The sequence below is a fragment of the Leptonotus elevatus genome, chromosome 17, assembly GCF_054856555.1.
Source record: "Leptonotus elevatus isolate MCC_2025b chromosome 17, RoL_Lele_1.0, whole genome shotgun sequence".
Taxonomy (NCBI): domain Eukaryota; kingdom Metazoa; phylum Chordata; class Actinopteri; order Syngnathiformes; family Syngnathidae; genus Leptonotus; species Leptonotus elevatus.
In genome coordinates this window covers 590,728-730,389 of record NC_141255.1, presented here as the reverse complement: position 1 = coordinate 730,389, position 139,662 = coordinate 590,728, and the positions used below count along the sequence as shown (strand labels likewise).

The following is a 139,662-nucleotide window of genomic DNA, read 5'->3' as shown; positions in this document are numbered from 1 at the left end:
TCTTCTCCGCAGCTGGGAATTGTGCCGAGAGGCGTTCAAAGACCAATTCGTTAGCTCGTTCACGTGTAGTATTGGATGACATCACCATGTTTTATTGTCACAAAACAAGACGAGCGTGCGTTTAACGGGCGGCTGTGTCGGGATGACGCAAGCCACACCCCTTGGTTTGCATGAGGGCTTTTCATTGGCCGACGTCACTTGGTCGCCTCGGTTACGGCTGCATGGTCTCACACTTTGGACGCAACTTTTCTTTTTCTACGTTTGTTCTTTCTTCATTTCATTTAGACTCTAGAAAAAGGAAAGAATATACAAATTAAATCTGAATATTAATTCAATCACTTTTTCTACTCCTATTTTCCAAAAAAACGTGACACTGAAAAAAAAATCAAGAAAAAAAGTTGATTTGTAAATAAGTCGTGTACAGTTTGTATCTGTAAGTCGTCAGTCTGTCATTGGTGACAGAGTCTGTCTTGCTTATAACGCACGCTACCAATAAATAAAAAACAAAAAAGTATATTTAGACTGTATGGTCCCTTGAAAGCAAGTTTTAAATTAATATCTGATGTATATTCCTGTAACATTGCATTTTTATCAGAGGAATGATGTTATTAAAAAATTGCAAATAAATTGCATTTCCTACAGCCGTCTTCTTCATGGCCGCTTGTTTCTATTGACAATTCCGAACCCAGACTTTGACGTGACAAAGCCTCCCAAAAAAAAGCTGAAAATGACACCAGATGAATTACAAAATCAACCAGAATTAATACACGCGTTCCCTTAACTTATCAGTTAAGCTCTTGAATTGTGGGCTGCTCATGCTGGAGTGGACTGGGCTGACTTTGAATGGGTGCAAAAAAAAAATGCTAAAAGTCAGGTGGGTCATTTAAAGCAGATGCACAGACAAAAAACAGCCAGAGAAAAAGTCTTCAGGAAAGTTAAGAAACCACTTTTACAACAGCTCACCTGCGTTTATGAGGCCCCCTGCTGGACACACAAGCAACAGCAACAACTTAGCTCTTTGACGCCCTCTACTGGCCCAAACTCGCACATTGTTAGCAACTTAGCACTGCCAATAAGACACATATATGTGTTGGAGTAGGAGGATAAAAGAAAATAATAATAATAATTGACCAAGCGAGTTAGCTATTTGGGGCGTTCTTATGACAAAGTATTACTGAATTAGAATTGAAAGAAATGGTGAAGAAACTTGTAATGCCACCTTTCTCCTCATGAGGAACTATTGAGTCAATGACAGGGAAGAAGGAAGTACAAGATACTCCTCAATTGATGAACACAGAGGGTTCAAAGAGATTGTTTGTTTGTTTGTTTCAAAGTTACATTTTATGAAATTGTTTTTCAAAAATAATATAATGCAAATATGTCACACAAATTTAACTCATTCAATTACATACAGTATATACTGTATTGTAAATTCAATCAAAAAATATATTATTCGATTTTAATATTCGCACTGATTTGGGGTCAATAGGTCACATGACCTGGAAGCTTTTGAGCAAAAACGCTACTACTGATGCAATACTGCTGTTTTGTGGCCAGTTCGAGTAACTACATCCAGAAGGGAGTAATGGCTCGCCAATAGAGGGCGCTGGAGAGCCACCCGACTCTGATCCGTTCACACAAGATAAAACGATGGTATTAAAAAAAATCGAAATACATTTTCATCGTGATATGAAAAGTAAGTTGTTTAACGTTTAGTTATATTTTGTTGGGGCTGATTCGTGATATTTATCGATCGACTAATACGGACCACATGCACGAACTCAAGGTGCGACTCGTTTGGGAGGGCATGTCACATGATTGGCCATGAAAGGAGGGCAGACCCGCCCCTTTGTGTCAGAGGTTGAGCTTTTCCCAGCAGATGTGTGCGGCTGTCCCACCAGGAGGCAAAGAAACGCTTCGCACCTCCATGGAGGCACTTGCACCCCAAAAACAAAAAAACGAACAAAACAAAAAACAACTGATGTTTGCGTGACGTCATGTGTGGCAGCCGTGAAAGAGACGCACCTGGACGTTACGATGAGGACTTGTCCTTTGTTAGCCCCGTGGTCAAATACCTGCTCTTCGTGTTTAATTTCCTCTTCTGGGTGAGTCCGATGGTTTTCAATTTCAAATGTGTTGCTTGGTGAGCTCATTTAGCCGCAAGAGAAAGTCCAAATATTAGAAAACGACTGTTGAAGCTCAGCGTTGTTGTTTTAGCAGAATTCATATTTTGTAAATGTGGCAGCTAATGAAGTGTCTGGTGAATTGAAATCGTTTTGTTGCTCATCATAAAAGTCAAGCAAATTGACTTTCCAAATGACACAAACTTTGACTATAAGTGTGCACAAGATGGCGGCAGTGTGGCAGCTAAAAGTAAATTGTGTTAAAAGCGTTCTAAACAAACCAAAGTCCAAATCCTTGTTCGTTTACTTTGAGCAGATTTGGATCACAGATTAAACTCCGCTGAAAAGGCCACCGAAAATGAGCACCGTTTACAACAAGACTTTTATTGAACGCCCCGCTTGGGTGTGCGGCTGCAGGTCATGTATGGACAAGATGAGAATGTGTAAAAAAAAAAAAAAGGTTCCACAGTGGTTGCTGGCGGAATGTGCTCATGTTGTGACACTTGCCGCTGGCATTGCGCAACAATTGCCGTCAGTCGCACGTGCGCACCGGAAGCGCTTTTGAAGAATAAACTACATTTGATAACGCTAATTGGAAAGACCATGTCCATTTTTGCTGTCGGCTTGTTTTAAACATATTTATTTCAATATTCCTCTACGGCTGAAAGAAGTTTGAGCAATCATTTGGGAATTGTAGTTTGCATTACTTTTATTACACAATGCGGAGTCACCTTTTTATCTTGCATGAGTCAAATACTCCCCCAAAAAAAAAAAACTAAAACTAATTTTAAAACCTAAACTAAAAAAAAAAGCATTTTCAAACAAATAAAAGCTAATGAAAACTCAGAAACCCACTCTGAAAAAATAATATTTCATAAAGTCATTCAAACCCCTAATAGTTCAAAAATACAATAAAAAGTATGATCATACAGCAATTGATAACAACACCAAAGTTAGGCTGATGTTCCACTACACCATCAGTAACACTTAAATATGTTGAATAATTGTTTTTAAAAATATGAATACTGCAACAGCAAAATCGAACTAGACAAAGTGCAATTTCTGGAGAAATTGCGTGGGAATGCTAAATGCTAAGATTTCAATGCTTACGAAGTAAATTGAAAGATAAATGATGTGAAAAGTGGTCATACGTGTATATCACTTAGCATAATGGCATTTGGAGTTGAGATTCGAACCCGGTACCTCCTGGTTACTGGGCAATGCACAAGAGAAACTAAATGAACATATTGCAAAATCATCTAAAAGTATTAGACTAGACATGAACTGGATCCACTTTATTGACAGTGGAGAGATTCATGTTGAAATTTAATATTTTTTTTAAAGTGTCTTTATTTTGAAAGGTGAGATGAGCAATGGCGGCTGCAGTCAATCAAACGTTGTTCTTCAGTGTTTTTTGTCAATGGCGCCGCTCCCCAGCACAAGTCCGAACACGCGCTGCTCACGTCACGTTTCTTTCTCCTGGTTGTCGCCTTTCAGCTCATCGCCGCCGCCATGATGGCGATCGGCGTGTACGCCCGCGTCGCCAAGCAGGCAGGTAATCTGACGGCCGCTCAGCAAAGCCGTCCACAGGCCGCAAGTCCAACCCATGACTGACTGGTTCCGCAGAGACGGCGCTGGCGTGCCTGGCCGTGGATCCGGCCATGATGCTGCTGGTGGTGGGCGTCGTCATGTTCATCGTCACTTTCTGCGGCTGCGTGGGCTCGCTGCGGGAGAACATTTGTCTGCTGCAGTTTGTAAGTTGCCATTTTGCGGACCGCAACTTTGCCAAACTGCTCACGCGCTTCTTCTTCTTTGCGTAGTTTTGCATCACGCTGACCGTCATCTTCCTGCTTCAATTGGCCGCCGGCGTGCTGGGATTCATCTTCTCTGATAAGGTTCCGTTTTTCTTTTCCTTTTTTTATGACCTATTCCAGCGGCGTACTGAGGAGCGAGGACTTTTGTACTGTATCTGAATTATACTGTCACCAAGTGGCCACGGCGGGCACAACAGAAGGAGCGCAACAATGTTCATCGAATTGAAGCAAAAACGTGACAGAAACAATTTAATTTTTGTTCGTCATGACTGTATGTTTTTATAATAAAAATAAAAAAACAATATACAGAGATATTTTACTGATTAGAAAGCACATTAACATTTTTTTTATGTTATATGTGGTCGCTATTTTTTAACAAGTGCCGCTTTGAAGAGCCGCTTCTTCTTTTATCACTCAGTTCCTTCGAGCCCAATTTTAGATTTGGCAGAGGCATCTTTTGTTGAATTTCACTTATCATTCTTTAATACAAATACACCTTCTGTAAACATCATTAAGCATATCATTTATACATGTATTTAAGGCAAGTTGTAAAATGTCTGAAGTCCTCTTGTCAAATTGAAAACATCATAAATCATTCCGTTTCTACTAAATACCGTCTCAAATGTTCTCCAATCTCGATAGTGTAAATGTATAGGATGGTATGCCGAGAAACAGTTCTTGGGAGGAGCAATATGGCCGCCTCGCGGCTTCAAAAGTCTTCGTTTACCGGCTATCCAGCCATAGAATCAGAATCAGAGAAATAAAATGATAAATGGCGCCCTCTGTTGGTTATTTCATGTCATCGCTCAAGTACTAAATCTTTTTAGTTTGCTGTCAAAATTAAAAAGCACTTTTTTTGTGTGTGTATTGATTTCTATATTCTTTCAAGCCAACTAATAAAGTTTTATTTTTCTCAGGCCCGTGACAAAGTGACCCAAATGGTCAACAACGCCATCGTGCACTACAGGGACGACATCGACCTGCAGAACCTCATCGACTTTGGCCAGAAAGAGGTCGGGTCAGCCTCTCGTTCGTCTTCAGAAAATGTGTGGGTTTTTAAATTATTATGAAAAAATAATAATAATAATAATAATGCCATCCCTTCAGTTTGGCTGCTGTGGCGCCGTGACGTACACCGACTGGTCCAACAACATGTACTTCAACTGCACGCACAACAACCCCAGCCGGGAACGCTGCTCGGTCCCGTTCTCCTGTTGCATCATCACCGAGGACAAGGTTTCAGCCATTTCTCCGCTTTTTTGCCGTAACGTGTTCTCCAACTCGCGTGTGCGTGCGTGCGTGCGTGCGTGCGTGCAGGTGGAGGTGATTAACACCATGTGCGGGCAAGGCATGCAGGTCGTCAAATACATGGAAGCCGGCAACGTGATCCACACCAACGGATGCATCGACAAAGTGGTGGACTGGATCCACACGAACCTCTTCCTGTTGGGGGGCATCGCGCTGGGGCTGGCCATCCCTCAGGTGGGACGGCGCACGCGCTCGCACACGCACGCACACGCGCGCGCACAAAGCTAACGATGGCCGCCTCTTGCAGCTGGTGGGCATCCTGCTGTCTCAGATTCTCATCAGCCAAATTAAAGACCAGATTGAGCTGCAGAACTACAACTTCAAACATGACGCCGACCCGTGGCGATGACCAATGGGAGCGGCCTCTCGAACACATGTGACCTCTTCTCTGGACTTTAGCACTAACAAGCGAGTCTGTGTGCGTGTTATAAATAAATATACATATATTTGATCGGTTTTATATGATACATTTATGTACATGTATATAAATTAGGGGTGTCTGCGCCGGTTAACATTTTGAATTGTGATGAATCACATGACTTCAATAGTTAACTTTTATATCTGTTCTAAATGTACACTAAAACATAACGTTTTCATACTCTTGTTAATATAAGAGTGGAAAAAATGTTGAACATAAATATGGCATAATAATTCACAAAATGGAGGTAAAAAACGAGTGTGATATATTTCTGCCACTAGATGGCATCATTGCATTTGCAAGACATTGGTGACAGCGCAGTGCATTTTCCTTTATCTAAGTTTGGCGTGGGCGTGTCTGCTCCAAATGCGACGGGAATCCCCCCCCCCACCCCCCTGCAGGCTTTACAAATAATCATCATCATTCCTTCGCACGTTAAAGAAATGAGTGGCATTAAAGGAACTTGAAATGAACTCAAAGTTAACGCGCTCATTTCAAAACCCCTAATATAAATATATATCCATCCATTTTCCAAACCTCTTATTCCTCACGAAGGTCACGAGTGCGTTTGTATGTTTATGTTGTTCAGTCTTCTTTCAGCGCCATCTGCTGGATTCGCTTGGCCACTTCACTCGTACACAAATTTCCAGCTATTTTCTCCATTTTCAACCTGCTTAAGATGAATAAAAAAATGCATCCTTTTTTTTTGGGGTGCACGTTGGTGTTATTTAGCGCGTGCACGTGTCATGTCGGCGTCCATGATGCTTGCGTATGTCAAAAGGGACTGGAAGTTATTTTTGCGGACTTTCTTTTAAAACAATCGATGTTACTTCGTCAAGATTTGAGTTGCAGCTGATGCTTTTGATTTCATGTTTTGCGTGTTGAAATGTTGACGTCGTGTTCAAGTTCCGTCGGTCACAAATCTGAAAACGTTCTCCGCGTATTTCCCGCGTCTGACAATGACGTCATAAATGCTTTCGGACTGAAAGTGGCTTGAAAAATCACAAATCACAAAGACTTGTCCTTTTCTCGACTGAATCAACTTTTGTTCCGTCTTGCTGAGTCATCAAATCTGCAAACGTGTCTTCAAGTCCAATTTGAGTGCAGAAGATAATAAATAAATAAAAAAAACATAACACTGTCAAACTCTTTAGCAAGCTAATCAAAACATTTGCAACGCTTTCTAAACATGACAATTTCTTGTTACGTCGAAAGAGAGAGAGAGAGAAAGTTGGCCTGGGTTTCACTGTGTGTGGTCCTGTTTTTTTTTTTTTTTTTTTGCATCTGACTCAAACAGGAGTTGGAGGTTGTAAGGAGGCCCAGACATACGCGCGCGCGCGCGCGCACGCGCACACACAATCCATCCCAACTCAGCAGTTGGGGAACAAAATGGCGTGCAGCTGCATTGCAACCCAAATGAATGACAAGAAATGTGCAGTAGACAGAATGCTGAAAAGGTGCAGTTCGGTTGTATTTCACTTTTGCATTTCATCTGTAAGAACCGTTTCTTTATTTACAGTAGGTACCATTTTTTTATTTCAACTTTTAAGTGAAGTAGAGTTTAAATGTAACAATTTCCCTGTTTAAGTGCAATGTGGATGTTTCTTTAAATTGTGCATTACAGTAACTTTTACAATATGAGTCGATCGACGCGTTCAAATTCGACAAGCACGACTCGCTGACTCCATTCACTAAAATGTTTCCTTTTTCGTTCAAATGAAGCCTTTTCTAAAATCATGCATTGTGTTCATTCTTGCTCTTGTCGTTTGTAATATTTGGGTCATCTTGTTTAGCAACATGAGAGGATTTGAAAGTTCAGTATTTTTGCAATGGAATGAATATTTCCATAAATGTTTATGTATTTGTCTTACACTTAAAAACATATAATACAAGTTGAATTGATTTTTTTTTTTAACGACTTTGTTTTGGCATACAATCAAGAAAAATAGGGCACTATTATTTTTTATTACGTATTTATTTACCCTAGCTAAGTAAATCGAGAGCAATGCCAACCTAAATAAAATAATTAAAATAATGACGAAACATTTATAGATTTTTTTTGTAGTGGTTTTCTATTTCCAATTTGTATTTAATTCATCATTTTAAATGTAATATTTACTGTACGTGTTGTATCCCTGCCATTTTTTGTCCTCATCCCTGAGCAGATGGGGGAGGGGAGATCGGATGAGAGGTTTCGCTCCATGAGCATCGAACATACTTGAGCTGCAAAAGTGAGTGCGGAAGAAGAGCAGGACGCAAACATTGTGGATGCATTTGGTTTGACTGAGAATATAAAAGAAGGAGGGCAGGACGGGGGTCGCGGCGGAGGAGGAGGAGAAGTGGTTGGCGCATGCGCACGCCAGTTGCAGCTCCAGTTACACTTTTTCGGATTTTTGGGATGTGGGGGGAGGGCGAAACCCAAAGTTTCTCTACATTTTTCCACGGAATAAAGCCCCCACACCACGAACTGTTTTTCTTTAAAAATCCATTTTGATCCTTTCGAGCACGTTTTGGTATCTTTTCCCTTCTAACGATGGAATTTGAAGACGAGCCAAAGAGGGAAAAGCTGCACGGAGGTCGAGGGAAAACTTTGGCTCGTCCTTAAACTTGCGCTCAACTTTTGGAAGTCTTTTTTCGGCGAATAAGCGGAACTGGAACGAAAAATGCCTTTTGAGCGTCGACAACAATCTGACGATTAAAACACCTCGGTTGGACGTGATATCGTGATTTTTGCCCGATTCCGCCCCCCTCCTCCCCCTCCTCCTCCTCCTCCTCTCGCTCCCAAGATGTCCTCCCAAGTTTGGAGCGCCTTTGTTGTCTTGCACGGGATGCTGTGCGCGCTGTCCGACCGCAGCGTCGCGGTGCAAATGTCGCCCCCCAACGTGAGCCTGTTTGAGGACAAATGCAAAAGCACGACGACGTGCGAGGCGCTCAAGTACAACACATGCTTGGGTTCGCCTCTGCCGTACACGCACACGTCGCTGGTGCTGGCCGAAGATTCCAGCTCGCAGGAGGAGGCTTTCGAGAAGCTGACCATGTGGTCCGGTGAGTTGCAGCATGACAGCCGCAAGTCGTTTGTAAATTGCGCATTCCGGCGTGTTTTATCAGGATGAAACTTGCCACCGCGTCCCGGCAACATAAACGCGCACGTCTGCACTTTCGCCGTTTCGTTGGCCGACTTCTTCAATCTGCAGCAATCCGATTGGATGCGACGTGTTCAAATGTTCTCATTTCGGACAACGCCATGACATCGTTTTTTTTGTTTTTGGTCATGTTGAGAACATGTTTACAGAATGTGTTTGTCGGTGTTGGTCCGCGGGCTCCCTCTAGTGGTACAGAAAAGAGTCACTGAATTTCACGTTCAAACGATGCATACTATTATAGTGACGGGGTTTTTATTATTATTATGTATGCGTTGTTTTTATGAATTTATGTTCATGTAGTTTTTGTATATGATCTCTATTTAAATATAAAGTTTTTCATAGTTTTCTGTTTTGTCACTGTCAGGTGGAATCCTGCCGTGGATCTCCAAAACTATTACTTCCACAAGACATTTTTAAATGTTTGCTTTATTGTTTGTTTGTTTTTTCTATCTAAAACATTTTATGGCTGAAGTTCTTAAAATAATTTAACAAAAGTTCTACACTTTAGATTGGTTAATAATTGATTCAAAATAAACGATTGATTCGTGTCGATTTGCTTTGGGGGTTACGTTTTATAAAAACAATTATTAACATTTTAAGGGATGTTTATAGCACACAACACCAGTACAAGTATTCAACAGCTACTTTTGTTACAAAAAAAAATACAGATTATTTTAACAATAGACAAATTTGTCCTTAAAATACGTGTAATTAACGGCCATTTTCTATTCTTCCAATTTCAAAATTTTCACTTCCTGATCGTAAAGTGTCCGTCTTGAAATCAGTTAGATTTGGTATCGATACTCGTCCATGACTAACATTTGTATACTATTAACTTTATTCTCAGCCTTTTTAATATTTCTATGTACCTCGAATCACATTTTCTCATTTTATTGACTATTTATAAATAAATAAAATACCTGAAAATGGGCATCACATGGAAAGAAATGATCAAATCCCATTAAAGACAATAAGGAGATTCACTTGGATGAATCCGTTTGCGCAAAGAACCCAACGGTACACGAACTGCCCAAGTACTTTGGAATCGTCCGATGTCGGTCACAACGCCGTTTGTCGGTATTCGAGTTGAGGAACGAGGATGAGACGGCGCCGTGTCATCCGCAGGTCTGCGCAACGCTCCTCGCTGCTGGTCGGTCATCCAGCCTCTGCTGTGCGCCGTCTACATGCCCAAGTGCGAAAACGGCCGAGTGGAGCTGCCGAGTCAGAGTTTGTGCGCGGCCACGCGCCGCCCCTGCAGCATCGTGGACCAGGAGCGCGGATGGCCCAACTTCCTCAAATGCCAGAAATTCCCAGCGGGCTGCTCGGTAAGCCGTCGGATGAGCCGCGCCGGCGTTTTGCGCTCCAGACCGCGCGCGCTCTTATGTTTTTTTGGTGCGGCAGAACGAGGTGCAGAAGCTGAAGTTCAACACGTCGGGCCAGTGCGAGGCGCCGCTGGTCAAGACGGACATCCAGTCCAGCTGGTACAAGGACGTGGAAGGCTGCGGCATCCAGTGCGACAACCCGCTGTTCACCGAGGAGGAGCACGACGACATGCACGCCTACATCGCCTATTTCGGCACCATCACCCTCCTTTGCACCTTCTTCACCCTGGTACCGCTTCTCCTTCAGTACATTGATGCGTAGTATCGGCATCTCGCGTTGCCAAACTCGATGTCTGGGGGTCTCTTTCCCTTCCCTGTTTGCGATTCGCGAGCTAAATCCGAGTCGTCGATTTGACGCCAACGGCCGGCGACGTTTTTGCTTACTGCGTCGATTCATTCAAGTTATGGCGAAGAAGCTGGACAACAACAATCCCTTCATTCTAAACATGCACAACGAGAAGTGATCAACTTCATCGAGCAGTAATTGCGAAAGTATCTGTGAACGAAATCATGATTGAGGGAAATTTTAATCGTTTTTATTACTGAACTTTGCCCGCAAAATACATGAAAATACAAATCTATATGATCTCAATTTTATCTGCTTCCAAAACACTTTTTTTTTATTGAAGGAGCATATTTTGCTACTAAATAATAACATCAAGCACAAAACACTTAAATGTGGAAATTTCATTATCTGGTAAAAATCAGGGCACGACCGATATGCATTTTTTGAGGCCGATGCGATACAGATTTTTGCCCCCAAAAAATACGGATTATTCGGCCCATTATTTAAAATATATATATAATGCTTACAATTAACCCCCCGCCCGCCCCATTTTTAACTTTCGCTATTAAGATTTACTCTGCTTTGAATGACAAGTCCATAATATGACTTTATCAACAAATTAACTATCCAAGGTTGTTGTATAGATTTATGTGTCAATAATAAAACCATTCTTACTTGTTAACAACTGCTGCACTGTATTTGGTTAGAGTACATAATTGGGCTTCAAAAATAGCAATCATGATTATTTGGTAGAGATTGAAATCATGACTAAAGTCGATGCTAACTTCCGGTTAGCATTTGAATGGGATCCTTCCTTCGTTTTTAGCATTAGCGATAGGCTAAAAAACGACGCATGTTTTGTATTTAAATATACAGCGGATGTTTTTCCTATTGCGGTTGTTTGTTTGGTTTTACAGTTAACTCCAAATGGAATGTCATTAAACAGCTTCAAGGACACTCGGGGGACAACAGAATAACCAGAATAAGATACGCTACACACTTGCTAGTTGCTAATGCTACGCGAGCAAAATGGTGCATTCATGGTACTTTTACAGCGTCGGAATTGTTAGGGTTCTTCGATTATAACGTTTTGAGGGCAAAAAAATCGCCCAATTGGCCGATGTTTGAAGGAAAGAATTAAAAATAAATAAACAAATAGGGCAATTGTACTCTATATTTGGATGGGACGAGTAAACAGATTTCCCCATATAAAGCATTCATTGATCATTTCAAATACACGAGAAGAAAACCTTGAAAAAAGTAATCCCATTTTAATGGCAATCGCAATATGAAGTGAAAAAAATGGATTATTTTCTCAAACGTTTGAGCCCTGATACGGACTTTTGTTCCTCTTCAGGCCACGTTTCTGGCCGACTGGAAGAACTCCAACCGCTACCCGGCCGTCATCCTCTTCTACATCAACGCCTGCTTCTTCGTGGGCAGCATCGGTTGGTTGGCGCAGTTTCTGGACGGCGCCCGCGACGAGATCGTGTGCAAGAGCGACAACACCATGAGACTCGGGGAGCCCTCGTAAGTCCCCCGCCGCCGATCGCCTGGCCGCGACGAGGCGGAATGAAAGATTGTTTTTGTCCCGCAGTTCGTCCGAGACGTTGTCGTGCGTGACCATCTTCATCATCGTGTACTACTCGCTGATGTCGGGAGTGATTTGGTTCGTGATGCTGACGTACGCCTGGCACACGTCCTTCAAGGCGCTCGGCACCACCCAGCAGCCGCTCACCGGGCGCACCTCCTACTTCCACATGGTCACATGGTCCGTCCCCTTTGTCCTCACCGTCGCCATCTTGGCCATCGCTGAGGTACGTTGAGAAGCATCTTCCGAGGAAAATATTTCTCATCGACTTTTTTGTACATTTCGCTTCAGCTGTATTTAAAGGGCAAGTGTTAACTATTTTCTTTCCGATAATGTGTTTTTTTAATGATTTATTTTTATTCTGATTAAAATTGTGTTTGTGGCAAATGCGCATAGCAGCAAAATCCACTCGTTTTAACCATCTTCGGCGCTGCCGAGTGGAAAGGACCAATCACGGCTCAGCGACCAAACTCAGAGAACAGCTGAGTCGTGATTGGTCCTTAATTGAGCCCTGAGCAACCGTGATGTCATTTTCAGTCGACAGCAAGTGGCAAAATGGCCGCCCGCTGAGATAAAAAGGTCCGGATTTATCTGAAAGGGATTAGATCATATTTGTATAGTGATTAAATATTTTTAATTTTCCATGAAATATTCTGTGTTTTGCTGGTTATTTTTCTCGCAGCATTTTCATTTGCTGTTTTATATTCTTGCCCCGTTTCAGGTTGACGGCGACTCCGTGAGCGGGATCTGCTTTGTGGGCTACAAGAACTACCGGTACCGCGCCGGCTTTGTGCTGGCACCCATCGGCGTGGTGCTGGTGGTCGGCGGCTACTTCCTCATCCGAGGTCAGTCCCGTCAAATGGCGCCTCGGTCCTCGCGCCGCCCTCCGCTGAGCATGTTTGTCCTTGTAGGCGTCATGACCTTGTTCTCCATCAAAAGTAACCACCCGGGACTTCTCAGCGAGAAAGCCGCCAGCAAAATCAACGAGACAATGTTGAGACTCGGTACGTCGTTGTTGTTGTTGTTTTGTTTTCCCAAATTCTTTATGCAAACAATTGAAAGCCAACTCTTGCGTTTTTCCGTTCTCGTCAGGCATTTTTGGCTTCTTGGCTTTCGGCTTCGTTTTCATCACCTTTGGCTGCCACTTCTACGACTTCTTCAACCAGGCCGAATGGGAGAAGAGCTTCCGGGAATATGTGCTGTATGTCGCTTTTTTCTCGCCTCCATACATTGGATTTTCGCTCGCGCTTCTCCAATTTTTGACCGCAAAAAGTGTCAAACTTGATGAGGGCGACCAAAAAATGGACAATAAACGAGAGCCGCCGTAGATCATAACAATAACGATCCGCCCGACAGGTGCGAGGCCAACGTCACCATCGCCTCCCAGACCAACAAGCCGATCCCGGAGTGCACCATTAAGAACCGCCCCAGTTTGATGGTGGAGAAAATCAACCTGTTCTCCATGTTTGGAACCGGCATCGCCATGAGCACGTGGGTTTGGACCAAGGCCACCATCCTCATCTGGAAGCGCACCTGGTGCAAGTAAGCGGCATGACGTCAAAAAATCTCTCTCGTCTCCGTGACTGTACATGATCGCATTTAAAAAAATAAAATAAAAAAAAATCCCGCCTTTAGGATCATCGGGCGCAGCGACAACGAACCCAAGAGGATCAAGAAGAGCAAGATGATCGCCAAGGCCTTCGCCATGCGAAAGGAGCTGCACAAGGACCCGGAGAAGGAGTTGTCCTTCAGCATGCACACCTTGTCACACGACGGACCTGTCGGTAATACGCAGACGTCCGATCTTGGTGTAAAGCATCACCTAGTGGCGGATAATTGCAATCGCAACACGTTTGTGTGCTGTTTGTGGTTGTTGGTGCGAAACGCTTGCCCGTTCTTTGTCATTTCTCCAGCTGGGATTAACTTCGACATCAACGAACCTTCCAACGACATGTCGTCGGCCTGGGCGCAGCACGTGACCAAGATGGTGGCCCGGCGAGGCGCCATCTTGCCTCAGGACATCTCGGTCACTCCCACAGGAACGCCGGGTGAGAGTTTGAGGCGCGGTTTCATTATTCCTCACCTGAGGCAAGCTCTTATGTAACAGGGGGCGGGGCAACTCGTGCTCTTTTAGCCACGCCCACTAACCAGAAAAACTGAAATGGTGGGAAACACTTTAACGCTGTCGTTCAGAATTTTTGCGTGCGCCTTCCGCAATTATCTTCAAACATTTCAAAATGTATTGAATTGGCAGTATTGGTGCATCGTTACATCCCGCCATTTTTCCTTACTGACCTATTTGGGATTTGTTTCCAGTTCCACCCCCCGAGGAGAGGAACAGGTTGTGGATGGTGGAGGCTGAAATCTCCCCAGAGATGATAAAACGAAAGAAGAAGAAGAAGAAGAGGAGAAAGGAGACGCATGCGGCGGCGACGGGGGCGGACCACCAGGCTTACCCCCAGCGGGAGTTTGGCCGCAGCTCGGTGCCCCGCCTCCCCAAGCTGCCCTCTCACCCCAGCCTGGTGGCCGACCTGCGGGAGCAGCAGAAGCGACAGCAAATGCTGGAGGAAGACGTCCTGCCGGGATCCTACCCGGACTTTGCGCCCTTCCCCGGCGACCAGCGGTGCCGCTTACCGCCCTATCAGGGCGCTCAGAGCAGCTACGGCCGCGGCGTATTCTCGGACCGCCCGGAGAACCTCGGTCTGGGTCCGCGCTGCCCGCCCAGCACCTCCTTCTGCCTCCAGGGGGGGCTGTCAGAACGGATGGCCCACGTGGCAAGGGTGCCCGCTGGCCGGCGGGTCGGCTATGGCCCCGTCCACTCGCGGACTAACTTGATGGAGGCGGAGCTTATGGACGCCGAATCAGACTTCTAAGCTGCACTGACAGTAAACTGAACAAAAAAAAGTGCTGGATACTTTCAAAAACTCAAGTGCACCTCCATTTATTTTTTACAGATGAACCTTTTTTTCTTTTCTTTTTTTGAAGGAAAGGAATAACGGGGGAAAAACAAACCTATTTTTGTAATGCTAAGTCCGATACAATTTCCTTGGCAACTTTATGATGGAACACAAATGAGGCAGCTATAAAATGGCTTGAAAGAATATATTGTGTAGAATATTCTGTAAAAAAAGAAAAGCATCTTCCCGTCTTCTCGTCACATGGCAGGTTACCATTAAAGTAGGCAAAACTATTTTGAAATAAGGAGTCTCTTATACTCTTTTTGTACTCTTGACTTTTCTCCACACTCACTTCTTAACTACATACTCCAAATTTACAATACACTCAATAGTAGAAGAAAATAATACACTATTGTCTTGTAAAGTTCAAACATTCTTTTTTCTTTTTTTCTTTTAATTAGCAAATGATAATTTAAAAAAAAACACATGTAGCACATAACAATGTTTCAATTTCTGTTACTATTATTTAAATATTGACACAAAATCCATGTACTGCATTCTTTTTTTCCAAATGTTTTTTGTGAGCATGTATATAAGCTGTTCATAGACGTCACACAAAGGGTATTATTTGTACAGATTTATATATAAAAGTTTGATTTAAAAAAAAATGAAAGAAAAAAAAATGGTGGATGAGCATATGTAATGCTGTCATTGTTCGCTGTAACCAAAATGTTTCTCTTCATGTTATTATGGGCAAATCATGCAGAAATTATTGTTCACTTTTTTTCTTTTTTTTTTAGACACTATTGCATGATTTATTTATTTTTTTAGCTATTCTTGTTGACATGTTTAGAGAAGCATTTATATTAGTAGCACTGCTGGTTTCTGAAATTACCGGTCAATTTTATTTGAAGTAAGTCCCCCCAAACATGTCAAATAAAATGAAGAATCATTTTATTGGTATTTTCTGGCCCTGTAAAAGCATTCAAGATCTGTTTTTGTGCCATTTGAAAAGATTTAACAGCCGTTATTTTTTTTATCTATTTGTCCATGTTGCGTCTAAATAAATAAATGTCACTTTTATAATGCTGGACCTATTTTTAAGTGCAAATCATGTTTCCCGACACTTTGCAAGACTTGGCCATCATTAAGCGCGGCTACGTTGCCACCGCTTCAAGTCGTTTAAACATCCTCCACCATTTTACTGTAAAACATTGATACATGTACTGCACGTGCATGAATTTACATTTTAGTATGCAGTTAGTTTATCCATGGGGGCGGAGCCAAGTTTAACAACTAAAAATAAGTTTGTTTTATGCTTCTTAATAAATGTCTAAAATGTAACATTTTTCCTTTTGTATTTTTTTCTTATTTAACGCAAAAAAAAATTATAATATTTGAAATGAAAAACCAAACAAAACAGAGATCCGTTTTCATTTGGCGTCACCAACTCCGCCCCTCGACGGTCTCATCCGCCATGTTTGAAATGTTCCCTGGCCTCCAACACACCTGACTCAAACGATCACTTTTGTTATCAGGCAGAGAACTTGCTGATGAAATGATCATTTGAATCAGGTGTTTTGGAGGAGGGGAACATCTAAAAAATGTGTATAGGGTGAAGGAGCCCTCAAGGTCCAGAGTTGCCTGCTTTGATGTGACCATTAAAAATAAGAATCGTTTTACAAACAATGAAGAGACTTGACCAAATCACATAAGCACGAGAAGCAGGACTATTACAAATATTTCTACCATATTTATTTTTACAATATTTTCCAAGCGAGTTAGCATATCCTCCTCCTCTTCCTCCTCCTCCTCTTCCTCATCCCTGATTTATTGCCCTCGCAAAACAGCAGCGAAGCGTGTTGCGGTTGCTCAAGCAAGCGCAGTTGGGAAAGAGAAAAGAAGACATCGAGGAGGACGTCTGACAACCGGCTGGAAGTGGACATGTCCCTTACAAAGTCCACGTTCGTGTCCATAGCAACAACAGGCGAGCCAAAGAGCGCGAGGAGGAGATCGACAGGTGAGTTTCCTTCATTTAGTTTGCTCCTGGCGTTCACAACGTATTTCGAATCTCATGATTGTAAACGAACGCGAAAGCTTTTTTCTGCGTGGTGAAACCTCGTGATTGTGTTCGTTAGCGCGTAATCGAAGTCACCTGTGGATTCCACAGCCTGTGGAATAAAACCCGGGCTGGAATATGAATTTTGCCGTTTAACTCTGTGTATTCAAAATGTCTTATTTGACATGTTTATTTCACCACAAACATTTATTTATTTAGTTTATATATTGTTAAATCCAGAAAATTGAATAGAAGTGGCAGCTAGCTTAAGTTGTTCTTATTGTTTTTGTTTGTTATTTTCCCCTGGCACATCACTTTTTGTGTGTTTATATGTCGCAACAATGCATTGCTAATGTCATCCTGTGTGTGTGTTCGTTCATGCATGACTCTCAGGCGGTTATTGTTAGTCACAGCCATTTGTGATCATGGCTGTGCAAATTCCGAATTCAATTCAACTCGACTTGATTCTTCTCAAGCGAAAACGATGTTCCGCGTAGCGCATATTTGACAGCAGAACCTTTTGGGCCTTTCGCGTTTCCTCCGTCCATCCAGAGAACTTGGACCCGGAGCCCAATGGCTCGTTTCCAGGGACGCTATCCCAAACCAAGCGCCCGTGCGTGGGGACGCAGCACCCGGAGATCCTCGTGCACGCCGCCGAGACGCGCACGCCCGACTCGCCCTGCAACCATTTCTGCCACTGCACGCCCAAGTCTTTCCTCGCCGTGCACAGAGGTGACGTCGTCCGCACTGTCGCTTGACATTTGCGCAAATGCTGACGTGGTGTTTTTTTTTTTCCCGCAGCTTACACGGGAGCGCACAGCAACTCGGTGCACTCGGTGCCGTTGCGCTGCGGCGAGGAAGATTGGCATGAAAACGCCTCCAAGACCACAATCAGGGCTGAGAATGAGGTCGAGGCGCACAGGGAAGCCAACAACTACAAGGCAAGTCGTCTTGAATGTCACCTTTTTGTTTCAAAGGCCACCCTTTCTAATCGAAAGAATGCTTTTTTTTTGCAGTTTGGCTTCCGAAAATGGAAATGCAATGTCACAGAGAGGCCCATCGAAGACCGGTCCGAAGTGGTCAAAGAACTCTACTCGGACCTTAGCGTCGTCAAGCCCCAAGAAGGTTCTTTGAATTCATTCAGCGCAATCTGAAGCAATCCAAAACATTTTCTTGAGTGTAAAAAAATGTTGGCGATGTGTAAGAGAGGGACTAAAACACACATTTTGACGTGTTGCAGGCTCCACAATGACCTTGGGGAACATCGTTTATGTGATTTTATTCGGCTGGTGGATTTCTTTAACCTACGCGGTCGTTTGTCCTGTGATGTTTCTGACCATCGTTGGTGCTCAATATGGTTGGTGTCGTCTCCTCTGGACGGCTCGCCGTCAATTTGAGGAGCATTGATCAGGTCTGGTTTTTGTTTTTCCCCATTTAAGGAAAACTGTGTTTCAAGTTAGCCTGCTACTTTATTTGGCCCTTTGGGAAATCGGTGGGAAAGGTCAGATGCTCCGCCTAAATTTCCACGCGCGTGTCGATGTACAGGACATGATCCGCGTGCTTTCTAATCTCAGGCCACCGACTTGACAAAAAGATCCACATTGAAGCCGCCAAGGTGCGAGGTCATCCCCGAAGAGAGGGACTCCGAGGACAGCAAGGAAATGGTCATGGAAAAGGACTCGGGGCCTCTTCTGATGTCCTCCCCTTTGCCCATTGAGTCGCCTTCCCCGGAACTACCGCTTCGGACCAGGTCCAAACATTGGGTGAGGACAAACGTGGCAATTTGCATTTTATTTGGAGCTGCAAGTGGTCAAGGACAGATGCGACAAATTGTAACAAAAGAAAAGCCTAATACGGTACATTCATTGATGTATATTCCCCGACACCCATGTCACTCACCAGGCCAGCCACACCCATTCAAAATCACAGATACTACAGTGGAGAATGGCAAACCCCGAGGGGAAAAAGTGACACCTGAAGCTCACGTGTCCACATTTTGTGTCAAAGTCCATTTTTGATCCAGTTCATCGATGGCATAATCAGCAGCATGCTGGATTCTGACCCCCCCGCAGCGTCGCGTGAGCACGTACGTGTGGCTGCTGCTGGGTTATCCGGTCCTGTCGGTGGTGCACGGCGTGGCCTGCGTCGTCTGCTGGCTGCCGGTGTTCACCATCCCCGTCTCCAAGATGAACGCCCGCGCGCTGGCCGTCGTCCTGCTCATGGCGCCCGAGGACGTGCACGTGCACGTGCACGCTCCGGAAAAGGTAACCAGAAATTGGCGGGCAAATGACGGAAGTCCACACCAAGCCACCTTTTTTGTCTTTTCCCAGACGCATCAGTGCGAGGCGAGAGTCATCCTGTGCTGCTACCGCGCCGTCAATCTGCATTACTACAAATACACTGTGCAAGGGATTAACATCTTCGCACTAAGTATCCTTTTGAAAAGCGTTTTCTCCATTTGGCGTGTTGCTTTTTATTCTCCTTCCATTGAGGCGTCCTTTGCAGATCTGCTTCCGTTGGTGATCGTCACATTGATTGTGGGCTATACTGACCACGACCACAAGTACTTCAGCTCGGAGACCAAGTTTGCTACGGCCATCGTCTCCATAATCCCGCTGTCCTACTACATCGGCAAGGGTATCGCCAGGTAATTTATTGTTATGGTCATAATTCTGTTTTTGGCGTACAATATCTCAGAAATGTTCCAGGACTTGTCACTAAATGGATTGTATTCTATTACTCAAGGAGTACCTCGGGTAGTGATGCAGATACTGAATCACAAAAATAAATAAATAAATAATCCATATTTTGAATGGGAAATAACGGTACTGATTCTCTCTGAAAATACATCTGTGTGGTAAATATTAATTTAAATCATAGCTTTGTTATGATGGCATATTAGGGCCACATATTAATATTTTTCTTCAGGGGCTGCAATATTCTGAGAAAAAAACTCACAAATTTGCCACTTTATAAAGTAAAGCAAATTTCTAATATTGCCCCCGCACTCAAAAAAAAAATTTTTTTATATGTAATACTCAAATTTGCCATATTACTCCGAGAAAAACAAACTCACAAAATTTCCACTTTATAAAGTGGCAAATTTGCGAGTTTTTTTCTCTCAGAATATTGCCCCCGCACTAAAAATTTGTTTTTGCCATATTGCCCTCAATTTTTTTTTATTTATAACGTAATAATTTGAGGAAAAGAACTCACAAATGTGCCACTTTATAAAGTAAAGCAAATTTCTAATATTGCCCCCGCACTCAAAAAAAAATAAATATATTATATGTAATACTCAAATTTGCCATATTACTCCGAGAAAAACAAACTCACAAAATTTCCACTTTATAAAGTGGCAAATTTGCGAGTTTTTTTTCTCTCAGAATATTGCCCCCGCACTAAAAAATTGTTTTTGCCATATTGCCCTCAATTTTTTTTTATTTATAACGTAATAATTCGAGAAAAATAACTCACAAATGTGCCACTTTTGTGAGGGTTTTTCTTCTTAGAATATTGCCTCCACCCTCTAAAAAAAAATATTATTATTTTTTTATACGTGGCCCTAAGACGCCGTCATACTTTATAAAGAATACAATTCTAATTGTATTTGAAAGGCCTGCTGTTTTCTGTCACCGTGTCAAATTGAAATATTTAGTAAGATCTCACATCCTTGTGTGGGATTTCCGCAGCATTTCGGCTCAGAGTAACTTTGCCGTCGGCGCGGTGGTGAACGCCACCTTCGGCTCCATCACCGAGATGACCTTCTACATCACGGCGCTGCTGCAGGGCCAGCGCGTGGCCTCCAAGTGTTACGAGGAGGTGGTCAAGGCCGCCCTGACCGGCACGCTGCTGGGCTGCATCCTCTTCATACCCGTGAGCGTCCCGGCAGGACCCCCCCCCGTGCGGTCTCGGCCGTGTGACTCAACGCATCGTGTCACCCACGCAGGGCATCTGCATGATTATTGGTGGCATCAAACACCGCGAGCAGCGATTTAACAGTCGCTCGGCCGGCGTGAGCTCAGCTTTGCTCTTCATATCCATTGGAGGTTTGTATGGAATGCGGCCACCGTATACGTTCGCTTCCAGTAGAGGACAAAAGCAGTTTTGTTTTGTTTTTGCTCAGGTGTTTTTGCTCCCACCGTCTTCTCCAAGACTTTTGGCAGCCTGGTGTGCGGGGGCTGCTCCAGCAATGCCAGCAATGCCAGCGCGCCCCTCGTGTGCACAGACTGCCACTACGACATGGTGGGCCGCCGCCGCCGATTCTTGAAACGAAACGACGCTTCTTCGCAATTGGACGTCTTAACTTGTTGTCTTTTGTTGCAGAGTAAAATGGACCCCCAGTTGATTATGATGCATGTGGAGTAAGTCGGCATGCTGTTGAGGAATGTCAACGTTATGTCAGCTGATTTTTGCATTAGCTGGTCCTATAATCTGGTCTCATAATCTGGTCTGTCATCTAAATGACAATAGAAAAGCGCAGTTTGCTTAAAAGGGAAGTCAACCCCATTTTTTTTTTTTTTTGGGTGACGCTAATATGTTCTATGCAGCCCCGCTGGTCTAAATATGGTATTCTGGTTGATATTGTGTTAGTGGAATATGAGTTAAGCAATTGTTTTTATCCATCTCATGGTGCGGCCATTTTGCCACTTGCTGTCGACTGAAGATGACGTCAATGTTGCTCAGGTCTCGGGTAACAACCAATCACAGCGCAGCGTCGGAAATGAGGTGAGCTGTGATTGGTCGTTGCCTGGTCACTTTGATGTCATCTTCACTTGACAGCAAGTGGCAAAATGGCCGCACCATGAGATGGCAAAAAATGGCTGGATTTTGCTTCATAATTTATATTCCACAAATGTAACATTAACTCATTTGCTCCCCAAAACGTATAAATATGTTATATTTAAAATGTTTTAAGTTTCCGAAAGACGTATTTATACTTTCTTTTTTTTTCAGAAGACTTTGATGCAGCCTCTCAACTGCAAAGAATGGTTGAAGAAATTGTAGTTATTACACAAATGACCAACAGGTGGCAAAAGAGATCAACCAGGGCCATGATGGAAAAAAAGCTCATTTACTCACAGTTCTAAATAGATTTGTGAATAATGATGAAACTTAGCTACGTTCTAATGCTAATTGCTGCAAGACGGAAACAGATAGAAATATACTTTTTTTTTCCTGATGAACGAAGAGACTCTAATCTTTCTTTTTGGCCTTGCTAAATCAGTCAAAATCCAGTAAAAGAGCCAGGAGTGAAGGGTATTGCTTCAGTGAAAATGGCTGGGAGTGAATGAGTTAAATCAGAACGTCATGTTTAGACGAGTGAAGTTACAGATTATTGTCAAGAAATGTTTACGTTGACTTCCACTTTAAAACCTAATTTTGTCAAATATTGTTGGGTCCGTTTTGCTTCATCAGGCCCTGGGATATATCGATATCACTTGATTTATTTAAATTTATTATTATTTTTGTGTGTGTGACTATCCTCATTTTATGACCAATTAATGCAGAGATTCGCATCATGCCAACGATTTCGCTGACTTTTTCTCGCAAGTGTCAATTTGAAGTGTGGCGGGAAATAACGTGCCGATGAACGTCCTTGCGGCGCCAGGCCTCTGGTGTACATCATCTGCGTGCTGCTGCCTGCCGCTTACCTCGTCGGCCTGATCTTCACACTCAAAACCCACGCGCACATCTACGATATCCACGTCGGCGACGGCCAAGGCGGCCACGCCCACGGTCAGTACGCGGCGGACGAGGGAGCCGCCGCCGCCGCCGCCCTCCCCCGCATCGGCGAGGGCGCCGCCGGCCCGCCCCTCGCCGTCAACTCGTGCATTAATGCCAGCATTGTCCCCCCCTGCCACGTTGCCACAGGTGTGTTTTTGCATGCTCCTAATTTCCGCACGCGGGCATCACCCCCAAAAAAAGTTTGAAAGCATGCAAGTGAGGTGAAAGGTGATGAATTGTGAAAGGCGCCGATCGCAACGTCCGCGTGTCAAACAGGTCACCACGTGGTCCACTGGTCGCGGTGGAGGGCGCTCGCCGTGCTCATCGCGGCCACCGTGCTGATGGCCTGCTGCGCCGATATCAGCACGGACAACATCGAGCCCATGCTGACCAACTCCTCCATCTCGCAGGTGCTTTAAAAAAAAAAGAAGAAGTTGCTTTTTCCAGCCTTTTTATTCAACATTGTGACTTCCTGGTGCTTTCTTCAGTATTTCATCGGCGTGACGGTGTTGGCAATGGTGCCCGAACTCCCCGAAATTGTCAACGGGATCCAGTTTGCGCTGCAGAATAACATCAGTTTGAGGTACTTCACTAAATACATGCACGAGTGGTGACAGTATCATGCTTTTTTTTTTTTTTTTTTTCAATAATCTCCAGTCTGGAAGTGGGGAGCTGCATCGCGGTGCAGGTGTGCATGATTCAAATCCCACTACTCATCCTCTTCAACGCATCCTATGTAAGTCAACCAATTTGAGCGGATTATATGATACGTTTGCTCTTGTGGCTGTACTTTAACATTATATATATTGTGTGCTCTTTGTGGACAGGACGTTGGATTCGTGCTGCTTTTTAGTGACATCCACGTTTTTGCAAGCATCTTCAGTGTCATTCTGGTCAACTTTATCTTCATGGATGGCAAGTGTGACTACTTTCAGGGTAAGCCTGTGATTTTTGTTTTTGTATCCATTTTTGTGGAGGAATATTAACATGTGTTTTGTTCGTAGGCACTGCTCTGGTGGTGGTCTACCTCATCCTTTTGGCTCTTTATTTCTTTGCTCCCTCCCCCCGCTCTTGTTAATCTACTGAGGGGAAGCAAAATTGGAAAAAAAATCCAACCCAATATTTTTTACAGTATTTTTCTGAGCATGCAAGATTTTAAGACATTTCTAATAGTTACACCGCTTGATTTTGCATGTATATGTTTGTTGTAAAATGTGCTCAATAAATTCAATTTCTAGTTCTTCACGCAGCGTTATTGCTTTCCATCCATTTAGCCGAGCCAAGCGCGAGAGTTCTCAACCCAACTTTATTGACAACAACACAATAGTCAGATGAGCCTTTTGCGTACATAATTCCAACGCTCACCGTTTAGTAAATTAAGTCCAATGTAAGTACAGTAGATTTTCAGAATACAACTAAAAACAGCAAAGACATGCAGGGAACAATTTAGTGTGTGTTGACGCACAAAAAGGATCCTAGCCTCAGTTTAAAAGATCAATAGTGGGGTACAATGTATAAAATAATGACTACATTGGACCTTTTTATTAAAACTGAAAGATTTGCAAAAAAAGTGTGTGCTTAACAAATATATGCACTGACAACTGTCCTCTCCTCACACTGCTGCAACGCCAATTAAAACTGCTTTTCATATTTCAAGGCACTGCAGTGTGTTGGCGTGCTACAGGCGCAACTGCCCATGCAAAGTCAACAATTTCAACGCGGGGGAGGGGCTTCAACTAGTCAAAGAAAAGCTTTTCCAAATGGATTCCGAGAGCCCCGATTTCACAGTGAATGTGACTTTTTTAAAGAAATTCCACAAGAGTGATCCTTCAAAGCATGTTCAAGTCCCTCAAAAGACTCCCCCTTTTTTTGCGGCTTCCCGGCGTTCAAAGTCTTATTTTAAGCGCTCGATGAGTTCCTGCGTGAGGCCCAGGTTACGCAGCTGCACGGTGGGCAGGTTGGCAAGGTGAGGGAAGGCTTGGAGGAGTATCTCCCAGCAACACTCCAGCAAGCTGGGCACGGACAGCCACATTTTGAAGAGGGATCCCGTCCGCTTGTTCTCGTGGATGTTCACCACGCCGCCGTGGATGTACATGCAGCCAGTCTGACCGGTAGAACGGGAAAAAAAGAAGAAGATCTTTTATAAAAAGATATGTTGGTTAAATGATGTGTAATTAAACTTCTCATTCTTAAGAGTGCTGTGCTTGGAATGATTTCCTGTTTGACTTCTTTTTGCTGCCACCTCACCTCACGTGTGTGTGTGACCCAGAAATTCCGCCTAGTAACAAGTGACCACGGCTTCTGTTGATCTTTTTTTTTTTTGTACTGTACTGTCTCTTTTTTTTTTTTTCTTCTTCGTACGTTTCGACGGCTCAACAGAAAACAACCGCAATCGTACCCACCGGCGTAACGGTGGCGCAGTGGAAGTAGGCCGGCTCGGGCATCATGGCGGGCAACCTGCTCCACTGGAACGTGTGCAGGTTGAGCTTCCACAGGTCAGCCAAGATGAACTCGCCGTTGTAGCCGCCACAAAGAAATACATCTAGAAGGGAAGTCGCATACGATAAGTCTCTTGATTCAAATCGATAGCGGTCATTTGCTAAAGCACTTACCGTTTCTTATTTGGACACAACTGTGGCACCTTCGAGGAGCGGGAAACCCTAACGGAAACACACACGGTTACATACAAAATGTCTGGAGGGGAAATAATGCTTCAATAGGACACAAACCTATTTTGTCATGAGGTTTTGTTGCAATCTCCTCCCAGGAATTGGTCTCCAGATTGTACGCGTGAATCTGTCACACAAGAAAATACATTAAAAAAAAATTATAATAATAAAGAGCCCAAGGGTTCAACTGAATGTTTTCCTGGTACCTTGTCCAGAGGGTAAGACGTCCAGGAGGTCCCTCCTCCCAAGATGTAGATTCTCTGTCCATCCTGTGCGATTTCATGCCGATACCTGTAACGACGAATCAGCATGAGAACGCTGACAACGCTTGCAGCTTCGTTGACCGGAATTTATTACCCATACCGTTCTTCGGGCAGGTCGTCTGGTCGGTTGTTGGGCTTGAGGTGGATCCACTCCCTGGTGGTCAGGTCCAGCCTGTGTAGGTCTGTGCTGTATATGTACCCCGTTGTCCCCCCAAACACGTAGAGCGAGCCATTTATGATGACCATCGCCTGGAATACGGCGTGACAAACTGTTAAATCTTCATCCGCCCGCCTCGCATGTTGGGTCGTAATGGAACTTACCTGTCCGTAGATTCTGTTAGGCTTCTTGCCGCGACATTTAAGCAGCGACCACCGCTTGTACTTGACATTGCAAACGTGGACGTCATTGCCATTGTTCTCGCCAAAGGGGATCCCGGTGCCGCCAAACACAAGCAGATTGTTCCCGTGCAACACGGCTGCAGTGAGGAAACGGGAGAGGTTTATTGTGTCAGCCCACAGACAGACAGACAGACAGACAGAATCGGCATCTGCGTTTCACCTGACATGGAGGCCAGCTCTGAGGGCACGAAGCCCTCCGTTTCAATCTGCTGCCATCGGCCCGTGGCGAAGTGGTACCTCCACAGCTCCCGGAACAGAGGATAGTCATCATTCTCTGAGCCGCCCGACTCATCGTAGTCCGGGTTGTACCCCCCAAACACATAGAGGTTAGTGTTGTCAGCGACACAGCGGTGGCCACTGCGGGCGGGGGGGTTATGACGACCTGAGGAGGAAAGGGATGCACACACACGTGTAAGTCGAGACAAGTTGACTGAAATGCATTGCGCTTTTTGTAAGGATGCTCTGTTTTGACTGGCAGGGCAGCGTCCAGCAGTTTGTCACATATCAATTTGAAAATGCCACTTTTGCTCTTCAGGAGTAAATTGCCCAGCTAACGAGTTTAACAGACCGCTGCAGATTTGAAGCCATGTCACTTTAAAGAAAAGAAAAATAATTTTCACCGTGTAACATTAAGCAAACGTGTGAATATGGAGATGCTAGCTTAGCTTTAGCACTCGCTCAAATCATATCAGACTTGGTAGCTAAGTGCCTTCATATAGCGACCTATATATCTGTATGTCTTTGTCAGACAACCGCTGACAATAGTGAGGTAGCAAACAGCAGCATACGTGCTAATGTCGTAGATGGATCTGCTAGTTCCTGCTCACCGTGCAGCGGCCTGCCTGTCAGCTTCTTGAATTTATTCAACTGGTCCGGACAGCGATCGCCTCGGGCGTCCGTCATCTTGTCCCAGTTTTAGCGCAGCTTCTCTCACAACATCACACCGAGGGGAAACAACTGCTCCTAAAGTACTAGAGAGACATGGTAAACGATAGCGGCGCAGCCCCAGTAGCTTTACAGCCATTATACATTCATCTTGCGCAAGGGTTTTGGCCAATCAGAGGGCGCGTTCTTGGAACGCTGCGTCATTGGAGGTAGGCGGGATCAATTGACTTCAAAACAAGTTATTCAGCGCGGCAGGAGAGATGTCTTGACTTGTGTGTGTGTGTGTGTGTTTGTTTTTTATGCTTTATTGAACAAACTAACACACTTTAGCAAAGCAATCAAAACGTTGCAACGATAAAATAAAAACAAAAGCGCCAAGGGGGATACGACACTCAAAAAACAACAACCCCATAACTATATTAATGAAAATACAATGTCACTTTTTAGCCATTCAATTTATATCTCGTAATCTCGGACATTCATTCAAAGTCCTTTCACTCTTTTTTATTCTGGCAGGCTTGATTGGTTGCAAACATAACTCACAGACGCCAGAAAGTGATATAAATATTTTCTCAACAAAACCAATTACTAATTGGTCTTTTTAACGACGATGCCAGGTAGTCGTAGTAAAATGCTGCGTTTACTGACCGAGGTCAGGTGAAGCGGTGGGAAAATGGTATTCCCCGACGTTGAAGTGCACAAATTCCCCCAAAACAGAGGTTGCTAAAGTACAAACACTTTATATTTGATTTACATAATTTGTGTAAAAAGATTCTGGTAAACGTGGAGGTTATGAAATTGTTACAAGCTTTGAAAACAAAACAAACAAATAGAAACAACAAGACAGCATACGGGGGGTGGGGGGTGGGGCTGGGGGGGGTGCGAGTTCCGAATTTACTTTTATGCATATAAAACGTTGCGAATATAATTAGCAGATTTACCACAAAAACTTTATTTGTCATCTTTACCACTGGTTACAAAATAACCTAAAATAAAATGCTAATAGAACAATACAAAATTTGCAATAAGGTCACCACAAATAAATCTCACTACATCCTTCCATAGTTTCTTAGTGAGCTCACAATGCCAGAAAAGATGTGACACAGTTTCAGGAGAAGCTGAACAAAATGAACACCTAGTGTCAATATCATAAAAAATATATATAATAATAATCATGAAACGTTTTACGGGGTCGATTTTGTGTAAGGAAACCTGTCTAATTTTGTTAGTACAGTAATCAAAAACTTGTGAGGCAACAGCCAGACTTTAGACCACGGTATATTCCTATGTAAATTCCAATAAGCTCTAATGTATGATTTAGTAGAAAGCTCGCTCTGAAAGAGTGAACGGATGGCTCGATTGTTCTTGTGATGGACAAAAAACAGATCTTCTCACTAAGGGCTTGACTTGTGATCATGTGCTCAGTGCTACTAGTGCCATTTTGCCGGCCCAAGGCATAAACGGGCGTGGATTAATGTGTTAATTAGTGTTAATGTTCAAACTATCGCCTGAAAATCTATAATAAATATACCTTTTAGGAGCAAAAACCTTTGTCTTGTTTTTTGTTTTTTTAATAATATTTAGACCTACTAGGCTACTTTATTTTAACCTTGGTCATTCTGTTAGTACTTGGAGAGCTAATATCGGTATTTGTTTTAAAGAAGCAGTGACTCAATTTTCTGTGACGGCCGTGCAGTATTGCTAGGTGGCGCTAGTGCACCTAGAAGCAGTTTGCTAAATGCCAATCGCCTGGAAACGAACAGAAGAAGAAGCGGAGGCCCAACATGGCGGCTGTTGCTAGCAGTCGTGGGGATCGCCTCGGCAACTCCAATGAAAACAATTCTTCCCTCACGTCCCCGGAGAAAATCCGCGAGCTTCTAAACGAGGGGGTGTCAGCAACCGGCACCCACTGGTGGGTTAAAAAAAACAACTTTGATCGGATTTTTACGACTTAGTTGTGCAGCATTTTGGCTAATCTTCCTAGCTAACGAAGAAGCATGGCAGCGATGCAATATTCAGTAAGGAGCACGAAGAGAGGCGTTTCTCACACATGATAGCTTGTGAATTGTCTGTCATCTCTCACGCACATTTTTTTGCACGCATTATCTCCCCCCTCTTGCGTGAAGCCTGTGTTGCTAAATTCCTCATGTTATCTCCCCTGTTCGTGCTGTAAGTTGTATAGGGGTGGGGACTGACAGATAAACTCTGACATTGATGTTGAAGCTAAGATTAGAAGACTATAAGTGTCTCTCTTTGCTCTAGTCATGTTGTAAGCGCGCATTCATTCAGTATTTAAAAATGTGTACATTGTAAAACTGAACTTTAATTTCGTTGTGTTTTTGTAATTGTAGTGGACAAGGTGATTCAAAATGCTCAGAAGTCAGTAGCAACACTCCATCACCTTGTGAGGCAACCAACAAGGAGGCCTTTTTCAGCAGAGTTCAGTCATACTCTATATCCTTTTGTTGTTCTGAGATTAGTTTTATACATTGTCAGTAATCAATGTATCAGTTTTCCTTAGCACAGCACTGTTTGAAATGGGCCGGGAAGCCCCGTGTGCTTTCCCCTCTCATGTGCGCCCGCTACGGCTGGATCAACATTGCCCACGACATGCTCAAGTGCTCCAGCTGCCAGGCCTTCCTCTGCGCATCACTACAACTCACATTAGACTTTGACAAATGTAAGCCGAGTGAGTCAGAAGCCAAGTTCTAGTTCGGGGCTCGGAGGTGTGACACTTTTTACCCCCTCCTTTCAACTAGATGAATCGCGCCTCGCAGAGCTGTCCAGGCAGCTTCAGACCAAACATGAGAAGTTTTGTCCCTGGCCTGACTTTCCTTGTCCAGGTGAGAGCGCTTGACTTGATGCACATGTCGAACGTGTGTTTTAGCAACATTTGATGATTCTTTGAATGTTTTGGATTTCAGAGCGCTTGTGGATCGTGACAGCCGGTGAACCCTCAGCACTTTTGAACGAATTCATTGAGCGTTATCAGGGCGTATGTATGCTTGGACAGCAACTTCCATCGATGAAGCCTGAGCTGTTGAAATCAATGGTGAGGAAGCACATACTTGGATACGAACAATCACCTGGAAATTTCTGATGTTACTCTTACGCATCTTGTGTTTCTTTGCAGTCATTGACTGAGGATATCATTAGTGTTATCCTACAGCTGATAGAGGAGGAACAAAAAAGAAAGGGAACCACATGCTCGGAACCTTTTGCTGTCCAAGTGGCAGCGTGCATCGTTTCTCTCTGTGGCTGGGCTGCAAAGTGAGTTGCTCTAATAAAAAATAAAAAAATGTGTATATATATATATATATATATATATACACACTCTGTGAGAGTGCACAATCAATTATCATGGGAAGATTCTTATCCAGCCTGGTTAGGTTTAGGGAGGTGAGTTAGACAGGAAGGAGCGCAGTCTAAAAACAAAGAGGTACTTCTTCTGTGTTGAGCAGGCTTATCTGTCAAGGTCATACTGTTGCAACTTCATGTACAAGAAGCAAAATGCAGCTCTCCACAATCAGGTATAAACATGTTATGCTGATACATGCTAAATAATTATTTTCCATAACAGCTGTCAAGCTAAAGGATCATCTCTGGTCAAAATTTGTGTGATTAATCTATGTCAATACATAATTCATGTGATATTTTTTTGTGATTAATCAATGAGTTAACGCTTTAATTTTGACAGCACTTATATATACACTGTACATACATTTGTCCAATTTTAAAGGCGTTGACTTTTGTCCGTGACCTAATTTTTTTTTGATTCCACTTAACTGATACAAACATCGATGGAAATGATTGAGGTTACCACAACAACGGGAATGTTTAGGCACCTCTTCCTTTCATTGCCATTCGTCTTGACTCTGAGTGACGCTTCAGTCTGTAGTAACATTATTATTATTAGTCCATGTGGGAAAATAATCACTGCGAAGTTTTGACAGAAATATCGCTTCAGCTTTTGTGTTTGTGTGTGTACTGCGTAATTTTTCCTCACTTGCAGTGGCTGGATTACGTGTGACATTGTCTTTTTTTTTGGTTCCTCAGCCCAGGTGTACACATCGCAACGCTGCCCATCCTTAACTGCTCCTGTTGTATGCGCAAAGTGGGCCTGTGGAATTTCCACCAAATGGAAGGCGTGGGAGGTGACGGAGAAACCGGAACGGATGCCGCAAGCGCTCCTGCCACCTCGGCTCCCGCTCAGGAGAGCCCGGAGGAACAGTCGACTCCTCCCTCGCCCACAGCTCCGTCCACGCCGAGTCGCATGAAACTGAGGAGCCAGGACTCTTGCCGCCCTGACCAGGCAAGCTTCTATTGAAATGTAATGACGAAAACGCCCTGAAAGGCTATCAACATTTTCTGACCTATTCTGCAGAGTGAGGGCACGCCCGCAGCTTTACGAGCCCGGAGCCGAGACTCGCCCAGTCCCGTTGAAGAGCCACCGAGTCCCTCGATGAGGGGCAAGAGGCCTGCGAGTCGCAGCCGGGGTCAAGGTGACTGTTTGTCCCTTCCTTCCAAACGTCTGTGCCTCTCATTAGCCGTAAGTGCCCCCCTTTCCCCCGCCCGCCCCCTCCGTGCCTCCAAAGTCCCCGAACGACATTGAATGACTCGCTCGCTCTTTTAGGACGAAGTTGTACACAGGAATACGTTTGACCCACTGGCTCAGCACAGAGATTGGTGTCCCTGGGTGGCCGTTGGAAAGGAGAACGTGGATCCACAGGCCACGCCTCTTCCAGACGCAGTGCCAGCGCCTCATCAGCAAGGCTGGAAGGCTGCCCTTGACCTCCTCATGCCCGTGAAGAACACAAACACAGCAGCTGGCAGTCCAGCACAGGCAAGTGGAACCATAGGCTCGTGTGTTTTGTCCCAAGATGACTTTGCACAATATTTGACATTCTCTTCTTTTGTTTTGTCCTCCCAGGGCCCACCTGATCGATCCAAAAGGGTGTTTGCTATATTCCGTCAGTGGCAGATAACTGCGGAATCTCAGTAGAACGCATCAGCTAAAACATCGCACTGCTGGACTGGAGAGATGAGCAAGATCATATCCCGTCGCTCTGTGAAGGAAGACCAATGAGACCCCTCTGAATTTTGGGATACCAGCACATCATGTTAGATAGAAATGTGTGTGAAAATCTGTGGAAGACAGGAAATCCCTAACGATGAGAAAGAGCCAGAACGGCTCGACACTGGATAGGCAATGTTTACTTTCAGCGTGTGTTGCGTCAGTGTTAGAATATCACCTGAAATGTATAAATAGTGTGACTGTGCAAGTGAGAGTACTTAACTCCTGATGATTGCAGGTTTTTATGAATGGAGTGCCATGAACATATTTGGACTGGGCTGCCTTGACTTTGAATTTGCCTTTTTGTGACGTCCCGTTGCTTATCTAGTCTTCACTATCAACGCATGTGTTGCTTAATAAAATGGTCTTTTGAAATGTAGTGTGATGTTCAAATTTCCTACAAACCTTAGCTTGAAATCAAATTAATAGAATTAACATACACACATGCAATGTGTTATTAATATTTTAAATGTCATATGTTGTATTGATTAATTGGAATTTAGAGGCTGTGTTTACGACCCACTATCTGTTCAGAAAATTTATATTAATCACAGTAGAAATAAGTGATTTTTTTAATGCGTTGTTTATATGTAACTATTGCTATTTTCAAAGCTTTCTATTTCACCTAAAAGAGTAATTGAATAGAATTTATGATGAGTCAGACATTCCTGACAGTCTTTTGGCAGGTTGCAACAAAGAAACTCGTTTCATCTGGCTGTATCACGTTGTCTTGTGTGCTCTGCATTAAAAACTACAAATATGTCCGTCGACGGTGACGTTGAGTCGCGCATATATGACGTATGCGCGGAGGGATCCCAGCTTGTCAGAACCATGGCCAGAGCGCTGAGAGGCAGTGAACGCCAGTAGTCTGTCGAACGTTAGTTCGGCCTCTGAGTAGGACGGATACGCTCAAACCGTGAAGAAGTGTTTACGGCCAACAATTCCCCAAGCCAATGTTAGCTTTCGGATAGTGCCGTTTGCTAGTCTCTCTAGCGTGTCGAGGGCTAGCTTTCCGGGAACCTGCTCGTGTTCTGCGGTGGAAATCGCAAAAATGTCGTCTCCAAGTCCGGGCAAAAGGCGAATGGACACCGACGTGGTGAAACTGTATCCTTTTTTTTTTTTTTAGCAACACAAGCCTCATTTCCTCTTGGGGCACTTTTGCCCTTTTGTGTGTGGAGTTATGATACGAGCTAACGTTCTATTGACGTTTGTCCTGATGTCTTACACATAGATCCTCCATTGTCACCGACTCGTGTTTGTGTAAACAACATTTTGTTATCAAAGCTTGGGCTATTCCTAACCTGTGTACCATTTAGTTGATGTTTCTATTTAACGAGCTAACAACGTCCACTACTCCACTCTGTCGTTTTGTTACACTAAACTATCGTAACGTTGACGTTTATTGTTTAGCTCGCTCGTCTTGTGTTCAAAAATAACTGCAGGAGCTCGAGCAGATGCTAGCGTTGCTCAGCCCTTTACAGGAATGTCTTTCATCTTGTGGGGGCCACATTGAATGTAACACGGCGTTAATAAAACAACAGAACTGTTAAGGCTTTGCCCTTCCTGCTGTCAAGAGGATTTGTGTCAATTTTCGCCTCCTTTTACACGTTGGCACACTAGCTTGTTTACATAATGCACAGCGGACGTCAGCCGAGAACGCTGCCTGTTTAGTCTTTTGTTCCAACACTTCTTCGCTAAAGCGCAGCCTGTTGTGCGATCAGAGCAGATCTATCAGAATGTGTTCGAAAATGGGTCGTTTTGGAAGAGCACTGGCGCAGCTGTCACTTGAAACGCTAGCTCGTAGCTTGTGTGTTAGCTTAGCGAGCTAGCGACAAGTCTTGTTGGTTGGGTTTTCAACATCAAAATGGCTACCTGATCTCCCGAGGCTCACCGTACTGTACTTGTAGGGGCCGCCTGACAAACGCAACGCAAGCATACGTGTGTCTTTTGCTTATCGCCATTTATTGAAATATTCGTTAAAAAATAGGAGGTGACCCGTGGCAGACAGGTGAAGGTGCACTGCAGGTGTCGCGAGGCCAACTTTTCACACATCTTGCTTGTTGACTCGTGTCGGTGTTTGTTCGCGTTTTTGTCTTTTAAACGTGTGCTGACAAATGGAGCTGTTTAGTTTTTTTGGTTGGTTTTGTTTTTTAACACACGAGAATATCACACCAGTCTGTATGTTGTTCTGGAAGCACAGTAGTTTTTTTTTTTTTGTTTTTGTCCCAGCACAGTGGAGCCTAATCATTGGGTGGGCTGTTACTAGACAGAAAGCACACGAGGGAGGTGCTTAGAACAGCTGATGGGATGGCTGTAAAGCTTAGTCAGATGTGTGCCTTCCCACTGGGTTGCTCCTAATAAGGGGAACTTGTCCTGGAACTGTCTGCATTTAATCAAGCAAAGGTCATTTTTGTTGTTGTTGTTGTATATCAATGCACATTTGTTTAACCCTACTGGCAATGTTCAACACTGAACAGTGCACCCCCACTGCCCCCTGATCTGGGGTGGGGGGCTGCGGGTGGGGAACAGGTTTTCACCGCCACCTGCTCACTTTTAGCATATGCAGGACTCATTTGCTGACCGTGCCATCTTGTCCTTGCGTCACCCCCTTTACTGCCGTAACCAAAACCAGAAAGTCATACCGTGCTTTTAATTTGCCGTGGTGGCCACCGACCGGAGAGCTGGGGAATCCAGAACGAGGACCGTGAGGGAATACCTGAAAATGAAAGTCAGAGTGACCCCAGCGTGTTGTTTGGCCAGATTTAAGTGCTGAGATTGTTGACTGGCATTCTAGTCACATGACATTTTGGTATTATTTTAATTAGATGGTAATCATGGTCTACTCTTGTATGCATTTCCTTTGCGACATTGAATCGAATTGTTCTCTATTCAATAGTCTGGCGTTTAGTCCCTTGTACCGACTAGTTAACAATTAGTGACAGGATCTTTCTTGACTATTTTTTTATAAATTTTTTTAACTCTAACCTCCCGTCCTTACATTCTCCTCATATGGGGTAGAGGTCGCTCACTTTGTATGTTTGCCTTGCTATTATTTGCACTTATTCACCGCCTGCTCGCTGTACACACACTTTCTAGCAGCATGCCACGGGAATTTGAGCACAGGTTGACCACAAAGGACTTAAGCCTATGGTGAATGCGAGCTCTTGTGGCGTCTGGATGGTGGCATTTGGCGGTGGAGAATGGCGCGCAACAGAAACACTTTTACTGCACTTCATACAACGCTAATGTTCCTAGAAATGTGCTGTAAAAGTTTGTTACATTTGTGTAAAATACTGACAACCATCATAGGCCAGATTACTTGTTTGGTCTGCACTTTTCTGGGCCGTTCTCAGAAAATAACATCTGTTAGTTCCCTGTTCGAATCCATGACCTTACAGCGGCTGCGTAGACATCGTATTCTGGCACCTTTCAGTCACTGCTGGAAGGTCTTGAAAATGATTGTCTAGCAGTTCTGTGAAGCATGGCGACTCGTCATTTATATTCAGCATGGTGGGGAGTTGAGGTTCGTGCCTCAGCACTCCCCCCCCCGGTCTCCATCGTGATGCGTTTGGGTTCTTTTGTTAGTTATTTTTGTGTCCCCGCAGGTGAGAGCGACCAGGCCCAAGTGCTTCTTTTATCCTTGACGTTAAGTGTCGATGCAGCGTTTTGCTCACAAGCGTCTGAGATTTATTCTCAGTCAGGGGTCGGGTTCACCATTTTTTTTGTTTATTTAAATGCCCCCCTCCGCACATCTCTCTTGCCCACCTCCCTCCTGAGGCTGAATGCCAAATCGGTGCTTTATCCACTCTGTACTTGGTCGTTCAGCCCCCATTGTTGAGCTCCTGAAACACGACATCCGGCTATAGCATCAGCCAGCCCGAGTCCTTTTGTTGTGTTTTTTGCGACCTCGGCCTCCTGTCACCGGCTAAGTCCAAGCCACAGGCGCCGAAGCTGCACTGGAGAAGAACGGGAGGGAACAGGTGCTTTCAGATTGACCGACTGAGGGACTTAACAGGAGCATGATGAACGTGTGGCATCAGTGGGTGGCAAACTTCCGCCTGCTCACGTGATCTTGATTGTCAATATGAGACCAGACCATGAAAGCAGGGCTTCGCGACCCGTCTTGACTTTTTAGGTTTTAAGCGGGAGGTGTCAGAAGAGTAACCGTATAACTGGTTGTGACGGCCACGCGTTCATAGCAGACGTCTCTTTTAGATCCTTTGTTGTCGGCTCTTCCTATCGTCGTGAAGCAGAATTCACCGAGCGTTAAGTTTATAATTTCGCGTGCATCTGGTTAGAATTTGTTTCTCAACTGCACGGTGGCAGTCATCGAGTGGTTTGATTGATCATTGTTTCATTGATGATTGTCAACAATGCAGAGTTGCAGGTTTTTCGTTGCATTGCTTTTGTGTTTAAAATAACACACTACTTACAAAATAATTTCCCAGTATTCGAATAGGCATTGCGTACAAACAAAGATTAAAAGTGCAAATACCTCTGGCATCATATTCCCTGGGAAAAATAAGAACATACCGTGGGCACCGCCATTATCCAGGTCACGTGATCGCGATGATGTATCCGGTACGTAAACGACAGCCGCCTTTGTTCATTTAAATGGGGGTTTGCTGACGTAATGGACAAGAAAAACGCCGCCTTCTCTCGCCAAATATTGTGCCAATTCCGATTGGAGTCATTCTCAGCACGTCAGGTTTCGAGTCCTTCCGTGGGGGGGGGGGGGGGGGGGGGGGGGCTCTCCTAATGTGGGCGGAGCCCAACGTTTTGTAGCTGGCCGAGCGAGTAAAAGTCAGCCGGATGTTTACCGTCCAGGTTAGGCACCGTCCACAATTGACATTTCCAGGGTGACCAGTGTAAATGGTGACTTGGCTGGGAACTTGAACCCCTTGTAATAAGCAACTTGCAGATGGTCACTAACTTCTCCTCACTATGGGCCGCCTGAATGCGTCCTCGACGCAACAATTCCTCATGAGTCTCATTGTCGCCAGTGGCAGCCATGTTATTCCATGCGATAGGTCATGATGATCACGTGACTGCCCAAAAATGGCCGCTACTGTACTTAATGCAAACATTTTCATAATAAGTAGTATGGAATCATAATCGCTCAACACAAGTTGACGATTTTTCAGGGAAGAGGTGAAATGAACCGTTTCACAGAATAGCTGGTTAGTTTTTAATAAATGGTGTGTTCCTTTAATGTGCGGCGAAGCGTCGGCAACTATTTCTCGGTGTGGTGGGCCAGGATTGACAGTTCCGTCCTGCTGGTCAAACAAGCAAGGCATTTGGAGGCGGGAGGAGGTTTGAGCACCTTCCAGTTAATCCCACAACGCGAACAGTGATGTTGGTTGTATGCATTGCTGAGTTTTCTTAGAAAAACAGATGGACTGAAGTTCCTTTCTTTGTTCGCTGAACTTTTTTTTTCTTCTTCTTCTTTCTTTCGCCTGCCACTGTCATCGCGCACAAGCACGGCTCCTTCAGTTCTATTGATAAACGATGATTAAGCAGGCTGGATTGTTAATTTGACATGCCGGCCCTGTTGTGGCACGATTGTGAAGTCGGCGTTTGTGCATCGTGTGTTAAATAACCTCATCAACCTTTAACTTCCTTATCGCCATTGTGGATAAAATCAGCGGTGTCTTTCTCAGATTTAGGCTTGTCAGCACCTTTCATTAGCATGTCTGTGTTGAAACTGCAGCTTGTGCTTTAGGCCGTGTCAACATGGCGTCTGTCTGTGAGCTCATTAGACAGTTGCCTCAGATCCAAACTGGAAGTTCTCCTAAGCTGCAATAATTAACCGTGCTATTGTTTGTTTGTTTGTTTTTAGCTTGACAGACCGTGCTCCCTTTGGCCGTAAATAGACTGCTCATTTGCCGAAGGTTCGAGAGGAGCGGCAGCATAGGGAATCAAATCATGTTTGATTGCAGTGGGCGGGCTTTCATTTCTCACCCGACAAGACAAAGACGGGAGCCCGTGAAGTAGCTGTGCTGCTGCATCTCACATACAAGGAGGGATCAGCCAGGCCTGTTCTAATAGAGACTGAATTTGCATGCTAATGCTATTAAAATAGCTTGGGCTTTCCGTGAAGGAAGCATTAAGCTGGAAGTAGTTTTGTTCAAAAGTGCAGTTGGCGGGGGATTCTTTCCCCTTAAAAGCAAAAATGGCCGTTCTGCATGCAGAAAGTGCCGCTTTTAACTGCTGCAAAACAGCGTTGGGCCCTTGGGGCTATATCGCGCTTCGCTATTGATATGTAAAAACCACTGCGAGGTTCTTTTTCATGGACCACACATGCTGATATCAAATTGGTTTATTTTGTCAGAGCTGGAAGCATAAGAGGACTGTCACTAAAACACATAGTAGTGCTCAGTGTTCCCTCTAATTTTCCAAGTGTCTGAGCATTCACAGAAACTCCCTCAGCGGTTCTTGAACCATGTTGCGTAACATCCACGTACGTATATATGAATGGAGTCGCAATGTCGTGCCTCTGTAGCGAGTACTGAATGAAGCTACCAGCGGCCATCTCACGTTGCCACTCGCTAAACGCGCCTAACTTGAAGTTATGCATTTTTCACGTTACTTGTCTTGACAGCGAAAAGTTGTACCAAGCGCAACACGCATATTTCATCAGTAAGAATGACATTTTGAAAAATTGGCACTGGAGAAAAGGAGGTGGGGGAAACGCGCTCCCCTCGCTTTCATAGGGACCACCATCAGTAGATTCCGAACCCTCCACCTTCAAAGTGTTTGCAAGTGAAAACAAAGAATCGGGGAGTAGAAAAGACACAATTTGAATCTGCTCGTCCGCCATGTTTTTGCACGTGCGCCATCCGCATAGCTTACAAATTCTTGTAGGTGCGCGGTGCGGAAAATGTGGGCAATGCCGACGCTGCTTAGGCTGCAAAAATCTCCGGTAAACAGAGCACTCATCGTTCCTCTCCATTGTGACGGGTACCGATGCATTGAAGTTGCACAAAAACTGTCGACACTTTCTCTGTGTCAGAAACGTAATCAGCCTTCGTCCTCAAGTCGGATCTCCAACTTCAAGCAGACCAATCTTACAAGCCACAAATATGCTTTCTTCTAATCATGTAAACATTATAGTTAGATCTTTTTGTTGTACATTTATCAGGCTGGGATGCGTTGGGAGCGCGCGACTCTGTCGTTACAGTCATTAGAGCTCTAAATTCCAATTTTCAATGGAACACACCGTCACAGTCGTAACCACCCTGTCAAAAAATGAGATGTTTGCTCAACATGATAGAAGGAACAATATGTTTGTAACTCTTCTTAGCTAAATACGTCTTGTGACATGTACTCAATGATAGATGCATTGAAATGTACTTTGAAATATAAGTGGAAGTTGCTACATCTTTGTTTTTATTTTAACCAACATTTTTTTTACAGTAATGGGTTTGTGGCCACTGGCCAGGATGAGGTTCTAGTCAGAAACAAGCCGTGCACTGCCTGTTTTAGGGTTCAGAAATAAGGAGGGAAATGAAGAAACAAAAAATATTCACAGTGGGCCGAGATTATTATTATTATTAGTTCTGTAAAGTTGAGTACAGTTTTAATCACAATAATAACAAATTGAGAGTCTACAGTACACACATAAATCAGTATTTGCTCGTACCCGAATCAAGCTAATTGTAGAATTTTTTTTTTTATATGCACTATAGGAAAATACTAATAATACTACTTTTATTATTTAAAATTGTATGTACATTTATGTAAATGTGTTGGTTATAATTGAATTCATACTCAAATGTTTTTTGTTTCACTGTCACTCACGTGCCAATTAACGGGAATTTGAAAATACAAAAAAAAAATGTAAATACAGCTCAAGTTGGAATAAATACATTTACTGCATACATTTGTTGTGTGCTGAGAGCACTGCGCAAAATGCTCACGTGCACAGCTTTGAGGGAACATCGGTCGTGCTGCTTCTGCAATAGCATGCAACTATGTTGCCGGCAGTAGTAAGCACGACGTAAAGAACAGTAATTCGACTTCAAGTTTATGATACTTGGTTTCTGTGAACTTCTGAGGGGAATAATGGGTTCAGTTGTTTGCAGGTGTAGCAAGCTTTAATGCAAAGTTTGGTCAGGAGGAAAAGTGAGAACAGCTGGGGGCCTGACTTGGCCCACTTGCCTTTCCTCTGCTGACTTATCAACGGCTGCCCGGGCAAGCTGAGAGCAGACGGCACACGCAGCAACAGTGACAAAACGACGTGGACATCGGCTGTTGCGCAAACCGGTCCAAATCCCATTTGCGAGTCTGAATAAGCGTGCTGCTAAACACAACAGGTTGTTTCCAACACTGCAGCGGATATCACAGTGTCCTTCAAGCAGACCCTCCAGCTTAGCTGGTTTAGCAGATGGTCTTGGGTTTGATAGTTGAGACCCCCCCCCCCCCACCCATTACACCAAGCAGAACAGTTCTTAGTAAACCAAGTATCGCTTCCAAGTAGTGCAGTCACAGACTCGAGTTGGACTGTAAACATCAAGAGGCAAATTGTAAAAGTAAGCTAATAATCAGGTGGCGTTTTGGAAGGCGGATTAGGTCCAACTTCCCCGGCGTCTGCCCGAACTCCATTCTTTGCCAGTCCAACCGCTTTTCAAAACGCAGAGTGAAGGGGCAACTCAACGGCGCAGTCGTCTGTTTCGCTCGCTCTGTGCAGCATTCCAAAGATGCGTTGCATGCGTTTGCATGTGAGCAAATTGAATTCTCTTTGGGGGACCGATGAGCATAGAGTCCATGTTTTGCCTGAAAGGTGACGGAACGCTCTCGTTATATTTGCATGAACTGTGGCTTCAGTTCAACTTCAATGATGACTATATGGGTAATAAAACTAAAATTGGATTTTGTTGATTAAATACCAAATTTTCCATGTCAAGTACAGGCATTGTCGTCCACTTGGGTCACGATCCCCACGTTACGTACGATAATATCTGTGACTATAAATAAGTGTGTGTGGCTTTGAAAGGCGGGGCCTGGCTGGTGAGTGCCATGTGCGTCAGCAAATGAGTGAGGAGTTGGCTGTCATGAGCTCAGTCACCGACTTACATATGAATGGACTGTCATACTCGCCGTTGGGAGAAGTGAAGCCACCGGCGGCCATCTTACCTTGCCACTCACTAAGGCCGCCTAACTTGAATACATTGATTTCTCTGCGGCGTTTTCACATTATTTTCAGCCTCTACGACAGAAATGCCACCGTGTGTGACATAACGGTTGTATCGCTAAGTCTGGGAGACACGTTTGCATTTCATTGCTAAGAAAAAGACTTCTAATTTTCTCTTACAAGGTAGCTCCGGGAATTACTCATAGATTCGTCTGCATCATGTTGTCAGAGCCATCAATAATCAAGTGAAAGTAAAGTCCATCAGGAAAAAAAATTGCTGCGAAATGTAAACTTAACCTCTGTGAGTCACAATTCATGATACTGAGATAATAGTCTCTGAATGGTCGATGCAAACAGTGAAGTTCGGTCTTTGCGAGGCAGTCCGTACAGGGATCCTAGCAGAAAACCCGCACTAAGTGTTTTCAGCGAAAAAAACAAAACAAAAGTGACAACGCAAGTTAGCTACCCCCTGGATTTAGCCGTGAGGGTCCTACGGACAGACCACTCGTGTATAAGTCCGTAGCTCAGGTTAGCAGCGGGCTGTTAACTGGCTAATTGTTAGCTAGAATGCATGTAAAAAGCCTGGCCGTCAGTTGCTTCAGTTTTGTTCTGTGCTGTGTCGATTCTTGACCACTTGTGGGGCATTGCGATACGTGCTAACTAGTGGTGGTAGGCTCGCATGCTAAATGAGCTAACATTGATACCTTTGTTTTTCTTACAAAGTTGCATCTTGGTGTTTGTAGCTTGTTTGCATATAGGGCGATATCTTACGCTTTCCCTTCCAGTAGACATGTCGCTGCTGTCTTTTTTTTGGAAGAGGAAGCTCTCATATACCGGTGGACGGCTGCAATACTTCCTGCCTTTCATCTGCAAGGCCTTGTGATTGTACGTTGTCGCCCTTAACTCACAAACTGTGGCTGTCTTCACCTCTGCAACACACTCGGGCAGTTAACTCTTTAGACATTTTAGTATTCTTAAACCCAACGTTTGTGTCAGCTAAAAGACATTTTCGGTTAGTGGTTGAACTTGAGAGCTGCAAAAAGTGGTAGAATGGAAACATAGACATCCCCATTGCTTGGTTACCACTGCTTTTGTTTGAGCTTGCTGTCGGGGTTCAATTTGTTGTTTCTAAAAATATCACTCGTGTCATGGCCTCACAAATTCAGACACTGTCGTAGAACAATATCAGAAACAGGAATATCTGAAATAGTTTCACTACAGTGTCTTAATTTATTTTTGTGATCGACAAGGCTTTCATCCGAGCCCACTCGTGTTCTGTAACGATTTGCAGGATAATCTCTAAAACGGACCTATAGTTGCGCTGCAGTGGAAACTCTGTGTTTGACTTGTCATCCATAGGCCGCGTAACGAAGCGATGATGTCATTGATCCTTCAAAGGAAGTCGTTTCTCTCACTACCTTTTGCCATCGCTCTTTCACCTTCTCTTCATTCCCGCATGTTCGCAGCCTGCTGCTGTGTCGGCTGACCTTATTCTACTCTTGCTTTTTCTAATGTTGCGTTTGGAGGACTGCGGTCTGTTAGCTTCATCATAGTGCGTTCGCATACGCTCATCTGGCGGCACATAATGAGCAATGCGTTTACATGCGGTAGTTGAGTTGAGCTTTCGGCCATCATGTGACGTGTTCTTAAATCGCTCGAGGGACATCAAGCGGTCTTTTATGTTACCCACCAACCTTTCATTTACTGCAGTGAAGCTTGCTTATGGCTTCTGTTCCGTATCAGTTGGTGGTCACAGTAATGAATGCTGTTTTATAACTGACTTTTATAAGATGATTTAATTCGATTTGATGCAATAAATATTTACGGTGGGATGTTGTGTGAACTATGCTGTGTCATTGTTATTGAGACAATGATGCAATTTGTGTGTTCCTCATTTTCAAACAAATATGCTAGATGCTGGGAGGTGGTTTTCAAAAAATGTAATTTGCCTTTTGACACAGTGCCCGCCTTCCATGTTTGTGTTCTATACTTGGAAATATGTTGGTCAGGATGGGATATTTTTAAGGGATGAAAATAAAGACATGTCTACACCACAAGCATAAAGAGTATTTGCAGCATATTTATCCTCTTGAACCTCTTTGAAAAGTCAAACTGGTCGGCGAGGGATAAATGTTTATTTGTGGGAGAGAGAGTAGTTTGTCAGGCTTTTTTTTAAGTAAAGTAAAGCACGTAAATTAATATGAGGGATTGGTTCTGTTTAGGTCAGCGTGTGTGCGTGCGTGGGTGAAAAGATGATGACACCCGGTGCATGACGCAGATTATGATTTATATATTCTAATCTAAGGTAAGGGAGTGGGGGGTGCATTTTATTGCGTAACTCGTCATTATAGGTTCCTACCAGGTATCAGTATCGGTGCCGATACCAGCCTTGGTATCGGTACTTGCGCCTTCTTGTGGCCGTGTATGATCAGGAATTAGAAGAATAGAAAAGTGGCATTAATTTCGTGCGAATTTAAGGAAAAATGCTATTTTGGGATATAAAGGTCTTCAAAATAATGTTTTTTTTTTTGTTGAAAAGGGCAAAACAAACCAAGTGAGCCCAAATACAGTAGAAGACACAGAACAAGAATGAGACAATTTGCGCCCTCATTATGGAAAAGAAAGTAGCGGTAACATTAAAAACACCTGCGGCTTACACTCGGGTGCAGTTTATATGTGTAACAAACTTGAGTATTCCCCAAATTTAGCTAGCGCGGCTTATAGTCAGGTGCGCCTTGTAGTCCAGAAATGACTGTATTCCTACTTGTATCATTTTGAGTTCATTTATTGTTTTTTTTATGTATTTTTATTTTTACAAAATAAATGAAGACAAAGTACTATATACGATTTTTTCTTTTTGCTGATCCGAAAAACGATCCGATCCATGACTCAAATCCGTGATCCGAGCCGGGATTTTTGTGATCCGTTGCACCAGTTTGCTTGCCTCCTGGCTCGAGGAAGCAGCCAACCAGGAACGAGCTTTTATCTAATAGGCAACGGTTTTCAGATGTTGCGCATGCATATTCAGCATAATTTTGGTATATTGTTTTATTTATATATATATATATATATATATATATATATATATATATATATATATATATATATATATATATATATATATATATATATATATATATATATATATATATATATATATATATATATATATATATATATATATATATATATATATATATATATATATATATATATATATATATATATATATATATATATATATATATATATATATATATATATATATATATATATATATATATATATATATATATATATATATATGCCAACACATGCATTTTATGACCACTGTTGATTTGTTGTTGTGTTTGACGTAAAGACAATAACAAAAAACGTTGCTGTATCATAGATGTTGTGTAACAGGAGTATCTCGCTGCTGTTTTGCTTTTCTAAAAGTAGCTTGCGGTAGAAAAAAAAGATTGTTGGAGACACCTGTTTTATACCGAATCTGGCAAATCTGCCACAACTCTGCATAAATCCTCACACCTGGTGCCAGCATTGCACCTTTTTGTGCAGAACAATGAGATGAGCACAAAGGCAGAAAATGGCCGCTTTCACAGCTCATTTAAAAAGAGGGCTTTTGTCCACAATGTGCACCGCCGTTAAGTGCTAAGGTTGACTTCAAAATTCCATCACCGCTGATTTTCTACGGCCACTAACGTGACATGTTTGCCAAATCCCACTGACCGCGTAAACCAAACCCCTCGCCTCACAGCTTCCCCTCGCAGGTCCGTCCCATCCGCCAACTTCGCCAGTGGTTTCACAATTGGCAAAATGATACCACACGAACTATCTCTTCGAAAGTCGCAGCCTGGTGTCTCGTCCCGGACCAAGCGGCGACACGTTGGCTGGCTCAGGTCAGGGATTCCGCTTGCTTTTCGCCAGAGCTTAAAATAACCCCTCAGTTTGATTTGACCCTTTGGGAGGGGGAAGAGGTGGGGTCAGCGCTTAAAGCTAATGGGATACGCACTCCGCCACAACTGACAAGCCAGCTGCTACTGCGTGTGTGTGCGTGTGCGTGTGCGTGTGCGTGGCTCAAGGGTCTTTCTGGCCTCGCCTGGTCAATATTAAGTCATTAAAATAGACAATTATTGATTGTTGATCACGCTGCAATAGCTATTGATTGCGAAGTGTAGTCCTTGACAGCCTATCAGCATCGAAAGCAAACATGAAGTCACCATCCTCAGCGGACTCAACGAGTTTGTAGTGAAGTTTTTCGGACCACAGGGGAGTAAGTATGTCTTTAATATGCTTTTGTTGTTTGCTAATTCATGCGTCCTCCTAAAAGAAGGAGGCCTCTGTGATTATAAAGATAAAAAGGAGCTTTCCCTGACACCTGATATGCTTCCAACTCAAGAATTCGGCCAATTGGAATGCAAATAGTTTTCTTTCAGTTGATATTGAACCCCCTGCCGAAGTAGAAAAGTCCAGGAAATCTTTTTTTTTTCTTCCCTTATAACGGCACATTTAAGAAACGTTCTCTCACAATGGATGTCTCTCCTACCCAATTTCAGCGCCGTACGAGGGCGGCGTGTGGAAGGTGCGAGTGGATCTGCCAGACAAATACCCCTTCAAGTCGCCGTCAATAGGTAAAGAGCGTAATGTGACAATTTCGTATCGTTTCAAAAAGCTCATCTCTTTGGTTAACTTTTCCAGGATTCATGAACAAGATTTTTCATCCCAACATCGACGAAGCGTAAGTACACGTTACAACCGCCAATCACCACAATTGCAAAACTTGTGTTGTTTTTCTGGGCCTCCTTAATCCAGCGTTGCGTAGGCCAGATCCTCGGAAGGACGTTGTGCTCCACGGTGGCAGGTGCAAGACACAAAATATTATTTTTGCCAATCAATGGCTTCATTTGACGAGTAACTTTCTAGCTTTGAGGAGCTTTTTTTCCTCCAGGTTAATCCTAAGCAACTGAAGCAAACGTTTTTATTAAACAAAAATAGGACCACAATGAAGGAGGAATTTGTTTTTTTTTCTTGTATCAATCATTTTTGTTTCTTAAATTCACATTGTGGATAGCAGCAAACTTTATTTTGTTTTCTAGAAGTAAAGCTTAAGTGATTTTTTTTAAGAAAAAGCTCTGCTTTAATGTCAATTTATAAAATACAATGTATTAAGTACCAGCCAGTACAAAAAAAACATAACCTTTAAAAAACCTGTTTTCAGTTGAACTTTTAATTTCATAGTGTTTCACCTTTTTCTGCTTCACTCATTTAGAGTGACACGATGACAAAAAAACCAAAACAAAGTATGTGAAACAGAGCAACAGCATCCAGATAACTTTTGTATCGTTAAGTACCTCAGCTTTGAGGTGCTGATTTTAGTTTTGTTTTCTGTGTGAAAATAACTGCCCTGTTTTGGAGGGACTGACGTAGTTCTTTTTCACACACAAAATGGAAATACGTAACCATGATCTCAATTTCCGGTCCTTCTATTTACCGTAAGAAGCCAGATGGATTGCAGCGTATACTGTAGTGTGCACGAACTCAAGCATTTGCCAAAAATCACCCCAAAAAATGTGCCGTTAGCAAACAACATTCATTCAGGCTCCTGCTTGGAAGCAAATAAATGTCAACCAAAGTCTACGAGAACAGCAGAAATCTATTTGGGGTTATTCAGAGGCACTTGAAACGGGTACGTGTTGACTTTATTTAACATTTGATGGTTCGTTCTGAACACGGCCGCATCGCAGTTCGGTGCGCGCACTTGTGCAACCTCAGTTTCAGTTATTTGTTTTTACGACAATTGAGTTGCACTGTTTATCGACCACAGTTTAACGCGTGGGAAGAAGGAGTGTTGTTTAGCATGTTTGTATCCACTGTGTGTCAAAAAGAACATGCTTTCTAACAACATGCCTTCCGCTCTTCTAATCCAGGTCAGGAACGGTGTGTTTAGATGTCATCAACCAGACGTGGACAGCCCTTTATGGTGAGCGCGTACATGGGTTTGTGTGTGCGTGTGCGCGCGCGCGTGTGTGTGTGTGTGTTGCTGAGTTGCATTCATCTTAATATCAAGAGGAGAGGTGAATACTAATAAGCTGCCACCGGCTCCAAGAAATGTCAGAGCCCTTTTGTGACAGAGATGATGTAGTGGCGGTCAACTACGAGGCCCTGCACCTCCTATGCCAGCGGCCATCTTTGTTGAAATAATTGCGGAAGTTGTGCAGCTGTTGCAGGACCGCGTCACACAAAAGGCTTCGCTGGAGAAGCGCTTGTTTTTCCATGAAACGCTCGAAGGGCCTCAGTGGTGACACCTAGCCGATGAAAGCAGAACTGCAGGAGCTCGCAAATTGAAAAGGCCCCCCTATCATTTTAATATTAGCTTAGCAGTGTTAGCATTGCAGTCGTGATGACTAGCAATGAACATGATTACATCTAACAAACTCAATCGTGCCACCGTCATGCGTGACATCAAACTCGTGGAAGTCATGACCAATTGGTTCGCATCCGCCACATTTGAAAGGAAATACAGTGGCGTGTGCTTCATTTTTCTCACCCCTAATGCTAACGTACATAGAGCGCGCCATTTGAACGCATAGTGAATAATAATGACGAGCAGGAAACAACAAACAGCAAATTTTCTCCGGGGCCTTCAAAGAGGGAAGAATTCTACTTGGTGGAAGTTAGTCTTACTCACGGGTTAACTCCTCCTGTACGCTTGGAATTGAGCATCAAATTCAACTCCTCCCCCCCCCATGCTGACTGGCGTTTGTTCCCCGCGCTTGCTAGATCTGACCAACATCTTTGAGTCGTTCCTGCCCCAGCTGCTGGCCTACCCCAACCCCATCGACCCCTTGAATGGAGACGCGGCCGCCATGTATCTGCACAGGCCAGAGGAGTACAAGCAGAAAATCAAAGGTTTGCTGAAGAGGGGAGGGGGGGGGGTTGCTGTTGAATATCAGCGTGTCTTCCAGTGATGTTACATGACTCGTTGCTATGTGTGTATTTGTGCAGAGTACATCCAGAAATATGCAACCGAGGAGGCATTAAAGGAGCAAGAGGAGGGGGCGGGCGACTCTTCATCCGAAAGCTCCATGTCCGACTTCTCCGAGGACGAGGCCCAGGACATGGAGTTGTAGTGGTGGACGTCCTCCTCCTCCTGCACACCCCCCCCCCCCCCCCACAGAGACTATATTTGATTTCCTAACCCATGACAAAGCAGACTTATAATATTCATATTTAAACACCATGATTTTTATTCTTATTATTATTACTACTAAACAAGGATTTTTATGAATATCTAGCCGCCGCCTCCCCCCCCCCCCCCGGCATTTCTTCCTCATACTACAATTTTTTTTCTCTCTCTCTCTCTCTCGTGTGTGTGTGTGTGTGTGTGTGTGTGTGTCAAAGGGGTTGCCCACTGCAGGCAAAGACAGTATTTGAACAAGAGACGCACAATCACGCACAGGCTATGTCGCGATGCTCACGAATGGATGCGATCCCACTTGTGGACGTCGGCTCAGCAGTTGCTCGCTTTTTTTTGGGTGGGGGGGTGGGGGTGGGGGTGGGGGGGGGTTTACCAGAACAAACGATGTCATCAAGAATGACGTCACTGCTCTTGAGCACGCTTTGGATTTATGGGCTCCGTTTTAATTTCTCCCCAGGCTTATCCCAACGCAGGAAGGAAGGAGACGAGATATTTGCTGTTTGTTTTGTCCCCCCCCCCCCCCCCCCCCCTCACATTTGTGTGTCTCCAGTACCAAACACGGCAGTCCACGTGATCGGAGAGGACCTCGCAATGTATCCCCTCTCTGAGAATGCAGTAGTGTGGATCCCAGCTCAACTCCCCTCCTCTGTGCCTCGTCAATAACAACAAAAAGGAAGGCGATGAAGAGAGAAAAAAAAAAAAAAGCACATTTGGTACTCCTCTTCCTCTTTGGACAATCTACACTTAGATGGATGCTAACGCATAGCTAGTTGTGGGTCGCGAGTCCTCCAAATAGAAAGCATTCATATGGCTTTAGTCTGACTTTTTTAGTTAGTTGGCGTCTGTCGTGTGATGTGTATAAGATGCTTCATTTGTACAGATGTTTCCTAGCATAGTCCATCCGAAACGAGAGGCACATGGGAAGCTGGCACCGCGACCTTGGTCTGTGTTGCACCTGCGGTACATTTAAAGAGGTTCGGTGTGGCGGGATCCAGGCTTTTTCTTTTTTTTTTTAAAGTTGAGTTTGGATCGGCACCCACTCAGGACAACCCAAAACATTGTATGCAGATTCTCAGCTTTCTCGTTTTCTCTGGAAGCTGCCAAAAAAAGTTACTACTCCCACTCTTTTCTTCTTTTTTCTTTTTTTTTTTTAAGTTTCATTCTTAAATCTTAACCACCCAACAGCAATGCTATGAACCTCATGAATTGTAATCCCCGCCCCTTGAAGAGAGTTTTTTGTTTTAAAAGTAATCTAGATTGAAATTCTTGCTTTTTACCGTTGTGCAGTATTGTGCTGGACCTCTAAAAAATAAAAAATAAAGTGGGTTGGGGGAGAAAAAAAAATCATTTGTAACCTCTGAGGGGGAAAAAACAAACAGCTCTCTTAATGATGAATTCCTATTTTTATTGAAAAGAAGCATTGTGCACCCGCTGAGTAATAAAGTGATCGAATACTCAGCCTGCTGTTGATGTGGAGAACGTCAACTCGACTGCCTTTGCATCTTGTAAATGAATTAACTTAACTAATGAGGACTCTTATTTATCAAACAAAAGCTTTTTAAGATTCAACCAACTCAATGAAATGTCTTAAGTGACCCTGGTTGAAAAGTGTACCTTGAAACATGACAACGAGTTTCGTTCAGGGCGCACGGTGTACCCCCAATGTGTCTACCTATTGTGCACTTGCATGCACACCTCCCATTCCCGTTATTACTTGTGCCACACGTTTTGGACATGTCAAGGCCCCCCCACATACACACAGCATGTACTCTTTGCTACCTAGTGTGTTTTATTTTTATTTACCCGGAAAGTGCAACCTCGGTCTTCTTCACGGCACCCCGCTCACCCCCCACCTCACCCTTTTTTATATTTTTATTTTTTTGACATTGTGAAGTGGGCATGCTTGTCAAAAAAAGATACGGACAAATGCTCTCCATGAATAGGCTTATAACCTCATAAATAGTGGTGTAAAAAAATATACTGTTATAACTTCTTTTTTTAATAAAACATTCAATGTGTACAAAAAGACTGACTTATTTGTATATTAAAACCGATAGCCACACACTTAAACTAAAGATTTGATTTTATTTTTTTGTAATTGTTCTGTTTGCTGTTTTTACTTGATACGATTTTTTAAACTGCATTCTTGACCTATATGTGTGTTTAAGTTCCTTGACTTGAAAAAAAAAAAATCTAATTTGAATTTTTACACCTATTTGGTGCATTTAAATGTATGCTTTCATCGACACGCTTGACTATATTGTATTTTTATTTGCTTCTATTGATTTTAAGCTTGACTAAAAACAGGTTAGTACGTTTATTTGTAAATAATAGTTTTCCCCCCTTGTTGCTCATTTGAACTAAAGGATGATTATTGTCAAGATAGTTTATTTAAATTAAGAATTTGGGGACATTTTTTTAGGAAGATGCTCAAGTACCAGGTTTGGCCACTTGGTGTCAGCACCGCTCTACACAACCACCCCCTCTTCTTCATGGGCACTTTCATGCTGGACATTAAGGTTTGGTCATACCTTTTATTATAACTGCAGTTATTTACAGTCTCTTGATATTTTTTCTGGTAGTGGTGGTGATGGTAGTCAATATTGCTGTGCGTGTTCTTTTTTTTATTTATCGCCATCCTCAATATTGCTGTGCGTGTTTTTATTATTTTTTATTTATCGCCACAGGGTGGCGCCTAGTGTCCGCTACACCTGAATATCGTCTAATGACGACAATGTTTTGGGTGGAGGAGGAGAAATAGAAATGTCATGCCATAAGGCACTTTAATCCTTTCCAGGCTTTACAAAAAAAAAAAAAAAACTGTCACGCATCAATCTGCTCCATTTCTGGTAGGCTACATAACTTATTACTGCTGCTAACCTTTGAGGTCATTTTCCTGTGCTACATTTAGCTCCACTATGCAATGAGAGCCAACATAAGAAATGCATACAATTGATATGTCTAACGGTGTGTTGAATTATTTTGCGTGTGGCGAGCATACAAACCAACCATGCGAATTTTTATAGTAGTCAAGGACATTTCATCACATTTTAAAATCGAAATAATACTCACAAATCAAATTACAACGATACATAGTCTAAAAGTCCGCCATTTTGACTTGTGACGTAAGCGGGGACTTGTCAATTTCGTTGTAATATTTACCGTGGACATCTTAGCGATTTAATATTGATAATCAATTAGATTTATAACGCACTTTACATCTGCAAGAGATCTCAAAGTGCTTCAATAATAAAAATGTTAAAACAAAAAATATCTAGGTAAAAGTCGCAGAAAGGCATAAAACAAACCTATAAATTAAAATGTCTTTTTAAAAGAAAGGTTTTAAGTCCATTTTTTAAAACTATCGATACTCTAGGGAGCCCTGACGTTGTCCGGAAGGGAGCTCCACAGGCGTGGAGCAGCAGAGCTGAAGGCCCGGCCGGCCCCGGTCCCCCATTTTGCAGGTCTTGGTTGGTAAGATTCCCCCAATTCTTAATTTCACGTCAATTCCACATTTCCTATGAGACATACTCTACGTTTAACGCCATTCTTAAAGCTGCCCGACGGAAGAATTTGCTCAAAAATATCTTTTCGGTAGCCTTTTTATTTGACTACTTATGTCTCAAACATCTTCTAACACGCTCGCTGTTCACGGTGAGTTCTGCAAGCCTCTGGCCAATTGTTTTCAGACTGGATTCAGGTTCGAATTTCCTGCCCTCTGTGTGTATTTAAGGTTTGGATGTGAACGTTGTGGTGAGAAGGGAGTGTGCAATGTCACCTTTCTGCCACAAGTGGCAGTAGCAATTTGAAATTCAATGTCCTGCATTGCATCAACCATTCAAACCATTTCAACTTTAAAATGTTCATCTTCGTCATGACATTAAATTGCATAGAACTTTATGGCATTCTCCAAATTCCCAGTTTTTCCACAATTAAAGCCTCAAATTCTTTTGTCTTTTATCTCCTCCTTGCACATTTCTTGCCCAAATCAAACCCATTCCATCTACAAAATGCTCAGCTGACTCCGACTCAATGATGTCACTATTTATCACATTTTAAAATGTTCACATTCAAATTCCCAAACGAAGACACATTTTGATCAGTTCAAACCATCGCCGCTTCAAATCACATTAGCTCGTTGGTATTAGCACGCAATTCATTCAGAATTAAATTCTCTATTTTATATTCAAGGATTTTTTTCTAACTATACTTGCATGTACATTATTTCTAATATTTCCGCTTTTTTTTGCTTCTCATTTTTGTCAAATGTACGCGTTCACTCCAGTCTGGTGCCCAGAATGATCTATAAAATGTGGCCTCGATAACACGACAAAAATGGGGCAAAACTTGAAAGTAAATCCAAAATGGTGGACTTTTAACATGCGGCTCCAAGAGGATTTTATGCAAGTCTTGGGCTGTCATATGCCTCCAACTGGGGCGGCATTTTTCAAAGGAAGGAAAAAAATAAACTACATGATGTCATTTGAATGTCAATTTTAATTCAACCCACCGGGCACAATTGGGATCAACAAGAATCATTTTACTCTAAAAAGGTTACTGAGTAATCAAATTATTTTCAGTAAATATGGACAGAATATATAAAAAAAAAATAGTGTTTAGATCAAATGTATGCAGTGGCAGTTGACTTTTCTTTGCACCTTGAGAAGAAAATGGCTGCCTCATCCCTTCTTAAAGAAACGGTTATATGGGATGTTTAAATAAACATAGGACAAATGTCAATCTTTCTCTCTCTCTCTGTTATTTTTATTTTTTACAAACAAATGTACCACTTTGTTGAAGATACTTCAATTGGACTGAACATCATTAGTGGAATTCTGTTGAATTTGCACTAAAATATTATATTGACATGTAAAAAAAAAAAAAAAGCAAATATTTGCATGTCATTTTCAAACAAAACTAAACGAACTGTTCACATATCTTCAACATTTTGCCTGGTTTGTAAAAAAATTAATAAAATAAAAATCACTTTGAGAGCTTTGAAGCGAGATGACAGCATGTTATTATTCCACGAGTCACAATTATGACCGATCACAAAGCATCATTTTTCACTTGAGTGCCATTTTTTATTTTTTATTATTATTACTAAAAGGGCTACCGATGACACCTAATTCTCATGTTTTCAAATAATCTCGATCACACCTAAAGTTCTTCCTTCTAACTTAACATCCATTTTGTATGTTGAAGGCTAACGATGTTGTGTTTGTTTCTTCTTCTTTTTTTTTTTAAATGGCCGCCGGCCTTCCCATTCCTCAGCACGGCGAGGATGAGGAGGGAGCAGCGCCGACCTCCAGAGGTGCAGCAACCCGACACGCTCAATGAAATATTTAAAGCTGCCCCTTTTCGCCGCAGTGCAGGACAAAAGCCATGACGTGATGGCAAAGCCTCGCACCGCGCCGTCCCATTGGCCCTCCTCGCCACGCCGGTGGTCATGTGACTCGTTTTGCTGCTGCTGCTACTGCTGTAGCGCCGGTGGCCTTTTAAGGTGCGAGCCGTGCCCTTAGGCGCCGCCGCCGCAGCAGCAGCAGCAGGTTGGAATCAATGGCCGGCTTTTTAATGGATCATTTGTACGCGGTTCGAATCGAGGGTCAAGTTTGAAGCGGCCTTTGTTTGCCTGATGAGACGCTTTGAAAAATGCTGAGTCACTTCAGCGGCTTGAAAAGGGCTCAGTTTACCAGCACAATCCAATCAGCTCAAAGATACTCGTGACTAATAGATGAGTCCATAACGCAATACAGAATATTGTGTTCTGTCTTAAACATCATTTGAAATATAACTTCAAATGGTTCATTTTTAAATTCAATTTGTAACAAATGTACTTTGTTGGCTATTGGATTTAGAAAAGAGAGAAGCTCACAACATGTTGTTTGATGGAAATTTACGGTTTGACAGTATGACACATTTTAATAATACTTTATTCAAAAATAAAAAAAAAAATCAGCTTTGATTGAAAAGATATGAGAGCATCAAATTGAACCAAATCGAATCGTTCCACTTTGAAATATATCAAGATATGTCAAATCTTTATTTTATTTTATTGGAGAGATGTTTTTGAAGGAAATGCCACGAGTTCAAAAACACAAAAGTCATTGCATCATACCCTCCCGAACCCGGACTCAAGCGTACCACATCGAACCAAATATTAATCTGCACCGAATCAAATCATAACTATATTTCATTCCATTCAAACGTGAAATGAAGCCTTTTGCATGCAGCCAATTTTAAACCGTTTTGAATCCAGTATTTACGGTTCCGTTGCACGTCATCTTCCAAAACCTTTATTTATGTACAAGTGCAGCTTTTATTTCACATAATGTGCAATAGATTTAGCGGAGTCCAGTTCTGTACAAGGTTTAATGATCTTTCTGGTTGACGAGGCGTGCGCGCGTGCGTGCGTGCGTGCGTGTGCGCGCGTCATCGCATTGGATAGCCTAGCATGATTATTTCATGTGAGCTCGCGTGTCTCCTCGTCTGATCCTCACCTGCTTGCCACACAAGCATGTTAAATATTCATCCACCTGCAACAGGTGATCCCAAGCTCGGGTGTCCGCCTCCCTGCGTGCGGCTGGGCAGGATGTCAGCGTCGCTATTCAGCCGCTCGGGTAACACAAACCCCGCTTCCATCACCTTTTGAATATTACATTGACTGCTTCTTGCCTCCCTCTGTGCAGGTATCCGACTAATTAAGAGCAGCAGGTAAGTGGCGGGGGGGGGGGGGGGGAGGAGCTCCTCCATATATGAGGCGTCCTCGCCGCATCCGAGCCATTCCGCAGGAGGACGAGCGAGCGAGCGAGCGAGAGGAGGTCGTATGGCTTCCTTCATCTCTCTCCATTTTGATCTTGCCATCTGGACGTCATTCGATCCTGCAGCGTCGGGCCTGAAAAGCCTCAGCAGCATCTCATCCCAACTGTCTCTCTCATCCTGACGCGGGGACGAGGGAGGCGCCGCTGTCTGCTTAATCGTCACGAGAGTAAGCAGGAGGAAGAGTTTATATTGCGGCGTGCGGTGTTTTCGTACCGTTTTCCGGTTGAAGGTTGTGCGCGGAGGCCCGGCAGGCTCCTCCAAGGGCCTGCCGGGCCTCGCCTGCCGGGCCTCCTCTCAAAGGCCTCCTCCGATGAACGTCTTTGAGTTCCAACCTTTGAATGATATTAGGCTTCAAATATTTTGTTCCTTTTAAATGAATCCAAGCAAGGTATGCAAAAAAAGCAACACCATTTTTTTTTGGTAGTTTTTTGTTCCTCAATCAGGGGTTCGCCATTTTAGTGACTCCTGATGTCGAATTGTTTTCCTCCATAATTTGTATTCATGTTATAGAGATAAATAATAGTATGCTTTAATACATGCTTTTTTTTTTGGTGACAGTTTCATAAGTAGAGAATGCTTAAAAAAATGACTCTTAATAATTCATTTTAAATGAATAGAATGTTTGACACAGCGCTTGCATTGATGATCATTAGCAGGTGTCCCTAAATGGCTTTTAAATGTGGAATTGGGCCGAGCAAAAAATTGAAACGACAAAAATGTCGACGAGGCGCCGTTATCTGTAGTTTACGGGGTTGGGACAAACCAAACAAATAAAGGGGGGCGTTTTAAACTACAAAATGCCACGTAATCGTGTAATCCTAAAATGGGGGGGGGGGCTAAAGTGTTTCACACGCGTTTTACATTAAACAAATAATCGGCACATCGAAAGAGTGAGAAGTTTAAAAAAAAAAAAACTTTAAAAAGCCACCTGCGGAAGTGGTTAGATCCGTTTTGGCGCATGCGCATTTGAGAAAAGGTGCACGCCAGGTAGAGGGGAGGGAGGAGGGAGGAGGAGGCCAGGGGGGAGGAGAGAGAGAGAGAGAGAGAGAGAAGCTCGAGCGAGGCTCCAATTGACATTTGATACTCAGGAAGTTGACGAAGCCGCTCGGATTCTTCTTTTGTCTCTTTGGAATTGTACGCTGACGCTCGCGAACGCGCTCAGCTCAGCAGACGCTCTTTATTGGTTTCCTTTTTTTTTCTTTTTCTTTTTTTTTTTAACGAAACTCAAATTAATTTCAACACATTCGAGTTTGTAGTCCCTGATGACGCACCACGATATGGAGACGCAATGAGGTATGAACTACATTTCGGAGTTATCCTTTCGCCGGCTGTCTGTTAATCTGCTTTTAATCTGAAAAAAAAAAAAAGGCCGAACGGACATAATTTTTTTTTTAAATGACTTCAAATGCAGATTTTAAGTAGAAATCAGTGGTAAAAGTTGTCAAAAAATTGCTCTACCATTTCAACGAAGTGCTTGTAGATGTATTTGTGGACGCTTTATTATGATTTTGTGGGCATTTTTAAAAGACAAAAACCGCGACAATTGAAATTGACGTCTGAATTGCGTTGCACCTGTTATCGCACCTGCAACGGAGCGCGGCTATTAACGCGAATCGTTTGTATATGTCATAAAAAAAGAAAAAGAAAAGAAACAAGCGTTCATCCTTTTCGTCGCAATGCAAATTTAAATGTGAGCGAGAAAAACGATTTGAAGGCCGCCGTTGTTGTTTTTTTTTCTTTTCTTTTTCTTTTCTTTCTCGTTTCGACTTGAAGGCGAGTTTGCGTGACACGATCGAGTTCTAAATCCTCCGGAAATAAGCAAGCATTGAAGTTGAGGGGGACAAATGCGATTAAGTGAAGAAGGGGCTTTGGAGCAGCTCCAATTAACGATGGCACGTAAAAAAAAAAGAAAAGAAATTAAAATAAATACAAGTCGCAAAAGGACGAATGAGGAAATTTATATTTTTATGTGTTCAATTTTAATGTGCAAAATGTATATTTGTAGAAAGGAAAATATTTCCAAACATGTATCGCATTATTATTTATACGATACAGAAACTCTCATTTCCCCAATAATAATTGGATGACGTCATGACAATGGGGCATAACTTAATAATGCAAAGTGATGACTTTGCTGCATTTATTTTGGTCATTCGCACCCGCCCCAAACAAACCTAATGTCATTGTAAGCTCATTAAAGGCCCGTCGGTTCTTTTGGTGCCTCCTTTTTAGTGCTATTGATCGAGTCCAGGAAATGGCGAAGGGAGCCATTTGGGGCGTCTGAGGAATCACTTAGCGCGCAGTTTGGACGGCCCAGAGATCAATGCGGTTAATGGCCGCACAAAAAGGGGGTGGGGCGTCGAGGGCGTCTGGGACCCCCGGCAACGGCGTCCTCAAGTCAGGAGAGCGGCAGCACTGCAGGGCGTGCGTATCGCAAAATGGCGTCCGCTTGCCGCAGTGTCCTCGGTTGACCCCAGAAGGCGGCCATTTTCTTGTCCAAGGTGGATGACGCTTTAATTGCTCCAAGTCGAATTTCATTCGACACAATTGTTTTATATGTTCGGAAAACGCTGTGCATCTTGTAGCCACTAGGGGGCAACGTATCTTTTTTGCTATTATCTATTTTGCGTAATTCGTGACATGAGTCCAATTTAATTTAAAACGACCCTTTTTTTTTCCATTTTCCAAATGCGACATAGCAACTGTTACGCTCGCAACTTGCAGCTGAGTTGATGAATGTCGTTCACGATTGATGTTTTTATAATTTTTTTATCATTTTTCATGAAGCCCTCGTTAGCTTTAGCAACAGTCGAGCTTATTCACGACGAGTCATTTGAAGGCCGTTTTTCGTAGCGCACGCCGTCCAACGTGATGTCCTGTCTGTTCGTCGGACGTTCTGCCCATCAACTCTTGGTCTCTTGTGTCCAGGTGGTTCCCGGCGGGCGGTGCGAGCCTCGCCTTGACATTGACTCCTGTTCTGTGTATGGCACTGGTAGAATTCACTGTGCGAGCTCACTATCAGTGAATTACCATAGGGCCATAAACGGAGCAGAGAAAGAACCGCTTTGGCCCTCGACGCGTCTCCATGACAACGGCGCCAGCCAGTCGTCCGTCCGTCCGTCATGGTCTTGTGCCCGTTTTGGCACTAGCACATTTTTGCTTCTGTAAATATGCTTTAAGCAATTATGTGTAGTGCCAATATGGGAAAAGACGGCCTTGCGTCTCTCGAGCGTCTCTCGAGCGTCTCTCGAGCGTCTCTCGAGCGTCTCGGGCGTCTTCCGGCAGCTCTCTGGTGGCGTTTGGCAATGGTAGAACTCACACTGGTGAGCTGGAAGGATCCGGTGGTTCTAGACTTGCCAACTACTGCCGGAGAGGCTCCGCCCACCTGCGCCGGAGCGAACCCGCGACGCGCCCTTCACTCGCACCCCCCCTCCAGTTCCGAGTCCAATGAATGAATGAGTGAGTGGTTGTCGGTGGCGAAGGGCGGAGTGACGCTCGGTTCTTGCCCTGCGCGCCGCAGCCTCATAGCTCACGCTTTACAGGAGGACAGTGAACGCAACACGCAACACGCAACAAACAAGATCAGTGCAGGTGAAAACATTTTTTGCTGTTTTTCAAACGGAATCTCTGAGGGAGAAAAAAAATGGCATTCTTGCTGACATTTTATTTGGATCTTTTGATCTCTTTTCGACGAATGACGAGAAGTTCACTAACAATTTGCATACAAATCCTAATCTTGCATGTTCCCTAATCTGGTTCAATTATTCTTAATCTTCGCATAAAATCATTTACAAAAGCATTTATTCTGTCAACAACGTATTGAGTCGCAGTCGTTGTAAAAGTCTTCTTCATTTTGTGTCTTCATGATTGTATCTTACTGCCCCCCGGTGGCCAAATCAAGCACATCAGAAGAATTCACGGTGACGCGCAAACTGTTTGTTTTCTTGACATTCTATTTATGTCATTTCTGTAAAGCAAAAAACATGTTTGAGTGCAATAAACGCTTGGCAAACATTTTTGTTGGATTTTTCCCGAATGCTGGAACAGATTAATGGCACAACCATTCATTTCAATGAGGAGAGATGATTTCAGACCATGAGAACGCGGCCACGGAATGAATGAGCAAATAAATGAAGGCGCTCGATACTTTTGTATTTATTTAGAATTCCTATTTTGTCCCAAGTTTCCAAATGATGCGAGGCAGCGCCATTGATAAACGCGGGCCTCTGTTGGAAAGCTGTAGAGGTGTTCCTAATAAAGTGGCAAAAGGACGCTGCGCTCGTGACGACAACAATATCAAGTTTGTTTGGAGACGGTTTCCACGGAGACGCCAGAGAGGACGAGGATGGGGAATTGTTGGTCCCCTGCTTCTTGCCTCGGTTAGCTCCGTGGCATAATTGGCCAAGGGTTCGGTGTCATCTTACCTGTCGCCTTCCTCCTCTTCCTCCTCTTCCTCCCCAAAGACAAGACTGGCTTTTTCCCGACGCCGTCATGGCGGCCACTGAGCGCTTGCACATATCTGGGTCAGGCCGCGCGAATGTAGGTGACAGCGGGATGCGGGGATTAAAACCGTCTTTATCGGCCTGCGCGTAAATCCCAAAGCCTTCACGGGTTCCGCTTCGCGTTGGGCTAACATGAGGCGCTTTGTTAGCCGCCTTCAGGCCGCGTTGCGACACACGTGATGATTGTTTTGTGCGGAATAAACACTTAGCAGGAAAAACAGACTGAGTCCTTGCATCCGAGTGCATTGTGGGCCATTACTCCAGATGGGCCACGCGGCTCGGGTTACACCGCATTTTTCGCTCCACCAAAATCCCCCCCCCCCCCCCCGCCCCCCCCCCCCCCCCCCCCCCCCCCTCCATATCTCTCCCACACGTTTATCCACACAGGCTGCCGGGGAGACAGTGCGCCGCCTGTGCTGCCGGCATTAGTGCAATGAGATTATGGTTACGCACCGTCTGGACTGGCCAGTTGGGAAAGGTGAGAATGGCGTTCCTAGGCTGGGCAGGAAGGGCGGTGTGCAGTTGGAAAGAAAAAGGATTGGGACAGCCGTTGATCAATCAATCAATCATAAATGGATACGAACGGGAAATGTGCTGGTGGAGCTAAAAGGATCAATATATATTATAAAGTGCCTTTCGCGTTTTCAACATCATGAAAATGCAGCAGAATAAACGGAACGGAGGTCTTAACCAAAACCGTAATCGAACCCTTATCTCAAGTTGACTTTTTACCGTTCTTATTCCACACACTGCAAACTCACCTCACAAGCCAGATTGATAATTATGATTCACTAAATGGAGTTCTTCACAGAATCAATCTGGAACTTCACTCGGCAGATCCGTTCGGGAAAGGGGCGGACATTTTGTACAATACTTCCAGCCGATTGAATTTCTCTGCCTCGCACACCAGCTCGGGTTCCTTCGCCGCCAGAGAGGTGACGTTCCCGAGAGCTCGCGTCTGTAGCCGCGGATCGGACCAATTTTGAAAGTTGCCACCTTTGGCCCCTCCCACAGGTGGCGAGCCCATAGGAAGGGGGGACCCACGTTGCCTTTTCGTGCTATGCCCGGCCGGGCCCAACGGGTGAAGGCCCGGCCACCGGACGCTCGCCTTCGGGCCCCGCCCCGGTGACCCGCGTCTGGGCAAGGGAAACCAAGATCCCACATTTTTACTCATCATAAGGGGTCTGGTTATTTATTTAATATTTTGGTAATTATTTGACCGTTTGTCGGAATTTAATTCTGTCAGAAATCAGAATCGGCGTCAGCCTCCCAAAATCGTTATTAGCCTGTTGTGCCGCTGATACGGGCCATTATGAGCCACCTCTTGGGGGCCCCAGCCAGGAAGTGCTACCACAGGGTTCACTTCCTGTACAGCGTCCCGACATTTTCTGATCCCAAACCCCCTCAAAGGTCCTTCTTGGTGCATAAAAACAATCGGTTTTGCCTCCACATGGTTCGATTGATCCAAAATGAAGCAAATTACGTATGAAAGGAAAAGCTCCAGGAGGTGGTGTCTCGTCTCCTGGGCTTGGCTCGCCCCCAGCTTATGTTCCTGGCTGCGTGCAGGGCCCGGGATGCGCGTATTAAGAAACGATTAGTGGAGATTAAAGCTCCGCTCTGGAGTGTGCTTGCGTGCGCGGCTTCCCGGCTGCGAGGACCCGCCGCGTCCCGGCAATCGATCGATTCTTCTTGCCTTTCGATGCACTTATTCTACATGCAGCACCTTCACTTGCACATATTGGATGCTTTTTTTGTGTGGAAAGACGACATCCGAGCCCGGGTCCAAACGCTTTTATCCACTTGGAAGTGTACGTGCTCCGCATTGGCGGCCCGTTTATTTGGTTTTTGTCAGACCAACCAATCAAAAGATGGAAAAAAGACAACGTGAGGGCGAATTTGAAAGCTAACAGGTTAAAGAAACGCTCCCAGTTCTCATAGTTCAAATTTCATGCGCCAACGTTACTGTTTCTGAAGGCCTTGGGCGGATTACATGGACGTGGCAACACATTGAGAGTGAAATGTCCCAAATAATCAAACGTTGTGGAAGTTGCGTAGCCAAGAGAAACGCTGTGACGAAGGGACGTCCACTGGTCCATGTTGGAATGATCTCCTGCACTTCACTAAGTGGCGGGAAAAGCCCCAAGGGGTGCGAGGCCTTTTTCCAAGAAAGCACACGTACACGCCCAATAAGGCGTCCCGTCAACTGTTTGATCCCACGCGATGCTCCGGTACGAGTGGCGAGGCAGGATAACGCTTTCATCAGTGCGAATGCGATTTGCCGGCGCTTTTAATCTGGAGGACGCGGGATGTAGGCTGATGCTTGATAGATTAAGGCCCGTGCGCCTCCCTCGCTGCCTGCGTCTCTCGCCATGTGTGTGTGCAACAGAAGGCCCCCCCCCCCCACTCCCGCCCCCACCAGCAAATCCCAGGCTTTAAAGCCGAAGAGGTTGGGGCGGCTTATGATGTAATCGCGGCCCTGTCTGTCACGGCAGGGAGGCTGCCGGGAGAAAACAACATGGAGGTGAGAGTACGCTTTTGCTGGACGACAAGCGCGGCGGAAGAACGCAACTGGCGCTCGCGACACGCGGAGCGGTCGGCCTAATTAGAGCTATTTTGCCAAAATCAATGAAATGAAACGCGTTGCAACCATAATAATAAAGTTTGATCAATAGTAATGATTAGGCCTTGCATCTGTAAATTGTAATTTTGCTATTTCGTACAGCGTCATCACGTGCTAACATTAGCATTCATTTTCAGCATTTTTTAAAAAAAATGTCATTATTTTCATGTAAAATAAGACATATTAAATCCCTACAAATTTAAATTGAACAAATGAAACTTTGAGTCACGTCAATATTTGTTTCAACACCAAACAGGTGCTAGCTAGCATGTGCCATCACTAGCTACATTAGCATGAATTTTGAGCTGTTTTTACACACAATAAATATCCTGCATTGTCTATTTAAGTAGTAAGAGTACAATTTACAGGTATATAAAATGAACAAATGAAAATATTGATGTGAAAAGTCAATATTTTTATTGACGCAATGTTTTACGAACTGAATTGAAATATACTTCAAAATAGATGCGGAAATGGCTTCATGAGTTTTGTTTTTATTTAACAGCTCGTTTTGGGGGTTTCGCGGTCAAAGTAGGGTCCCAATAAGAGACAAGGTAACGGTGAGTTCAGAAATGAGGAAGAATATGAAGAACCAAAAAAAGGAGTAGAAGAAACCACAATCACTTGCTGAGATGTGGCAGTTAATTGTTTAAAAATAATGCAGAAAAATAATCAAAAGGCATTTGCTTGAACCCGAATCGAGCTTAATGTAAAGATTATTATCATTTTTTTAATACATGTCGTGAGGTGTTCAAGAAACAGAAAATATGAGTCAAGTCATTTTAATTCATCACACTGTCGAGTCATGATACAATCTGTACAAATACTACACGTCTATCCTGACAGAGACAATTTACATACGGATAGAATCGACCAAATGTCGAAGAGACGTAAACAAAATGGACAAAATGACAATACAGAAAAATGGATGGCACAGAAAAAAGAAAAAACAAGTTGTTTAAAAGCACCCAAACATTTCATGGCGTTTCAGAGCGACTTCAGACACCAAACGAAAGTCTGTGTAGGAGAAAGCGTGACCCCCTCCCAACATGAAAAAAAATTAATAATTCATATATATATACCTGATGTACTTCCTGAGTACAATGATGTCATCAAAAGTAACATTTTATTGTCAAGTGGAGTTGACAGAAAGGAGTGCAGGTGCCGCTGAAGCCTTTTGGTTCCTTTTCAGTGTTTCTTTATAAGAGCAAATAAATACCTAAACGAAAAAGAAAAGACTTTACGACGCAAGCACGCCATGCGTGACGTCCGCTCCCTGCCTGCGCTTGCGTTCGGAAGACCGGATTCGGACCGGCGGCCTCTAAGCGGCTCGTCCGGGCCCATCACTGCTCCAGTGTGACCACCTCCACCGCCTGGCCGTCCAGCGTCATCGTGCTGCCTATGCGAGTGGCTACCGGCGCCATGGCCACCTGCACGGGCCTGTTGCCTTGCGCCAGGCTGGTCACCACCGTCTGGTACATGCTGACCGGGATCTGGACCAGACCTGGAACCAGGGCAAAGGTCCACAATTGGTTGTCAACGCTCACACCGGGTCGTCGTGTCGCCCGGCGCCGTCACAAACGTTCATGTCTTCTCTCGGCCGTCACAACAATGGCGCCATTCAACATCCTCGCCGCGCCGCTCTCCCCCAACGCAGCTGCGAGGGCCTGCGGGGATTACCTCTGCCCCCCCCCCCCCCCCCCCCCGCCAGCCCCGCCCTCCAATCTGTCCGTGTCACCGAGCCAAGAAGCACCCGTAATTGCTCTCAAGTTCAAAAAGGCTAATTGCGGGACCCACTCGGGCCGGCGGAGTCCACTCGCCGGTGATTGGTGACGTGCGAGGACGTCGGGCTTAGCGACCGCGCGGCGGAGTGGCCACTCCGCCGCGCGGTCGCTAAGATGCTAAAAGGGCCGCGCGTGTGCGCAAAGCGAGCCAATCAGCGGGCGGCGCACTTCAAGTGGCGCCCTCCACTTCCCTGATTAGCTCCATTAGGTCAATAGCGGGCGGAGGGACGGGCCCCGCCCACCCGGGCCGGCGGCTCGAAAGGCAAGCAGTCACTTTGCAACAAACGCCACTTTTTGGTACTCTTTGATCAAATTGGACGTGATGTCGCGGTTCGAGGTCGAGGTGTGTGCGCCGCCTTCCTCCCAACGGATGCTAACGTTGGCGCGGAAGCGCCGATTGACAGCTGGCGCACATGATGACACACGGACTTGTAATGGCGTGCATCAAAGCTCTTTAGGAGGGGGGGGGGGCGTGACAGCTTTATTTGATTGATTGACTTTAGTGTTGAAAGCTCATTTGTTGTATTGATTGATTGGTCGTTGAAATCTAAAAACGTACGACTCGAGCAGTTCAATTCACGAACGTGTTTCCTATTTTGATTTTTTTTGCATGTGGCTTCGACTACAAGCAGTGATGGGAAGAATCCTTTTTCAAAAATGGAATAATCAAACTAATTATTTCCCCCGGAACGTCGTTGTCATTATTATTCGAGTAATACGTTGCGTTACAATTGATTGATTCGTTTAAAGGCTCCGAAAAGCGTGCGCCGAGTCGCTACTGTTTTCGCGCCTCGTCACAATTAAGGACGTCTTGACAGATTTTATTTTGTTGGCGCCGCAGGAAGCGAGTCACGACGTGTCAACTTTCAAAATGAACTTGTTAGCATTTAGCAAGAGTTGAAGTCGTCATTAAAGATGGAAGCGATTCGGGCTTTGACAAGACAAAAACGAAATAACATCAACCATATAGAAAGTTGTTTTTTAATTCTTATTACTTTAGTCATTGGCAGCGGGAGAACATTTATGATATGATGCTTGTGTAAAAGCAATAAAAACACCCTTTATACCCGGGACGCAAGTTGAATTTGTTTTATATAAAAATATCTCAAACTAAAACCTTTCATATAGAAAAACACCAAAATATGATCATATTTGAATAATAATAATCATCAGATGTGGCAAATTCAGGTCCAGAAAGTAAAAAGCCTGCCACAGTTTGGCTTTAGCTAGCTAGCTAGCTAGCTAGCGCCCTTGCACTTAAACAAGCAGCATGGAAGCTAGTTAGGAAGCTAGCTAGCTAGCTAGCTAAAGCCAAACTGTGGCAGGCTTTTTACTTTCTGGACCTGGATTTGCCACATCTGATGATAATAATAACAAAAATATTTTAAAAAACGAATCTACTTTCTTTTTTTTTATATAATTTTCTTTGAAGTAGTGAAAATAGTTACTTTAACTGGTAACGAGTTACTTTTATTATGAAGTAATTCAATTACTGAGTTACTTTTTTGAGCAAGTAATGAGTAACTACACGTAATTACTTTAATGAATGATCGCTCTCAACACTGCTTTAGAGTGCCTCGTTGTTTATGAAAAGGCGTCTCAAAAATGTCGTTAAGTGACAAATAATTGTTCATGATTTTGAAAGTTTCTCCGTTCTACAAAAAAAGAGATTACGAAGAGCAACAATTTGACTGTTGTGACAATTGAATTGCGCCGATGGAGGTCGCGCGGCATTAAGAGAGAGACGAAGTGACGCAACACGTTGCGCGCCATCTGTCGCATCAGCACGGAGTAGATTAGCCTCGGAGGAGCCGGCGGCGGGCAGCTTAAAACGTTGCCACTAATTGGTTGCCACGTAAGACGGAATCACAATCACCGCAATCGTGCGCATTTATTTAGCCTGTCGATGTCGCTTTGTGTTATGTTAGCTTTAAGCTACGTTGAAATGCGTTTACAATGTGTGGGAGGGCGAAAACTTGGATCTGACACCCCTCCCGCCCCCCCCAAGATGGCTGCCATCTACTGGCGTGTAAAATGAAAACATACCTGTTGCGTCCTGCACCCCCGCCAGCGCCCCAACAGCGGCCGCCGTCTCGGCCAGCACGATCTGCCCCCCGCCTTGAAGCGTGGCCTCCGCCAGCGTGGCCACGGCGTGTGCCGCCGCCTCGCTGCACACAAAACACGCGACACGCGTGTTCAGATCGCACACAAAACGCTGAAGGAGTTCAATCAGTCAATGTGGAATAAGCACACGTAAGGCTTACGTGTGCACAATTGGAGGTGCATGCTGTCTGGTGGGGGGGGGGGGGGTTAGTTGGGAAATGTGCATGGGGGGGGGGGGGGCACGAGTCTAAGAGGCTTTTCCAGTCTGGACTTAAGGAGAATCTGTCACAGCGCTCCCAAGGTGGCAGGTGCAGCGGCATCGAACAAAGCCGTTTCATTAACCAGATCACGAACTGATGAAGACCAGCGAAAAACCCGAAACGTTCGGCAAGCTCGAGCGGGTCGAGGTCTCAGGTGTGTGCAGGTAACAAGCCCCACCGGGACGAAGCCACTTGTGAGGCCGTCACCTTGACGCTAAGCAACCTGCTGACATGCTAGCATCTTATATACACACACGTAAATAAATGCAAAAACAATATTCCAAATATAAGACACACTTAGGACCGCCCCCTCATTTGAATAACATTTTGTCCTGACAGAGCATCTGCAGTATGAAATTAATAAATGTGAATTTAATTAATTAAATTTAATTCTATTTATTTTTGTATTAATTTCCACATTTATTTTTTGAATCTCATTTTGTATTTATTTTTTACTTCTATGTATTTATTGAATTATGGATATTTTTTTGTATTTTTCATGTTGTCAGTTTGGCGCCTCCTTTTCTGACCTGTTGATCGCCATGGTGACGGTGGCTCCCGGCTGCAACTCGTGATTGGCGGCCACGGCGGCTTCCGCCAGCGACGCCACCGCCTGCGTGGCCTCGGAGGCCTGCGTGGTCTGGATGGTCATCTCGCCGCTCTGGAGCGTGGCCCAGTTTTGCTCCACCTAGGCAGTCACTTTGGTCAGAACGCGCCGGCGCGTCAAATAGCGCCTTGGGTTCGGCGTACCTCGCCGTCCGTCACCGTGGAGTAGTTGACCTGCGCCACCGTCACGCCGGGCAGTTCCGAGGCGTCGGCCAGCGTGGCGACGGTGTGCCCCGTCCCCACCTGGATGAGCGACACGGTGCCGTCGGGGTTGTTGATGGTCTGCACCACCGTCTGCGAGGGCACCAGGTGAGCAATGCTGTGCGCGGCCGCCAGGTGGTGGTGTTGCGTCGTGGTGGTGGTGATCTGCTGCTCCTCAAACGCGTACAGCAGATCCTCGCGGCCGTGCTGCTTGTAGCAGTTTTTCACGATGGTCCTTAGCGCCTGCGTCCACGACACCTTGAGCGGCCACAGAAACCAAAGCTCGTTATAATCCAGGCCTTGAAATGTGACTTTCAATTTTGACTCCTCGCCGTCATCAAATCACGAGAATGGAAAAAACACTTCATCACGACGTCCCATCTCACCCTCTGTTTTTGGTCCTCAGAGCGCACGTCGCTGCGCACGTTGGCCCAGGGGATGTCTTCGGGCCACCAGATGGGTTTGCAGCTCTCCTTACCCCAGCCGGGCTTGCCTCGCCCCGTCGAGTACTTCAGCATTTCCGGGATGAAGGCTCGCAGCTGGGCCTGCAGCAGAGGAGAACAACGAGATGGGTGAGGATGACACGGACGCGCCCTTGAGGAGGGAAAAAAGAAGAAGAAAAAAAGAAGTCAAGCGAGTATTGATCAGATACATGGCGGCGTTTTCGCAGCCTGCAAATAGAAACGGGCGCTCTAAAAAGGGGAACGAGTCACAGACTAATCTATAAATGTGGCACCAGGCTGACATTGGCAAACAGTTAAAGATTTTTGGAAAGTAAACTTTGTCACGTAGATGGTTATTGGATGTCATTAGTGTAAAGAATGTATTTCATTTTGCAATAAATCTCAGTGGATTTTGCAGCTGTACGTCTCATAAAGCAAGTACAAGCTCGGCCAGGATTTACGTTTTAAAAATATGCTTATTTTATTTGTAACAAATTTCCTCTATTTACGATTATAATTAACCAATTACTGTCCTTCAAACACTGGCCAAAACAATCAGCCAATTATTTCCCCCTTAAAATGTTATCATCGAAGAAACGCCACGTTTCCGACGCTGTGAAAGTGCCCTGAATGCACCATTTTGCGTGTGTAGCATTAGCAACTAGCAAGTGTGTAGCGTGTTATTCTGTTGTCCCTAAGCGTCCTTTAAGCTGTTTAATGACACTCCAGTTGGAGTTAGCTGTAAAATTAAACACACGACGATAAGAATGACATCCAATGAATATTTAAATACAAAACATCGCTAGCCTAGCGCTAATGCTAAAAGTGAAGGGAGGATCCCATTCAAATGCTAACAGGAAGATAGCATCCACTTCGGGAGTGTTTTTCCTTCAAATAACGAATATTCACACACAAATGCTGTGGGAACACATACACACAGGTAAGATAACACTACGCAAGGGCACAAATTCTTCCCAATGTGTGAAATATGAGTTATTTTAATAGAATTCAATCAGAGTCCAGTCCAGTAACCTTCTTCTGTACTCGCTTTAAATGTGCACGGCACCACACTGACCCAAGAGGCCAACACGCAAAGAAACAGTCAGTATTTGTTCTTCCTGTTTTTTTCCAGCTGCTATTATTTTCATTAAAATGTGTTGATAAGGTCATACTATGGACTTGTCATTCAAAGCAAAGAATCTTAATAGTGAAAGTTTGTGCGTAAATGACACTCATTGAAAAGAAATTGGTTGGGTCGGAGATCATTTTATGCATTCAATATTTTTAAATAATTGGCAGATTAATCGGTAATCAGTATTTTTTTCTGCCAAAAATCGCCCTAAAAAAAAAGCATATCGGTCGGGCCCTACTCGGTGCATAACGCATGAATCCTATTGGCAAGATGCCGTCAGTTGCGAATGGTCATGAAGGACATGGAGTGAATGTCATCCGTTATTGTACAGATTGCATTGTTGAGCCTACGAATGCGCTTGTTGGCTCGGCTAAGCCGTCCGTCGTCACGTCATCACTTCCCGAGCCTGGCAGGCTGGGGGTGCGCTTTAGTGCCAACGTCCTCCGTGTCCTGCTAATATGGGGGCATCGCCGCGCGGGCGGGGATTATATCGCCTGCCTTGACATCAGCGGCTAAATTTGAAATGAAATCCCTCATTGAAGCAACAAAGTCCAGATTTTCTTCTGTTTTGATGCTGGCGAGTGAGTTCAGTGGCACCGACGGTGTCTCGACCCCCCCACCCATGTTAATCCTCTATCCTCTCCATTTGCCATGCCTTCGTAAATGTTGCCGGGTTCGCTTGGCGAACATGACTGGGGTTGCAATTACAGGCTCGCTCGGGCTCACCTGCTGCAGATGCGCCGCGCGTTCAAAGCAGCTTGTGCTACTGAAACAACCTCCTTTAAGAACGTGGGGCGTAACGTCATCCTTCTGCTCTGCCAGAACCACGCGGCAGCCCGTGAGGCTCACTCGCCGTCGGTCCCGGAGGGAGCGCCCGCCGCGCTGGCAACGGGGTGGAGGCGACGTCAGCAGCCCTGGGAGTGGCGCGTAAACAAGGCGGGCTCCCTCGGGGGGGCGCAAATCAATGCAGGACGTGACTTTTTAACTCATTCAGTCTACCTTGTGCTCATTAACAACAACAAATGATGATTTTAGAAAAGTGCTGGCTAAACATGACACAATGGAATTTTCGATGTTGAATTGTCGGTATGTTGCCCACTGGCGCCCTCTGCAGGCTCAGGCTTGAATGTTCCAGTCAATAATGCACGACTCGTCAGGCCTGATTAAAGGAAATGAAGAGGTGAGCAACCCAAAATGTTGAAAGAGTCATATTGGACAAAAAACAACAACTAAAAACGAATCTGTCTGGAGCTGCAAAAAATTAAAAGCCTTATAATGAATAAAAGTAAGCATATTTTTTTAAATCATAGATTCTGGCCTAAATTAGCTGACGATAAGAATGTCAAAATAGAATCGAACCTAGGCTTTGGTATGCAAATGTTTATTTTGAAGTACACCGCATGACCGTCATGAGGTCATCTTAACAGTGCGGGTATTAATGTTCGCTCCTTTTATTAATTGCGGAATTGATTGGTGAGGCTGCCTGCCATTTTCATTTTCCAACAAGCACCCGCCTGGCAGCACGACGACATGAGAGAAACGTGTGCAAATCCTCGTTGGCAGAAATGTTGAAATCTAACATTTGACAGCGTAAAAAACTTGAACTTGTATCATGTTTGTCCTCCTACAGAAACAATATTAAAACAAATAAATATATTTTTCCCACCATCTTTTTCCGTTTTCATACATTTTTGAAGAAAAAAAACTCATGCATGTGGCCCTGGGTTGCAGCTTTTTCATGGAAAACATTAGCATTTTTTGGAACATTAGCATTTATTTATTTAATGGCCGTCAATTATACTTCGATCTTCGCTATTCACAGACCGTCCCAGTCCATTCATGGGGGCTCCACTGTAAACGTTCAAGTTGAAAAATCCCCGTTCACCGCTCAATGGCAGAAAACGCTTCGTTGCACTTGTCTTCCACTTCGCCTCTACTATGTGAGTAGGATGAATTTTGGGGCAGATTTGCAATGACATGCAGGATAATAGCAGCTGAAGAATACGTATAGTCATTTTTGGTTTGACATTTCAAAAATGTTCACAAACCCCCCCAAAATCCACACTTCCTGTTCCTTCTTTTTTTCCCTCCACCTCCTCTTTGTTGTCAATTCATGATTTCTATGACCGCGTCAAGGGGAGTCTCACCTGTGTCATTTTGTCCACAGAGACGGGGATGCCGTCGATGGTGAGGGGGGGCAGCTCCGACGCCAGTTCCCCTCCGGCGGGGGCGTGTTCGGCCAGGGCGTTCTCCAGGTCCTCCAGCATCATGCCCTTGTACTTCCTCACCTGGACGACACACAAAACCCACGTCGGCATCACATGAAAATCCAAGATTCAAAAATGTTTAAAATAAATATTAAAATATACAAATAGAATTAAATATCAATCAATCAATCAATAAAAACGCTCTGCTCTCACATGAACTTATTTCATGCTGCAGACGCTTTGTCAGGATGAAATGTTATTCAAATGAGGGGGCGGTCCTGAGCGTGTCTTGGATTGGACTCCGCCGTTGCAAACTGCCTTTCATTGGTCGAGTGAGCGGCTCGGCCAACATGGACGTCTCGCCGGCTTGCATGGAGAGCTCCAGCAACGGACGACGATCTTGTCCACCACAACTTGCGTCCTGAGTTGCTCACCAACAAGTCGTGGTTTTTATTCAATTCTATTTATGTATTTTGGGATTTATTTCGACATCGATTTTTTTTACATTTATTTTTGGAATCTCGTTTTTTATTTTTGCATTTTATTTATGGATATACATAATTGTTGTTTTTATTTCCATTTATATTTATTTTTTGTATTTAAATTTGGAATTATATTTTTTATATCCATTTTTATTTTTACTCGTATTCATTTATTTGAGAAATAACCAAACGATGGGTCAGAAAGGGATTAATTGCCATCTTTTTGGGGGGTTAAATGCATAAGCTAAAAAGTAGAGAAAATGTGATGAAATGAATGAACTCAAGTGGTGCTGATCCCTTGCGACCCATTCCACGCCACTCACCACATTCTCCAGTGGAGCAGCACCGAAGACTTTGAAGATCGGGTTGGGTTTGTTGGGCGACATGCACAGCACGATGGCCTGCTGGCCCACGCGGGTCGTGTACTCGTCCAGGGTGGCCCTCAGCTTCCTGCCAACAAAACCTCCCTTCAGCCCCGAACGCTCGCGCAAGGAGCTTGCGTTCCGTGTCGGGTGTCGACAGCGAACCTGAGGAGACGCGTCTGCTGCCTCTTGCGGATCGACGGGTTGGATTCAAAGATGTGGGGCCTCTTCCTTTTCTTGCCCGTTGCCACGGCGGCCGCTGCGGCCATGCCGACGGGACCTGGGAGGAAGTGATGGACGAGAAAGTGAGTGCAAATACAGTTGGAAGTTTTCCTAAAGCTCTCATACTGGAACGGGCAAATTGGATGAAATTGGAAGCAAATAGCGGCAGAGCCTTGCTGACGTGGAATAACGCAATGGCTCCACCTGCTGGTCACTTTTAAACATGACATCAATTTCAGGTGATATTTGTAGAACTGGACTTTCTTTTCACTTTCTCATGCTATATAATTAAGAGAAAAAAAACTTCAAAGTTAAACCATGAACGACAACAGGTTAATTCTACTTTCTGCCACAATCATACGCTTAACTGTGATTTCAACATTTTGAATACTAATTAAATCCTGAACACAACCTGCGGCGGCCAGGTGGGCGGTGACCTCATCGTTGCCGGCCGAGTTGAGGATGTCGGTGTCGTCGTAGGGATCGTCGTCCGGCGAGGAGGTGGAGTCCTCGTCAGCGCTCATCATGGACGCGTCGGTGAAGGTGGTCACGTGCACCTGAAACACATCCATCTTGAGATGTTGAACCGGGTTCGCTTGGTGGATGATTCTCTTCTCGTTCTTTTAATTAAAGCGCAATACCTGCTGACTGACGGCGCTGGCCTCGATGGTGGTCATGTGTTCTGTCTGGTGAACGGCGTGATCCTCCATGACTGACGCCTTCGTCTACACCGCTGGATCCGGGGTACAACAACGCCTGAAGAAGGACAAGGAGCGACTGAAGCATTATGTGCAACGGGAAGTGGACTTTTTGAATAGAGCTTTAACGACGCCGCGCGGTGCCCGCGTCCCAACGCTTCACATTCGCCGTCTTGCTCAAGGACACTTCGACATGATCACCGGGGGTGAGGAGCAAACCCACAACCTCACAGATGGGAGACGACCACTCTACCGCTGAGTCATGCCACCGTAATGAACCAATAATCGACTTGATTAAACTTCATTCACAGAACTAAACGAGCTGCTTACCAGTTTAAAAGGTACTATTTTTTTTATGTCCTGGTAGAGGAAGCGTATGTAAAACATGCTTAAGAAGAGAGACCGCCATTAGAGTCAACACTTACACACCAATATATTGTATCATATTTAAAAGAAGACCACAGACCACTCTTGGACTTCAAAGTAAAGGTTAATTCTATCTTGCAATAAATACTTGCAACCAACTTTGAGAGTTGGCATCGCTAACTAGTATTGCTAACATCAGTTGGTTTGTGCAAAACTAAATGTACAACTTTGCAAAAGAGAGGAGTTATAACAGCATATTAGGGACATTATAAAGTGGCAAATTTGCGATTAAAAAAACTCTCACAAAAGTATGAGAAATCAACTCAGAAACTTGCAAGAAGTCCACATTGCGTACTCAGATGTTTGTGCCAAGTATACAAAATGCTTGCAGTGGAAGAACTTTATATCACAAATCTCTGTTTTCTCTCTAAGAAATATTTATTTATTTTTTACTTTGAGAAGAGAGAAATACGTTATTTGACTGCTGCACTACATTTAGACTTCTGGGGAAACTTTGACTTCATTTTCTTTTACGTGTACTTGTGGAGCAATTTCAATGAATGGTTTGACCTAAACATTTCAAAATAATACATTTTATTTTATTATTATTGTAAATTCAGCAGTATTTTATATTCCGCAGACTTGCATGTGACTTTGGGGGAAGGCAAATGTGATGGAATGACAGAAGTCCGCCTGACTGTAACTACTAGTACAAATACTGTAACTTTTTGTTTGGGCTGTGACACGTTTGGAAAGTGCTTGGACTCAATGTCAACACTTTTATTGTGAACGCATTCGTTACACGGAGTGAATAAACAGAACTTGAAAATACAACTGCTGTATATTTAGTGTACAATGTTGCCCTTCTCGTTCATCTACCAAGAAATGATTACAAACACGTCGTTTAATCCCGCAATAATCAATACGCCATCCAATGAGTTGCTCATCGTTGCACTTTCCAGCATTCCAGCTCCTCGCAGTGCTTCACATTGGATGCATGTCATGTTTAGGATTTTGTTATTGCAACAAATGCAGGCAAGCAAGCTCAATTAAGCTCCAAAAACAACCTCAACACATCGCAGGCCAACGCGTGGTTCTTCGAACTCGATAACTGCGCCGAATGCAACTAAAAAGTACGTAACGTCTTTTAACGACTTGCCGGTTAACTGATCACTCATCCGTGGTGCTAAGCTAACCTCGCTAGCCTTGCCCTGTCCTACATTTAGCTCGCCGGCTAGCTTGCTAACCACTTGGCGTTGCACACTTTGGTCATGTAAATAAATACCAACAGCCGTCGTGGCGATAGCGTTGTTATTCCATAACGCACGACCGCGTGTCCGTTGGCTGGAAAAGCAAGGGAAGCTATCGTCGCGCTACAGAGCCGAACTTAGCTTCGGTTAGCATCAATCCCGCGCAATAATAACGGCATTAAACCGCAGCTACAAGCTAGCAGCGGCCTCCCTGCTGTCTTATCAACAGCTCAGTCTTTGAGCTTCTTTTCCCCTCGCAACGATCAAACATTGAAGACAAAAAACGGTCCGCGCAGCTTTCGCGGCCACGCCGGCTGTCAACATCGCGACGTGAGCATCGCTCGCCCTCAACGCTGCCGGGTTCGCGATGCGGCTGCGCCAGGGCTGAAATAGATGGAGATTGCGCGGTAGGGTACAAACCTCAGAGCGGCTGCGCTACTTCGGGCCTGCGCCGTACAGCTGGGATGGAGCCGAGCAACAATGGACGACGGCAACAGCCAGTGTGTGTGTGAGCGCCACTGCTCGGTGATGCGTTCAAGGGCTTCCCCCGGCCGCGCCGCAGTCAGACCCAACAACAAGGAATACAAACACGGTGGAAATGTTTGCTTGGGATTCATTACTTCATTATTCATTCAACATATCTAGAATTTGTTTCAATAAATCCGACTCGTTTTATGCTTTTAATAAGTCTTATGGGGAAAAAATAAATAAAGCATCCGTTGAAATGAATAAATCCATCCATCCATTATCCGAACCGTTTATGATTGATTAAAATCTGCGGCTATTGGTGAAAAACGAAAATAATAATAAAAAATCTCTTTAAAAATGCAATCAAGATTAATAAAAAAATTGTTTTTAATTACATTTATACATCATTTAAAAACATCTACCATTTAAAAAAGTTATTTGTAGTACTAATTGTCAATTATTTAATTTGATATACTGTAATAATAAAAGGAATACATGACTAAAAAGTAATTATATTTATTTCAACTCATAATAAATATTGAACATATTTGTATGCTGGAGGCGTTCTCACGTCAAAACACGTTCGCACACGCAAAATGAAAAAGACATTGCGAAAGGGTACAGGAAAGGTGCACGTTTGTTTTGGTTTATTTTATTTATTTTATTCAAAGCAGTTCTGTACCCAAGCATATCTTGTACGAATATAATCGATTTGGACACATACTGTAATTATAGTTTTAGGTGAGACTGGGGACGGTTTATTTTTATTGTCTTTAGAACAATGTGTGGCCATTGTCATAGTGTAACACATTGTTTGCAAATGTGTATTTTTTTATTTACTTGCAATTGACATATTTGTTTTGTGAATTATTACTTTTGGTTTTGTATTTATTTTGGTTTTACATGCTGAAGTGTTTTGTGTACAGCGCATGTCATGAGCGCAGAGGAGAGAGAGGTGTAACCGAGCGAGCCTCGTTCAAGAAGAGAGTTAAATAAAAGAGACGTGTCTGGTTAATTTAGCAGGAAGACGCCAGAAAACATCAACTCGAAACTATTTTGTAGCCCGCCTTTAAGCCAGCCTCCAGAAACAACATTTTAGAGTTACAATAGTTTAGGGTTTGAGGCTGGGTGAGTGGTGAGGGCCATTTAAAACGCACACACCGCAGACTTACTGTAAAGTATAACAATGCAGACTCACTGAAGATGTAATGGGGTCAAAAGTAAAATGTTCATCTTTAAAACTTATAGGATTAAAAGTTACTTAGTTACTATAATTCATCAATGCTTTTTTTTAATGTACCGTATTTTACGAACGATCACTATCGCGCAGGCATATACAAGTGTTTTGTTCTAGTGTACTTGCCGTAGTGAGCGATCCAAGATGGCCGATCATCCGCGCATGCGCGTCACAGATCGCGCAGGGGTCACAAGTCGCGCCTTGACGAGGCCAAATGTCTTCTAAGAAAAGTGTTCGTTAGTGTGGAACTCCTTCCACTTGCCCGAATCAACCAATCAGTCATTAACATTCACCCAATCAGATGATCCAAATTTGCATGCATTTACATAACCATGCCCACTTTTATACCGTATATGTATCCAGCGCCCAGTAGTACTTAAGGTATAATGCAGATATAAAATGAACTTTGTAAGCCAGTCAATGATGGTATCATGATCGGATGGTTACAAGGACGACAATTTGGGGTGTGGGGCTACGGGTTCGAATCTTACTTTCTGCTCCGCTATAATTTTCCAATATTCATATTTTTGTAATTGGAGTTGAAGGTGAGACTCTTTTGTGGCACCCGAGCGGTGGTGCGAAGTGTTAAGCCATCTGGGGAATGAGAGATCATATTTGTCGTATTTGCAAAGATATTATCTCCTCATTTGGCCACTGTTTGAAAGCGCTATATAAATAAAGATGACTTGACCTATTATTTAGTATGGTTGTAGTTGCTCCAATGAGCCACAAGAGGGCAGTATTCGCTCCATTTGTTTTTGTGAGTCAACGCCACAAGGTTTCCCCCCTCCATTAGGGTGCTTTATTTATAATGATCCTGCTGTACAAAAAGTGAAATTCCAACATGACAAATTACAGCAACACGTCTTGAATTAGACAAGCTTTTCACCAATGAAAAAAAAAGATATGCATGAACAGGTAAAACTTTGGAAAAAAAGCTGAAATAAATTAGCTACAAAACTTTGGATCACATACAGCAATGTTTTAAATAAATAGAACTCTGCTTAAGACGTCTGACGCAATTAAAAAACGAGAATGCATCTCACTCTTGAGCACTTAAAATTGTATACAACCAAAGTGTATATAAAATGAAGTAGAAAGAGAACAGATTGGGCAAGTGAAGTGTCATCAAGTAGAAAAAAGATGGTGGACGTTTGTTTGGAAAAAAACGTCAGTGGTTCCGCAAGGAAGACCGGCGTCATGTGAGGACACTCACATGTCCCGCGTCCCTTCAGAGTGTCTTCGCTTGGGGGAAGAGGCCGGACTTGCCCAAATATGGCATCAGCGCAGACGATGACGTCACAGTTTCTTCAGCGTGAATATCTCCATTGGACATTCTTCTTCTTCTTCTTCTTCTTCTTTGTGGCTCCAGGATTTGGCACGGCGGCAAATTGCCCTTTGATTTTAGGAGTCTGCAGCATAAAGAGAGGACATTATTATTATTTTTTTTACCTCACACTTCATTTGGGTGAAAAATAAAAACCTTGTGTCCGGGTAATTGTCTAACTTTCAACCGTCGCGAGAGAACGCATGTCAAATGGTTGTCATCGTTTATGATTTTCACGTCTTTCTCTGACTGCTTGCCGGCAAAATCCCTCACCTATGTCATCAGCCGCATCGTCGGGCTGCGGCTCGGACACCAGGTACTTGTCGCCAAAGATCTTGACCAGCTGGTCGAAATACTTGCACTCCTGCTTGTCCCCTCTGCAAACACGACACGCAATCAGAGCCGTCTTGGGCCAAACAGGAAGTGAGGTGCGCGTCCGCCGCTTACTTCCTGCCGTCGAGGAACTGGCGGAAGCTGTACTTGAGCCTCTTGATTCGGGTCTGGCACTGCTCGGGCGTGCGCTGGTAGCCCTGGCTGGCCAGCGCGTCGGAGATCTGCATGAAGATGTGCCGGTTCTTGGTGCAGCCCTTCAGGTTCTCCTGCACGTCCTCGCTCCCCCACACGCTCAGCAGCACCTCCGTCTCGCCGTCGCTCCACGGGTGCTTGGAGTTGTCCGACAGCCACTGGTTGCCCGGCGAAACCACAAAATCTGGACGGGACAACACATTGCAATTTGAAAAGGCCGCTCTGCTCACTTTCAATGTTCTGTTCTTTTTGTTTCTTTTGTTGTCACCTCTGATGGGTTCGTATGCGCCGTTGTCGGGCTCGTCCGGAGCCGGAATGCCGACGATGGAGGCGTCGGACTTTAAATCCCGACTGAAGATTTCCTCCATTTCGCGGAAGAACTTGAAGTCCTGCCTGTGGAGAAAAAAAGCTAAAGTGGGCCTTTCGCTATGCTATATATTAGAGCTGCTGTGTGTAAAACATGATGTCGGTTTTAAGAAATAATAACAATTGTACGTTTTTGGGATGAAACTGAATACAAACATCCCAAAACGTAAAAATAAAAACATGAAAAAAAATGGGGGGGGAATATCGGACATCATCGCTGTGCTGTGAGAAAAACACTTACGTCCATTATTATTATTATTTTTTTACATGTTTGGGATGAAATTGAATACAGACATCCCAAAACGTAAAAATAAAAACATGAAAAAATGGGGGTAAAAATGGACATCATCGCTGCTATGAGAAAAACACTCATGTCCATTATTATTATTATTTTTTTTTTACATGTTGCAGGATGAAATTGAATACAGACATCCCCAAAATGTTTAAATAAAAATGTGCCCAAAAAAATAAAAAAAATGGACATAAGTGTTTTTCACATAGTGGCGATATCGTCGTTGCTATGTCAAAAACACTTATGTGCATTTAAAAATTTTTTTTTTTTACGTTTTTGGGATGGAAATGAATACAGACATCCTAAAAACATATTTAAAATAATAATAAAAAAAGGGGGTGGACATCATCGCTTCTATGTGAAAAACACTTATGTCCATAAAAAAAAACTATTTTTTTAGGACAGAATTGAATACAGATCCCAAAAATGTGCAAAAAAATGGTGAAAAAAGGACAAGTGTTTTTCACATCGCAGTGACGATGAAACCTCGACACTTGCGCCGACTTCACGATGCCCGGGCTGCCCTGCGACACTCGCGAAACGATTGTCCAGCGTCAACATGGACAAAAAGGTCGGCATATGTCGGCCAATACTGACTTCTCGTGAAGGAATCCGTATTTCAGCCGCTTGATGCGGGTGTAGCACTGCTCCGTGGTCCTGGCGTAGCCGCGGTTGCTCATCCTCTCGGAGATGAACTCGAAGACGTGCCGGTTCTTCAGGCAGCCCCGCAGCGTCATCTGCACGTTGTCCTCCCCCCAGATCTCCAGCAGCGTCAGCGTCTCTTGGTCCGACCACGGCGTCTTCCTGTTCGGGTCTGGCATCAGGTGGCTGGTGGACGGCTGCTCAACTAAGCATAAAACAACAATATAGACAGACTTCTTTTTTTTTTTTTTAATAGTTCTTTTTAAAAGACTCAACGATACTTTATAAGAATAAAACTGATAAAAAGAAGTCAAAAGCAAAATGTACGCACAGCTTCTAAAAACAAAATGGAGGAGCGTGGTGGGCATTGTACTGAAAATGGGTTTGGAGGCGGGTGGACCTACAGACATCCGAGTAGCTTTCTTCCAGGGGTGGCAAGGACAGAGACGCAGAAGACGACGTTTCAACATCGGTGAAAAGAGAATTGTCACCAAGCACCGGTGCGAGGAGGTTGAAGTAGCGGAAGGCTCCGGAGCGGCCATTTCTGGAACGATACAATTCAAAAATCATTCTTTGGCCAAATGGCGAAATCAAGTTTACATTTTTTTTTAGACTGATTATGTCTATTACAATTATTCCAAATATTGGGACTTCTGTTCTAATATTTTCAGACTATGATTATCACATGCACTCAAATTTTGCAGACAGTCGCGTTTTTTAGACAAAGTGACAAAATGTTTTGTGTCTCGGGGCGACGACGCGAGACGACGATAGTCACGTTCTAATATTTTCAGTACAAGATATGCCAAAACGGTTTTTTTCAGGGTCAATATCGATTATTAGTAAGTAGTCAAAGGACGTTGATAACCACTATTTTGGAGCCGATATTCATTTTTCACTAAAAGGGAAAATATTGGCGTAATTAAAAAAAATCATGTGTATTGAACACCTTTTAGGATTCACAAAATATTGGAGGTAAAAAAAACCTCTTACTCAAAAGACATCTTGTAAGGGTAATTTGCATGTCTTCAAAAGTTACATAAAAAGTTAAACGAGTAAATAGATCCTTATTGTTTTCTACAGTAAAAATTTGGCTAAATTTCAAATTGCATTTTTTGGGGGAAACTGTGAAGCAGCTGCAAAATATCAAACCCTGCAAATGACTTATGGACCAAATATTCAACAAAACTCCTAGTGCCGTCACTATTGAATATTTTTAGAATTGACTAATCTATCAATTATTCAATTGATTAATTGAATTCATTTAAATTTTGTATTAAAGTGAATTTCGAAAAGCAATTTTTTCCTGATCACTGTTTATGAACCCGCGTGTTTCTTTGTATTCGTATAGTGATTTAAAAAAGAAAGGGGGAGGGGTTTGATGTACTTGTTACCGGTTTGGCCATTGTTTTCCAAAGTAAAAACATGTTTGCAAATGTCTTCACAGAAGATAATCATCTTTCACGAAGACCTACAAAAACAACTCTTGTTGAGATTTGGACAACTTAAAATGTCAAAAAAATGGCTTGATGGATTCATTTGATAATCGACTAATTTTGACAAATCCGGTGCCATCCGAATGATGGCAAGACTTCATAATAAAGAGCAGGAAACAAGTTTTTCCCGGGAATCAGATACCTTCGATATTTGCACTTTTGATGTTGAACGTGAATGAAGCAAAAGGAACGTTAAACGCTTTTGAGCAATAAGCAGAGATGTGACCACGCGCCGCTAAGAAAAGCAAGAACGCAGGCCGCCGCGTCGCGGCGTTCCTCACCTGCGGCTGTTGCAGTACCGTCTGTAGGTCTTCTTCAGCCGCTTGATTCTGGCCTGGCACTGCTCGGCGCTGCGGGCGAATCCCGCGCCGGCCAGCCTCTGGGCGATGTCGGCGAATATGTGGCCGTTGCGGATGCACGTCTTCAGGTTGTGCTGCACGTCGTCGGCGGCCCAAACCTCCACCAGGGCCTCCGTCTCCCGCTCGCTCCACGGCACGTTCAGCGGGTCAAGCGTCCCCGCGTCCAGCGCGTCTCCTCGCGGGTCGCCATCGTCCAGCGCCACCACCTCCGAGCCCAACACTCGCTCGAGCCGGCCGTAGAACTTGTCGTCGACTCGCCTTCCGCACCTGAAAGGACGGAATGAATCACGACCGCGCCCCAAAGGGACGAGGAATTGGGCCCGCGTCCACGCACTCACTTCCTGTCCTCGTATCCTTTGAGGAAGTTCCTCTTCAGCGTCTTGACTTTGTCGTGGCACTGCTCCGGCGTTTTGCCGTAGCCGAGGCGGTGCAGCCTCCCGGAAATGTCGGCGTACACGTGCCCGTTGGGGACGAAGCCCGTGATGGAGCGCTGCACTTCCTCTTCTCCCCAGATGTCGATGAGCGCGGACGTCTCCTCCTCGGACCACGAGCTGACCGACACGCCCGCTTCGCCCTCTGACGGAGGCCGACAAACATTTTGCTTCCCGTATCGACGCCGTCAAATTCTGCTCCCGATCTTTACCTGTTTCCGTCACCGAGTTGCTGTTGGAGTCTTCGGATATTTCAATGGGGTCCGCGACGACGGCGGCGGCGGCGGCGGTGGAGGTGGACGGACGCTTGTCCAAGATTTGTTCCATCAAATCAAAGAATTTGAAATTGACCTTATCCGTCCCAGATGTGCTGCGGGCAGACATTGATAGATTTCAACGGGCTGATGGGAAAGCCGGTCCCGCCCCGCCCCGCCGCGTCTTTGGCCTTTGTTTCACCTCATGCTGTCCCGGCAATGCCAGTAGTTGGTCTTGAGCCGCTTGATTCTGGTGTGGCACTGCTCGGCGGTGCGGGCGAAGCCGTGGACGGACAGCTTTTCCGATATTTCGCTGAAAATGTGAACGTTGGGCGGGAAGCCTTTCGCGCTCTGCTGGATCTGAAGACAGATCAAAGGTCAAGCGTCAATAACACGTCAACACACTTCTCAATGTCAAATTGTGTGGGAATCGATAAGAGTCCAAAGGAGGGCTGTCAAATGATTTAAAAAAATTAATAAAAAATCTTCGAATTTTCATTCATTATGATTAAACATATTATTAAATTTTTTTGCCCGCCATATTTGAAGAACACTTATGTATAAATTCTTTCTACATTTATTACAATTTCAATTATTACACACCACAATTGCAAAAAGATTAGTAATGCTAATTTACACATTTGCACCTTTTTTTAAATGTTAAAATAACCAATTTAATAAATGTTGTTTTATTTTAAAAGGGACTTGCATAATTAGTGTTTCAAAGAATTTTATTTGTCTTAATATTTTTGGATGTGTTTATACTTAAACATGTTCTTGTTTCGTACCAAAAAAAAAGAAGAAGAAATAATCGTTTGAATAATGGTAATATCAATTATTGCCAAAAATAATCTTGATGATTCGCTGTGTTGTGGAATTTTCAGTAGTTAGGCGAGATCAATAAAACAAATTGTCTTTTGTTTTGTTTTTTTAATATTTGAAGCTCCAAATATGCACAAGTCTTACAAAGCAGCCCATAAAAGACATCATGGGAAGATTCGTATGCAGCCTGGTTAGGTTTAGGAGGAGAGCGGTCTAAAAACAAAGAAGTCCTTCTTCTTCTTCTTCTTCTTGTGTTTTGAGCAGGTTTATCTGTCAAGGTCGAACTGTTGCAACTTCATGTACAAGAAGCAAAATGCAGCTCTCCACAATCAGGTATCAACATGTTATGCCGATACATGCTAAATTGCTAAATCATTATTTTCCCGTAACAGCCGTCAAGCTAAAGGATCATCTGCGGTCAAAATGAATAGTGTCTATAACAATACATAATTCATGTGATATTTCTTGGGGGGGAATTAATCAACGAGTTAGCGCTTTCACTTTGGCAGCACTAGCAAAAAGTTACCTGTGATTCTCCCCAGAGCTCCAGAAGGATGACGGTCTCTTTGTCAGCCCAGGGGACTTTCTTGCGGTCATCCTGGAGGCTGACAAAAGACACTGAGGGCGCACAGGAAAGAAGAACATCAGCTCCCTCTAGTGGTAGGTGAAATAATCACTGAACTTGAAGCACATTGACATGTCAAATGTTCGGACTGTTTGTTTTCAAAAAATTTTTTGGGGAGGATTTGGAACGTTTTGTTGGAGCGTATTTGTTCGTACCGACATCCTGAATGGAGCACGAGGGCGAGTCATTGTCGTCGGTCTCCGCTGACGTCTCGTTCAGTTGCGGGGTCGCTCGGTGTTCTTTCAATAAGAACCTGGCCAGCTCGTTGTAAAACTTGCACTGAACTTGCTCCAGGCCTTTCATGCTGCAGAAACAGAAGAAAAGAAGTCAGCCCAGAACCCAAAAAACCAGCGGCATCTCTTCCTCCTACTTGTTTTCGTAGCACTGCCGGAAACTGGACTTGAGCCTTTTCAGCCTCGTCTGGCACTGCTCCGGCGTCCTGGAGAAGCCCTGCGTGCTCATCTTGGTGGAGATGATGGGGAACATGTGCATGGTTCGGTTCGTTCCTCTCAGCTCCTGCTGCATCTTCTCTTGGCCCCACGTGGTGATGAGCGCCAACGTCTCCGGCTCCGTCCACGGCACATTTCGAGTTCCTTTAAACACGGTGGCAAATCCAGATGCACAAAGTCAAAACCCCTGCCACGGTTTGGCCTTAGCCCCTGACGCTAGCTAGCTAGCATCAATGGCTACGGACCTGGATTTGCTCATTGTATCAGGGATGTGATTTGACCAAAGTGAAATTATCTGAAAATTTAGCCGGATTTATGCATGATTGACTAAGATCGTCTCTCTAACTGCATACATCAAGACAGTCAACATATTGAAAGCTGAAAAGTGCAAACATGCAGCATTCATTTGAGTTTGTGTCAATGATTAACCATGTCAAATATTTATGGCCATTTTTATTACGTTATAATATTTTCGAAAATTTGATTTCGATTCATTTGAAACGTTTACCACCGACCTCAAAATTCACGACTGGATCACGTCTCTCGATTACCGCTTCCGATTGTGATGTCAATAAGGGATGGAGGCCGTAAAGTTTTGGAGTTTTCGTTTGGGCAGCGAAACTTCCAGCGATGGAATAATTTGTTGTTCTTGACTGGAGTTCTTTCACGTGTTTTTTGCTCTTTGCGTGACTTTCGAGAGCTTTGAAACCTCTCGCACCATCGTCAACGGTATCGCGGCACCAAATGCAAAGCGCTTTCCCGGCACGATCGATCTTCCGAATAAAGTCACTCAACAAATTCGTCACAGTCTTCTTTCCAACATTTGTAGATATATCCTTCTCGAACCGGTCCCATCGAAACTTGTTTTTTACGATCTTGTCCATTTCCTTAACTCGCGGAGCATCTTTGCGTTCGATCACGGACATCTTTCTTTTAAACACCTGGCAAAAAACGTCTGCGAAATGAACAATGGCATACGCCTATGCCTTTATAACAAGCGCGTTTATTGGTCAACACGGAGACTTCGGCCAATCGCAAGATCCGTTTCATTTCAGTTACGGAAACACTCAAATGGAACGCTGTCGAGAGACGAAATCGAATTTTTTACCACTTAAAAAAATTGTAACATTTTATTTTTGGAGATAAAAAAAAGTGGAATTCCGCGAATTAGCAGAAAAATCACATCCCTGTTGTATGTGTGTGTGTTTTTATTTGGGTGACAAAATGGTGGCATCGTACCCATTTCCTGACTGGCCTGTCCCACAATCTGCAAGTCCTCCTCGCCGTCCCGGGACTCGTCGTCGTCGATGACCTCGTCAACGTCGTAGGTCAAGTCGGGCGCGGCGGACGAGGCCGGCGAGCCCAGAACCCGCTTCATGTGCTCGTAAAACGTGTGCTCCACTCGGGAGGTGCCTCTGAGGAAGACGGCGCTTCAGTTGCGGTGAGAAGGAACACAAAGCGCGGGCGGGCGGGCGAGCGGCAGGAAGGCCGGACTAACTTATTCTGCCGGAAGCCTTTCTTGAGGCGCTTGATGCGCGTCTGGCACTGCTCCACCGTCCTCTTGAAGCCCCGCTCGGCCATTTTGTGGGCGATCTGGACGTAAATGTGGCGGTTCTTCAGGCAGCCCTTCAAGGCCCGCTGCACCGCGTCGTTCCCCCAAATGTCCAGCAGGTTGAGCGTCTCCTCCTCCGTCCACGGAAGCTTGGCGTCGCTCGTGGAAGCCACGGGGCTTTCGTGAGCATCTAAACGCCACCAGACAAAAAGAGCGTTTGAAAAAAACATTTTCCTCACAAAAATAAGTGAGCCCAAAACACAAACCTGTGTAATCCCCCCATATGGAGATGAGGGGAGATTCACCGGAATTCTCATCATCCATCGAGGACTCCCTGCAAAGGTCAAAAGACACTCATGTATGATTTCACATGCAGGATTGCGGACAGCAAAAGGTTCCCTTACAAGAATGACGTCACTTCCATCCGCTGCTTTGCGGGCGTGTCCACGCCCCCACTCAGCCTCCTCTTTCGGAGCACCCGCCCCCCTCTGATGCTTTGCCTGAGCTCACCGACCGCCAGGACGTCGCACTGGGACTCGGGCTCGTTGGACGTAGTGAGGTCGATGGTTTCGTCGCAGGAATTTCTGGCCTCGTGGGAAAATTCCCGCGGCCTCCTGCTCGCCGTCTCCGACGCGCTCGTGTCGGCGGGCGCGTCGGGGCGGGCGCGCTGCTCCGAGGGCCTCGCGTCTCGGTGAGCGGGCAGGTAGGAGGTAGCGTCCGTGGCGGCTTTGGTCCCGGGAGGGAGGGACATGGAGGTGAGGATGCAGTCGTCCATGGGTAATAGCCTCGGATCTGCGCGAGAACACCGAGGCGCACACGACTGATCAAAGGACGACCCACAAAAGACGAGCGACGCTGTCAAATTCAAGAAAGAACCAAAATGGCGTATAAATGCCGTCTTTCATAAACCGCCAAAAGGCTTCAACAAAGATCAAAGCGATGCCTGATTTTTATCGAGCCATTTCTTCGGCTGCTGTTCGTGTTCGTTTAACGGCGTTTTCCGTCTTAAACGAGTTATTTTCGATACAAGGTCATTTTGTTCATATTTTAGAGTGTCTGGATTGGATCGACACGATTTCCATTCGTCAGACTTTTTGGAATGGACTCATCTCAAAAACTGTACTTCTCAGTGGTGTTAATTTTTCTGCCATTTTTACATTTTGTCTCAGTTTTAGTCTCGTGTCAATCGCGCTTGTTCGTTCTTATCATAGTTAGTCATCCTCATCCTGTTTTTATTTAGTCCATTAGTTGACTATAAATCTAACATTTTAGTCCAAGAAAACGTGATTTTATTTGTTAGGGTCAGTTAGTCTAGTCTAGTTTTCGTTGACACAATTATTTTTGTTTAATAACAACAATAAGCTTAACTAACTAAAACGTACTGCGGCAATCAATCGCTTCCATAAATCCGACCAGCGTTATTTCCCGCCAAACAAAGCAACGTGAACTACGAAGACTACGATACTTTGCACCGCTGAGCCAATAGGAGTGCATTGTTATGTAGAAAAATACTATATTGTGAGCATTTTTTTTTTTCATTTACAGCATCGCGAGCCATTTTAAATATCGCCAAAACCCACAATGTCGTGATCATTCTCGCATCGTATTCGCAACGCTTCCCTGTCGTGTGATCACCTTTCTCCTCAAAATGGCCAAGGTTTCTGTGGTGTTCAAGTAGAGCCTTCATGTCGGCTGGCGGGAAAAAGGATTGTAAACAGTCGCTGAGGAAGGCCGGAGCGTCTCCGAGCAAAGCTGCCAGCTGGCGGGAGAGGACACAAACGCACAATCATCAACATACCGAGGACAACCCGGACACGTGCAAAAATAACGACGGCGCCGACGACAAAGGACCTGCCGTAGAAAACATACGCTGGCAACCGCAACATTAAAAGTACACCGGCAGAGAGTGTTGATGCTGAAAAACGGCACCTGTGTGAAGTCGGGGACCGGGAGCAGCTCCTCCAGTCGGGATATGAACTCCCACACCAGCATCTCCAGCGCCGCGTGGTACTTTGGCCCAAAATACACAGGAAAGATCTCCTACGATAAAAAACGGGAGAAAATGGCTTCCGTGCTCCGCAAATTCCAGGAGGCGGAAGACAAGCGCGCACGGTCTCACCTCAAAGAAGTACTTCCTCTCCACCGGATCCTCCAGCAAGGAGTGCACCAGCTCCACAAAGTTCACCTCCGACTCCTCCACCAGGTCGATGGTACTCTTTTGTCAACACACAACACAAAATGGCGTTGAGGCAGGCCGGGAAAAATCTAAGCGAGGCTTTTCTTGACCGTGCTTTATTCACATGGTGATCCTTGGCGGTGCTGACGGGAGCTTTGATTCTGTCCAGATGGGGCTGCACGGTCCGCATGTCCGCCGGCTGCTCACCTCGACACAACTCCAGAACCAGCTGAAGCCACACACCCGCAAAAAACCCACCCAACCATTTTCACGTGGCCGCGTTTGAAAAAGAAAGTGCCGAGCGACGTTTTTATTACTGACCCTGGCCCGGAGTCCCAAAGTGAGCTGAGCCCGCTGGCTGTAGCTCATGAGCTCGGGGACCAGCTCCGTCACCATGGTAACGAACTCCTCCAGCATGCCGTAGTGGTCCACCAGTCCCTGCTGCACGACACGCCACATCGCAGCTGACAGCAGCTGCAAGGGCGGGGCCAGGAGGCGGAGGTAATGCACGGGGAGGTCGTTCGCTGGAACAGACAACCAGAAAAAAAAAAAAAGATATGTTTCATTGGTTTATGGACCTTGCAACAAAACAAAACTATCATGTGCCGCTGTTGCGGTCTTGTTAACTGACAGAGCAGAAGAGAGTTTGACGTTGATACGAGTGGTCGGCAAAGAATCACAGTTCAGTTGGAGTTCACTTTTCGGTATATTTAATTGTTTGGTTGAAAACTTTTTCTGAGGTACAATTTTCATTTGACTTTACAACACATTTGAATGGAATCATAATTCAAATCGCTTGCTTTTTATCGTTGTCCCTAAAACTGTATGGATGTTAAAACTGTACCTACTGCATTACTATGCGCACTCATTGACAAATGTTTCACTTCAGTTATTTTAGCACGAGCAGAATATTTGTATTTTATCCCTCGGTGAAATTTTACATAAATGGATGGATGTCTTGCAACCTTCAGCTGAGCAATCATTAATGTGGTTTTGACGTCATGTCAATTTCCATCCTCGTTGCCAGAAGTTGATGTTTAGTTGTTGCACCTGATTTAGTTCTCAATTCAAAGTGTGCAATAAAGTGACATTGAGTTTGAAATATTCTAATTGGATTTGATGACAACATGGGAGGAGCTTATTTGCTGTATCAAAACAAAACATCGCCTCACACACATGGAGAGGCAATTTTGTCTTTTATCCCTTCTTCGTGACTCATTTAAACAGTTTTTTTTTTTACTCCTCTATTAGCATCCTAGCTAGCGACCACAATAATTCATCCGCACCCGCTTCACCCGCAGGCCCTCGCGCATTGGCTCACATGGCAACAACATCCATCCTATAATATGTCGTCGACCGCTCAAGGGTCAGCTGATCAGATAGATAATAGTGGCCACCAGAGCAGCACGATGATGCTAAACTGCAACGGCTCACATGCTAATTCGTGATGTGCATTAGCAAGCACACACACACGCGCGCGCGCGCGCACAAGGCGGAACGTGAACGCATCGTGATTGTCACCTCGTTACCCGCGAGCTCTCTGGCGGCTGACAAAGCTAACACATGAAACCGTTTTGTTGGCTTTTCTGTTTCTTTTTCCCCCCCGTAACATGAAAGACGACGCACCTCGAATGCTGCCATTTTCAGCTCCTCGTTTTATTTCCATTTAGCAGCTGACTGACAAAACCCGAGCAGAGCCCACCACTCGGGCTGGCAGGACGTCGAGAGGGGCCACAAAAAAGCGTGATAATAACCGCCGAACTCTGCCAGCTCGCTTCGTTAGCTGCCTTTGGTAGCCGGTAGCCGCTCCGGGCTCTTGTTTTTAGCCTGGCAAAAAGGGGGAGGAGAGGCGGAACGGAACAATGGTCGCTGGTCTCATCCGCCTCAGTCCAGATCACAGCAAACCCCCTTTCCTGGTTGGCTAACGAAGACCGGAACGAACCCGTTGTAGCGGCTTTATGACGCTAGATGGCGATACTGCATTTACTTTCACTTCCGGTCTGTGCCGACGTCAAACCTGACCTCGGGCGGATTTAGAACCAAACGTTTAAAAAAAAAAGTGTAACGGAAAAAAAAAACAGTATTACATGTATACACGTTTACATTCATTTTGATGTTTGAAAATCTGCTTGATGAAGCAAAGTGGTGACTCCGTGACGTCACTTTTATATACACTTCCGGTTTGTTGTGCTGGGCAGGCGTCACACTTGACCTCAACGTATGTAAAAATCAACAACAACGATACATTTCATTTACACCTTTTGAGTTGATTTCATTTGTGCTCTTATTTAAAACGTGCTATATGACGTAGGTGGCGACATCCCTTTTGCATTCTGTAAAGTTCTGATGGGAACTTTCACCGGTTCTTTGGTCTGTAACGTTCGCTATCTTAAATGTATGTAACCCTAAAATACTGTTATCGTCGCTACAATATTTATGTAGATTGCTCACCCTTCTGTACATGTATTGTCCCTATAGTTTGTAGTTTTCAATACAGTTTGGAAAAAATGACTGATAATAATGATTATGATATTCACACACATTAAGTTTGTCTCCCGCCAAACCCCAAGTGCTTTAAATATAAATATAAAAAGGATGGACCTGAATCCAACATTTATAAACATTTCCAGTCATTGTTAATAATAATAGCAGCCTATTATTGCCATTTGCCAAAATGTAGTGTATACAATATTTTAAAACGAGAGAAACCATTTCCTCCTCTTCACCACCAGAGGGAGACATATACCGATTTAAAAAAAAAGATCAATCCCTAACTCGAACTGTGAACAAACACTGTTGCGAGTCCAGTGAATTTGGTACAGGTCAAACCTCCCATGAAACGCGCGAGTACAATGCTTTCCTAATTAGCAGCATCTCAGACTCAGAGTGTCTGTTTCCACCGACAGATTGGCTGAGCACTGGAGCAGATTGCGGGAAATCGCCTAATTAAGACGCGCCGCGCGCGCGCGCACGCACAAAAATTGCAGCTTTTGAATGATGGTTATTTGGCCTTTGTTGTGTAATTATAGCAAAGGAGGAAGGATGGGAGAGAGCGTTAGAGAGGATTACTGCAGATCAAATGTTCTGTTCAACCTCAATTAACTGCCCAGCGTGTTGAAATGTTTTTCTACATTACCTCGATAAATAATTAAGTTTGCAAGTACCCCTTTTGCAGCAGATGAGAAAGTCATGTTTGGGGATGAGGGCTGGAAATAAAAGTCTGCAGAAAAGATTTTCCCACGTTGGGTGAAAGTAATACGAAAGTAAAAGAATACTTTTACTAAGTAAACATTTAGTGCGTTCATTTTGAGTTAATTTGAAGTTCCTTTAACACTCCCACGTCTAAATTCACAGTAATAAATATAATAATAATAATAATAATGCATATATTTGTGGAGAGTGGGGTCAAGTTGTATTTTGCAATTTGAAAAATGTTACTTCATAGTTAGCTCTTAATATGAAAAGAAAAATGCACTGAGCTGCCACCAACGTCTTACTAATGCAATTATGCCATCTAGTGGCAGAAAATGACCTCAACACAAATCAATGCAACACTTGTTTTTTTACACTACAGTACAATTGTATGAATTATTATGAAATGACTAAAAGATGCGACCATATTTCTATTAGTTAATTTTTTTTTATCTACTTTTATTTTAAGAGTATGAAAACTTGCAAAACATATTTTATTGTACATTTAGAACAAATATAACATTTGCAATTAACTCATTGACTGGCAGCCATTTTGACATCCCGGCTGTCTTAATGGATTTTGACTTGATTTCGCAAGGCCCACAGAATATTCTGTTCTATTGCTATAAAAACATGGAAGCTACCAAAAGAAAGATTCAAGTCTCGTCTTTCATCAGGAAAAAAAGTATCTGTTTCCGTTTTGCAACAATTAGCATTCGAATATAGCGAAGTGTCATCATTATTCACAAATCTGTTTTTGCAACATGACCCCGGCAGATCTCGTATACTCTGCTGCCACCTGCTGGCCGTTTTTTTTGTAACAACTACCATTGCTTTAAACGACCTCTTCAGGCCAGAGGCTGCATCAAACCTTCAGTATGCTCTATAGCATAAAAACGTATAAATACGTTTTTGGGAGCATGACAATATGTAAAATCGAACGCGAGTTCATCATGAGTTAACTCTTGAAGTCAATACACTAATGAGCAGATTTCCCAAGATGCCAGGCTCGCTTTCACAACGCTGGCAAGGAGGCAGCACAGGATTCGCTCCTCCAGCCGGGACACGAGTGACATGGCGGCGTCGTCAAGTGCGCGTTGTCGTTTTTTTTATTTTTATTTTTTTATTTTTATTATTATTATTATTATTTTTTATTTAAAAAAAAAAAAAAAAAAGTGCGCGTTGTCGTAACGCGAATCACGTCGCCGAGTTCATTTACGGCACAAAGCAAAGGCGAGCGGCACGGACAGGCCGTCCTATCCCGGGAGGGGGGGCCAGCGGCCGGATCGGCGGCTAGTTGGTACGCGTGGGGGCGCAGACTTGGCACAGGACAGCGGACAGGTGCGAGGCTCAGCCAGCCAACGTCCCTTAACTTGCTCAAGTGCGTGCGTGCGTGCGGTAATGACTTTTTCCACTTTTGTGTACGCGCGCACGCGCGCGCGTGATGAGAGGCGGTTGTCGGGTGAAGGCGCTTGTCAGAAGTTATCTGCTCATCTCATCTCATCTCATCAGAGTCGCTCTGGCGGATTCCCTCGATGGCTCAACAGCCGCCGCCGTCAATCGGGCCGTCAACGGCAGCACAAATCGATGCCAATCTCCTTTTGCTTTTTATTTTTAGCTCAGCCCACGGGGTCTTTGATAAGGAGGTCTGGCAGCCCCCCCCCCCCCCCCCCTCGCACCTGCCTGAAATGAGCAGGAGCCCTCGCCACCTCGTTCTCGCGGCCCGTTGATGAGAGCTGATAAGAGACGAGATGGAGCTAAAAGCCGTCGGCTCCGAGGGGGCTTTTATGGCGGAGATTGATGAGCGGTCCGCTATTATTATTACATGCTATCAGGTCGGCACCTTGTTGTATTGTTTCGGCCCAGCTGTGATTGCAACTTTTCAACTTTTCAACTTTTATCCCAGCCAATGCACAAGCTTCAAATGTAGTCACATCTCATGTCGTCGGAGCAAAATTATTATTATTATTATTTTTTTTTTACACTTGTGTTGGAGTTATTTGTCACAGTATTGAATTAATAACGTGATGTGAACATCAAGCCGACAGCTGCACAAGTGGCCCATTTGGATTGGCGCTCACACGGCGCTTCATTCCGTGCATTTCCACAATGACATTTCATAACGTTTGATCCTCGTATGGAGGTAAATTTGGTGCAAAACTAACTTGTGCAAAAAATTTGTACCTGTAGAAAAAAGTCTAAATTTGTATCTGTAAAAGTCGTGATTTGTATCTGTAAAAAAAATGTGTGCCTGTAAAAAATTTTTTTGTGTCTGTAAAAGAAATTTGTACCTGTAAAAAAAAAATGTGTATGTGTAAAACAAATTTGTATCTGTAAAAACAAATTTGTACCTGTAAAAGTCATGATTTGTATCTGTACAAAAAAAAATTTGTACCTGTACAAAAAGTATAAATTTGTATCTGTAGAAATGACAACTTGTAGTCAAAGAAGTCGCCACTAGGAGTCACAAGTGGGTTTTCTGCTGCTGTTCTGTGACGTGAGTTTTGCCCCATTTGTCGCGCTACAAATGGAGCAAAACTAATTTGTACTTGTAGAGCGCCGTGATTTGTACTTGTAAAGAAGGGGGCGGGCTCTGGTGAATGAAGGGTTGTTTTGACCAATCAAGTGAGAAGGATTTGAGCGGATTGGAGCGCAACCTCATTGGTTTAGCGAACGACGGTGGCGGGACTCGCGGAAGGATACAAGCAGGACACATCGTCGCCAACCAACATACATATTAAGAATACTTCTTAATATGTATGTTGAGGAAGAATACTTCAGTCGACTGAAGTATTCTTCCTCAACATACATATTAAGAAGTATTCTTAATATGTATGTATGTATATATCCTCGCCCTCCAAAAAACTGTTCGCCGCCACACGGAAGGGAAGACACAAGCTGATGGGCGTCGACGCAGGACGAAAGCCGAGACCCTTTGGTGGAACGTGCGTGAAAATAAGAAATCATATTTTAAACTCCACAAAGCGTCTTTAAAGGGGACGTGAACATGAAACATTTCTTTGACGAAATGTGACCTCACGGGTCCAATCCAGCCATTAAACATCTCAGGGGCGGCCATTTTGCCACTTGCTGTCGACGGAAGATGACGTGACGACATAACGGCCAATCATTGGTCGTTGCCCGAGCGACTGTGACCAGAGGCAAAATGGCCGCCCTATGAGATGGATAAAAATGGCAACGCAATATTAACCAGAACACCATATTTAGACGACTGGGCTGCATAGAACATATTATTGTCCCAAAAAATAAAAATGGGGGTTGACTTCCACTTTGAGGAGAAACATTATATTGGACGATATGGATCTTTCTTTAAAATGATCTGTGATTGTTTTGGGGAAATTTTATGCATCACAAGTTGCCTACTAATGGTATCGTTGTCAGTGAGTCGGAGTACTTGTAGCGGATCGATCAAAAAAAAAAAAAAAAGGATATAAAACATCCCTAATAATATGAATGATTAAAAATGTAATTGCAGCTAAATGAATTATTTCCGAGGGGTGTCAATTGAAACTTTTCTTCTCATACTATGACGCCGATACCACGTTACGTCACATCTGGACGGAGGACAAGACTTTTGTTAGCCGACTGAAAATGATGCTTTGCACGAAAGATGGCAAATTCCTCTTGGGTGATGAGTGCGAGGATGGCGAACAAACACCAAATTTCACTCGCCCTCGTGTTCAGACGCAAACATCGCATCTTTCAAAGTGAAATGTGAGGCAAGACGGCGGGAAAATCTTCTGCTGCTCCAAAAAGTGTCACGTTTGAGGGAAACTTTGGCCATGTTGAAGGAAAGTGCGTTTCTGAACAATATTTGACATCTCAGCTCCAAGATGGAGTTACATTATCCAGTCTTGGTACTTGGTATCGGTGAGTACTCCAATGGAAATGTGCAGTATTGATACAAAAAGGCTTTTCAGTACGACGCAATCAATACTTCCCGTTTATTACGATCGTTGCCGCGACTTCACACTTTCAACTGCTTGCGATATTTTGCCTTCTTTTGGCGAACTATGAGAAAGAATGTGGTCTTCAGTTCTTCCTGGAAGACGAATGCGACCTTCAGGTGTTTGCAACATAAATAATCAGCATCGCGCCGCCAGCGCCAAGTCAACGGCAGGCGCACGCTAATTGCAGTCGCCGCGTCGGAAGGAAAACGCTTTGCTTTTGAAATGCTTTGAAAGGTGGCGAAGACCTTTTCCGCTGCTAATTAACGGCCAAGAAGAAGAAGAGTAGCGTGGGGGGGGGGGGGGGCACTGGTGTCAACTTGGAGGTGAGCGCGCAGGCCGCGGACTGTTGCGCAAACGGCGAGGTCACAAGTCCGACCGCGGTGACCCGGCGGCGGCCGGCAACATTTCGCACCCTCGCCTTCAACAGAGGAACTTTTTGGAACTTCATTCGACAACGCAATGGGGACAAAAGTCTTGGGACAGCGTTCAAGAAAGAGAAGCGGTTCAATTTGAACGAGCGTTCAGCCGTGATTCCATTTTGTTATTTCCATCCGTTTCTTTCTTTTGGCGTTAATGTTGCGGAATCTGCTTGTTACCATCAACATCAAGTCAACGAGTTCATCCTGACGAGATCCACGACGATGTTTCTGGATTTCTGGAATTCTCGTAAGGTCCCTCGTTAAAAGAATGGGAAAGGAGCAGCTTTGTGAATGAAGCGTTGGTTCTCCGTCTGGAATCGAATTTCGCGATGACCATTTGTGAAGAACGTCCAAAGAAAACCGCTTGGCGGCGCACGTCTGACCGTGAAGTCAGAAGAGAAGAATCTCTATTGGATGCGACTCACTTTTCCATTTCATCCCAAAGCTGCACGGATTCACTCGTTTTATGATACTCATCATTTACGATCCGTATTCCATGTTCAAAAGAATGCACTCGCCAAACGGTACTGTCCTCCAAAATGTGAAAATGTGGTGACATATGCAAGTTCAATACATAACGTAAAAAGGTTGCAGAGTTGAACAAGCCAAAATAGCATTTTTTGGTTTTTGAATTTGAAGACCACCAGATGGCGATATACGAACTCCGATATTGAATATCTGACTTTTCAACTCGCCAGGTGTCATTTTCAAGGCGTAATGGCAATTAGGAATTGATCATGAGAACACAATTTGTAAACGTATTCACCTCATTTGCATAAATCCTTCCATTCCATTCCACCTTGAAAATGACAAAACGTCAGAAATCCTCCCATTGACTTTATGGATTTGTTGTCGCTGTTGGATTTCCAAGTTGTGTCCCGTTTCTACATATTCCTCATCCTGTGAACAATACTTTAACCAGTTGTAGTTTCAGTTTGTCGACGACAATGACTGACCTCGGCGTGGGGCTTCGAGCTAGCTTAGCACTTAGCATCCCCCTGGTCGGTTCTCCCCGATATTGTGCTTCCTTCTCTTCTTGCCAGTTTTCCAAATACTTTGAAAGTAAAACGACGCCAAGACGAACGGATCCCCGCTCATCTTCCCGACTGCGTTTTGACCCCCGATACGGCATCGCATTTAATTGACTGCCCATCATTCTTGGCTGCAAGTTGTTTTGGCAAGAGCGGAGTCAAATTTTTCCCTCTTAATTGGATGTTTTTGTGGATGCCGGATTAATCAGCCGCTGGGCATTTAATGTTGTTTGGGCAGCTGAAAGGTAAGACAGCCAAGCCATTAACATATCATTAAAGAGTCCTAAGCACCGTAATTGCAGGCGGGATGCTGACACTTCAGTCTCATTAAGTGGACACGGCGATGGCGGCGGCGGCGGCGGCAGCTTTTTCTTTAGTGAGCTGTGGAAGAAACGCGCGCAAGTCAGCACACGGCTGTCACGACGGGACGTCCGCGGCTCACGCGCCTCCTGGCGGAGTACGTGAGCCAGCAGAACGGCTGCCGCGCTTTCAGGCCCGCAGACGTTATTAAGCCACGTTTGCGTGGCTCGTGAGTTATAGCAAAGTTTCTGGGAGGGGAAACGAGCAAAAAATGCTCGGCCGTCAGAGAGCGATTCATTAATATTGCTTACAATGACATTTTTTTAGTGTCATTGCACGGCGTGGAAAGAAAGTTAGCATTCTGGTGTACAAAAGAAAAAAGAGAAAAGAAAAAGCAACACTTCATCAAAATTAGGCAATATAATTTTGCTGCACAGGGAAAATATTACAAACAAATCAATATATTGATGACAAAAATGAAGGCATTTTTAAAGGCAGAATTGATGTCAGATTGTGAAGACGTGCTAGCGGTGGCAGAAAATATCAATATTGTAATGTATTGCTATCGAAACGGGATTCAACGTCGTATGATATAATTGGAATGTTGGGCTAATTATTGGGCAGGACGTTCGACGTCGATGTGCTTTTTGTGCATCACAACATTTCTCCCACGCTCGCGCGGCGTCATCGGCGACGTCGATGGGTCTCGTCCGTGTCAATATTTGACCATCTTTGTGCTTTAATTACGGATTCTGTGCACTCGCCTAAATTTCGGGGATTATCCAATTATCGCTTGCGTGCCGACAAACACGAGGGTCTCTTTGCCTTCCGGTAATTGGAATGAGGAGCTCGCACTCAAAGGAGACGCCGATCACTGAGAATTATTGAACAGAGGAGTTAGAAGAAAAAAAAAAGAGAGAGAGCGAGGGCGTGTGGTCTGCTTGTGGATTTCCTCTGATTTCATCAGAGAGGGAGAGAGAGAAAAAAAAAAAAGGATGGCGAGGGCGATTCCCCCGCAAACGGCGTCCAGCTGGCGGGTGTCGGCGAGCAAACAATCTTCTCAAGGCTTACGGCTTAACTTTGTAGGCCATCATGTCGGAATTCTTTATTGTTTAATGAGGCAGAAGTCGATTTCGTGTCATCGCGCCGACAGGCGGACCGAAATGCAGCTCGTCGTCGCCGTCTTAATAGCGCGGAATCAAACTTCCTGTGCGTGCTTCTGGTAATCAAGCAGCGGACCGCAGACGCACATGCCAGCGTTTGGGGGTGGGGGGGGAGGGGGGGGGGGCAAGTTTGAGTGACAAATGAAACAGGAGATATGCAGCAGGTTGAATAGGCTTTTGTTCATGTTTTATTGAACAGCGCTGACATTACAAACGGCAACAAATGAAGCAGAGAACACAAAAGAGCATTATTTATTACAGGCAAATCAAAGTGGCGCCTGCGGGGGGGGGGGGGGGGGGGGGGGTTGATATTGTACACAAACACATCACATGCCTTTGCATTTGTCACATGAAAATTCAATTTCCCCACCGCGCTTGTGGTTTGACGTCGAGGGTCACGTGACCTGGCGCCATTCCATCAAGCTTCATCACCCAAGGACCCGCGCCGCCTATTCGACACGCGGCGTACGCTTTTTGACATTTTCAACATGGAAAGCCGCGTCAGATCATAAGCGGCGAAAGCGCACGCAGCCGCAGGCCAAGCGGGAGGACATTTGCAATCAATCTCCTTTTGAAAGAAGACGCGCTCCTTCCCTTCCAAGACGGGCTCGCGTTCCCGCCTTTAAATTTCCCACAGATCCCCCCCCGCTCGTCCGGGATCGAAAAACCGCACCTCTCGGCTCTGCTTTGGAATTCTCTCAAGAGTCCCACGCGTATGAAAAAGAAACACCACGCAGGAGCGGGAACCGGAAGAATAAATTCAACCGATAATGCAAGCGAAAGAAACTTCCCATCCCGCCCACTGAATATTAGATCACAACAACTCGCAGTGCTGAATAAATCATTAAAACCCCAGCGGAGCATCGCTATTGCGATGTCTTCTCGAATATTAATCCAACCTTGCGTCGGTGCAAAAGTAATGTCACACGATCGGAAGCATGCGTCAAACCCGTGTAATATTCATGCATTCCTAATTCAGCCTTTTGGTTTACGACAACATCACGTTTAGGCTTTATTCAGATTGGCCTCGGGGGGCGTGGGGGGGGGGGGCACGAACAGACCGTTGACATTTAAAGCCAATCCCGTTGCGCCAAAGCGGACCCAACAGGAATGGGGTCATTTGAATTTTTCGCTTAATTGGTTGCAGGTGAACTCCGCTCAAGGGGAGCTTTCAGGGAATAAAATGGCAAAAGTACGTTTGCAGCAAAGCCTTTCCAATGCATTTGCATTTTTTAACTTTAATATCGGACATGTGATGTGTTGGTGGCCATTTTTCAACGTTTTGAAATCTCACCTCTGGTCTGCTTTTGTCATGAAAACTTTCCACTTCCTGATTGGAGGCAGAATTCGATATCAAAGTGCACGTCGGTAGAAAAGAAACAAATGATAAGTACTGCGAAACCAGATTGCCCCCCGTTTCCGACGCACGTTCACCGAACCCTTCTTTATTGAAAACACCAAACCCTTGTGGTTCGATTGAGGAAACCCCTGTGCTAAATATTTAGCACATGCTGCCCCCTATTGTCTTAATTGTGACGAGCACGGAGGGGAAAAAAATGCGCGTGACGAGAATGTTCGCCGCGTGATGTCGGCCGTCGCGCTGAGCGGTCACCGCGTGTTTAGTGGCTTCTGCTCCTACATGAACCCATCGACCATCACGTAGGAATAAAAAGCCATAAGACACAACAGCAATCTCGCAGGAGGGAAGAAGAGGCGAAGGTGGGGGTGGGGGGGGGGGGCTGAAGAAGCAGCGGCAAACAGGAGAGGCGTCGTGATTCGATTGGCTTGCGTTAGTACAAAGAATTGCAATAGTTCTGTTCCTGATGACTTGGTGTGTCGTTATTGGCCAGAGGTGGCACGCGCGGGTCCGGAAAGTAAAAACCCTGCCGCCGTTTTGGCACTACGTCGTTCTAAAATGTTTATTTAAATACCAAGTTACACAAAGATGATGCAAAACAAAAGCCCTCCCCCTCTTTTTTTCTTATAAAATGCCACCGGGACAGGACAAGAGAATTCTCGGAGGGGGTTGCGCAATCAGGCGGGAGGCTGAAAAACGGGGGGAAAGTGGGAAGAGAGAGAGAGAAGGGGGGGGGGAGGAGCAAGGAGACAAAGATGGCGTGGTTATAAAAAGTGCATTTTGCCGCTCTCCCACAGGTGACACTTGTAGCATCAAAACCCGCTTGATTATGCGCGCCAGCAGATGAATACGTATTTGATTATCTGACGCTCGTGCGCAAATGACATCCGCGATGCTTGAAACGAAAGCGCAGCGATGAGGCGGGCCGAGCATCCGTCCGCCGTTTCCAAATGCGGCCATTCCCCTTACAGAGCGGCGTCCTCCCGATTAATATCTCGCCCTTCAAAGCGGGCACGCTTCAACTAATATCCACTTGACGGCCGCCCAAATGCGATCGCCGGACACGCTTGACGCGCGGAGGGGTTACGCACGCCGGCCACCGCGAGTCGGGCACGTCCCCGATAAATATGCATGAGCGCGACGCTGTAGGTTTCCTGCTTTCTATGCTAATGATCTCATGCAAGTTTAATAATGCGACTGTGCCGCGCCGGGGGGGGGGGGGGGGGGGGGGGGGAGACGGAGGTGGGGGCCGGCGTGCGGGAGAGCGTCCGCGGCGAAGGCCTCAAAAGACGCGGCTGGCTAAAGTAATGCTTCTTCCTTGTGAACGGCGGGCGCAACATATGTGGGGTGGAAAGCGCTTTTAGCGACAATTAGGAACAGCTAACATTTCTGGTTTATTGTGAATTACAATATTTGCCGACCACTTACAGTTGGACATTAAGCATACATACCGTGCGTCCACGCAGATGAGACTGAATTGCCTTCTTATCCGTTTAGCATTTTGTTTCTTGCGGGTTCTAATGCAACTCGGAGGGTCAAGTTCAGGCTTCGTGCGTAGCGGCGGGAATCCCGTCCTGGAGGATCCTGTGACGACGACAAAGAAGGAGCACAAAAATAGCACTTGAGATCCGTGCCGCGTTCAAGGCAAGCTGCGAATGCGAGACAATGCGAAGAACGCCTTCTTGGCAAAGAGCTCAAACTGCGACTTGGGAGATAAAACCACATCCAACAGTGAGTTTCAAACCGCCATTACCCACCAAGCAATTATTTCCCTTGTTGAGCAGCAACCACGTCTCGATGATAATGAAAGGTTGTCGCAGCTGAAAACCGGCGCCCGCATGTTAAATCAGCATCGAGACCGTGACAATTTGGAGAATACTTTTTGCCCTGCAGGGCGAGTTAGTTGTATCGCGGGTGAGTTGTCACGTTACAATTTTCTTCTCCACCAGAGGGCGCCATGAAAAAGTGGAATACAGTACTCGTTTTCTTCGTATAAATGGTCAGAGGTTGTGTACTGTCTGAGAAGAGAAGAGCAAATTGTGAGCCGAGCCGAGTGCCGGTCATGTTTTGCACAACCCAAAGTAAACATTTTCTAATTCATGTCTTTTGAAACGGGCGTCGTACATAGACAAATTCTAGCAGCAAATCATGTGGACTTGTTAAGAGGCGAGATTCAGACATCTTGTCATGTCTCAGCCACGGCTCTGTTATTATAAAGCTAACTTTAAACCAGAGCAAGTATTAGCCAACATGGTCGTTTGGGGAAGCTTGTCTCAGTCATTTTGGGGTTTGTTGTCACATATGCAACAAGCCAATGCAAAATGCACCTCTGGCCACTCGGTTTACGTATGCCAGAATTGTTCTTCTGATGAGGAGTCTGAAGAGTGAGGAAATTAGTTTTGTTTCATTGTTTAAAAATGGATTTTGCACTTCTTGTTGGAAGTACTGTTGTTCCGATACCGATATCAGGAAAGGCCCCGATACTGCATTGAAGCAGTGGCATTGGCAAGTACCAACACGTAACATGCCGATAGCATTATTTCCGATTTTGGATGCAGCATCTTGCTGCTGCGCGACATTCACGACTTGCCGAGCCAAGACATCCTATTGGCCCTTGAATGCTCTGAGCCAACGGGCAAGGCAGCTTTTTCATGTTCAGCTTTGACTTTATCATCTCTAAAAATGCAGCGAGCTAACAGTTGGGGGGGGGGGATGTCACACCTCACACAATGAGCTGTGACATCCCCATTGAACAATGATGGATGGTGCTGCCGGACCCGGCGGCTGTTTGAGAGGCAGATCACTCAAAAGTCAAGATGTAAAAGCCCAATCACATGACGAATGGTCTATTTAGTCGTCAGGTGAGGACAGACCTGCATAGAGACGACGCATGCTTCGCCTCCTTGAAGGGAGGGGAAAAAGATGCATCGATTGAAAAGAGAGGAGAGGCCCTAAAAGATCACTAGAAGTGTCAGCTCATTTGTTGTATTACAAAAGAAAGCCTGAGTTTGGCTTTTGGCTCAAAATGTCATCTCCTCACTCGAGTCTCTGTTGAATCCGCAGTTCAATTGCCAATGAGGAAGACAAACAAAGTCTCAGATCGGATCATGGATTTGAGTCACGGGTCAGATTGTTTTTCGGATCACTTCAGGGAAAATAAAAAAAGCTATTTTACTTCATTTATTTTGTAAAACACTTCTCCCCATAAAAAAATATATATATTCAAAATATCTAATATAGCCATTTAGGATTGAAAAACACAACTTTAAGTGCAATATGAGGCATTCTTAGTTCATACATAGTCCATGTGTAAAATAAGGTTTAATGGCTTAAAGTTGTGTTCCTAAAATATAAACGGCTGTTTGACATTTTGATTTGTTTGTGTTTCTTTTTTTGGGGGGCAAAAATGTTTTATAAAATATATGAAGACAAAGTCCTATTTATCTTCTTTTTTTTTTTTTTAAATAATGAAAAGACCTCAAAGTATAATTTAAGGCCCCTCCCCCTCCTTTAAACATGGAGAGTGAATTACAAAGTTCCAGAATATTGAAAAAGAATTCAAGTAAGGTACGAGCTGTCAAACTCATTGACAGCTAGCAGCTAGCACTCGCCGGTAATGCTAACAGCTCGCTAACCAGCATCAAACCTACAATAAAGAAATCCTAAACATCTAAAAGGGAACTTAAGCAGGCCTAAGGCTATTTGCATTGCCATCAATCATGTAATATTTGATCAACTTTAAAAGTCCTGTATCATTAATTTGAGGACAAATTTCACTAATACCTGCGACTTACGTGATCCTCAACGGTTTCAACGTCTTCTGATGCTATTTTAGTGAATGTGGACAGAAGATGTTGCTTTCATGTGAAAGCGTACTTTGTTATGTTTTTTTTTCCCGGCCACCCGATTTACGGATGACGCGGCCTGATCCGAACCCATCAAGGACGTGACTCATAATTGTTGAGACGCCATTTTCAATACACGTCATCCGTAATTGATGGACAATACACGTCGCCGCCTTAGATCTGACGGGAAGAGGGCAATGATGGATCTCCAGACGGGCTTGCAGGTGGGCGGTGAACAGATGCAGGGCGTCGCATCAAGAGAGGGACGGGGTTTGCCCCGTGATCGTTTCCGCCCCGCAGCGAACAAAATGGCCCTCATACATCCCCGGTAATCTGCATTAGCGGTGGCGCCCCAGTCGGAAGACAGCGCAGAGGGGGATGAGTAATGGCGCTGCTGCTGATTTGGCAGGCGCAGATTACACCTCAAAAAGTGAGGCAACTGGCGAGAATATGAAATGTTGCAAATGAGCATCCTTCCGCCCCCACAACGTAGTTTCAACTTGTATTAGCGCAATATCGTTTTCTCCTAAAGCGACAGCCTTTCTACGTCGCTTTCCCTCCCCAAAGTGCTTCAGCAATATTTAATAGTTGCCGTTTTTTTTTTTTTTCTTCTTTCTTTTTTAAGAGCTCAGTATTGTTCATTCGGAAATGTCATCATCATTGCTCTTTTTTTTTTTTTTTTTTTAAATATATATATATATATATATATTTTTTTTTTTTTTGTGTGTGTGGGTGAGTATGTGTATGTGCGTGCGTGCGTGCGTGCGCGTATTTGTTAGCTCACCAGAAAACCTATTAGAAAAAAATCTCATACCGTTCACCTAAACCGAACACCAGGAGACCCGAGGAAGGACCAAAGAAAACCAAGGAAGGTGAAATCCAGCAGTGAAATAGTTGCCGTTTTTGACGGTGGCATTTTATCCGGCTTGCGCTCCCCCGTTTCTGCCCAGCGGGTTGTGGATCAATAGCGCCGGCCCACAGTGTCGGTCGGATGCCTCTGTTAATTCGCCACAGTGGGAAGTGGGTCCTTAAATATCAAAAGGCAAAATAGAACTATTAATCAGACAACACAAAGGGAGTTTTCTTTTACTTACTTTCGTGGTTTATAGGAGTTATTTTTGAACTGGATTCGATTAGTTATATTTGAACAAAAGCAGCAAATGTGGACCCCGATAGCAGAAGTCTTAATTGCTTCTCCAATGGCGAACTCCCAAGACGTGCGCCTATAAAGACGGAGCAAAACAGAGGCTGGCATTAAACTTGTAATGGCTTGTAACAGGATATGCTTACTCGCTATCTGAAATTAAATCGCAGATATCGAGTCCCTCGGGGCCAATCAAGTGGCTCGGCGTATTCCCGTGAGCCGCCCGTTTGAAATTGCCTTCATTTCCTCTCATTATTCAAGCTTTCCCGCGCCTTCATAGATTAGCGAGTGTTTCTTTTCACAGATTAGCTACGCTGTTATTTTTAGTTTTACTCCACTTGGGCGGGAAACGCAATTAATTAATCAGCCCGACTCTTTACAGGCGACACATTTAATCGGAGTTGGCGCCTGCAAACGTTGGCATATGGTGACATTAAAAGTAACATTATGGCATAATGCGCAACAAAAGCATTTGCACTCGGGCAAGGTTTTTAAAAAAGGCTGAACATGCGCGCAGCAGCTGCTTTCCTACGAGCGGAACGACAAAACCCGACCGTAAGCGCTACCTGCGGTAATAGCCAGTAAATTGTCAATCAATGCGCGGCCATTTAAACTAAAACCCTCCGTTGGACATTTCAAGGACTTTCATTAGACTTGCAGCAGCTGTGTGAGAAAATTCCGTCTTTGCGGGCTTTATTGAGCTTTGTTTGTGGAACACGGTGCCACCGCGGGTCCCGGTGTCATTATTAAAAGGCGGCAGGGTTCCCATTCGGTTGCACGTGCACGTGCGTGGATGACGCTCGCCTCGCAGTCAGCCTTCCATTTGCAGTTGATAGCCTCCACGTTTGCGCTGCTGCTGCATTTCCACCGCAGGGGTTTTTAGCGGATTGCTTCACCCGGTTTCTCACGTCGCTATCGCCAAAAAGTGCTGGCGCAAGCATCTGGCATGCCAGTAAAGGATTAACCCTTGAATAGCCAAGCAAATATTCCAAGCAGAATGTGCTGGAACGCATTTGATTGAGATCACAACTTTTTGTTCACGAAGCAACTCGCATCGCAACTGATGGATTGATTTCACCTCCCACATGGAAGCAAACCTTCCTCCTGGCACTTCAGGCGGCCGCATGTCAACAAGTCAAAAGTGAACCAGACTTCTTTTGCATGCAGATTCAAACTTTCAAGCCTGCAGGGATGCTGACTTTCCACCAAGTCTCAAACTTTTGGATGAGAACGCATCAATTGTTTTGGCTAGTTTCACACCGCGGCCACAAAGTATGGTTGTTTTAATTGGACTCTTCTAAATCAGGTGTCACGTGACTACTTTTCCCATTGACAGTCACCTGAGCAAAATCCTCCCATTGGACAAACGTGACGAGGGCTGAATGCTTAACGAAACCCGGAAATAGAAGAAAACAGGAAATTTCGTCCCTGCATATTTTTGGCTTTATGAGATGCAAGATAATTTGCGAGCGTCAAGAGCGGCTCATTCACCGGAGGTTCCGCGACGGCGTTTCTAATTTTGGAACAGCGCGCGTCGATTGCGTGCAGTAACCCCCGTCGTTGCGCTCCGCGTGCCCCGCCCCACAACATGCTGACAGCAGCGTGGCTGAACAGAATACGGACCGTTACGAATGAATGTAGCACAATGCTAATGGCTAATAAGAAAGATTGATTTTTTTCTACACAGGGAGAGGAGGGAAATAGTTGGTTTAAAAAAAAACACCCTGCTACACGTGTACAAAACCTGCGGCCGTCGCGGGCCATTGTTACAAAACTGAAATTACTTTGCAGCCCACTAGATGGCGCTCGCGGCCCCAACCTTTGGTTAAGAATCACTGGACTAGAGGAGATGAAGAAATATGGCTCGTATGGCTAATAAGTGTCAAATTGCTGATCCTCCAAGCTCATTTAGTTCAGCTACCAGGAAATGTCCTCGAGTCACGTCAATCTTGTTAATGCACAATCAAAGACACCGTCCCGAAGTTTGGCACATCAGAAAAGGGTAAAAAAACAAAACAAATGTAATCGTTATCAAGCCGTGCGTAGGTCAGAAACGGCGATACGGTTTGTATCGTTCCAACGATGTGTTCGGATGTTACTGTATGGCTAAATTGGCAAAGAAACAACTGTCTAAAAATGAAGCAACCTTTGTCAGCTTCTTTGTTGCCCCCCCCCCCCCCCCCTTCGCCACCACTCTCATAATTGGTTGAAGCTTTTCTCTCCTTATCGCTCTCTCTCTCTCTCTCGCCCGTTGACTCCAACGCTTTCATAAAGGTAATAAAATGCTCATCAGCAAAAGTCTAGAATGATTGTTTTTAATACGACTTTTTAATGGGGACCAAATGAGAAATGGCGCCTTTTTATCAATGCGTGTCAGCGAAGAACTAATGGCGCTAAAAGCGACTGGTTAGCAAGCGCGCCCTTGCTCTCTTGATGATAAACTCACGCGCACACTATTTTGTTTCTTTAAACCGCAGCACACTTTATTTAGCTGTCAAACGTTGCAAAAATGCCATTTGAGGCCTCCCGCCATCCGTCACTCAAGCAAAGCGGCATTTGACCTTTCATTGAAGATTTCTGTCCGGTTTCTCTCATCTGTACGTGCTTCGTCATGGATTGGACGCTAATCTGAGGACTTTGGGGTTTAGCTGCACGAGGAAAGCTGTCAGGGGGCGAGCACAAAGAGCGAGCGTTCTGCCACAAAGGTCGCGGTCTTGGGACTGGAGAGCTTGTGATGAAATTACAGATAAAGCCCGACACGTTTGGCGCTCCAAAGAGTCGAGCGATTGCGCACTGCGGGTCCAAAAAAAGGCACCTGCCGCTTTATCGGCATTATGAAACAGCTTTTCCTGTTTAGTGGAAATTGCCTGCCCTTTGAGAAGATGACCTCACATCTATAATACAGCAACTATGAGGTCAATTATTGCCTCGAAAGGTGAATATGTATAAATGTGACTGGCGTTATACGACGCCGACCTAATGGCGTGAAGCGAAAAAGATATGTTGTGATAGCGGCGACGATGCTCTGCTCATTACATCTGCATTATATAACGTGATGCGATATGCCTATTGCCCATTAAACACACGACATTGCTTCATATTTTTTTTAATGAGGCGCCGGCTTTATGAGCTCTCGCCAACGAGGGTACCCGACTTGGCCGACTTTGCCGCCCAAGGTCAAGGCAAAGGCGGTTCGAGCGCGAGCTGCCCACCAGACGCTAAGCAAAAGCACTTATCTGCCTCCTTTCCTTCCTTTTACCATACAAGGTCATCTCATGCCGGCGACGCCTCCGCAATTAGCATGCAGCCTGTGGCGTGGCGAGCGACGCACGAGCGTGGCGCTCATCAAATGACATTCCAGTCAGGAGGGTGCCCTGATGAGTGTTAAAGTTAAAAAAAGCTCCAGAGGTTTTTTTTGTTTTTTTTTGCATCACCTCGTGGACTGCACTGAAAAGACTCGCGGAGGGCGGGAGTTTATTGCATTTGCCGCATGCTATTTGCTCGACACGTTCATCCAACGCGTACTCAACTCGGGCCGTTGATTACCAACACTTTGTCAAGCGCGGCGGCGCCTGACGCCAACAATCAAAGCGCCTCCATTTTCAATGCAGAGCGCCATCAATTAAAGCAGCGCAAAGCCACTTATATTAGAACGAGACAATTACAACACCAAGCGCATGCACGGCCGTTTTGGTGTCACGGTTTGTTGGGCTGAGGACTGAACTGTAACTTAGGAATTCCAATATATTATATGAATTATTCACAGCAGTAGCTTTCTAATGCTCTGCTCGTCAATGAACACAAATGATTCCCGCGCGAGATTACTTATGGCCCGAAACCTAATCACAACACTGAAGTCCCACGCTTGCAACATGGCAGAACACATTCCCAGGGTACGCAATCCAGGAAGTAATTACAATTCTCCACAGACATAATTGGGAAAACAAATTAGCATTAGGTAAATGTAATTTCCACTTGACAGAATTAGAAATGTCACCTTTGAGCCACGGTGGTTTGAGAGGCAGTGCGCAGGGATGCGCAAAGTCGAACGTATGATCACCGCGAACAAATCAAATCAAGAACGGGCAATGTTCAGCGATGAAGTCAAAATATGAAACGGGGAAAAAAAACATCACTGACTTAAAGATTAGATCGCTCTTCATATGAAAAGGAAAATGCACTGAGCTGTCACCAATGTCTTACAAATGCAATTATGCCATCTAGTGGCAGAAAAATGACCTCAACACTCGTTTTTACGGTAGTTTTTAATTGTAACTCAATTTTATGAATTATTACGAAATTACTGTATCAATGACAAAAAATTTTTTTTTTTCACTTTTATGTTAGGAGTATGAAAAATGAGAAAAAAATATTGTACATTTTCTATTACATTTAGAACAGCTATAATGTTACTGCAAATTAATAGCACCGACAAAACAGGACTTGCCAAATGCAATTACCTAAAATCTACGCTCAGCCTCGTGAACTTTGTCACCCGATTGTGCGCCCTGCGGCAGAATGATCACGGATGACATCGAACCACACATCCCTGCGGCGTAACGGCGTGGAGCAGCGACATGCTTCACAAAGCCGCCCCGCCTGCTAATGGCCCCTTCTCCGTATAGCGCCGCTTGACGGGCTGCCGAGGGGGCTGTTGTGTTATTGCGGAGCCAATCACCCACTAAGTATTTGCTGGCTCCGATTTCCTTGCTGCTAATGTGCGAGCCTCCCCAACGCCGCGGCTAAATCGACTCTTAACGCCTGACTTGACACCGTGCGGCGCCACGCGGAGAATCCCAAAGATGCATCGTCGGCGGGCGGCCCGACATCCCCGTGGCCTCGGTTCCGTTTATGGGCACGGATGCGCTTGGGCGGCTCGTGATGCTTTTACTGCAAGCCTAAATCACCGAAAGTGACGGTGGCCGACGATTAGGATGATGACGCTGACATGACCTTTGCAAGGGTGTTGTTAGGCGGCGATTGCTCAATTTAACGCGTCTTCGGACCTGAAGGTGTGAAGCCCTCTGTGTCAGTTCTTCAATGAACGATGGATGAGTCGGAGGATTTTTAAATAGCTTTTAGTGAAGGAAGAGGAAAGAAAAAAACTGCTCATGCAATGCCATGTGAAAAAAAAAAAAAAAGGATTTTAGGATTTTAAAAAGTGGTCACAACAAGTAAAATGAGCCAAAATGTGTCTCACTTTTGGAAGTGTGATATCTAAGTAATTGCTGAATTTTTTTTTACTCGCGACCACTCAAAATCTTCAGTGGCATCAGGCCTATCAATACATATATAGTTTTTATTTATTTGTTTGTTGAACGGTTACTGCGTCCCACACGCTCACAGGCCTGAGCTCTCGATCCCAACCGTGTTTTCTTGTTTTGGTATAAGAATGGGGACATGGGAAGCACATAAATCAGCTCAACCAAAAATGATCATTAGCGCTCTAGCGCCATCTGGTGTATTATGGCTTTTATGACTCTTAAGTCCAAAAATAAAAAATCTACGTTTAGTTGATGCCCCAGGGAAGGGCTAAATTGGTTAAATCGCGGGAAATGCACTATACCGCGTCAGGGTTACAGTGCATCAAAAAGAAAAAAAATTATGATTTCTGATTTCTGGGCCACAATTTGGACATTTTTACTCACATATACTATGAAAATTAGTTTCCCCATATAATAATGGCAATAATAATTTTGAAATTTTGGACGGTGCCAACTTGTTTTGGACAATTGGGTGCAATTTCAGCTCACTCAGTGATTTTTTTCATATGCTTTATATTTGATATTAATACAAATCAAAAAGCCAAAAATTGGACACATTCCTTACGAGGGTAAATATTCTCATGTGATACCGATTTTCTGAGCCGTTTTATATTATGTCCTGCCAAGTAAGAAATGGCTGCTTTGCCGGCAGGTAGCAACGTCATGCCTGGACTGTTCATCTCAATGGAGGTCTGCAAAACAAAGCTGCAGAAGCAAATCAAGTAGAATAGAGTTCTCAAGCGGGAACGAGTATTATGTGCATGGCCAGAAAAGCCAGACACACTTTGCCCCCGTTATCGGCCTGCGCAGATGTGCCTCAGCCTCTTCCACGGCGCTCCCGCTCACCACATCCATCAAAGAAGTGCATCTTGGGACACTGAGAGAATGGTGCGAGCGCCAAGCCCACCATCTGCCGTCATTTAGAAATAAATGACGGGCCCAAACCTCACGGGGGCCCGTCTCATTCCTCTGCCAACATCGTTACTGTGACGGGTACCGCCCGTCATCCCCCTTTCCCTGAAATCGATGTGCGAGAGCACTGTGTGCTGGAGTGCGACACCGAGAGAGGCTTGGAGTGGATTTGGTCGGTGAAGCACAGCCGTTTACTCAGAGGAGCCGGCAGGTGGAACCGCGTGGTGAAAGCAGCTGTCTCTCCACTGATTACAGGAGCCAACGCGGACAGTTGGAGGACTTGGGGGCTGCCGGTGGATCTAGCTGGAAAGTAGCTCAGTGTCCATTTTTATTTGATTAGGTTAGGAGTCAGTCGGTCGGTCGGGAGATGGGAGTTTACAACCTGTCTGCCGGCTGTGCTCCAACGCAGTGCTAATAATTAATATTTTACAGTCAGGCAGACAATATTTACAAAGTCCACTCTAGAGGACAGCAGAACTGCAATTTAGCATCTCTCCCCAGGTGCATATTAAGGAAAATGAAATTAACAATACAACTGCTGCGTGCCTGACAAATGAGCCACATAAAACTTGCCATCTCATTGTGGAAAAACGATAGCCCAAGCGAGCTATCTTTGTCTGAAATCTATCAGAGAAGAATTTCCCTTAGCTCAAGGCTAAAGTACTACTTCACGAGTGCTTGTACGTGACAGCTAATATAAGTTTGCACTCATAACCGAGATGGAAGGTGGACTTTATTCATTTCATGGATCTGGAAATGAGCCGTGGCGATAAGGCTATCATTCTCTTATCTGTGGATGGCGGAGGCGTAATTAAGCCAATAGCCAGCGATGATGAGGAAGTCATGTGAATAAAGACTCCGAGATATGAGGGCGGAATTTTCAGGGCTGCTTTACCAGAGGGACGATTAGATTGGCACTTAATTGCCACCTTTTCTATTTATAGGGTGGGAGGTTCTCCCGCGAGGTAGCTCGCACCTCCCTCTTCCAGTTATCCTCCTTTTGTGGCCAAGGTCAGCTCGTTGAATGTTTTGCTTAGATGGCCGCAGGTTACGTCGCCGGGCCAAGTGGCGGCTGAGATTGAAAGCGGGAATCTTGCCGCCTTTTCTGTCCATGTGGATGTCGAGCAGATTGAGGTCAAGAGTAGGTGGATGGCCGCGTAATAGCACAAGACCGTGTTAGCTAGAAATCGTCAAGTTGCACCTTTGGTCAACTTTTCTCGGAGTTTAAAATTGTTTGGAGGCAACAACAATCATTTCTATTGATCCGTTGCTGTCCCACTGCACCACTTGCTAAATTGTGGTGACAAAGACAAAAAGCCCAGCTTATGGCCTGGACAAATGGTTTGTAATTGAGAATGCTATTTGAGTTGCCAGACCGCAAGAATTGGGTCCTATGCTTAGCTCGGTCTAAATTACTGGCTAATCTGCTAAATGATAGAGAATATATTTATTAGGGATGCATCGATACCGATGACCATACTCTCCGCCTGTACTCGGACTCCTAAAAATGCTCCAAAATTACAACACCGGATGTCCGTTACAGAGAAATAGAGAAAACTTGTGCTTGTTTCAAGATGTGAAATGATGCTCAATTTAAGATTACAGTAAAACTAACACAAAATAAAAACAATTACAAATTGTGTGTAATCCAACATACTGAAACTATGGCAAAAGTACGCCAACACTGGCTTAATGCTAACATATAAGGCAAAATGCTGACGAATAGCACGTTGTCGTACTATAAACGTTTAAATCAGCTGTGTCACCAACCTTTTTCAAACTAAAAGCAACTTCTTCTACCAGTTTCATACATACTCCTGAACAAATTTGCTAAAATTATTTGGGGTTAAAACATTTTCATTGTAGTTGGCTAGCTAGCCAGGTAGCTTGCTAGCTTGTCTCCACGAATGCTATAGTTTGGTTGTGCACTACAGTACTGACCTTGAGCTATACAATACTGAAATATTGTTATTTACAAATTTAAAACAACGTAAGTAAAGTAAAGAATCAAACAGACACAAAGTTGTTAGAATAAATGTACATATGTTATCCCATATTTACTCTTGCATGAGAATGACTCATGTTGCTGCTGCTGCAAAACAGGAAATTTGCCCTATCACAAGATAGCGGCTGAAACACTTTGCGGATCAACTGTTGAACTTTGACACGTCTGTATTATTGCCTGCACAATGACCCATATCCGTGATGGTTGCCGCTGTGTACAAACCTTCCCTTTAGAGCAGCAATAGCTGTGTAACGAGGGAACGCCCTGTAAAGAAATCAAAAGAGGGCTGGGCAGAATGTGCTTCATAGCGGTAGGAGATTGTAATCTGTGCACATCTCTGTCAAAAATAATCAAAGTCTCTCGTCTTCCTTCCTTGTCTGTTGTTTATGAAATGTTCGAGGTTGACTGAACCTGACAAAAGTAGCATTTTTTCTTCTTCTTCAGAAAGCAATACAGGCCCACGGACTACTGAAGTGGGGGCTACCTGGTGCCCGCGAGCCCCACCTTTGGTGACCCCTGCTTTAAATGAACATTTGAACTCAAATGGCAGTGTTCAATAAAGGTTAGTATTGTATGTTTTTGAAAAATATTTCAGTGTGCATGAGAAGCGGCACATTTGAGTGAAATTGATGCCATGTTCGGTGCAAGTTTGGGTTTTGAACAACATTTGATTGTCATCAGAATTGCAAAACATAATGCCATTATCAAGTATTGGTACTCATACCGCTGAGTACTAAAGTGTAAGTACTTGTGCTCGGTCTCAAAAAAGCATCCCTGATATAAATCTATAAAAGCAGAAGTGAAGTAATCTCATAGGTGCCAGAAATGTGCTGACAATGTGAACATAATACCACAAGCGAGCGCAGCTACGGATTTCGATATCTGCTATATTGAGTGTGCACAATAGACGACAGAGGCTTTACAGCAGCTCTTATTATGACACCACCACCTTCCGGAGCTCTTGCCTCCATTGGGAGCAGTTAGCTCTTGCTAGGGCCACTTTAAATTGCCTGTCCACCAACACGAGGCAGAGCGCGTCAAAATTAATAAAGGCCTTTGCGCCAGACAGATACGAGAGTATTCCGCCGTACCCGTGACACCTCCCTGTGTAAACCTCGTGCAAAGGGCTGCAAATAAGCAAAAGCCCGCTTGTAAAATTGTAATCCGTGCTCCTCGGATCGACGCCAGGGAGAATGGAGCGTTATCACCCTGCTTGACACACTCCTGTGTTTTCTCCCTGGATCCTTGGGGCTTTATCACGCCAGCATTTCATTCCATTATCCCCAGCGCGCCGGGACCGTCCTCCGAGCAGGGGAATGAGATGGCTTGTCAGGGTCGCAGAACAAAGAGGGAGCATGTCGAGCACAGGATTAGACCGGCAGAGGCGAGGGAAAAGACGAGAGGGAACATGAGGGATGGAGAAGCTGCACTGGGATAGAAGGGAGATGTGTTTGGGGGGGGGGGGGGGGGGGATTTCCCTTCACTTCACCTTTTGGTTCTTTCTTTCTTGGGACTTTGCTATCTAGTAATTGGTAGTTGCTTGTTGGGAGCTGTGGCACACAAGAGACATGTTGTCCTAATTCAGTGGAAAATTAGTAAATGCTGTGCCGAGTATTTGGTTGTGGATGACGGTGAATTGTTTTGGACTACTTCCTGCACCATCTAAAGAATTTGCATACTCAAAATGTGGCCCTCGAGTTAGAGATCTTTTTGTGGAAAGATTCAAATTGTGGGGGGAAAAAATCATGTTGATGTCAATTTGAGCTGTCAAAATTATTTTAATAATCGAGCAATCGTTTGGAACCTTTTTTTTTTATTATTTAAAATGGTCCAAATCGGTAATTGTTCACTGATTTCTGTAGTCCTTCATGAAAAAAGACGGATTATCTTCTGCGTTTAATCAAAATAAGACAATTGCAAACATATGTTTCCACTAACATAGTACAACATCAATCCCCCCCTTACCGTTTTTGAGATGACATTTTTTTTCATCAATGATCTTGTGTGGACTATTGGATCTCTTTTTAAAATTTATTTTTTTATCATTTGTTTCCCCCCACATATGAACCCTGGTTTGGCCGATTTTTTATTTTTATTGTTGCTTTGACTCACAAAATGCCACTCCCAATCAAACGCAAATGGTGCATCAAAACACGCAGATAAACAATATAAGAAGACTTCAACTTTATCCTGTGCGAAGAACGAATAATATTAGTGCAGTTTATTGAGTCAGTAGTTGCCGATTAGTCGTCTTCTTCATTTGTCGCTTGTGGCCTACATTCTTTACATTGTATTTACTTATTGTATTACTAAATATGTCAATTAAAAAAATATATTATAGAGTGTTATTTTGAAAGTACAAATGACAAACATTTTTTGCTCCTTTCCGTTTGTACCGTTACAAGATGGAGGTTACCATCTGCTTGTAAGACGCACGCACATCCAGTACACGTTTAATGCACACGGGTGCCGCATGGCGCCACCGCGCATCCTAAAAGCTATAAGGCACAGACAAGCGCACACGCAACCCCCGAGATCCCACACTTGATTAGACGTCCAGCCAACCCTGACTGGAGTAAATCGATGCGGGATAATACCCGGCGCCCCTCATTGCGCCATCTCGCCGCCATTCCAGCCTCCCATCAACATCAACCCCCCTCCCCTCCCTCCTTCCAAAGCCTCACAACATTATTCTTGCTTACTTGTGCATCCCCGTTCTATAATGCCGCCTGTCTTTCTGTTTCCACCTGACGTGACAGTCTTGCATCACCGCTGCGTCCCTCCATTTGTCGACATTGTCTCGCCAACAGCTGCTCTCCCCTCCCCCCTTTCCTCTCCATCTCACCTGTCTGCTTTCATCAGCCGTATGGATCATTCCTCTTATCGGGCTCCCGCCCGTGCCTTTAAGGCCGTCGTCGCATCCAACGCGTCTGTTGTGATCGTTGACAGCAATGTGGATAATAAGAGCTCATTGTGCATGCGTTTCGGTGTCACTGTTCTCTGTCGGGGCCGCTTCCTATAATTTAGGCCTGCTCCGTCTCTGGGGAGGGACGCGGCGTTATTACTCTGCCGGGGATTGGCCGGGGTGTTTAAGAATTCCATTTCATTAAGCGTGTCGGTTTACAACTTGCGCTACAGCGAGTTGTCGCCGCTATTCCGCTTTGTAATGGCGCCGCCGCCCTCATTTGACAAACTATTGCGATGACGGCAGCCAGAGGAGGCGGGGCAAAAACTGGGAAGGCGAAAGTTTTTGCCATTCTTCAAACTAGCTTTGGAAATAATTTACTATGCTTAATGGGCCGCTGCAGGCTTGTTGCATGCAATTAAAGCTGTAATCCATTACAGCTAGGAAAAAAATCCAAATAGGCCTGTCATACCCACTTTATTCACTTAGACGAGGCGGAAAAATATTTGAAATCAACAGTCCATATCGCTGCTGGACAAAATGGCCACAAGGGAAGACATTGATGCTATTTGTATATTCAAATTGCGCTTATTATTATCGGCAAGGAATACAATTTGAAGTCACTTTTGAAAAAGAAGTTTAAAAACAAAACAACTTTTTGCCGCCTTTTTTTCTGGAATAGCAGCATTGTGTACAAACTATTAAAGTGTTGTTTGTTGTGTGTGTGACGCACAGCAGGCGAGGCATCGGCTTCTCTCTTCCCTCGGCAAGACCGCTTCTAAAAAATACTGAATTATTAATAGTTACGCTGGAAACAACTCCATCTGTGATTTGCCAGATTTTCTGGTGACTTAACAATGATAGTGGCTTTAGAGCTGAAAATTGAAAGAAAAGAATGTGGGGGGGGGGGGGGCGTGCGCACGTGTGTGTGTACGTGTTCGTGCATGAAATCTTCACGGAAGCAACGATGAAAGGCGGTTCAAGCTATTGGAGGAAGACAGCTTAGCGAGATAAAAGAGCCGAAGCACACCCCTGCAATATTTCTCTCATTCACGGTGCAAAATAGTCCTGTGGCTTCCATTAGAATCTCTATTCGTTGAATTATTTGAAGACAATGCAACACAACAAAAAGAAACCGGAATATATGATACACGGGAAAGGTAACAGCTTTAGAAAAAAATTAACAATATATTGGAAAAGCAATATATTTATTGTGTACAGTAATGAACTCATAAAATAATTTTTGTTAATTTGATAAGATGCTTTATTTTTACGTTATGTGCTTTTATTTTGGCGCAGTTCCGGCAGTCCAGGAAGTGATCTCCGCTAGAGGTGGCTTTACACCTAACAAAGACGCTAACAAAAAAAAAGAAAGAATAAAGGTCGGCGATTCAACATGTTGCTGACTGAAACGCCGATTTACATCGTTGCGGCCTAAACACCGAGCTGGAACAGGGACAAGGTGTTTATTTGTGTTGTTTTATTTGTTTTATTGTGATTTTTCATGACGTGAATTACTTGTGAAAAGGAGTTTTGGAATGTTATTTTTTACTGAAGTGAAGCTAATGATAGCTTCTTATTAGTGCTTGTTTAATGCTACTAGCTGTCTGTTTTAGCAAACTTTTCATATGTAGAACTGAAAGTGTGTTGTAGGCATATTTGACAATTGTCATTTATGCTTATTATTTTTGTTTACGGTATAGCTCTTACGGTGTGTCAAATGGAACAAGGAAGGAATTAAAACAATTTTTTTAAGGAACACCAGTACGCTTCACCGTTGTCCGGCTGGGTTTGCGACACTCGCTCACTTTGTCATGTCCTCCCAAATTGAACTTACTAGAGGTGAAAACATTTTCTATCATGTCTCAACTTTCAGCATCTCTTCAAAGCTGCGACCATATCACTCACGGAATCTCGATTTTGAGTTGCACCATCACAAGCATAGTTTGAGGAGGCCAAAGTCCAGTAACTTTTCACGAGTTATCACTTGCAGACATCATTTTTGAAAGTAGCAGCAAAATAGTTGCATATGTGGCAAAAGCAATTCCCCATCAGTCGTTGGCGTGATGAGCGTGCGTGCATTACCTCGTTTACCTCATGGAGGTTGTTGGGGCCACGCTGGGCTTCTTATAGCCGGAGGCGACGGCAAATCAGCCTTCACGCCGCCGCAGCGCGAGCTGTCTGCAGTGGGAGAGAGAGAGAGAGAGAGAGAGAGAGAGAGAGAGAGAGAGAAAAAAGAGGAAATCTGATCAACGAAAGGAACATTTTGGGATATAAATGACAGCAGGTAAAGCAACTCAAACTTTATGAATAGATGTCCCTGCCAACGCGCAGATAAGAAAGAGCTTTTGGAGCGAAGGTGACAAGCTGGATGTGACCGTGAGTCAGACTTGATCCTAAATTGCCCAACGCACGCAAGCCCCCGCGATACACCGACGGCTTGACTCCGTGGCTCAGGTGGCAGAGTGGCCATCTTGTTATTGGAAGATTGCTTGTTCGATCCCCCGGCTCCTCCAGAGACGCTCTTGAATGTGACGCTCAACACTCAAATTGCTCTGGATGGGGATGAGCTTGGCTGACTTCATGCAATGTCAATAGATGAATGTTTGAAGTGAAGCGCCAATAGCATTTTTGACGTTTGGTGTACATTCTGCACGCGAGATTGATATTCCTTACAAGAGGTTTGACTTCCCAGCTCTCAGTAGATGAGACAATTATACCACGGTGGCGCCTTCAGATATGAGTGACCCGGCTTAGCCCTTTCATGGACAAATTGTTGATTATGAATGGTTGCCAGTAAAAAGAAAATTACTTATTAAATTATTAAATCTGTACTTCATAAAAAGTTCATTTTGCTTTGGGTAAATGTTTTTGCAATACATGTAGTTGTTTTGAAATATGGAAAAAATCTATATATATATGTGAACACAATGTTAAAAATCTGACATTTTCTATAGTGTTTATATATATCAGTTGCGCAAATGTACATCGTCCACCCTAGTGGACATGTCACCAACTCCTTGAAAAATGTCTGTTAAAAATAAATGAATAAATAAGGTGTTTATCCTTTTTCATGCCTAAGGAGTAATAACAACACTTGAGAAAAAAAAATCCTGATGTAAGTTATCTGTAGGTTTTGCTAGCAACCAGGATCTTTACTCTCGTATGAGAACTAAAATCCATAGAATATTGCTATAATAAAAATGTAATGATGATTTAAAGCAAAAAATAATCATAATTACTGCAGATGAAGTATTTTCAAAATCAACAACAAAGTTGTATTCACAATACAGTTAATGATGTCCAAAGTCCAATTTTGTGGACTCCTGATCAAACGCCATTTGCTCAGATTACGAAATCAATACTTGGATATTTTAACAATTATATTACTCCTTAGTTGTTGCTTGATGTCCCAATATATTTTTTACTTGCAAGGGCTTCCTGGAATAGAAGGAATAGACACCTGTTCTTTCCTTGCACATTACAACTGAATTTATGTCGGCCATCTTGTTGTTGATCTTTTTTTTTTCACTTACAAACTTTGACCACTGGATGGCAGTGTATGTCAAGACTACACTAGTGTCCACTGGAGTGGCTAATGGCCAACTGTGTTTTTTTTCTCAGAACACTTTTATAAAGTATAATTCTTCAAAATGTCCGATGCTAATATTCGTCAAAATGCTGAACATCGTCGCAGATACTCGGTCTATCCCTATATGAAACTCTGTTTGTTTCTGCATGACTATATTAAAACTGCCCCCTGGTGGCCAAGTTCCACACCACTATACAATTTTTTTTAAATGAACTTTCATTCCATTTAATTATGCTGAAACTATGTTTCATTTAGCACACTAAAGGTTTTTTTTTCCCTAATTAAAAACACAGATTTTTTTGTTTTGTTGGTAAGGTTTTGGAATGGAAATTAAACTTGCATCTTAAGGCACCATGCATCGTATCTGTGTGCTGCCTAAATCTGATCAACTCTACAGTAATCTATATTTAGCACCGCACCGCACCTTCCTAAATACAGCCAAAAGCTTTGAACCCGCTCTCAAATTCTGGGTTGCTCCTCCCCAACATGGAATATTGGATGTTGCACCATAAGGAGGCTACGCGGCTCATTCACGCCGATGCTAACATTGGGGATACGAAGTAGATGCATCAAGCAGAGGCTGAGAGAGCAAACACTGCGGCACCAGCTGCTCTCTGCAGCACCACCATTAAGCCTGGAGGAGGTGACATTCGTTGGAGGGGGCTCGCATCAAATGTTGCATTGCCGGACCGCCTCAACATCTGCGCACTCGTGTGGGGGGGGAGTTTGCAAACATCTGTCCTCTCTACTGGCTTCCCGTTATTTGTATTGACCACAGCGCCGTCTCATTTATTTGCTCACGTTGTGTGATGAGGAAAAATTGTCACCTCGCAGAGATGCAGGGGAGGACAAAAAGAGGGTTGAAGGAATCGCACCCCTTTACAACTTTTCTTTGGGGTCTTCATATAAACCAAGCATCCATCTCCATTATGCCCCCGAAATTGCTATTTGTCGCTTTGCGGGGAAGAAATAATCAATATGTCTTGTGGGGGCAGCGAGCGCATTAGAGGAAGCAAATTGATGTCTCTCGCCCCAGCGCTCCTCACTTTGCACACTGCACCACAACTAATGGGAAGCCTCGCCGGCTGCCAGACAGGGACGCGGCGAGTGTGAATGCGTGCGCGCGCATCAGCGTGTGGCGAGGCAATAGAATAGGTCATTTGTTAATGCAAAATGGATGGCAGTTTGTTTGGACGCCTCAACCGAGGCGCGTGCGCGTGCGTCCGGCGTGTTTGTGTGTCCAGCGTCGATGCCGCCTTATCTGTCCCAGCCATCCGGCTTTAGGTCTTTGGGCTGTCAGAGGCAGATAGCCCCGTCACCAGCCCAGCGGCGCCGTTTCCCGAGGGCCTTGAAGGTTTCCTGCAGCGAGTGACACTTCCAGAAAAATCCCCAGCTGATAAGTGCATCGCAGACGGACGCCACGTGACCTCGCCCGATAGGCTTTTATTTCATTACACCTCTCCATCGCCCTCAATCTCAGCTAGCAGACGGTAAACACCATCCGAGTCAAGGCACCTCTTTTATTAAATCGGCTTCAAACTGCTAAATCTTTTTGTCACCGCTTTGCCATATCGACTTAAACATGACGGGCGCGATATGAGAGATTTTAAGGGGGATTGCAAACCCGGCGACACGTGCGTGACAAGTCATGAAAAGACCCAAAATGCAAAGCGGGCGGCAGCGGCAGAATAATATCAGCGCCACTGCATTATAACATGAGAAATGAATATTTAAACAGCGCGGCTGATACTGTGACAGCCTGCAGAATAAATTCATCTTTCTGTCATCCCCTCACAAACACTCGCAAAATCAATCTCCGCCAGCGACATTGGAGTGCTCGGACAGCATCTCGAGACACGGGCGGGTCGGGCGGGGGGGAAAGCGCGGGTCAAAGCGGGATTCTTGATTATCTATCTGTTCGCGGCAGAGGGCGTTCGGGGCACGTCAATCTTCATTTAAGCGGGCAACGCTTGCACACAATTGGAGACATGTCACACACGCTTGGTTACTTTCAGCACAAAAATCAGAGCGCGAGAATGAATATTTATATTTGAATATGCTTGTTAGTGATGTATTCAAGCATATGAACATGGAATACATTTGTGGCTTTTAATAGCCTTTTGTGTGCGTGTCACAGACGTCATTCAAAATTGTATTCTTTTTTTTTTTCTTCTCTGGCACATTCCCAAAGCTAACGGGGACGGCGGAAAAGAGACGCCACAAATACACGCCGTTTACCTGCAGACTGTGTGAATGAATGTGTGCGATAAGGCATTTTTCACGGCGGACGCTTTAAGCCGTCATAGCGGAAAGCGCAAAAGGTGTTAATAATACGATTAGGCCGCATTCAAGTGTCCCACTAATCCACGGCGCTGTGACATTGAGCCGGAATGTACAATGCAAAGAGCCGCAGTCTAAGCCGCTTAATGGGATTCAAACATCATTAATTTGCTTTTTTAGACTTGTGTTTTTCCAACTGCAACGTGTCAAATGTCTGAAAGATAGAAGCCCTGCGGCTGCTTATCTGCACGCCGCAGCCCTGTGACAGCGCGGCGGCCGGTCCAAGGTGAACCCCCCGCATGCGCCGTCCCTGCACACAACAGCTTGCCGATAAAGGAGGGCTGTTTAGAGGTAAGTCCGTGTCTTCTTCAAAAGCGACGCTAGCTAGCCATCATTCTCACGGTTAGCCTTTGCCTCAAGCCACACACCCTCATACAAGATTTTCTATTTCACCGTTTGAAAAGAAAAAGTCATGTTTATTTGAAAAAGTTTGTTTCTCTCAGAAATTCCAAGTACATTTTACAAGGAAAGTTTTGAGGACATTTTACCAATTTATTAAAAAAAAAAAAATCCTAGGTCACTCTACCACCTGAGCCATGCCAATCCTGCTGCCACTTTAAAAACAGTTGGGTCAAAAATAACCTAATAACCCACTTTGAGTCAAGAAATGGCTCTTTCAGCGTAAGATAACTCAACTATTGGTCAGATCCTTTACTTGGGTCCAAAAAATGGGGTCATTTTATACAAAACAACCCAAAAGTTGGGTCAAATTGATCCATAAAGTGCATCGGTCCATTTTTTGATCCATAATTGGGTTACTTTTGACCCAACTGTTTTTAGAGTTTATCAGGAGGCATCCTTGTACCTTTAACACCCGCTTCCGGTCTCATTTTGGACACACCAGCAATGCAGTATGGTGGCAAACAGCAAGAGTGGCATGGCCCAGGTGGTAGAGTGGCTGTCTCCCAAGTTGAAGGTCATGAGTTGTTCGTTCCTCAACGCTTAACTTGGTAAAAATGTACTCAAAACTCTTCTTGTAAAATTGACTTAGAATTTTTGAGTGAGTTTCTTCAAGTAAATGTTACCTCAATTTTTTATTTTTTTTTTTTTACAGTGTAGAATCTTTGGTGAGAGAAAATAGATTTTTGCTTTTTTTTTTAACACATTAGCTGGATTGCCAATTTCCATCCAATTTTGAATGTGTAAAAAGTTGAAGGTGCACAATTGGCTAAGCATTCTTCTGCAGTTCCTGCAACGACGGGCCTGGCGCAAAAATGAACACAATGTAGGAAACTGTTGGCTTATGCGACCTTGAGATAAAGCTCTGCTCGAGCTATTTCTGTGACTTTTGAATGTCAAGTGGGAGCCCGCGGGGGCTTGCGGAACCTGCTTACGCAAAAGAGCAAAACATCTCAAAAGTGTCTCTCTTAAGGCAACAATAACCGCGCAAAAATAATTCCACTGGCGGCGGCGTGTGACAAACAACAATTGCGTGGCGCTGCAGGTTAAGTCAGTTCTTTTGATGGATGCAGAAAGCGCGGGAGAAAGCCGTGGCAATTAGAAAAAGCCCAGTGTGAGCGTGCCGGCTGCTGCATGCACCGCTGGGCATAAATGAGTCGAGCAGCCGGGGCAACACGGGCGGGGCTGGCTTTAACACAACACCGCAGACGCGCCTAAGACTCCCATTGTGCTGCTCGCTAATCCATTTCCACCCTAACAAGCTGCCGCCTTCCAACACAGCCATCCGAGCGAGCGCGCGCGCGCTTGTCCGCCGTCTGCTGGCTTCGGTTCAGATCCAGTGTGTTGACTTTCAGCAGCCATTTTAAGCTCCCTCTGGCAACACTCGCCCTCCTCGTGTAGGAACAAAACGGGGATGTTTTAGGGACACGGCGCCCCCTCTAATGTATTAAAGGGGAAGGTAACCCCCCAAAAAAATTCCTCTGCAATAATGTGTTACACGTGACCTCGCTAGTCTAAACATGACATTCCGATTCATGTTGCGTCAGTGGAATAAGAGTAGCAAAATCCAGCCGTTTTGATGTTTTATTTTGCCACTTGCTGTAAACATTCCTGAAGGTTTTTGTAGGAACAGACGTTCTTTTGAGTGATTAAAGTGCCGCCAGTAGCGCGCCAATTAGCATTAGCGAGTCAGACTGGAGTAGATCATGACGATTCTTTGAACATCTATAAATTGAAGCAGAAATCAATGTCAATCAAAGCCATTCCGAATCGCAAAAATCAATTCCGAATCGCAAAAATCGATTCCGAATCGAATCGCAGGCCCAAAAATCGGAATCGCCATTCAAAGATTCCCACTCCTAGTATTTAGATGAGTGTGGCTGCATAGAACATTTTTTTGCATTTGCTTGCTTAACGCGTCTGCTGCATGTCCCTCACGCTCACCAGGAAATCAGGCACAATTTAGTGTCTTCCTCGCAGATGGAAGAAGCTATCGGTTTGTTCCAATCTACCCTCCAGTGACACAAGGATTGCTTATCACCCTTTCGTAGTTTCCACTATCTACGCCTGCTAAGACAAAGTGTGCCTCTTGGTTTGCCCCGCAACTGCGCCTCTCCTCCCACCTGCCATCAAAGTGACAAACTCGCCGGCGGGCCGCAACACCCACAAGGAGACAACGTGCGAAATGAGATCAAAACGCGAGAAGGGATCAAACGTGATTTGAGGAAAGCGTGACCAGCTTCAAGTGTTTGCTATGCAAGGAAAAACTTTTAAGGACTGCAACATTTTGAGTGCCAGATCCTTGATTCGACTCATCTTTTAAAACCGCCATCTTCGTCTTGCCCATGCTCAGCTGTTCCGGATTTTGCCTTCCTCACCGGCGCCTCGTCATTCCCGATGACCTCATGTATTCAACCTTGTGCCGCATTCTATCTCGTGGCCAGATGGTTGCAGCCGGTCGCCACAATCTCACCTGCCTCACCGTAAGAGCGTTGATCCTGTTTGATTGTTGACCTTCCCGCAAGGTCTTTGGGACTATCTTTTGCCTCCCGGCCTTACATTTGGGTCCTAGCACATTGTCCTGTCCTTGACGGTCATTTCGATAAAGCACTGATGCGATTAAGACTTGCGTATTAGTACAAAATATCGAGCAAGAGAAGATGTACTGGAAAGGGTGTCAAACATACGGCCCGTGGGCCGGAATTGGCCTATCCGGGGGTCCGATCTGGCCCGTGAAGACAGAACACAAACTGCAGTTTTTACACTAAAATTAACTGTTGCTAACTCATTGAAATTCAAAAACGCGTAAACGCGGGTTTTAATACTTTGTCCTTCACTCACAAAAACATATTTATACGTTTTTAATGGGGTTTTTTATGCAAGAGCAAACAAAAGGCTGTGATACAGCTTCTGACATGAAGAGGTGGCTTAAAGCAATGGTATTTATTGCAACAAAAAATGGCCTGCAGGTGGCAGCAGAGTATAAGAGATCAGCCAGGGCCATGCTGCAACAAACACTTTTTGACAGTGTTTTCAACAGGAATGCGAATCATGATGAAACTTAGCTATATTCTGACAACCAATTAAATGACATTCAGAAATTTGGCTGTTGAGTATTTGATGTAAAAAAATTGCACTCATTTTTGTTTGTAGTAATAATAAATGGGAATGTTTTCCGACTATGTAGTTATTTGCACCAAAAATCTTTTTTTTTTTTAAATATGTTTTCATCTGTTGTTACTAAACAGCTTACATACCGATTTGGCCCACTTGAGCTCAAATTTAAAATGAAGTAACAGAAATCAGAGTGGGAGCATTTGTTATCTGACTGTAGTGTATTTTGGTAGGCTTTGCAAATGCTAAGCTCTCTCTGAGGTCTGTATAGTATTTGACTGCATTGATTGAGTATGTGAAGTAAGAACAGTAAGCTTGAGACTGACTTTCAATACATCCCAATCTGTTTTATTGTCTTAAAGCGAACCAACACATTTATTGTACGGTATTTTGAAGCTTAAAACGACTCGCTCCAATCAGCAATATCCTCGTGCCCTCGGGCCATTATTCTCTGTATCCTCTTCAAAATTAAAAATTCATGTCACCGTTTGCAAACAGCTGAAGAATTCATGAAAAGACTCGCAGGCTAAACACAGCCGAGCATTAATAAGATTTCCAGCGCGTGTTCTTGCGGAATCCCACATCTGCTTGTGTGGCCCGAGTCCTTCCCTGTCACATTGTTGAACGTGACCGTGTGCTGGCCCAAAGGCAGACGGCGAGAATATGAGCAGAACAAAAACTGCAGACAATAAGAAGGCTGCACATCAATAACCGCTAGGCTGCAACTTAGCGGGGGGGCTTATTGGTTTAATTCTGAAAATAAGCAGAGATGGGAGGCTGCGTAAGAGCAAACAACTGAGGGGGATTGGAGGCGTTTATGTGTGTAAGCGTGTGCTGAAAATCCAATCGAGCATATTTTTCCACACGCACAGAAGGCCTCGTGCAAATATTAACACTGCATCTATTGGGAGGCAATCTGGCCGTCGCCATATTGTTGTGGTTGTTTTTTCTGCATGAAGCGTACGCAAACAGAGCTGAACAGACAGCAAGCATGGGCTGGTTTGCTTTTGCTGCTCCGGGTAATAATCGGCGGCCCGTTCAATGGCTTCCATCCTTTGCTGCCGCAGCACGTCTGGCTTCCTGCGCAGCGCCCGCCCCGAACAATAGCACCGCTTGTGCCTCGTTTCTATCCAACGCCATTTTATTGAGAGCGGCGCGGCAGGCGAATCTCATTCATTCGTGTGTGGCAGCTAATCGTGTTTTATTGGAGTGACTTTTTTTTTCCCTTTCTGTGGATTGTTTTTAATGACACTTTTACATCTTTTTTCCTTCCCTTAAGTCATGTATCCGTCTCATCTATCAAACAAAGAGTTTTTCTCAGAGGGAGTTTTCTCGATGTCGAAACAATTGAAGTTGCGGCAATGGATCTTCATTAGACATTTGTACCGCACAAAGTGAACATATCGCAATTATTAATGTCATGTCTCTACATTGACCAATTCTTAGATCCGCAGCTATTTTCTTTTAAGCTATCACTGTGAGACCTCTTTTTTTCCCCCAACGAATATAAATGATGCTGACAACATTGCTAACACGCTCTTCAAGTGCAAAGACACGCACACGCACACGCACACGCCGACATCTTGGTAAAGTTGTGGTATATTTTTACCCTGTTGAACAGATGACTTTGCCTCCGTGATAATGTGAAGCCTCCATCTTAGGTGGGAGCTGTGACGTCTATTAGATCTATAAATCATGTTAGCCGGTGGATGGGAGGAAAAGGGGGGGGGGGGCGGCGGTGAGAGCTCAGGGTCGTAAATCTCATTACCTGAGACGGCTGGCGAACCCCCCGCCGCTACCTCACCCTGTCCTCAATCTCTCCCATTATCAGCTGACCTTGACCGCCAACGCAGACACTTACACTCAATCAAGGCTGCACACGTTGTGGGCGCGCGTCTGTGTGTACCTGTCATATTTGTGTTGTGGCATTAAGGGGCCCATTCCGCCACACCTACTCTTTATCTTTAACGAGGATGAAAATCATCGGTTTATTTCTGCGGCTGTCGTCTTGCTACCGTCACAAAGTTGACCAATCCGTTTAAGCAAACGCCGTTTGAGATGATTCGTTAGTTACACGAGGAGCGACCGCAACCAAAGCTCACGAGTATACGGTTTGTATTGTCGTCGTCATGTTAACAAAGGCACGTTTCACTTCAAAAGGAAAATGAGAAATGATCAAACGCATCCCTGTAATTATGGGATGCATGCCGATTGTTATTACCTTTACGGTCAGCGCTAACAATAAATGTGTGAGTAAAGGCAGCAATCGCGTGCAGTCATTTTCTTCCTTGAAAGACCATCAGCAGCTATTTCGCTTCTCTAAAAATACACGACAACATCTGAGGTGCACTTGCTCATACCTGTGGCTCGTTCACTTGTGGAATGAGTTGACAGATATCTTCATTGTAAAACATTGCTCAAGCGTATAAAAAAAAATAAAAAAAAAGTGCGGATTATATCCAGAAATATGAAAAGTGCACCCTGACTAACAGCCAAATATGATTTATTATATGCTATGAATCTATCGCATCGTCCCTGTCGGGCGGAATCCTCGCATTTCCAAAACCAAAATAATCAGAAAGTGTCAAATGCCGCATCGTTAAAGTTGTAACAAACTCATAAATGATTCTGTTTATTCATTTGACAAGCTTTTGGATCTCTAATGTCATTATCATGTTCCCTCCATGCTTTATATTGAGTCGTCATTTTTATGTTCCGTCTTTAAGGAGACGCTAACAGGAAAAAGGACAAACGTCCATGAGCAAACACATATTTACATTGTTGCCGTCTAAGCTGTCGAGCTGGAATGGGGACACGGTGTTTATTTGTGATTGGGTGTTGCATGTTATTTTCCATTGAAGTTAAGCTAATGATAGCCAAGTTCTCAAACGTGGTTGTTTAATGCTACCACCACGAGCTTTCTGTTTTAGCCAACTTTTCATATGCATGCGTGTTGAAGGTGCATTTGACAATTGTAAGGACTGTCATTTATGTTTGTTCGCGGTATAGCGCTGACGGTGTGTCAAATGGAGCAAGGAAGGAAATTTAAAAAACACCAGTACGCTTCACTATACTTCATTATCCGTTATAATACAATGTTGTGCCTCGTTAAGTTATTACGCTGTCATTGATTAGAATGTCACAGACACGTCGCCGCTGCCAGTCGTGCCATCAAAGTTTGCGCTTGTGTCGAGCCCCTCACAAGAGAAAAGGTTTTAATACGTAAGAAACGCTAGTGACTGTAGTAACGCCCTCCCCCAAAATCCATTTCAAAGGTTTAAGAGCCATAAGTGATGCAATAATAAATAAATCAATTTAGGGTGTCAGGTGATTAATTTTTTTAAATCATAATTAATCGCATGACTTAGGTCACGATTAATCGCAAATTTTATATCTGTTCTAAATGTACAATAAGTTTTCATACTCTTAACAAAAGTGGAAAAAATGTTAAATAGAAATGTGGCTGCATCTTTTAGTCATTGATAGTCCTTTCATAACAAAACATAAAATTGAGTTAAAATTAAAAAGATGCAATAACTGTACTGTAAAAACGAGTGTGATATTGATTTGTGTTGGTCATTTTCTGCCACTAGATGGCATCATTGCATTTGTAAGACGTGACAGCTCGGTGCATTTTTCTTTTCATATGAAGAGCTATCTAATCTTTAACGTGAAGTAAATTTGTAAAAAAAAAACTTGACCCCAGTCTCCACAAATATATGCATTATTACTTATTATTGCTAAAATTGTGACGTGGACGTGTCTGCTGCGTTGCAGCTGGAATTCCTGCAGTACAGGCTTTACAAGTAAGGGGTGGTCATTAGTCCCACGTTTAAAAAAAAATTGTGGCGTTAAAGGAACTTAAAATGAACGCACTAATTTTGACACACCTAAAAAAAAAATTAAAAAATGCCTGGCTGTAATAGGCAAAAATTGTTCGGCACGCAAACTTACCTTCGTAGCTGATGGGCTTCCTTCTGGAATGAAGCATTAATGCGATTGATTTTTAACAAAACAGACCACTCAAATTTATCCAAACTAACTCCTTTCACTGTCGAAAAAATGCAGACATTAAATCTCGAGGCGACGTAATGCTGCGAGGCTTCTGCGGAATCAAGAAGAGGTGTGGTAATAAGACTAAGTGCCCAATATAGTTAATAGATTTGCTCTCAAGCTATTTACAACACTTTGCATTGGTTAATCGTTTGATAAAAAAAAAAAAAAAAGACCACTTGGAGGCTCACCATAATATCGATTTGTGATCGTACGAGATTTCTGTTCAACATTGACTATGTTTCTATAAATATGGCTCGTCTCTCAATATATAGTTCCAAAACGCAAGGTGGCGCTTCATCATAAGCCACACATTTTTTACCAGCTGCTGCCTGCTCGACAAAAACAAGAAGTAAATCGGAGAATAAAAGCTGAAGGAACGTTGCAGTCAGCCGCAATCGACGCCCACTCAAAGTGCAGCAATATTTTTCAGTCAGACCGGCGAAATAAACTTAACAAAACTTTACCAAACAACAAATCTCATGTAGGTCACAATGGGTCAATGCCTTTTTGTTATCTAAATACAATACTTGTCGATACCCTCGGTCCTTCATCTGGCGCAGATGAGCTCTCCAACTGCCTGCAAGCGTCAGTCAAACAAACATAATAATAATAATGAAGGTTTGACATCCAAAAAGATGCCTTCGCCGCCTGCAGTCTCAATATCTCGTCCACTCTTCTGGCTCTGTTGTCCACTTCTGCCTTGCCCCCCCGCCCCCCCTTTTCATTTTCTTCGTGTTCTTCAGCTCGGCGACTCTTCCACTTAAAAGCATGAAAAAGATATTTTTGTGTGCCACTAGAAAATCATTGCATATAATTTCATCTATGGCCTGCGGAATATGATGGCATGAGCTTCTGCGCCCAGCTATATAGTCTATAAAAATTGAAATGATTTGACTGAAATGGAATGGGATTTATCAAATTAAAAGAGTCCTGGTGCAGACGGGGTGATCATTTCAGTCTTCCTCTTTACATCATTTCTCCCCTGTCCTTCCTCTACTGCCTCTTAATGGATTTTCATGCCTGGGGCACATTTTGGGGCCGGAGCGGGAATTTTCGGCATTATGGTATATCTGTCTGTCGCCATAATAACTTATATGACAACACTCTCAGTTATCATCCATACCCCAAACTGTCACCGTTGCCCTACGGAGGCTTTGGGAAGACAAGTTCACCCTGAATAATTCACCCGCAGAGAGCTGGTTTGCTCATGGGGAGATGGTGAAAAGTGCGTCGCGTGCAACCGGATCCGCTGGATGACGACAGCTTGGGTCACGTTTGATGGCTGGACGAGGAAGATCAGCCGTAAATCCGAATACACGGCACCGTACAACAGGGACGAGTGCAACGAGCCAGTCCTAGAACAAGTGACGTGCCAAAGGATTGGTGAGGATTTTGGGACATTTCAATGGTGGATGAGTTTGAAATATGTCATGTTTCGGTTCTGTGGGGGTTCTTGCTGTTTTTGTCTGTGGTTGGCGGTTCTTTCTTCCCTCGTCTCGTTATGTCGAACCACGTCCACCTGTGCGCTTCCTCCCTTCCCAGCGTGGGTGACCAATCGGGGCCCTCAGCCAATTGTGTTTCCCCAGATGTGGCTCATTAGTGTTGGTGTCGTTAGTCTGCTGTGTTTGTCCAGTCCACGTGGGAGCATTGTTGACATTTTGTGTGGGAGTTCGTGCTTCTTCATCTCGTCTAAGCTAATCCCTCGTCACAGTCAAAATAAGTCGCCCACGTCGCTGTCAAGTCGCCCACATTCTGCCTCGTCATCCACATCCCGTCCAGTCGTGGCCTACTCACCTTTTTCTCTCCCGTTTCAATAAAGTTCTTCACATTGCCCTTCATTCCCGTCTCCCTGCCGTGTTTTCCCGCATTTGGGTCAACCGTCCCGCAACCTTTCACGCCCATCGTAACCCTAAGAAGGAGATAACCCCGTGAGCAGTTTGATGAGGATCTGAAGGTGACAGCCAAGTGAAGAGAGGAAAAAAAACACCTTCCATTGTACCTTGTATCCCACTGATTCGCATATCAGCATTATAGCATCAGACTCCACCTGTTGCGTGCCGTCTGCGATAAAGTGAGAACCTTGCTCGGATTCTGGAAAGCAGTCCTTTTGTCTCGTAGAAGTCAATCCCAGCAGGCGTCAAGAAAAGGGTACGCGTAATCACGAGTAACTTCCCCCTTTTTCCTCCTCTGACTGTCCCTGATTGCAAAAGTCACTCATTCAGTTCCGCAGCGGCAGGCGAAGGAATACCTGAGGGGGACCAAGTCGCTCGTTTGTTTTTCCTGCGTCTCTTCCAACAGAGGGCAGCAGGCCTCATTAGCGTTTTTGCCCCTGCAACCAACCCAGCAAACCAACCTCCAATGGGCCCAAAACACAACAAACCATCGAAAGAAAAGCGTGCACGAGAATCCCTAATGCCCAAATCTTTACCCTTCAAAAAGACAATTATGCTAATGCCAGGAATCATTTGCCGTTCCATCTCTGGTTTAATGCAGCCTTTTAGTGCGGGAAAGCTAATTAGAGGCTTTAATTAACATGTGCGACACAAACTGAAGAGAAGTGCGAAGGAGCCTGTCGATCACGCAGGAGCGCTGCGAGAGCGGAGAACGAGCAGGGAAAGGAAGTCTGAAAGCTATGCAAATGAGACACGGCGCCACCGCGGGGGGGCTGCGGATCGCTGCCGCTACAGCGCTTTCTGTAAATATCAGCGCGACCCGCAGACAGAGCCGAGTCATCTCATTAACAGCGACAGAAAGGTGTCCCCCAGCACCCTGCCCGCCAGGGTCAACAGTCAATGACGCAACCTCAGCTCAGCTCGGGCGCAATCATTAAGCCGCTGTCAAAACACAGGGTTCCGGGCTGTGATCCATAATTCCGTTCAAATTTCACATCCTCGGGTAACTATCTGAGGATAAATGCCCGATGTCACCAAGCCATAGCCACACATTTACAGATAACAGATAAGACCTTCCATGAAATCCGTCAGGTCTGACGAGGGTTTTTCATAACAAAATCATCCCACTATGCATTTGTGGTCGTTTCTTTCAACAAATGGTTCAAAAAGTCTTGGATTACTTCATAAGAAGCCATTAGGACATGTCTCTTTGACCTGAAAAACGCCAAACGTATCGTATTAAATACGAGACATTTGGAGCCCTCTATTTCATGGGTATAATCCCCCCATTAAAACCCTGATTTATATGATCCGGCACTTACATTGCACAGGTAATCCAATAGAGGGCAGTATCACTTTGCAAGATCGCCCCAATTGAGACATCTATACTTATTAAAAGTGGGAAATGTTCCTTCTGATTTTTGGAAATGCTAATATGTTGTTATAAATGAACAGATGTAAAGCATTGGGACCGGATGTATCAAATATGACACAAATCAAAAGTCATATGTGGAAGCCATGATTTGTTCAAAATGACCGATAAATACTCAAATCTTTACAAAAAAATCCAAATTCTCTCTCATATTTTTCACGGCTCAGGCTTTTTAGGGTTAAATGATATGGCAACATGCAATATGTGCACGCATGAATCATCTCAGTCAAGCAGCATTACTCATGCCAGCTTTTGCAGCGCTACAAAGAAAAACGTTTGAGCCACAGTGAGTAGAAAGAGTGCGGAAAGCTGATGAAAATAAGCAAAGTGGTGGAAATGTACCTTTTAAGGTGTCGGCAAACAAATAGTCCGTTCTTATTGACTTTGACTGAGCTTTCAGCAACTATGGAATAGATTTACGCTTTTGCTGGGATTGCTTCACAGGCAGTCTGATACGCAATTTAAAAGATATTTCGGGTCTTTATTCCCTCCCTTTATTTGCCTGCCTTAAGCGCTTTGTGTTTCTTTGGCTGGATTTCATTATGAAAAGGAAAGTGCAGAGGATTACATTTTCCCTTGTGCTGCTTCAACACAGATTAGCTTAAGGAATGAGATACTTTTCTGGAGAATCTTTTATTTTCTTGTAAAGAAGTTTTATGGATATTATGTTGGTTATTCCGAAGAAGATTTACTTTTTAAAATAAATATTAGTTCTTTCACAGCCATTGCAGGAGTCCCTTTGCTAAAGCTCTCTTGGCATAAATTTGTTTACATGTTTCCAGTTTTTGCATTTAGCCTCCAGCTTTCCCCACTTGGGGATCCGTGCAACAGCAGGCGGGTCACCAGTGAAGTGAAAAGTGGAGATTCTTGGATGTTTGACTTTGTACCACTTGAAAATTCATAGAAAATATGTCCCCTTAAGACCAGGGTGTGGGCTGCAAGTTTTTTTTTTCCCTCCCAGTATGACCTTTCAGAATACTGTGCACATACAGCCCAAATAAATAATAAATGCATGTTTTCCCACCAGTACTGGTATTGAACGCAAGCCTGGGATTTACGACCTCATGAATACAGAAGCGGGAGACTCTTGCTATAAAACGTAATAAATTCCGTAAAGGATCGTTTGTCTTGTCACGACCGAGACGTCAAATGCTGCTCACACTCTATAATGGCTCATCTAAACTACCATCGATCATTTTGCATCCTTTCGGGATTTTTTTTTTTTTTTTAGGAGCCACTAAGGGCATTCAGGCCCACCTGTGTGCTCGGGAGTCTTCTCACTGGTTCCCGCTTCTTGGTTGCGCTTCTTTGCAACACCTGGACCTAATGGACAAAATTGCGGCGTTATTGACACTCATTTATTGGATGTTATACAATTTGACAAATGCATTTGTAAACTTCAGGTTGGTTGTTGGTAAGGGTGATTTATAAAAGTGGTGACAGGCGATTAAAAATTTGAATCAGAATTAATCGCATGACTTCAATAGTTCTCACGATTAATCGCACATTTTATATCTGTTCTAAATGTACAATAAAATGTTTTTTTCTAAGTTTGCATACTCTTGTTAACATGAAAGTGTGAAAAAAATGTTAAATAGAAATATGACTGCATCTTTTACTCATTGAAAAAGTAATTTCATAATACTTCATAAAATTGAGTTGAAATTAAAAAGATGTACTGTGAAAAAAATGTGTGATTGATTTTTCTGCCACTAGATGGCATTATTGCATTTGTAAGACGGTGACAGCTCAGAGTATTTTTCTTTTCATGTTAAGTACTATCTAATCTTTAACATGAAGTAACTTGTGAAAATCTGCACGCTTTTTAAATTGTAAAATACAATTTGACGCCGTCTCCACAAATATATGCGTTATTGTTACAGTTATTACTGCTAAATTTTGATGGGGTTGTGTCTGGAATTCCCCCAGTACAGGCTTTCCAAGTATGGGGCAGTCATTAATTCGCATTTAAAAAAAAATTGTGGCATTAAAAGAACTTTAAATTAATTGACACCCCTAAGTGTTTGAAAATATGATGACACAATCCCGTCACACCTGTGTGCGAAAGGTTCTACAGCGCTGTGCCTACTGTATATCAAAGTGTACCTGAAAGGGATTTTCATCTTATATTCCATGACATTTAACAATAAATGGTACTTAGCTGGTTCAGTTGAAAACTGAAGGGTTCGGACCGGTAGCACTGCAGAAATACGGCTTTCCTGTAAATGTGAAAAATGAGCTCTTGTTATGCAAAATCCAATTTCCCAAAAAGAGGGCCCTCTTTTTATACGGGGCGCCTTCATTTTCATATCTGTCTGCGAGGGCAATAAGCTCAAGAGAATTCTCATTACGCCGGTACACAGTATTTTATATAAAACGCTCATCTGGAAATCAATATAGCGTGCAGAGGCAAGGATAAGAAGAAAAAAACAAAAAAGGTCGTGTTGCTGCGGCTGGCGTCAGAAGGGCCTTTATAGTGAACTTGATTAAAAGAAAATTGCTTTCAAGTGCTCTCAGCAGGCCGGGAGGTTGAGTGGGTGAGCGCTTTCATGCAGTGCTGCTTGAGTTTCACAAACTGGGCTCAGGAAACAAGATGAAGAAATGCCGTGAAAGCGCCCGAGGACAATGAGTGACGGGGTGGCGCAACATTAGCGCCGCCGCCGCCGCCACCGCCGCCGCTGTCAATACTTTTGCTTTGCGCTTCTCTCCAGGACGGCCGGGAAATTGATTGAGTTTCTTCCTCCTCAGTTTCTCCTCACATGAAGTGAATATTACTTTGTTTTTGTTTTTTGCCTTTCTTATGTGAGGAAGTGTGCAGTTATTGTCTGATGCCCTCTGCCATTTATTGGATATTCCTCATCATCACTGTCATTCATCAGGAAAACAAACTGCAGGAAAGACGTGTGCAAAGCAATATTTGTGAGTCGGAGCTTGTCACGAATTCACCTGACAGGAATATCAGATTCAAGGGCCCCTTAATTTTCTAGCTGTCAAGAATGTGGAATTTATTCCCCCTTGGAATCAGAATGACAGCGGCATATCAAGCGACTCCGTTTTCCATGAGACGTTCACGCAATTGGCTTTTAAAAGGACGGCGCACCAGTGAATAATTCAACTACTTATTTTTAAAGGAGTCTGATATCTTTTTTACTGCGAGTTGCCCTTTAGTATTTGAATATGATTGTAAATCCATTACTGCGCTAGTTTTAACTTTTACAACTGCTTTTAAAAAATTACTGGGAATTGCCCCCGCTGCCATAACCGCCAGCTCCAGCAGGAAGATAATGGCCTGTGACTAACAGGTGCTTCTGGACCGTTAATCTGCATAAAAATGCAGATTTATTAACACCTTTCTTGCCTTGTGACCTCACAAATAGTCCCTGCAAATGGCTGAAAACAGCGATAGCCCACAGCCACACATTATCAGTACTTACCAGAGTCATACAATCGCCAACATTCATGATGGCGCCGATGAAGAAAATGGCACCCGCTGTTGGAAAGAAATACAAAGAACGGGAGTTATTTTTTGCCTTTTAATTTCAAAAGAATGAAGAACAAATGGTGTCACGGATGAGCAGGTGTATTTTCTTCTTCTTCATCGAAACATGCTAGCTGTTTCTCATCGTAATGCTAAGCTAACAAGTGGTTCGCCTTCAGTGTTACGGCTAAGGAGAATGAGCATCCAAAGCCTCCTGTGACTTGATTTATTTCAGGGGGCAAAGATCTTCTTTTGAGCCGACACCGTGTGCGCCGAAGCCGACAGTTGCACTGGCTTGACATTAAGACAGAACATGTAGCCTGAAGACAGACACGGCGTTGGGGACATGGCGGGACACTCCAGTGACCGCGCTCAGACGGGCGAAACGCCCGCCCTGACAAATTCATCCCGCGCGATCGATAGCTGCCGGGACGACGCGCATTCTCGTCACGGGCCGGCGAACACGGCGCTGCCAAGGTCTGCGAATGGAAGATAGGCCCCGGAGGAGAGGGAGTCTTGATTTACGAGCCAGCGTCAAAATGGAGGCACACTTGTGCCCACGTACGGTGGGACCGTCTTCCTGCCTCATCAGTCTTCCCCGCCGCTGTGCCCGTCGTCCTTACGCCGTTTTGTTTGCCTGGCTGCTGACAGCGGGTCCAGATGAGATAGTCGGCGTTATTTTCAGATCAATGGACGCAACGCCGTTGTTGGCCTCGTGGTCAAGGAAATGAAATTGAGGAAGCAGAACCGCTTCGGGGCTGCCAGGTATTCTACAAGTGCCAGAACGCAGAAGAGGATGACGAACATAAGAACAAGTGTTGCCGCCGGACTGTCGTGGCTTCTGAGCAGATTCTTTGAGCAAAATAATCGTGGTTCACACGTTTTAACCCCAAGACCCCGATCGACGACAACTTTGCGAGTATATTCATCTAGCAACTGACAGTCCCGGCTCTGGATTGTAGTCGCTTTTTGGCAGATTCTGATAGTCCTACGCTGTAGAAAATATGGAGTGATACTGTATTGGAAAAACCTAGTATTGGTTTTTCCACTCAGAAATTCAAAGTACAAGGAGAGTTTGGGGTACTTTTTTTTTTTTTTTCACGCGTTGAGGAAAAAACTCAGCCTCCAGATTGGGAGACAGCATTCTCTACCACCTGAGTCATGCCACTCTATTTGCCACTATTGCATTTCTGGTGTGTCCAAAATGAGATCAAAAATGTCTCTTGGAAGTACGAGGATTCCATTTGACACCAGCAATATACTAATTCACAAGAGGAGCGGCATAGCTCAGGTGGTAGAGTGGCTGTCACCCAACCGGAAGGTTGATGTTCCTCAACTATTGAGTAGTTGTTGTTTTAAATAAACTAGTCAAATGTACTCAAAACTCTCCTTGTAAAAAGTACTTTGAATTTTTAAGTGAAACATTTTCCTAGGTTTTTTCAAGTAAATGTTACTCATTGTTTTTTTACAGTGATATAGTGGTTCAACAGTTTGAAAGAATTTGAAGGATTGCCTGATCGAAGACATCTTTGCTCGTACAGTCCTGACTTTCCTAATCAGGTATCAACCACTAGATCTCTTGTTCGCAGTCAATCTGGTGGATTAAGCTGCAGAGACTTCACTCAAATGTGTATTTAAGGTCCCGACGGAACTGATCAGAACGCCGCAAGTGCATACAAGTAAAGCACCCTTTTTAAGTCCTTCCAACGTATTTTATGCAGCCACCCCACACCCATGGTGCGTCTCCCATCCCTCTCCTGTGGCATATCAATATTCATAGGTCTGCCGGGTGCGTTTGTGCGACGACTGTCTCATTAGCCTTTGATTCCCGGGCACGAGGGCCTGTCAGCGCCGCCGCCGCCGCCACAGCGCCGTTTGAAGTGCGCGGAACAGCTGCTCGCATTTGATCTCCAGCCACTTTCTTTGTGCGCCCCAGTCCACTCGCGCGCAGACGCTGCCCACGGGCAACCACGAATACATGCATCGGTTAGCGCCGCGCGCCGGGCGCCGGGCCCGCCGCAACAGCTGCCAGGGTATATTCCCGCCTTGCAGCGTTGGCACTCGAGCGTGTTCGCTTCGACGTGTCAATCATCGCGCTCATTTGCGGGATAACGCGTCAAATTAGCTACATTAGTCATGCAGATGTGCCACGCGCTGTATGACCCTTCTCCTATTTCACGGCCTTACCGTCTGCTATTAATGCATAATATTTAATAATAAAGTCAAGATTCACATTGGTTGATTTCAAAAATCTATTATTTAAAAAACGGGTCCAATTTAAGTGACCATTGGCACTCGACTGCTCGTGCCATGAAAGAGAGGGTAAGCCTGATGACATCATGACATCAGCACACTAGCGCTAAGACAGCGCGCTAGTCCACTCAATAATTGCACAGTGTTGTGTGGAATTGTATGGGCTGCGTAAAGAGCAGAGTAATAAAGACCGATTGGGGTGCACGGGTTGGGGCGGTCGCCTCCCCGCAAAACAAGTTCTGCGGACCGATACGGTTGATAACATTAGGGCGACTTTAATAGCACTAATGAAGAGAGCGGTGGACAGATAGTGAGACCACGTGAATGGTTTGTGGGCTGCACAAAGATAATCACATTTCAACCAGGAACAAATACACATTTAAGGGCAGAGAAAAAGCATGCCACAAGTTCAACCAATTCGAACGGTGGAGTTATGTTAACATGCAAATAAGAAACATTTGTCATGACTGCGGTAATCTCAAATTTAAAAGCACGAGCAACAATGCAAAGTTTTCCACTGGGACTGTAATAAAACGCCATCAGTCTTCAAATGAGATTTTGGTCAATCGGACCTATTTTGCTCGACATGCGCAACATTAGTGCATTAATATAAGAAGTAGTGCATACCTCAAGAGCGGATGACGTCGCAGAGGCGGGAAAGGCGCGAGCTTGTCGGCTTGCGGAGGGAGACTGAGGAGGAGATGCTGCTCCTTCGCCCTCGCCTCCTCTTTGCCTCTGGCTCGGCGTACGTCTCACTATCAAACCTCCCTCCGATACCCCCCACCCGCCCCGCCACGCCCCCCCCCCCCCAAAACACTCCCCTCCTCCAAACACACCCTCCCCTTTCTATCCTTCCACTGACACCGCCCTGCTGCTCAAACTCTGTTTCGCATGAAAAGTAGTTCGAGAAGCTTTGTTGCATTGGATTGTATTGTTCCAAAATCACACCATAATAGAAACGGGTGTTATTCGTTTGTGAACACAACGTTTGAGAGTCCAAAGTTGCATCCTTGGAATTTGAATTGTAACTAGACGGTTATGCTGATTTCAATTGAATAGAAAATATTTTACCTACATTTTGAATGACCTGGGCACTATTGAAATAATTCTTGTATTTCATAACAATAAGGTTGTGGCTATAGATACTGTATATTGGTGATCATTTGGTAGTAGAATTGCATATAAAAGTGCAAAGGAGGTGGAATCTGTGTTAAATGGGCTGAGAAATTGTGCTTGGATTAAAATAAATAAATAAAAAAGGAGTACAGCACACTTAAGGTTTAGCAGCAAAGTGCTTTGGGTAAAAATAAACCTCACAGCTGAGCCTCTCCTCAGGTAAGAGTGGTGAATAAAATGCAGTTGTTACCTCCCAAATTTTCAGTCCAGATGTCCGCTGGTGGATTCCACAACCCATCTCTTCTTTTCTGCGCTCCCTCTCTCCCATCGAGAGCCCTCCCTTGCCTCTGCCCCGGTTTCCATAGTGACACCTTCCCCGACTCCGGCTCCACATAATCAAGTGAGCCGGCCGGGGTGGGGGGTTGCAAGCAGGAGCGAGGAGCTGAAGGAATGGCAAAGATGAGGAAGATGAAGGTGGAAAACGGGGCAAACAGCAGCAAATAATGAACACGGAGAATGTCAATGATGGTTTGTCTGCGGCAAACGGCGCTTTTTGCCTTCGCCGCTACTTCCGCCTCATGTTGGGTTCAGATCAGGTGCTTGAGATTCGGCGGCATATGGCTGACATAATTATCATGCTCATCAAACAACAGGGCGGCCACTTGTGCGCGGTGTCAACGCTCCCAGCAGCGGCGAGATAAATCATAGGATGTGATCAATCTGAATATTAATGCCAACGTTGCTCAGCATGAGTGCTCGGCGGCAGGTGGAGACGAGTGGAACCCTCCTCCAGTGGCGGAATAAAATCATGCACAACATGCAGGCAGGCTGATTTCGCTGCACCATTTCAAGGGACATAACGTGGTTAAGTCACTTATGGTCCCCAGGAGAAGGACTCCTCGTGACTCCTGATGATTTTTTTTTCTCTCTCTACAGCTCCTGGATGGATTGCATAGAAAATGGGCTTTGACGTTCACGGTTTTAAGACACTAAAACCCAATGACTTTTCCCATCACCAAGGCCATCATATCA

The 139,662-nt window shown here is 44.4% G+C and overlaps 9 protein-coding genes and 1 long non-coding RNA gene across 22 annotated transcripts in view; 7 read left to right on the top strand and 3 right to left on the bottom strand.

The window, feature by feature from the left end:
• cacna1c (calcium channel, voltage-dependent, L type, alpha 1C subunit) overlaps positions 1-641 on the top strand; it is a 132,379-nt gene extending 131,738 nt beyond the window's left edge. For all 4 annotated transcript variants that reach the window (XM_086058567.1, XM_086058566.1, XM_086058565.1 and 1 more), the window contains one exon: positions 1-641. This exon is cut by the window's left edge and continues 6,241 nt beyond it. The gene's annotated coding sequence lies outside the window, so the exon portion shown is untranslated.
• tspan33a (tetraspanin 33a) overlaps positions 1-6,390 on the top strand; it is a 7,377-nt gene extending 987 nt beyond the window's left edge. The window contains exons 1-8 of one of the 4 annotated variants that reach the window (XM_086058572.1): positions 1,846-2,105; positions 3,621-3,678; positions 3,750-3,877; positions 3,944-4,018; positions 4,855-4,983; positions 5,045-5,173; positions 5,255-5,419; positions 5,493-6,390. In XM_086058572.1, coding sequence (XP_085914698.1) covers positions 1,998-2,105; positions 3,621-3,678; positions 3,750-3,877; positions 3,944-4,018; positions 4,855-4,983; positions 5,045-5,173; positions 5,255-5,419; positions 5,493-5,594 — 894 coding nt within the window. In that variant the 5' untranslated portion in view covers positions 1,846-1,997 and the 3' untranslated portion in view covers positions 5,595-6,390. Of the gene's footprint in view, positions 1-1,844; positions 2,106-3,620; positions 3,679-3,749; positions 3,878-3,943; positions 4,019-4,854; positions 4,984-5,044; positions 5,420-5,492 lie in introns of those variants that run through there. The other 3 variants (XM_086058573.1, XM_086058574.1, XM_086058571.1) reach the window with 3 other exon arrangements.
• A 1,391-nt stretch (positions 6,391-7,781) lies between these two features.
• smo (smoothened, frizzled class receptor) lies at positions 7,782-15,266 on the top strand. Its single transcript, XM_086058118.1, has 12 exons — positions 7,782-8,708; positions 9,932-10,131; positions 10,208-10,417; positions 11,832-12,004; positions 12,072-12,291; positions 12,787-12,910; positions 12,977-13,069; positions 13,158-13,266; positions 13,422-13,607; positions 13,701-13,849; positions 13,979-14,113; positions 14,382-15,266. Exons 1-12 carry the CDS (start codon positions 8,450-8,452, stop codon positions 14,936-14,938), a joined length of 2,415 nt encoding a protein of 804 aa, XP_085914244.1. The 5' UTR covers positions 7,782-8,449; the 3' UTR covers positions 14,939-15,266.
• Positions 15,267-16,834: 1,568 nt separating this feature from the next.
• On the top strand, positions 16,835-23,988 carry cax1 (cation/H+ exchanger protein 1). 2 transcript variants are annotated; one of them, XM_086059368.1, is made up of 20 exons: positions 16,835-16,982; positions 17,574-17,753; positions 17,823-17,962; positions 18,038-18,146; positions 18,262-18,378; positions 18,461-18,522; positions 18,596-18,784; positions 19,094-19,285; positions 19,352-19,451; positions 19,527-19,668; positions 20,714-20,897; positions 20,971-21,070; positions 21,148-21,266; positions 21,348-21,385; positions 22,633-22,760; positions 23,025-23,158; positions 23,237-23,331; positions 23,406-23,484; positions 23,576-23,684; positions 23,753-23,988. In XM_086059368.1, the coding sequence occupies exons 1-20, from the start codon at positions 16,907-16,909 to the stop codon at positions 23,824-23,826; spliced, it is 2,367 nt and encodes a 788-aa protein (XP_085915494.1). In that variant the 5' UTR covers positions 16,835-16,906; the 3' UTR covers positions 23,827-23,988. The 2 variants fall into 2 exon arrangements, with proteins under 2 accessions (XP_085915494.1, XP_085915493.1); XM_086059367.1 differs by having other exon boundaries at positions 22,633-22,895.
• Positions 23,989-24,035: 47 nt separating this feature from the next.
• Positions 24,036-27,141, bottom strand: klhdc10 (kelch domain containing 10). Its single transcript, XM_086059474.1, has 9 exons — positions 26,907-27,141; positions 26,240-26,461; positions 26,002-26,156; positions 25,781-25,929; positions 25,624-25,708; positions 25,478-25,544; positions 25,361-25,408; positions 25,151-25,290; positions 24,036-24,852 (listed from the first exon to the last, which is right to left on the bottom strand). The coding sequence occupies exons 1-9, from the start codon at positions 26,980-26,982 to the stop codon at positions 24,643-24,645; spliced, it is 1,152 nt and encodes a 383-aa protein (XP_085915600.1). The 5' UTR covers positions 26,983-27,141; the 3' UTR covers positions 24,036-24,642.
• A 1,590-nt stretch (positions 27,142-28,731) lies between these two features.
• zc3hc1 (zinc finger, C3HC-type containing 1) lies at positions 28,732-32,413 on the top strand. The gene is made up of 10 exons (XM_086059611.1): positions 28,732-28,876; positions 29,316-29,418; positions 29,494-29,644; positions 29,724-29,807; positions 29,889-30,016; positions 30,098-30,234; positions 31,021-31,276; positions 31,349-31,513; positions 31,598-31,807; positions 31,895-32,413. The coding sequence occupies exons 1-10, from the start codon at positions 28,749-28,751 to the stop codon at positions 31,964-31,966; spliced, it is 1,434 nt and encodes a 477-aa protein (XP_085915737.1). The 5' UTR covers positions 28,732-28,748; the 3' UTR covers positions 31,967-32,413.
• A 439-nt stretch (positions 32,414-32,852) lies between these two features.
• ube2h (ubiquitin-conjugating enzyme E2H (UBC8 homolog, yeast)) lies at positions 32,853-50,395 on the top strand. Its single transcript, XM_086060066.1, has 7 exons — positions 32,853-33,142; positions 45,368-45,444; positions 45,728-45,802; positions 45,870-45,909; positions 47,099-47,151; positions 47,952-48,080; positions 48,177-50,395. Exons 1-7 carry the CDS (start codon positions 33,090-33,092, stop codon positions 48,299-48,301), a joined length of 552 nt encoding a protein of 183 aa, XP_085916192.1. The 5' UTR covers positions 32,853-33,089; the 3' UTR covers positions 48,302-50,395.
• Positions 50,396-50,937: 542 nt separating this feature from the next.
• LOC147159102 (uncharacterized) lies at positions 50,938-55,853 on the top strand. The gene is made up of 6 exons (XR_015090555.1): positions 50,938-51,218; positions 51,746-51,843; positions 53,644-53,683; positions 54,915-54,989; positions 55,059-55,083; positions 55,161-55,853. It is a non-coding gene; the product is annotated as an uncharacterized LOC147159102 (long non-coding RNA).
• Positions 55,854-63,079: 7,226 nt separating this feature from the next.
• Positions 63,080-74,954, bottom strand: nrf1 (nuclear respiratory factor 1). Of its 2 annotated transcripts, XM_086059333.1 has the most exons (11): positions 74,850-74,954; positions 72,757-72,871; positions 72,528-72,687; positions 72,059-72,173; positions 71,855-71,981; positions 70,990-71,130; positions 67,654-67,812; positions 67,211-67,525; positions 66,991-67,148; positions 66,144-66,265; positions 63,080-63,817 (listed from the first exon to the last, which is right to left on the bottom strand). In XM_086059333.1, the coding sequence occupies exons 2-11, from the start codon at positions 72,823-72,825 to the stop codon at positions 63,657-63,659; spliced, it is 1,527 nt and encodes a 508-aa protein (XP_085915459.1). In that variant the 5' UTR covers positions 72,826-72,871; positions 74,850-74,954; the 3' UTR covers positions 63,080-63,656. The 2 variants fall into 2 exon arrangements, with proteins under 2 accessions (XP_085915459.1, XP_085915460.1); XM_086059334.1 differs by lacking the exon at positions 74,850-74,954 and having other exon boundaries at positions 72,528-72,672; positions 72,757-74,837.
• A 1,954-nt stretch (positions 74,955-76,908) lies between these two features.
• On the bottom strand, positions 76,909-138,266 carry LOC147159100 (uncharacterized). Of its 5 annotated transcripts, none has more exons than XM_086059811.1 (28): positions 138,142-138,266; positions 135,218-135,273; positions 133,946-134,002; positions 133,041-133,106; positions 117,044-117,139; positions 100,335-100,467; positions 87,772-87,974; positions 87,575-87,679; positions 87,394-87,489; positions 87,204-87,314; positions 86,910-87,033; positions 85,679-86,066; positions 85,541-85,608; positions 85,221-85,464; positions 84,962-85,137; positions 83,644-83,866; positions 83,429-83,577; positions 83,175-83,266; positions 82,029-82,186; positions 81,785-81,942; positions 81,480-81,717; positions 81,064-81,408; positions 79,691-79,830; positions 79,242-79,491; positions 78,255-78,379; positions 77,909-78,170; positions 77,735-77,838; positions 76,909-77,546 (listed from the first exon to the last, which is right to left on the bottom strand). In XM_086059811.1, the coding sequence occupies exons 7-28, from the start codon at positions 87,907-87,909 to the stop codon at positions 77,539-77,541; spliced, it is 3,702 nt and encodes a 1,233-aa protein (XP_085915937.1). In that variant the 5' UTR covers positions 87,910-87,974; positions 100,335-100,467; positions 117,044-117,139; positions 133,041-133,106; positions 133,946-134,002; positions 135,218-135,273; positions 138,142-138,266; the 3' UTR covers positions 76,909-77,538. The 5 variants fall into 5 exon arrangements, with proteins under 5 accessions (XP_085915937.1, XP_085915939.1, XP_085915938.1 ...); XM_086059813.1 differs by having other exon boundaries at positions 117,053-117,139; XM_086059812.1 differs by lacking the exons at positions 117,044-117,139; positions 133,041-133,106; positions 133,946-134,002; positions 135,218-135,273; positions 138,142-138,266 and adding an exon at positions 103,543-103,799.
• Positions 138,267-139,662: the final 1,396 nt, after the last annotated feature.

What these genes read in the sequence shown, in the direction of transcription:
- smo (XM_086058118.1), top strand. Translation starts at nt 8,450, where the DNA reads ATGTCCTCCCAAGTTTGGAGCGCCTTTGTTGTCTTGCACGGGATGCTG. An exon ending in GAAGCTGACCATGTGGTCCG is followed by an intron (nt 8,709 to 9,931) that starts GTGAGTTGCAGC and finishes TGTCATCCGCAG; the next exon opens with GTCTGCGCAACGCTCCTCGC. An exon ending in CGAGACAATGTTGAGACTCG is followed by an intron (nt 13,070 to 13,157) that starts GTACGTCGTTGT and finishes CGTTCTCGTCAG; the next exon opens with GCATTTTTGGCTTCTTGGCT.
- cax1 (XM_086059367.1), top strand. Translation starts at nt 16,907, where the DNA reads ATGTCCCTTACAAAGTCCACGTTCGTGTCCATAGCAACAACAGGCGAG. An exon ending in TTGATTATGATGCATGTGGA is followed by an intron (nt 21,386 to 22,632) that starts GTAAGTCGGCAT and finishes TTGCGGCGCCAG; the next exon opens with GCCTCTGGTGTACATCATCT. An exon ending in TCCTCTTCAACGCATCCTAT is followed by an intron (nt 23,485 to 23,575) that starts GTAAGTCAACCA and finishes CTTTGTGGACAG; the next exon opens with GACGTTGGATTCGTGCTGCT.
- ube2h (XM_086060066.1), top strand. Translation starts at nt 33,090, where the DNA reads ATGTCGTCTCCAAGTCCGGGCAAAAGGCGAATGGACACCGACGTGGTG. An exon ending in GACACCGACGTGGTGAAACT is followed by an intron (nt 33,143 to 45,367) that starts GTATCCTTTTTT and finishes ACAGCCTATCAG; the next exon opens with CATCGAAAGCAAACATGAAG. An exon ending in CTTCAAGTCGCCGTCAATAG is followed by an intron (nt 45,803 to 45,869) that starts GTAAAGAGCGTA and finishes TAACTTTTCCAG; the next exon opens with GATTCATGAACAAGATTTTT.
- nrf1 (XM_086059333.1), bottom strand. Translation starts at nt 72,825, where the DNA reads ATGGAGGATCACGCCGTTCACCAGACAGAACACATGACCACCATCGAG. An exon ending in CAGCAGACGCGTCTCCTCAG is followed by an intron (nt 71,982 to 72,058) that starts GTTCGCTGTCGA and finishes TTTTGTTGGCAG; the next exon opens with GAAGCTGAGGGCCACCCTGG. An exon ending in CTGCTCCACTGGAGAATGTG is followed by an intron (nt 71,131 to 71,854) that starts GTGAGTGGCGTG and finishes TGTGTCGTCCAG; the next exon opens with GTGAGGAAGTACAAGGGCAT.
- LOC147159100 (XM_086059809.1), bottom strand. Translation starts at nt 89,116, where the DNA reads ATGGAAATAAAACGAGGAGCTGAAAATGGCAGCATTCGAG. An exon ending in TGAAAATGGCAGCATTCGAG is followed by an intron (nt 87,975 to 89,076) that starts GTGCGTCGTCTT and finishes TGTCTGTTCCAG; the next exon opens with CGAACGACCTCCCCGTGCAT. An exon ending in GCACCGCCAAGGATCACCAT is followed by an intron (nt 87,490 to 87,574) that starts GTGAATAAAGCA and finishes TGTTGACAAAAG; the next exon opens with AGTACCATCGACCTGGTGGA.
- klhdc10 (XM_086059474.1), bottom strand. Translation starts at nt 26,982, where the DNA reads ATGACGGACGCCCGAGGCGATCGCTGTCCGGACCAGTTGAATAAATTC. An exon ending in AGAGCTGGCCTCCATGTCAG is followed by an intron (nt 26,157 to 26,239) that starts GTGAAACGCAGA and finishes TCCTCACTGCAG; the next exon opens with CCGTGTTGCACGGGAACAAT. An exon ending in ACTGCGCCACCGTTACGCCG is followed by an intron (nt 24,853 to 25,150) that starts GTGGGTACGATT and finishes TCTACCGGTCAG; the next exon opens with ACTGGCTGCATGTACATCCA.
- zc3hc1 (XM_086059611.1), top strand. Translation starts at nt 28,749, where the DNA reads ATGGCGGCTGTTGCTAGCAGTCGTGGGGATCGCCTCGGCAACTCCAAT. An exon ending in GCCTGACTTTCCTTGTCCAG is followed by an intron (nt 29,808 to 29,888) that starts GTGAGAGCGCTT and finishes TTTGGATTTCAG; the next exon opens with AGCGCTTGTGGATCGTGACA. An exon ending in CAGCTGGCAGTCCAGCACAG is followed by an intron (nt 31,808 to 31,894) that starts GCAAGTGGAACC and finishes TTGTCCTCCCAG; the next exon opens with GGCCCACCTGATCGATCCAA.